Here is a 104,501-nt window from a genome sequence, read left to right as displayed (position 1 = left end):
TTTACCATTCATTCATTCACTAATTCATGAATTCATTAATTAAACTGCAAAACTATACTGGAGGCAGACAGCTTCATTTGTTGTTAAGGTGGAATAGAAAATTTTAGAAAGATGCCAAGGCATTCTTACTATAATATTTGGCTGCAGACAGTGGCATTTATTGTTAAACACTGAAAAAGTCATCCCACCTCTTCCGGAAGATCTGGGAGACTTTTAATAGTGGTTTCCTGAGGACCACAAATTATATACAATACCACTGAAATTCCCTTCCTGGATGAGGGCCTTGTCGTAGTGGAAGGGCACGCTGGTGCGTTGTGGGCTCTGGAACCAAACTCCTCGTTAGGGGTTGGTCTCTCTCCTTCTCAGGAGTTGCACAGGGCGAGAGGTGTCCGGCGGGTGTGGGGATAATCACAAGTCCCTGGCTGGCGGCTGTAAAGCTGGAGTTTGTCCCAGTAAATGAGAGGGTCACCTCAATGCAGCTCCGGCTTGCAGAGAGGAAAACTTTGACTGTTGTGTGAGTGGAGGTAGTGAGTGGAGTGCTAGTGAGGATTCCATGCACTGACTCTATTGTTTTTGTGGGGGACTTCAATGCTCACGTTGGCAATGACTGGGAAACCTGGAGAGGAGTGATTGGGAGGAATGGCCTGCCTGATCTGAAAAAGAGTGGTGTGATGTTGTTGGACTTCTGTGCTAGTCATGGCTTCTCCATAATGAACATGAATCATGTTCGAACATAAGGTTGCTCATAAGTGTACTTGTTACCAGAGCACTCTGGGCCAAAGGTCAATGATCGACTTTGTGGTCGTGTCTTCTGACCTGAGGCCATATGTTTTGGACACTTGGGCTAAGAGAGGGGCTGAGCTGTCAACCAATCACCACTTGGTGGTGAGTTGGATTTGATGGCAGGGAAAGCTGCCGGACAGACCTGGTAAACCCAAACATATAGTGAGGGTGTGCTGGGAAAAGCTGGCAGATGACTCTGTCAGGATAGATTTCAACTCTCACCTCTGAGAGAACTTCTCACATAAACCGGAGGAGGAATGGATTCTGAATGGACCCTGTACCAGACTTTCATCGTAGAAGCAGATGCATGTATCAGTGGTCAAAAGCTTGTCTGTGCCTGTTATGGTGGCAACCCAAGAACCCGATGGTGGACACCGGGGGTGAGGGAAGCTGTCAAGTGGAAGAAGGAGGCTTTTCGGACTTAGCTGGCTCAGGGAACTTCTGATTCTGTGGATGGGTACCAGCAGGCAAAAAAGGCTGCAGCTGTGGCAGTTGCTGAAGTAAAATCCAGAGCATGGGAGATGTTTGGAGAGGCCATGGAGGACGACTTCCGGGTTCTGGAAAACACTCCGACAGCTCAGGAGGGGGAGGGGGCACTGTACAAGCTGTGCTCAGCAAGGATGGTGAAACTCTGAACTCGACTGAACTTATTGTTGGGTCTATATAACTGGGTAATGATCGCAAGAACCAGATCACGGATAAGTGGCCAAAATGAGCTTTCGCTGACAGGTTTCTGGGCATTCTCTCTATGATCGGGTGAGGAGCTAAGTCACTAGGGAGGTGCTTGGAGTAGAGTCACTGCTCTTTCACGTTGAGAGGAGTCAGTTGAGGTGGTTTGGGCATCTGATGATCCCACTGGAGGTATACCAGGCACTTTCAACTGGAAGGAGACCATGGGGTAGACCCAGGACATACTGGAGGGATTATATCTCCAGGCTGGCCTGGGAATGCCTGGGGATCCCCCAGGAGGAATTGATGGATGCTGCAAGGGGCAGAGACATCTGGGCTTCTTTGCTCGCACTGTTGCAACCGCGACCCTGAAATGGACAAGCGGAAAAGATGATGAGATGAGACCACCGAAATTGTTTTTGAGAGTATATCATTGAAAAAGACAGCAAGAAAAATCAAGAGAGAGTGAGTTATGCTTCTGCTTGTCCACCTTATTTTGAAACACGTAAGTAATGGCTCTTAGGTTCCCTGTCAGAGATTCCTATTTGCTGTGTAATTTATGGAGTGATTTGAAAAGCATATAGTTAGCAGTCTCTTGATTCAGTTCGAACTTAAGTACAGCAAAAACAAGTCAATATTACCTACCCTTGACGCAGGAATAGAGGAAAATTCTCATCTCTTTACATGCTTTTCAGAGTTCAGAGGTTCCAGATACGTTTCTTGTAACTCACCCAGTTGCAAACAGAGCCATGTTGGAGTGAGCCACTTTATTTGTTTTCCTATTTAGAGACTAAGGGGCGTGTATTAATACCTGAGGATTTTCCAGCGTGCAAAAGACCAACGAGCTAGTAAATGATGAGGAAATATCCTAATATATTATATATTAGGTGTATTATATATAAATATATTTCAAGTGTTTATTTCTTTATTATATTTGGTGATTATAACTGACAACTAATGAAAACCCCAAATTCAGTATCTCAGAAAATTAGAATATTACTTAAGACCAATACAAAAAAAAAAAGGATTTTTAGAAATGTTGTTCAACTGAAAAGTATGAACATGAAAAGTATGAGCATGTACAGCACTCAGTACTTAGTTGTGGCTCATTTTGCCTGAATTACTGCAGCAATGCAGCGTGGCATGGAGTCGATCAGTCTGTGGCACTGCTCAGGTGTTATGAGAGCCCAGGTTGCTCTGATATTGGCCTTCAGCTCTTCTGCATTGTTGGGTCTGGCGTATTGTATCTTCCTCTTCACAATACCACATAAATTTTCCATGGGGTTAAGGTCAGGCGAGTTTGCTGGCCAATTAAGAACAGAGATACCATGGTCCTTAAACCAGGTAGTGGTAGCTATGGCACTGTGTGCAGGTGTCAAGTCCTGTTGGAAAATGAAATCTGCACCTCCATAAAGTTGGTCAGCAGCAGGAAGCATGAAGTGCTCTAAAACTTCCTGGTAGACAGCTGCATTGACCTTGGACATCAGAAAACACAGTGGACCACATGGCACCCCAGACCATCACTGACTGAAGAAACTTTACACTGGACCTCAAGCAACATGGATTCTGTGCCTCTTCTCTCTTCATCCAGACTCTGGGACCTTGATTTCCTCATCAGAGAACATAACTTTGGACCTCTCAGAAGCAGTCTGGTCCTTTTTGTTTTTAGCCCAAGCGAGATTTTTCTGATGCTGTCTCTTGTTCAAGAGTGGCTTGAGACAAGGAATGCGACGCTGAAACCCATATCTTGCATACATCTGTGTCTGGTGGTTCCTGAAGCACTGACTCCAACTGCAGTCCAGTCTTTGTGAATCTCCTCCATATTTTTGAATGGGTTTTGTTTCACGATCCTCTCAAGGGTGCGGTTATCCCTATTTTTGTCTTGCCCTGCTTGTGTAAGGTGTCAATGGTTGTCTTTTGGACAACTGTCCATTCAGCAGTCTTCCGCACGATTTTGTAGCCTAGAGAACTAAACTGAAAGACCATTTAAAGGCCTTTGCCGGTGTTTTGAGTTAATTAGCTGATTAGAGTGTGGCACCAGGTGACTTCAATATTGAACCTTTTCACAATATTTAAATTTTCTGAGATACTGAATTTGGGGTTTTCATAAGTTGTCAGTTATGATCATCAAATTAAAAGAAATAAACACATGAAAAATATTTCTGTCTCTGTGTAATGAATTAGTATAATATACAAGTTTCACTTTTTGAATGGAATTAGTGATATAAATCAACTTTTTCATGATATTCTAATTTTATGACCAACACCTGTATATTAATGAATAAGTATCACCCATAATAAACATGAACACACAACTCTTATTTTAAAATAATATTAAAAGATATAGAGGAACTCAATTGCTTCTGCGGGTTCATAGATCTCAATTTGGAACATTAATTCTGGATATATTATCAGGCAAACACTGAGTGTGGTGAAAATGTGCATAACTCAGACTGTGTTTCTCCTCAGTGGATGAGAGAAAAAGATCTGGGTGGAAATAAAACAGAGAAGAGCTCCAGGATATTTAACCCTGTCTGAATTGTGAAGTTACTACACTGCAGTAAAGTTGGTTTCATATTGGACATTCGCTTGAGATTTGGAATTGTGTTTTTTTTTTGTCAATTACCAAACGTATATTCACCGGTACAGTTGCAGATTTCTGATGTAACAAAAGAAACCAAAAAAATTACATCCATAGCCTTTATTTTCAAAACTGTACTTGCTGAGATTAAGCTAGAAATGCAGCTGATTATTGCTGTTTTGCCCCTGCGCCCAGCTCCAGCGTTTTGCCCAATTACCAGAATAAACGTATAGCGTTTAATGTTAATATGCAAATATTAATCTCATTCCTTATTAGGCCTAACAATGTCACATCAACTTACAAATGTACACAATTTTATTTCTTACATACTAAGGCTAATTATGGTGAGAAATGGTGTTTTTTTTTATTAATGCTGTCAGTTTGGCTTTGGAATGGCTCAAAATACAGCGCCCTTGAGGTTCAAAATGGCATTTTTTTACAGCGTTCTGAACATTGGTATTTTAATGGCATTAAAGATAGCGGTATTTATACTTTTTTACGGCTTAATTAATGGCGCCATGCCAAAAGAAACACTGTATTTTTCGGCGTTTAATAAAGTAAACGTGTCTTTTAGATGCTGTTTTTGACCCTCTTTGCATTACATAAAAAAAAAGCTTTTAGATAATGCCACCACACATCTTATTAATAGAAATGAGCTGAATGAACATCTCTCCTCCTTTCCTGAGAGACTCAGGAACCCTTCAGTGGGAGGGTTCTACTGAGAGTTGCTTTGCTTGGTTTGAAACTGACAAATGTATGTTTACTACATTTTATTTTAAATTACATAATTGCATTATAAAATCTATGATATTATAGTACTTTAAATAATTTATTTTTTGTCTATACCATGGTATGATTTAAGCAACACACTGCATTCCACAATAACACTGTGTGTCTGCCCCATTATACATGCAGCAAATTATGCAAGATTATTCTCCGAATTATTCTGAGATTTTTCTGAGAATTATTCCAAGATTATTCTCAGAATTCAGACTCTCGGAATCTTGGAACTGAACGTTGCCCATCGGACTATAGACATTTTAACTGTCCTAGATTAAATGGGTGAACTGGGGGTCTTGCTGCTGTTTTTAAAAACAATTTTCATTGTTCCCCTGTGTCTTTAGGTGTTTTTAGAAGTTTTGAGCAGTAAGCTTTTAAATTGTTTAGTGAAAAGCCGGTGTTTTGCTCTGTATTTTACCGACCTCCTAAATCACACAGGTGGTTTTTTTTATCAGAATTTTCTGACTATTTGGCTTCAATTGTGATTGATTATGATTAAATTTCTGATAGTGGGGAATATTAATATATATGTTGATGATGCTACAAATGGATTTACTTCAGAATTTTTTAACATTTTTGAATCTTTTAATTTTGTACAACATGTCTCTGGCCTGACTCCTAACTATGGGCATACTTTGGATTTTGTTTTTACTCTGGCACTCAACTTAAATTCACTTCAGTTGGAAGACATATTTGCTACTGACCATAAAGGCATTGTCTTTCAATCTAAAGCTGAGAATCCTAAACACATTGTACGCTCTCATTGTTTTAATGAAGAGTCAGCTGCCAAAACCTTTAACTATTCCCTCTCTTTGGATAAAAGGTGACATGGTGCATTTGAGAAGAGAGTGCAGACAGGCAGAGCATAAATGGAAACAATCTCAGCTTCATGTCCATTTTCTGTACATGAAAGATTTGATGGTTTTGTACAACAACAAGGTTAGGGATGCAAGAGCCGCATATTTTAATAATTTAAATATGACTAATAGGCAGAAATCCAGGTTTCTAGTGTGTTTTTTGTTTGTCTGTTTAATGTTTTGTTTTGTTTTGTTTTTAATATCTTTTGCGCAGCAGGTAGTGTTGCAGTCACACAGCTCCAGGGACCTGGAGGTTGTAGGTTCGATTCCCGCGATTCCGGGTCTGTGAGGACCAGTGTGTGTTCTCCCTGTGTCCGTGTGGGTTTCCTCCGGGTGCTCCGGAACTGGATAAGCGGTTACAGATAATGAATGAACTGGAAATGGTGAACAGAAATTCTTACACAAAATTCTCTAGATTGTTTGCAAGTGACCTCATGTCACTACGTAAACTACAGATGGAGGGCAGGAAGTGATTTTTTACACAGTGAGCTCTATCACACTCTCTAACGCCTCTAAAGCTCTATCACACTCTCTAAATTCTTTTTAATAATGCAAACATGTTATGATGCTATTTGGTACATAATACCTTAGCAAGTATACAGCCCTATATATTAATACATCCACAGTAGGACAAAATGGACTCTGGAATTAAGCCTTGAATCTAATAAATGGAGTGTATTGACTCCTAGATACATCTTTTGAAGTAAATATATTCATTATGTTATAAAAATAGATGTTAATTTGTTCTATAATATAATTATTTTATCATAACGCAAATGGCAGCCCAATGTACGTATAAAACCTGTAGAAGCGTAGTTATTTCCATTTGTTAATAGACAAAACAGGGAAACTACACTTCCCATGATGCAACACAGAGCCTCATTCTCGTTCACCAATCAGGGCAGAACAACGCAATGTACGTCATGGTCAGGATTCGTTGCATTGTACGCTACGGAAGAAGGTAATGAATGATTTTTTCGGCGTTTCTTTTTTGAACGTTTTTTCTGAAATATTCGACTTTTTGCCTGCTTTTGCGAAACAGCAGCGTCGTAGGTTTTGCTATTAATCTTATGAATATTTACCTGTTTGCTATATTTATCAGAGAACTGAGAAAATATTACAAGGTACGAAGTACGATTGTGTAGAAGGCAAGCTAACAGGCTCAAGTCTGTCAACCGTCTTCAACGAGGACAGTGAATCATAAAAACACGTTATGTTTTAAATAAACCTGCTCTGTATCCACAGCTACATTAATATCTGGTGTTGTTTAATGTTTATTTCTTTTTCAGTGCGAGTTTTAATTTGTATAAACGGGTTTAATAGGTGCTAAAGTACAGCTAAATCATTAGGTAGCAGCACAAAATCTAAATATTCTTTCTGTTTAAATTACAGTCAACTTTTTGCTGCGCTTATATTTTTATAGCACAAAACCCCGAAACTCCTACTGCTTGAATTGCCACCCCATATTTTAAGCGACTTGCATGCGTTCATATAGCTTAGAATCCCGAAAAGGCCTCTTGAGATTAAATTTAACCGTACATTTAATGTGTGTTCATTATCTGCAGCCTTATATTTTAAATGTTTATGTGCTCACATAATATCTGAGGACATTTGTTGTTTCAGTGCAACCACAATTTCAAAATGGCTTGTGAAATATAATTCTTTTTTTTTTTTTTTTCCCAACTCCAGGGTCACTGTGGTCAGATAAGATATTGGTGTCCTTTCTAACATTTAAACTGCATGATGACTTGTGTATATCTCCTCATAATGATGAGCCTGGCAGCCAGTTTAGGAGCAGCGGTGGAGGTCCCAAGACCACGAGGCGTGCCACTGTCAAGTAAGAGAAATCTGTTTTAGGTATCAGCCTTCTATTTTCTCCTCCAGAGAGTTTAAGCATCTCTGCTTTAAAATAGAACTTTGCTACAATAAAATAAAGGGTGTGTATATGTGGCAGGATGACTTGGCAACCGTTTAATATCCAGTTAATTCAGCGAAACACCAACAGGAGAAGGTGCCTACCTGATGACCCCTGTGAAAGGCTAGTGTGGATGGTTTGTGTACTCATGGGCTGGGCTCAATGAGTAACCATAGTAGTTAAGGATAACTAGTTGCTGATCAGATCATAAACAGCCACAGCAACTATAGTGTTGAGGTGTAGGATGCAAAGGAATTTTGGTGGTTGCAGGTAGGAGGAGAGTGGGGTGGCCCAATGTGAAGCTCAAATGGATTGGCGTAGGATATTTTACATCTTACCTAATGTATGATTATAATTAATAATAAGTCAATAATAATAAACAGCCTACCCTCCTTACAATAATAAGGCTCAATCTGTAAAATATTATCCCCTGTTTTAGATTAAACATTTTGACTGCGCTTATAGAACTTGAAAAAAATATATTGCGTTCATAGCCAAGTTTGTCTGAATTATACTTGTGTTGTCTAATAGTGTTTCTGCACAATATGAATCACAATGTTTAGTTGTTTTTTTCACGTTCCAACAGACAATAAAGAATGATTAAATACCTAAATTATTTCAAGAATGTGTATAATATGTATTTCTATATTTCTATTATTTATGGACTACACTAGTCCTCCTAAGGATTGGCACATTTGCACCAAATAATTCAGTGCATGTTCCAGACACACTGTAACTCTGATCCAGATGAAGTGGCTATAGGGGATGAATGAAATCTCTCTGAGTAATTAAGCTACAGGCCATATCGACAATATGCCCCAGACCTTGCTGTACCATAATGTAATAAAATCTCATCATACTGCCAGCCGCTTCACTGATTATTAAGAGTTTATCACATATAAATATTTTCCTAGGACTGTCGAGCGCCTATCCATTAGCCTAATTTTTCCATGCTCAGTGGCAAGTTGTGAACAGTGTGGTGTAATGACATGTATCATTAGTGTCTGGTATTGTTATGGCTATAGTACATGTTTCCATATCCTTCGTACAGCACAGTGGGTTTGTAATGTCCCCTCATACCCCTCTTTCTTTCACATGTGTACAGAACGACAGTTCTATGAGGAGAACAAGCCCTTCACCTGTTTGGATGGTTCCCGTACCATTCCATTTGACAGAGTGAATGATGATTATTGTGACTGCAAAGACGGTTCAGATGAGCCAGGTGCTGTTTATTTAAATTTTCTGCATCTCTAAAATGTTATGTTAAAACGTCATGTAGCATAACTGAGCATTGTAAATTTAAGTTATTAAATTAATAGTTAAATTAATTTAAGCCCATTGTTATTAGGCCTTAAAGTAGTTTGTGTCATACATTCTTTTGTCTTTAGGCACAGCCGCATGTCCCAATGGAAGCTTCCATTGTACTAATGCTGGCTTTCGACCCACATTTATTCCATCCTCCCGCATTAATGATGGCATCTGTGGTAAGTATATCTACCACTATGTTACTATATTGTTTCTTCTAATTTCTTTGTATGGAACACTGATTTGTGTGTTGTTTAAAACATGTCTGTTCCTTGTAAGATTGCTGTGACACCACGGATGAATACAACAGTGGGGCCAAATGTGAAAACACTTGCAAGTAAGTAGATTCACTATAATTGGATTTTTAATTTTTTTAATGTAAGTGTATTATAATTATTGAGGTATCATTTACTTGTGAGTTGAAACCATTTACAAGGAGAGGTTTAAATTAGATAATTATGTCAATATAACATGTTTTGTTGAAATGTAATGTGCTTTGAATGAGCAGTGCTGCTTTTAATATTGTCTCTGTTTTACAGGGAACTGGGCCGAAAGGAGAAGGAGGTGCTGCAGAAGATGGCTGAGATCACCAAAGAGGGATTTCTTCTAAAACAGCAGCTCATACAAGAAGCTAAAAATGGACATCAAGAAAAACAAGTATGAAATCTGAAAGCATTTTTACTTTGAGAATGGAAAAACGAATTGAGATATATGTGAGGTAATGACAAATGGGGTTCTGAATTCTGAGAATAAGTAGTTTGCCTTTTAATGAATACAATGGTTGCAGAGTTTCTGCTGAGTGCTACCCTCCCATCTGTCTGTTATGACATTTTAGATAATTCCCATCTTCTGCAAGAATAGCAACCTCAAATGCAAATGAGCTGTGTGTCTCTTGCAGAGCAAGCTGACTGAACTGCAGAACAATAAGAAAGAGCTGGAGGAGAAAGTGGAGGCGTTGAGGACTATTAAAGAGACTGCAGAGCAGCCAGAGAAAGAAGCTAAAGAGCGCCATCTGAAGGCTTGGGAAGGTAAGTGCAGCTCCATGATTACAGTGAGCTTTTATTGCCTTGCTTTTAGCTCACAGAATTCTCAAACACGCTAAAGTTCATTTGATTTGACATTCAAAGTATTTTACTTTTGTGCTCAGGTGTCCAAATGATCTTAGAATTATGTTTGAAAAGTAGACAAATAAAAGGAGTGTTCCAGTAGCCTTCATTTTGAACATAATATAATTTATATTCTATAATGTCATACCATCACTCTTGCATCCGGTACTCAGTCATTAGGCCTGGTGCATGTTGACTGAGTGCTGTATTGGTTTCTGGGTTTAAATGGAGCTCTGAGCAGTGTTGCTTCTCTGCTTGCCATTATTACAGAACAAAAGGCAGTCATCCATGCGGAGAAGGACAAAGCTAAAATGGCAGAGGCTTTTCTGGAGCTAGATGATGATGCAGATGGCTTGTAAGTGCAGCTGAGTGTGGGGGCGTGTGTGTCTTGTGTATGAGTGAAGCGGAGTGGATGGCATGTTTGGCCAAGTTGATAACCCTGTGTTTCTGTTGTCCAGTGTTTCAGTTGCTGAGCTACAGACCCATGCAGAGCTTGATTCAGACAGTGATGGCACTCTTTCTGAAACAGAAGCCCAGGTAGATGCAGTAAGGTCTTTGGCTTTGGTTATAATTTTTTTTTTTCAGCTGGATTTGAGTAGTTCAATGTCTGCTTTTTTTTAAACCAGGGATTGCTTGGAGGAGTTGATAAAGTAGACCCAGGAACCTTTGACAATGTGTGGAATAACATTAAAGACAAATATGTCTCAGAAGTGAGTAATGATTTCTTGAACATTCACAAATATAAGATATAGCCTTGCCAGGGTCTAGAGTCTGCTTTTTAAGTAATTTAAAATGAGTATTGTAATACTCCTTTTAAGAAACAGTCAAATGATCAGTTAAATGTTTCATGAGTTTAAAAATGCTATTCATTACATGGATCAGACATGACTGACTGACTGGAAATTATGCGTTTTCTTGTCTTCTGGTTTTCTGTTTGGTGTTTTGTGATACCATGATACTCCACACGAGGGCAGTGCCATTTTATGCATAAAGCATCTAAGGAAAAGAAAAATGAGTCATGTATATGGTTTATATTGACGTCAAATCTATAGCATTTAGAGTTTGTTAAAAAAAATTCTCCTTATGTTGTCAAACATAAGTGTAGAAAAATAAATATTAGAAATCCACAATCAACTACAACATTGTGACCAGCTCCTTGTTTCTGTATTCACTGCCCATAATTGTAGATCTACAATTACAGACTGCAGTCCATCTATTGCTCTGCAAAAATTGTTAGCCTCCTATCACCCTGTTATCACCACAGAGCAGGTATGATTTGGGTGGTGGATTATTCTCAGTGCTGCAGTGACACTGGTGCGGTGGTGTTGTGTGAGTGTGTTGCACTAGTATAAGTGCATGAGAAACAGCAGGGCTGCTTGAGTTTTTAAACCCCTCAGTGTCACTGCTGGACTGAGAATATTCCACCAGCTGTCTCTGATGTTACATCTACAGGGTAGTCCAACGAGGTAGGAGTTTCTAACAGAGTGGACAGTGAGTGGACACCGTGTTTAAAAATTCCAGCCCCTGTGTGGGTTCATGACCATGAACGGGGTGAAAGTGAGCAAGCAAAGTATGCAGCGCAAGAGATGGACTGCAAGCTGGTGCTCATATTATTGTGGTTGAGCTGTGTATGTTCTGTAATATCAGTGAACATGTTAATGCAGAATATTTATACAAAATAATTAATAATGTTTATTAATGTGCTAAGTGGTTTCAAAATCTGTGGCGAGTGTTGGTAAGCCACATGTATTACATGCCCATCAAATTTTCAAAACCAAAATGTACGTTGGGCTATTTTTTTGTTTTAATATATACTCTAGATACTCAGAGATGTACAGTACTGTACAGCACCCTAGATATTTATATTTAAATTGCTACCTTCTGAGTAAGTGTGGTGCTAGTATAAAGTAGCAGGTGTGAGTGATTTTGAAGAACAATGTTTTGTTCAGAATCTCTCTTATTTAAAATATTTTTTTTATTAACCTCCAAAACTGGGTATTGTATGATAACCTTAAATAATACAGACTCCACGAGGAGAGATTTGGAAAAAGTTAAACCCAACTCATTCTCACACACACACTATCACACTCACTGGAATAATGTTATTTGGTTTTATTCTAATGTTGGGCATTATTTATGGTTTGTTTGTTTTGTTAACCAATAAACACTTACTACTCAGATGAATAGTTTATTCAATCTCAATCTCTGGTGCCTAAAACCTTTGCACAGTACTGTATTTAAATTTCTTTTGTTGGACAGTGTTTATTTGTACATATTCAGGCAAAATATTTGTAATGAGTCATATTTATGAACATATTTGATTAATTCGTTTCAGTCACAGCCTGTGGAAGCCACACCAGAGGACAGTCCACCTGAAGAAAGCAAAGAGCCCATTGCAGACAATGACTCTGAGCCGTATCCTAATGATGACGACATGCCGGAAGAAGAGGATGATGATGATGAAGAAGACGATGATTATCCTGATGAAGATCTTAGTAAGGTGAGGAAGGCTTGCTTTTATATATATCTGTGTGTGTACTCCGTCAACACTCCTCTATTCTATAAACACACTCTTCTAGTCGTTTGTGAACATGTCAGTAACATTTTGATCTTGCAGACTCCACCCACTGTGAGGACTCCTGAGAAGAAAGATGATGATGAGGAAGCCATGCCGCCTTATGACGATGAAACTCGGGCCCTAATTGAAGGTTAGTCTTCCCTGAATTCACTAAGCTTTTCCTAGAGAATGTAATAGGTTTTAGTGTCCTGTGTTAGACACAAGTTAAACTCCATGGTCACTGAGTTTGTCTTTGGTTACCTGCAGCTGCTCAGAAAGCAAGAGACCACTTTGAAGAATCAGAGAGATCTCTACGTGATGTAGAAGATCAGATCAAGTTAGTGCAATAATGCCAGAATCAAACTTTTCTCTTAGTTTTGTATTAATGTATACCTGCAGTGTTATGTTTAACGTGCATGTCTGTGGGTATGTCTTTTTAACAGAAACATTGAGAAAGAGATTTCCTTTGACTTTGGACCCAATGCTGAGTTCGCCTACCTTTACAGCCAATGCTATGAGCTCCCTACTAGCGAGTAAGTTGCATATATTTCTGTTGCTTTGGAATCATGAGTGCTACTTAGTAAAGTGTAGTATAGAGTGTGATTTCTTTCTTCCTGTTGTGTAGGTATATCTACAGATTGTGCCCATTTAACCGTGTGTCACAGAAACCCAAATATGGAGGCTCTGAAACCAACCTTGGGTAAGAAATTTTTACCAATACCTGACATTGTGTCACATTTCAAGCACTTAATAACTCCTTAATTGAATTTGTGGAGTTTACTAGTTTTTGAAGTCATGTAAACAGCATGCTCTGATTTGTGAGATTGGAGTAAGGTGTAGAAACAGATTAAGAAATCCATTTGAGGGCTGAGTTTTTGTTTGGTAATCTTATTTCTCTGTGCCTGATTCTTTGTGTATGCACATATAGGACATGGGGAACCTGGGCAGGGCCTGAGGATAACAAGTATCTAGTGATGAAGTATGAACATGGCACAGGGTGTTGGCAGGGTCCAAATAGATCTACAACAGTAAGTAATTCTTCTACTACCTTTAGTGCTGCAGTTCTTATTATGTTGCTTTAAGTATTAACCTAGGTAGGTTACACATTTTAATAGTCCCCTAAGGCATAATTGAATATTAGTGCTGTCAATCAATTAAAAAATCCGACAAGTCTAGTTTTGCTGGACAGCCATTAGCCATATAGTCATTGTCACAAGGTGGTTTTCCATCCACAGAATGTTTGTGAATTATGAAAATGCGCATGAAAAAATCTGGATGGAAAATGGCCAAAATTCTAAAAAAAAAAAAAAAAACACCCAAATATCGCAAAAGGAGTTTTACGCTCAGACGAGGTGGAGAAGTTAGAATATCGCAAAAGCGCAATGGAAAAAGGTTTTTTTGAATAAATTATGACGTTTCAGTTGGTTTATAAATACAGTAATACCTTGACTTACAAGTTTAATTTGTTCATAACTCAATTTGCTCGTAAATCAAATTAATTTTCCCCATTAAAGTAAATTGAAATGTTATTAATACACTCCAGCCCTCAAAAAAACACACCAGTTTTTTTTTTAATAAAAAAATTTTTCTTTATAAATAACAAATAATGATGAATTTGATTGAGCGACTTCACGTACCTCAGAAAATTCCTAAGTTGATTCACTTGTTCATCAAGGTTTTACTGTACTACGCATGTGATACAGCACATGCCAGAGCCCTGGACTGATCCCACGACCACAGGCTTTTAATGGACTCCCCCAGACTCTCCGTCCTCTTCTCTCATCTCCAAATTTAACCACTCTGTTTTTACCAGCGCCCAAGCTTCCACACATCATTTTACTTTCCACTCAAAAGATTAAGAATAAGCCCTATACCATAGAAATGGCACAGACGCTCAACAAAAAAATACTAAATAAAGCTTTTGATAATACCAACTTAGATTGCTCTCTTTCCCTCACTTTGATGCCGCGCCTGATCACAGGGTCCTATGTCATCTGAAGTTTATTCACAAAAGTGAGTTGGGTGGAAGCACGAATCATTTCACCTTTTTTCTTACTGCCGACTTTTCTTTATTATGCAAAACATATGTAGCGGTGTTTCTGGTATTTCAAAAACAGGAATGCCTGTTGAAACTTTGGTGCCTCATATCAATTTCTTTGTTTATTATTTTTATTATGTTTGTGCTGTACAGAAAATATGGAGGGCAGGAATGAAAATAAAAGAACAAAAAATTTTGTTCATAATAAATAACACAGGCATCAGTGTTTTTCTTGTTCATTTTATTTAAAAATGATTGCTAGATCATCTACCACCAAAGAACAAAGAAGACCAAGGACATTTAAAACAATTTTAAAGAATTTAAATTACTTATTGGTTCAGTGTAACAGGTTAAAGCACGTGAAGTTTAAAGAAGGCTGTGCGCAGCTATATGGAGTTTTATAAACACACTAACACCACAAAATGTCTCCATACCACAAAGGCAGATGTGAAATAACACAAATTCAGCAGTCCTCCTCTCTCTGTGAGATATAATACGTGTGTAAATGTTGCTGAGTTCCGAGCCATCCTGCTGAATTTGTGAACTAACCAACGCTGAGCCGAGGCTCTGGCCAACGGGCTTGGTGTCACACCAAACACAAACAAACGGAGTGTGTTCCTATCTAATTTCGTAATATTCAGGCACGCCCTGCACTAAAGAACCTACTGTTCTTTGGTTCCAGCTAGGAACTAATTTTTCTGGAAACTGCCAAATGATTCCAAATTTAGTTCACAACCTGTAATGTGAAATATGGTTGAACTACCAACAGACAGTGTAGTAGTGCCACTTTAAGTTCTCTCTGTTAAATACAGCTGGACTATTTGCATTGTCCCTTCTTAAGACTGAAACTTTTAATTAAAGGATATTTAAATATAAAATAAACGAAACGATAACAACACAATAAAATTTGTTTATTAGGGCAATCTATTGGAATAAAAATATAATCCGAACAGTAAAATTATAATGCTAGTATTCCTTTTATTTCCTTGTATTTTTGGGAGGAAGATAAATGTGTGGTGTGGTATAAATGCCAAATTTGCTAAAGGTTCGTTTTTCAAATTTTTGTATTAACATCTCTTAATTTGCTGTATAAAAATTGTAGTGTGTGTTTTTTTACACATGCAAGTGACAGTGATTGAGAGGATTAGTGATGATATTTAATACATATATCAACATAAATGTAGTCTACGTTCTGAAGTCAGCTGTAGCAATATTGTGATTTCATTGCTGCATAAAATCAGTAATCGCTAATATGTCACTAGACTCTGCAAAAAGTGAATTATGGGAGGAAGTTGTGGCCAAATATGGTGAATGCATTAAATTCAGTGCACCACAGCACTATTGAATGTACGAGTTATGTTTAGATTTTTGATATTTAAATATCTTACATGACAGTATGAAATAGACTTTAAGGGGTAAAATTATGCCCCTTAACCCTATAAAGTAACAGGAGATTGTTTTTTATTGAGATTGTATTATTTTAGATTCCTAAATGAAGTTACTAAGGTTTTTATTTTTACAAGTTTACCAAATGATAGATCATAAGCCTAATATTTGATTGGTTGTACATAATCTCTTCAGGTGAAGTTGACCTGTGGGAAGGAGACCATAGTGACTTCCACATCAGAACCTAGTCGCTGCGAGTATCTGATGGAGTTCACAACACCGGCTGTGTGTCAGGAGCCGGCAACAATCGACTCGCTGCATGACCACGACGAGTTCTAAAGCTTGCACTATGTGCACCTAGTGGTAAGAATCAGATACCAAGTGCTTTAAACTTTTAAAAAATTTTATCGGAGCAGGAGGAAGTATGCACTGTTATAACTGCTAAACTCGTGTAGGCAAATTAAACAATGCAAAAATGTCACGTTTATATTGGCAAACTCTGTGTATGCTGACTTTGCTCTGTTTCTCTGAATAAAATTGCAAATTATTAAGATAATAAGGCAATATTGAAACATAAATAGGTTGTAGAGAGGTTTCAGCATTCTACCTATGGACAGCATGTCCTGGTTTTATTTTCAGTGCACAGTCTGCCACAAGTTAGCAATGCTGATGTAGCATATCTTTTTGCATTTCCACTCAGTATTTGAGCAAGAACATGGAAAAAAGGCAGTTCAAGGTTTCCATAAATCTAACGGTATGTGCAGTTCAAGCGTGTACCGTGAGGTTACATCAAAAAACAAGATTTCTACAATCAAACGGGTATATTCTTGGCTATGGTTACAAACCTAGCAGGAGTGTTTCACCTCGAACACTTATTAATCTCACCACGTACAACTGAACTTTATAAGTGGTTCATGGTGTCAGGCTGATGTCAGTGGGAACTAGAACATGTGAACTTGAAGTGAGCTGGTTCTGAATACTATAAAAATATCTGTATGAATTGGGGATGGTATCTTGGCCTGCTGCCATCAGAACAGATGCAGGGAGTTGAGGTGGAGGAGGTCAGGAGCAGAGCAGACAGGAAGGTCAGTGTTTGAAAAGCATACAATAGGTATAAGAAAACATTGTAGTGTTGCAACTGAAATTGTAGTACATTCATATGGCATAAAACTAGGCTGAATGACCAACTAATGGATATAATTATATAGGAGCAATACATATATATAAAGGCTAATATTTTAGCTTCTTGCTAGAATTGTCCGCTTACAGGTGGATCTCAATAAATCGGAATATCATCAAAACGTGAATTTATTTCAGTAGTTCATTTCAAAAGGTGAAACTGATATATAGATGCATTACAAACATTCATTCATTTATTGTCTGTAACCGCTTATCCAGGGTGTGTTCCTGCCTTGCACCCAGTGATTCCGGGTAGGCTCCAGACCAACCACGTTATTATGATTATGGCGTACAGCCAATGAAAACCCAAAAGTCATTATCTCCGAAAATTAGAATAATCAACACAAAACACCTGCAAAGTTTTCCTAAACCTTTAAAATGTTGCCTTAGCCTGGTTCAGTAGGCTACAAAATCATGGGGATGACTGCTGACTTGACAGATGGCCAGCGCAGCCGTCTACCAGGAAATTTTTAGAGTATTTCATGCTTGCCTCTGTTGACGAGCTTTATGGAGATGCAGATTTCATTTTCAAGCAGGATTTGGCACATGTCCACACTAGCCAAAAGTACCAATACCGGTATAATCACCACAGTATCTGTGCTTGATTTGCCAGCAAACGTCTGATCCAAACCCCATAGAGAATCTGTCGAGTATTGTCAAGTGTAAGATGAGAGACACCAGACCCAAAAATGTAGACGAGCTGAAGGATGCTATCAAAGCAACCTGGGCTTCCATAACACCTCAGCAGTGCCACAGGCTGCATTGATTCAGTAATTCATGCAAAAGGAGCCCTGACCAAGTGTATATACTTTGCATTTACATTATTACATTTACAGCATTTAGAGGATGATCTTATCCAAAAGTGCTTAGTGTTCAGACAGAATGTGTATCCTAGCTTGACCGAACAAGGGTCAGTGCTGATACCTAGAAAGACCAAAATGTAGTAAGTGCAATACACAGTATAATCTAGTCAATGCTCAAACCTAGAAGGAAAAACTAGTCGGTGCTCATTCTTAGAAAGCAAAGAGTTAGGTGCGGTATAAGTGCAAAAACAGGCTTTTACGCTGAGTACTTAGATTAGTGCTCACCTAAGTGAGATGGGTCTTCAGTCTGAGTTTGAAGACTGCAGGAGAGTCTGCTGTTTGGACAGACAGTGGACGTCCACCATCTGGGTGCCAGAACTGGGAAGAGTCTTGACTCTAGTCCTCCATGTGACTTTTCAGTAGACCAAAATTTCTGTATTTAAAAAAAGAAATTAAATTTGGTCTTATATTATATTCTAATTTTCTGAGTTAATGACTTTTATGAATGAGTTAAAACCATAATCATCAACATTAAATGAAATAAATGCTTGAAATGGATCACTCTGGATTTTAATGAATCTATATAATGAGTTTTACTTTTTGAATTGAATTACTGAAATATCTTAACTATTTGATATTCCAATTCATAGTGATGCACCTGTATGTTATTAAATGTAAGTAAACGTATTTATGTTATAAAACCAAATAAATAAGTCTTTGATGTATCCTGTCCACAATTAATGATGTAGGTGATTGAGAAGCTGTATGAGCAGTAAGTCGCTGTATACTAAAATCCAGTCGTATTTCAAAACTGAATATCAGATATTTGACCTGAAATTACACATATATATTCAACCAAAAAATACCTTTAAATAGATTATAATATTTTAATTGGTCATATCCAAGCTATAATTGTATATAAAATAATAAGTAAGCTGTGATTTCAAACTTTTGAAAGGTAGTGTAGATGTGGTTTATTATATTGTAGTTTAACACTGATAAAAGGCATAAAATGTATTAAGAACAAAAAAAAAATCTTAATTGCTTTTATTGTGATTAAAAATTTGTTTCTACAGCTGTCGTCGGGCATTGTTTAACGTCTATATCTTTTTCAATTGTGTAGGTTGTTTCTTGGGGACCACGCCCACAGGTGTTGCCCATTCAACATCAGCTGGCTTATGTCTGCTCTAGTCAGACCAACAGCACGTATTGGTGAAAATCATAGCAGTAGATAAGTTGATTTATGGTTAAGTTCCTGTTTTGGCTGTTTAAGTTTTTACGGATAGAGAACGCTGCTCACATTCCATGAATCATATTGTTCCAAAATAAAGTTGAATTTTAATGTGAAAACCCAGGTGATGTACTACTTACTGTGTCTCTTGGTGTATTTATTTCCCTCCTCAGACAATAAAACTCAGCTACTGTAGTTCCACATTGCTTTTTTTGACACGAGACTGTACTGTTGGGGCAGGAATTGTACAAACAGCAGTCTATAAAGGTGGTGTATGGTAATGAGAGTAACCCTGTGCACTGAGAAGCTTGTGCTGTGGTGCTGCACTCCAGAGGCATCAGTGGTAATTATACAGAGCCTCAGTGCTCCTTCACTCAGCCTTTTTCAGGTCTCCTATCAGAGTCGCCCACACAAATCCAGGCAAAAAGAAAAACAGGCAAGAGACTCTAGGATTCGTAACTTTTATTTTATTTTTTTCTGGCATGTAAAGTACAAATAATTAAACAATTCCATGAAAAAGTCCTCAAGCGTCTTCAGCTGAAATCCCAGTAATAAATATCCTAAACTAAACTGAAAGGTTTATTTTTTATTTTTTTCCCCTTTGTTACATTTTTTTGTCATTGTTTGGTTGTATTTGGAAGTATGAGATTTTGACTTATCGCCCTTCTGACACTGGTGTCAGGGGCTTTGCTTTTGATCATTTGTTTCTGTGTTATTGTACCATTCTTGAGAAATGGTGTAAGAAGAACATCGCTAAGTAACTCTGTATCCCTTCTAAATTAATTGACACAAAATACAATTGGTTGAGAAACAGAGGAACCACTGACCCCTTTTCTAACTTTGTGGCTCTCTCAGCAACCGTGCCTCCTGCTGCCACTGGGTTTTTAAATATATGGGCTCTCGATGTTAGTTTCCCTTCCCCTTATCTCTGATTGGAAGGACTCAAGTGGAGCAGGAAGGAGAAGTGCTGTTAGAGCCCCATCAGGACCTGCCTCAGACAACCCTTCCCTGTCAGGCCTTTAATCCAGACCTGATCACCCTCTCAACCCACCCTCTCGCCTTCTCTCACTCAGGGGGTCTGAAAGTGGCTGGAGAAAACAAGACTGTGATTAGATCAAATAATTAAAAGGTTTTCATTTAACAAGACAAACAAAACACAGGCAGTAAAGGCATAACATCTAGCACACAGCATGTATGTTTACACTTTCAATTAGTTTAATATAGCAGTGCATTCTTTGCCTATGGAGAACTTTTCCAAATCGTAATTCTAAAGCTGTTTTTTTTTTTCTTTTTTAGACTATTTGTTCCCTTTTAAGAAAAACAAAACGGTGTAACCACATTTTGGCAAAATTAAAATTCTTTTCAACTTGCAAATATAATGAAATAAACCATAAATATACACAAAACATACTTTTATACGAGGCAATAATAATAATCATAATAATGATAATAAATAGTTTTTAAGTTAACAATAAGTTAAAACTACAAGCTTAAAGTCGCCCAAATAATACAAGTTCGTTGGCGCTATATTGAATTTTTTTCCGTTTAAATTATTTATGTTGCAACAAAAGCTACCACAGACTTTTACAAACACAATTGAACACATTTTGATTGAAAGAAAAAAAGTCTAACTAATTCTAAAACCTGCATACACTGTAGGAACAGCAACTAAGTTTAAATAATGGAAAAAAATATAAGAAGTTGTACCCAATAGAAGCAACAAAAGAAAATATTTAACCCATGTATGTTCTCTATGGCAACATCAACAACACAAATACGCTAAAGTTAACATGTGATTCTGATATGTAAAGTAAATCAATAAATTACAGGAAAAATGATATTCTGAAATCGACATGGGCTAAAACTGATGAAATATTAGACAGTATTCCTTTCACGGTCTTTGATAATTGCCCTTTTCAGTACCATAGACGACTGTTTAGTTTCACTTGCGTGGTCAGAGCACTAATTGGGGGCTGAGGAAGGGATAATGGACATTATCAGAGATCAGAGCTCTCGGTGCTTGTTTGATTCCTTTAATGAATCTGTTAGTTAACACTTGTTCATTGCATTTGATCCTTTCACTATTCCGCAAACCATTTCAGTGTGATGTTTAACGTATTTTTTAAAAAATATATATATCTTTTGTTCTCAGTCAATATAAAAACGAAGCACATTGCACTTACTGTTCCATAGGAAAGTTTTTTTGTCTTTTTAAACGATTTATTGTTGTTTGTTGCTCAAGCGGTGCAGTACGTGTCTCCTGCCGTTGTCCCTGGCTCTCTACTGTAGCTGTGGGGAGAGGGTCTCTGGATTCACTGTGTTTGTGTTTGTGTGTGTCATGCTAAAGGGCTGATTTGCACTGAGTCTGTGGCCAGAGGTGAGGACACTGAGGCCTTTTCTGCTGCAGCAAAAAAATAAAATAAAATAAAAAGCCTGGCCATCTATGTCCACCCAAGGACAGTGAAAAATTGCCTTGGCTTGCCAAGGATCCTGTTGTACCCTCACTGCTCCTGCCGCTAACACTTGAGAGTGGCCAAAAATCTCATCAGGCAGGCTACCAAGGTTTGATATATTATTACAAGGTAATCATGCCTTTTTTATCGGCACACCACCAACAAATAAAATGGGCAAAGGTATCCGGGTTATATAGTTTGCATTATAAAAGAGTGCTTGTGTGAATAGTATCTGTGTTGTGATATGAATACAAAAGCAGGAGGATTGGTTAAATGTGACTGTATCTTTGATTACAGGGAGGCATTAAGACAGAGCAAGTAAAGTGGAACTTGGGGGTCAAGCGACATGTTGATATGAGTTTGGGTCTTTGCAGTGTGAGTTGTCTTATATTTGCTAAGTAATTTCTAGTTGATTGCTGCAAACTGATGTATTCAGTGACCTAGCTTTGACCCCTCGGTTAGTGCTTATGCAAAGAAGCAAAATGAGGAGTAAATGATATGGGCCACTATGAGTCAAGATGCTGAAATAATGATGTGACATGTTTAAATCAAACTCGATACGTCTGAAAATAATAGGAGAATGAATAATAGTATGACAGGAGACAATATGAATCGTCATTTGATGATATGAAGTATTGGAGGATATAGTTCAGTCTAATGTGAGCTATGTGTATATAGATAGGTTTAAAATTGATAAGTGCAGCGATAGTAAGATATGCCAAATTTCAACAAATTCTTTGGTGCATTGAGCATGGTAAGCATGAACGGTAGATTATATTTCATTTTAAACTGCCAAAAGGAGATGAAATACTCAGACAGAATTGCAGATTGCAGGTATCAAGCCTTTCTGGAGCAGACAGCAGCTAGTTCATGGTGTCCCTAGTGATGCCACAGGGCTTCACTGCACCGCCACTGAAGCAACGCTTGATGCAACTTTAGAGAAACTGGAACGATATTTAAGCGTCATTTATATATTTTTTCTTAACGCATTCTTTTATCTGTCTGCTAATTGCTTTTTAGCATCATTTTTTCATACGTTTGTTTGCTTTTTTTGTTTTTTTTTTTTCATTATGTAATGGTTTCACTGCACATACTGTATGTTATAGTCCCCAACATTTCAATACCCTCCCATACACCGCAGACAGTTAGGCCCTCTCTCCCCCAAAGCTGAAAACTCGGAAAATAAAAGCCATGCGGTGTGTTCCAAAGGTTTCCACGCTTAAGAATCTGTAAAAATGACGCACAAGGTCTTGTTTTTTTCTTGTAGATATAAAAATATATTAATCTCTAACGTAATCCTTTTTTTTTTTCAAAGAGATCATTGTCCTCTTTGGCTAACACAGCGTTATTTAGAAAAAGCAAAATGTCTTTTGATTTGAACACACATTTTAAACCTTTCTCTTTCTGTCAAGTGAAGTTCTCTTTCATTTTAACAGCAATGCCTCTCCCCTGGAACAGTTTTTTTTAAGTGGTTTTAGGGATTTGGACAATGGGCATTGTTATTCAACATCTCTATTTAAAGGGGACAGTTCAATATTTGGCAGGGGGCGGACAAATGGAATGATACTTCAGTTGATCAGGTGGCTGTGGCTTAAAACTGGGCATGGGAATGGAAGACCCTAGCTCATGTTGGAGGGGTGGGGCTGCCTGTATTTTTTATTTATGTATTTTGTATTCTATCTGATTTGTAGGGCTGCTGCTGTAAACCGCACGAGAACTGATGTAGAAGCAAAGTTTGTCAGTTTGATTGCGGGTACAGTGATTTGGAGGAGAGAGAGAACAGGTACTAAATAACCTCCCTCCCTGTAATCCTGATAATCCTGGCTTTGACATCACCTTTCATATGTATGGCTTTCTCTTTTAAATACATTGAAAAACAGGCCCGATCTGTATAAAATATCATCTGTAAGGGAATGTGAAGCAGCCTTATGTTACTGTACAGCAGTCTTTTTGCAGAGAATTTTTTCAGATATTACAATTTTGGAGTTTGCTTGTCAGGTTGCTTAATGAACATGATGTTTTAGGTCTAGATGTACCCCTGACCTTTTGTACAAGAATTACACAAACGTAATCAGCATAGGAACATTACTGAAATGTTCCACATTTTGTTGACAGCCTGCATGTGGTGGACTCAAATCTAAACTCTAGATTCAACTCTAAACTATGAAAACGTGTGAAAATCTACAGGGAGACTCTATGCTACTTTGTGATGTAATTAAACAAATCTTGGCTATTTCTTTAAGTGGAAGATTGTGTTGGTTTGTGTTTATGATGACTGTTGTGTCTCAGTGTCGTGACTATGATGCCCTCCTTTTATCCTTTTAACCTTGTGTCTGCCATCACACGTTAAATTGGCTGTTGGGTTGGACCTTGAGTGGGGTGGTACAGCGCCCTAAAGCTAGCCTGCAATCTTAAATGAAGCCAGGAAACCGTAATCAAAATTCTAGAAAATGCTTACATACTTGGCTATTATAACCACCTTAAATATTGAATATATAGTTATATCATAATATATATAAGAGAACACTGTTTTTTAATTCTTTTTTTCCGTAGATCTAAAAAAACTCACTGATTCAAAATGCCCAAGTGTAAAAAAGTGACTACATCCTCTCCATAAAGACAGGAGAGTTTTTGGGGCAAGAGTTTGGGTAAATTGCACATACTTTTTTTTTTTTTTTTGATCGCTTCTTCTTTTTTTTTTTTGTTCATCAGTTCTCATAATTTGCCTGAATTAAATCAAAGCACTCAGCACACATTCTCTGTCACATTCATTAAAACTGTCTCTCTTGCAAAAGGTAATCCCCCCACCCCCACCCACACCCACAGACCAACTACCCACTTTTGCTAATTCAATCCAGGCAAACATAGGGAAGGACTAGCATGTTGTGTAAAGAGAAAAAGAAAAAACTCTTGTGTTTATTTTTTTTTCTTTGAAACTCTGACTAAATGTGTGCGTGTGTGTGTGTGTGTGTTGTGTAATGTGTATGCATGTGTGTTTTAAATGAGTGTCAGAGAGAGACTCAGTCCAGGCCCATGTAGAGTGAATGTGCAGGGAGCTCCGAGACCCCCCTTTGCAGGGTTAAGGAGCGCTAGTGACTGTGCCATCCCTAACCCTTTCTTTCAGGCCTTGTGCTGCTTGCTGGTCTTGAAGGACACCTGCAGCACACGGTCACCTAGGCGGTAGCCATTGAGACTGGCGATGGCCATGGCTGCCTCATCGTAGTTGGTCATAGTGACGAAGCCGAAGCCCTTGCACTTGTTGGTGGTGAAGTCGCGAATAACCTTGACATTGGTAACGGCTCCAAAAGGCCCGAAGAGTTGCCACAGGACACTTTCGTCAGCCTCAGGCGACAGGTTGTAGACGAAGATGCACCAGCCTGCCCCAGTGGGGCCAGTCAGGTTGACCCCCGCCAGACTGGTCATGCTGTCAATGGTGATGGGGGAGAACCTGGGGAGGAGAGATGGAGAACTACCATGGGTGTCATTCTGAAGTTCTACGCGGCATGCAGCACACTACCTTCAAAATGCATAAACACACACAGGAACATGCCCCTGCTGATTTGGAACTTCTGCCGATCCTCATCTCCACAGCCTTAAGCAATTTTTTTTTTTTTTAAATGAAAAGAAAAAAATGTGTGCAGGCAGTGCTGCAAGTTATACAGTGCCCATCAAAAGTTTGGACACATCATCTCATTAGTCATTGGTGGAATAGGGCTATTCACTGTATAAAACTTTGTACCAGCCCTACCTCTGCACAACCCAAATTATGGTCTCAAACACATTAAGAGGGCGAGCAGTTCTACAAATTAACTCTTGACGAGGACTCAGCTGTTCACTGAAAACCGTTCCAGGTGACGGTCTCATGAAGCTGACTGAGAGAACGCCAAGAGTGTACAAAGCTGTCATCAAAACAAAAGGTGGCTACTTTGAAGAATCTAAAGTATAAAACATATTCTGGTTTGTTTAACACTTTTGTTTACCACATAATTCCATATGTGTTCCTTCATAGTAATGCCTTCCATATTCATTTACAATATAGAAAGTCATAAAAACAAACCAAAACCATTGAATGAGAAGATGTCCAAACTTTTGACTGGTACTGTACATTCACAATATGTGGAAAATGGCCCAAAACAAAGGAAACCCTCCCTGAGTGGGCGTGTCCAAAAAATTGACTGGTACCGTAAATCTATTTCCTTGCACTAGTAAAATAAGGGGAAAAAAAGCTTTGTTCCCTGACAAGCATTAGCCCACATTTTCTGCATATTTTAGACATATCCCTTGGTGACCAAAGTCTCTGTAGAAACAGGACACAGGAATCACAATGTCCAACAGAAATCTCACAATATTGAGCAAAAAAAACACAGAAACCTAGAAAGGGATGAAAGCAAATAAGAAATAAATCAATGCAAAAGACTGGAGCAAACAGAAGAGACGCAAAACGGAATCTGGTATGTCCATGCTGGTGGAAAAAAAGGACATTAAAGCAACCCAAACTGAAAAAAAAATTAAATGTTAGTTCAAGAAATAAACACATACAAATCAGTTCAATCGAGTAATCAACCAAAAGAACAAAAAGGTTCAACAAAGCCATGCCAGAATGTCCTGCTGGGCGGCAGTGTACTACATCACTTAACCCTTGTTTTAATTGTAATTTCACAATGACTATGGACATGGATTTTAAATTTAGAATGTGTTTTTTAATTTCAAGGTTAAGTCAGCAGGGGGTATTCCGGGCACTTTGTTTGAGGTTGTTTTAGGCATGGATGCTTTTGAAAAGACACCTTTTTTTGGAAATTACCTCTTGACTCCGTAGGTGGCGTTTAGTAAATTGTCGAGTCTGCAATGCAAGAAGGAGAGTGAAGGAGGTGGAGACATTAGTGGCAAGATCCGACAAAGCAGAGAACAGGGTTTTCATTTAAAATGCAGCTTGTTCAGCCACTAGAGGGACCTCCACTCGGGTCCAAGCCTCAGCCAATCAACAGAGGGCACTCGCCCAGCACTCTGACGCAGTGCTTTCAGAGCCCTCAGGCGATGGATTGAGAGTACTGCACACATGCGCCTCTCTTTGTGTGTACATTTGTGTCTGTCTGCTTGCTTGCGTGTACGTGTGTACAAATGTACAAGAATACATTAATGCCACGACTGATTCACACGCTGTTTTATCTCCTACATTATTCTATCGTCCTGCTGGGTTTCACAACACAGACATTTTTATAAGACAGGCCTTATGAATGGTTCTGGAATTGGAATGTTGGTGCTAATAAAATGGACCCATGCTGAGCTGTAGTTCCCTCTAATGGTATGATGGAGCTGCAGTTTAAAGGAAATGCCGGCAGAGAGGATCAGTGAGAGAGCAGAGATATGGTTTATGGGTGGGGGCAGTACCTGAAGCGCTGGGTCTGGTGGTGCAGAGGGCCGGTGTAGCGGCGGGCGGCTGTTTGGTAGAGCTGGGTGAGCAGGGCTTGGCCTGTCTTCTGGCTGGGGTTGTTGGCGAACTTGACAGTGATGGGCTCAGCAGCGCCCAGGGGCTTCTGGCCGTTCAAGCCTTTGATGGCCTCCTCAGCCTCGTTTCTCTTGTCAAACCGGATGAAGCCTACTCCTCGTGATATGCCTGCTCCGGGCAGCACAAAGCAGGGGGCAATGTTAGCACCAAGGACATAATACTAATGTAGTGGTTTTAATTGTTCAGCCAATGTTTTAACCTTTAGGAGTCGATGATTACCCCGGCGTGATCAAATCACGTGACCTGTTCAAGACGTCACTAAATAAAAACGAAGCCACGTTGAACGCTGGGGCATTTAATTTTAAAATAACATGCTTACGAGTGGGTAAAAGTGCACAAACTTCGAGGGGACTGGCGATGCATTTTTAATATATCGCCGCCATTTTTGTCTCATAAAGAAACGGGAAAAAAGTCTAGAATCTGCTTTCTCTGATCTACGGGCTGAACGCAGTATGGTGAAGGGGACGGGCGTATTTGCTCAGAGTAGGGGGCTGGTCCTTTACACCTTTATTTGCTACACATGGAACTTTCTTTTTCAATTCATCCGAGAACTTACATTTACCTTATAGCATATATATGCATAGCTGCTTGAGATGAATGTAGGTACATGAGCTTTGTCTGACGTAAACAAGGACTACTGACGTGCAGACTGACCAATTAAATGTTTACAGAGAAGGTTATCGACCAATAACGGTAGCTCTACAAGTCAGACCGTCCAATCAGAAGATTTTAGGCTACTTCACCACGCCCCCTTCTCAAGCAAACCAAACGGAGTAGAGGAGGGCGGGACTAGTTTGTGAACGAAACGCTTCTCGAAGCTCTATGTAAGCTCTAGAAAAACAAAATCCCGGACGTTTGTAAAATTCCGCCCCGACATTTTGTTAAGTCTAAAAAAGAGGACATGTCCGGGTAAAAGAGGACGTCTGGTCACCCTAGCTCAGAGAGGGAGAGAAGAAGAAGGAGGAGGAGGGAAGGCGGGGGAAGGAGAGAGACAGAAAGAAAAACAGAGATACTGAGCTTTTTTTTTTTTTTTTTTTTAGAGATTTTATATTTTGCTTTTGTTGGTGAAAATGAAGTGAAATCTGAACTCAGAATAATACTGGAGCTGTTTTTTCATGTTGAAAATGAAGATTTGAGATCCGCAGGGCACATACAGTTCAGTGTCAGAGTGATGGTGACGTAAAGTAAATATAACTATAAAGTAAATAGTTGTATATAGCTTAATTATATCGCTGTTTTAAATATATGTAGGCCTAGAATATTATACTATAACAGATTTCTAATTCTTTACCATCTAGTAACAGTGGTATGTGCTTCGTGTACTGAAAAAATATTTTTCATTTCATTTTCATTTAAAATTAGGCACAGGTTTTTTTCTGCATGAATAAAACTTATGTAAATGATTGGTTTGGTTGGCCAAGCTCATCAATTCATTTTCATGGCAAATAATCAAGTCACAAATATGACACAAGAAACTGTTTACTTAATACCTGAACATTCTGGCTTCAAGACACATGCCTCAAACAAATAGAACTGAATAGTTTGAATTAATGGAATCTTTTACAGCTCAAGCAGCAGAAAAAAATTATGGTAACACTGAAGGTTCAAGGGAAAAAATGATGAAATCACAAGCAAAAATATTACAATTAGTATTCTGTTCCTCCACCTCAGGCTTTTATGATGGACTGAATTCTTCGAGACATCACTTGGAGACATCACTAATGAAAAACAATATTCTTATTTTATTCTATATTTTTCAGTCGGACAGAGATACACGCCCTTTGCTGGACATGTCATTCAAATGATATGCCTTTCCTGAAGAAAAGCTTTAACACTCGTTGCTCTGTGGGATGATGCATTATCATTCTGAAAAGTGATTCAGTCACCACCAAACTTTTTTTTTCTATCGATGGAATGAGAAAAGTGTCCTCAGCAGTGGTTAGAACTGTCTTTTAAACCCAGTTGCATACCTCTTGTACACAAAGGGTTACAACACAAAGCAGTGTCTGATTAGGCCTGTGTTTTCTCCTCAGATAATCAGCACCATGGAAACTCAGGTGTCCAATGGTCCGAGCAGAACCAACATGCCAAACGGCCCAGTCATCAGCACCAATGGTGCCACAGATGACAGCAAAACCAACCTGATTGTCAACTACCTGCCTCAGAACATGACTCAAGAAGAGTTCAAGAGCATTATTTGGCAGCATCGGTGAGATCGAGTCATGCAAACTTGTCAGAGACAAGATCACAGGTAATTTAGATATTGCAAATTCATTTGTACTGCATTCATTTTCATGGATCAGGCTAGGGCTAATGTTTTGGTGACCCACAGGTCAGAGCTTGGGATACGGCTTTGTAAACTATGTTGACCCCAATGATGCCGACAAGGCTATCAACACGCTCAACGGTCTCAAACTGCTTTTGAAGTTTGAAGTATGCCTCATCATGGGGTCCCAAAAAACGTCACAAATTTTCCATATAAACACATATGCCAAATTATGTTTTGCTGTGGTTTTAAATAAAGAAAATACCCACCGATACATCCTATATCCCCAATAGAAAACCAACTTCTGCGTAACGTACAGTTGCTATTTATTTGCTGAAATATTTGTATGAAAATAACATATGTCAAGTGATTTGTGCTGTGACAGGGGTGATTTAAGGCTATACCTGTGACCTGATCCACCAGGATGCGGGATGTGATGATGCGACCATACTGGGAGAAAAGCTGCTCCATGTCTTTCTGGCTCATGGTCTTAGGCAGGCCGCTCACATATAGGTTAGCATCTCGGATGGAGGCCGAACTGGGTCTGGCGTACGACACCTACAACACAGGCAGATTAAAGAGCCAGTTATACACTGAGCCCACATGATTCTGTATGTGCTACCTAGAATCCCAAACACCACTGCCAGCATGATTACAGTCTTCACACAAGGCAGGTACATACATATCTCTTTCATGCCAGTTTCAGGAGGATGCCAGCCACCCACTGCCTGTTCTTCTCTCTCATCCTTATTTCTTTAGCTCCAAGTCTATTTCATATGGCATTCTTTCCAGTACCTACCTACTAAATAAACACTCCAACACACAGACTTCCTGATCCTGAGCCCTCCCTACACATGTAATTCATATTTTTCCCAGTCCCCACTGATCTGTGGTCTGCCTATCAACATCCTGAAGGCACAATTTCACTTTTTTAGTGAGCGACAGTCTCTAGAACAATAAACCCATTGTGGAGTAAGGCACATTTTAGTTTAGAATTATTACAATATCTGTAAAATTGAACTATTAACTATTATTATCCCACACACTTTCTAAGCTAAGCTAGCTGAAGCTGAAATTAGAACAGATTTGCTCCTAAAAATGTTTATTTATGAATTTATGGCTGAATACGAATGACCGTGATTGATGGGGCTGCTGTGAATGTGCGTGTGTTTTCTGTGCGATAGTGAGATTGTCCCCTCCCTTTTCTGCCCTCCCTTCTTTGTCTGCACTCTCAAGGGAAAACTGCTCCTCTGGCAACCAGCAAACCAAGTAAACAGATTACAAGATGTCCAGCGTCCCTGACAACTCACAAACACACTTGCATCCTAACCAAATATACCACAAACTCCCGGTCCTTATTTACACTAATTTTCCAAGTAGGCAGCCAGTGCAGATTCTGTGTGTAAAGCTGCTGTTGTCACAAAAGGCACTTACTTACATATTTATTTACTTATTTATTTGGAGTGCTTGTAGACATAAAGATTTTGAAAGTTAAGTCTTTAAAAAAAATTTTTTCTTGGTGTGACTAGGCGTTTTATAAAGTCCTGCATGCCTACTATAGAGAACTAAGGTTAATTGCTAGCAGTGTCTGGATGATGTAGGCTCTGTGTATGCATCATTGGTGTGTGTGTATGTGCACTGGGGGGAAGTGAGGGGAGTGACTATGACTAAGCAGCTGTATTATTGGGGTCCGAGGCGTTATTGTTCAGCGAGTGGGTGAGTGTATGGCAGAGATTGGGCTGCAGGCTGGCTAGGGCGGGGTAGGGTGTTGTATTAGAATACTGGATCCTGCCCTATAATTAACCCTCTCCCTATCTCTCCCACACTACAGATGGTGCCTGCAGCCCATATGGCCTCTAATCCTGTCATTGGCATTCTGCTCCCCATGCTACCTCCTCCTAGTCTTTGCTCCTGCACCTCCTTCACCTCCCCCCTCCCCATCTCGCTCTAACAATGCCTTATTGACATGGAAAATATGACATTTGTTCAGCTTAAGGATTTGGACACACCAGGCACACGAATGATGAATGCCAGCGAACGGGGAGTGAGAAGGCCAGCAGGAGGAAAAAAAAAAAAGAAGAACAAACAGATTATGATATTAGCAGTATATTAACAAAAGTGACAGAATTACTGAATATTTGTGAAAACACAAATATTTATTCCTCATTCTTCTTTCTCATGATGCTGCAAGATATGAGCATATTGTGTTAAGACGGCGTAATACTCTTTTTTTGGATACTGTTTTTTTGTATTTACATTGCTTTGATCAAGGCATAATCTGAATATATTACATAAATGTGAAAACTGAATAAATATCATTGCTGTCCAACGGACAATATGTACCTCCAATTTTGTTGACGTTTAGTTTACTACATAATGTAAACACAGCAACAGTCCTTCACTTTTTTTTGAAAATGTCATGATGAATGAACCAATAGAAATGCTCCAATAAAATCTTTGTACATTGACTTCCAATGAAAGTTAAAATAATCTATCCTTTTCTATAGAGTTACTGTTTTTGAGATGCATGTTTTTCTTTGGACAGCAATTTCAACTATAAAAACAGTGTATGAATAACACAAATAATACAAATAGATTGTTCTCATTTTATGGCAGAGTCAGATGTTTACATTTTACATCAGTTGTACTCATTTTCCAAATAGCCATTTTACTCCTAACACTTCTTCAGGCTGCACTTTCTCAGTCTTTGATGTTCTTTGATCAGGTGGGATTTTTCCAGGCTTGGTTGTTTAATCTCTCGTCCTAAACCTCAGCCTACCCCCCCCACACCCATCCCCAACTGAATTTTGGGGACAAAGAAGGCCCTAATTAGCCAAGATTGGAGGCAGATGGGGCTCCTTGCACTGACTCCTCCCCTCCCCCCACACACACACCCCTTGCCCTGCACTGCACCTCCCTAATTACATTTCCATCACAATCACCACTGCACACAGCCTCCTTGCTTTCTGACCTCTGCTCCCGTCTCTCCCTCTCTCTTTTCTTCTAGTCCTTTTGTTCCCACCTTCCCCTCCCTGTCCTCTGTCCCGCCCTCTCTCCTCCTCTCCCTCTGTCTCATCTGCTTCACCCTCTCTTTCTCCCCTTTCTTCTTGTACTCCCTGCTTGTTAATGGTATGACTGGGCAGCGTGGGGTCGAGGTGCCCTTACCTTGATTGTTTTTGTCTGCAGTTTGAGACCGTTGAGCGTGTTGATGGCCTTGTCGGCATCATTGGGGTCAACATAGTTTACAAAGCCGTATCCCAAGCTCTGACCTGTGGGTCACCAAAACATTAGCCCTAGCCTGATACATGAAAATGAATGCAGTACAAATGAATCAAAGTGTGAATTTGCAATGTCTAAATTACCTGTGATCTTGTCTCTGACCAGTTTGCAGGACTCAATCTCACCGATGCTGCCAAATAGGCTCTTGAACTCTTCTTGAGTCATGTTCTGAGGCAGGTAGTTGACAATCAGGTTGGTTTTGCTGTCATCTGTGGCACCATTGGTGCTGATGACTGGGCCATTTGGCATGTTGGTTCCGCTCGGACCATTGGACACCTGAGTTTCCATGGTGCTGATTATCTGAGGAGGAAACACAGGCCTAATCAGACACTGCTTTGTGTTGTAACCCTTTGTATGCAACTGGGTTTAAAAGCCAGTTCTAACCACTGCTGCGTCTCTTGACCTGCACTGACAAGAGTTTACATGTCTGAACTGTGGAGGAGCAGTTTGGAACTATGTACCCACTGTTTAATTCCTGTTTTCCTTTCCTACATTCTCTACCCTCTCTCCCAGTCTGAATATCTGCCAGTGGCTCTGCAGATTTTTTTTTACGGTTCTTTTCTCTCCCTCTTCCCCTCTCGCCCTTTATTCTCCTAGTCAGGGTCAACCACCATTACATCCGCAGCCCTGCATCTGACTGATGGATAGTGATGGGGGTGCTGAGAGGTCAAACGAAAGCAAAAGTGACATCCCGCAGTATGCCCGTTTGACCCATTGAAGTACACCAATAAGAATCTGAGTTTTGAAACATGTGAAGAACCACCTGCAATACTAAAGCTGTGACCAATTTAAGATTATCTGCTGATGCTTGTTGAGGTGCCATGGAAGTGTGTCATTTCAGTGTCTATGTGCCTGTGTGTCTTTGTGTGTGTTGCCGTGGAGTACAGCATGTTAATTTGGCCTATGGGGACTTTTCAAAGAGCAGATGTATGTTGGTCAGTTGTGATGCCTTGCTTTTTATTTCTTTTTTTCAGTTACTCTGCTCTATTTTAATAGCTGAGTTACACAGTATTCACAATCTTTAATGTAATGTCTGGTTTTGTCTGCTATGATGTGATATTTATTCAACAAATAGAACTTCTGTGTATTAGTTTTATTTCCTGAGAGCAGTTCACTCACAGGAATATAATTATTTACGTATGTTTTTCCAGTGTTCGGAGCAGAATTAGATCCTTGGTATTAGAGTATTATTTTCTGCATAAGAATATTAGTCAGCCTCAGTTGACTGAGAACACAGTCTTTTCACAGAATAACCCCAGGGGTGGAACAGGGAGGCTCACACACACCTAATTAATGATGCATCTCTGATCTTTTTGGATGATCCCTGCTATCAACAGGCAGAATCATCACTAGTTGCTCTACTGAATTTACAAATCATTAAATCCTTTCTGTTCCACTTGTAAGCTGTAAACCAGTCTATAAAATTGGAGTCAATCGCAACACTGATCAGTGGGTTTTAGACTAGCAACCAGTCAGCGGTTTTGCATGAAACCCTTTCATTCCATTCTAGGCGTGGCCTGCTCTTTTGTTCTCCCTTCTTGTCTTCCATCTTCCTCTAATCCTGCTTTTCGCACTCTCTCCCTCCTGTGGAATCATTTCTTCTTGACTCAAGCTTTACCTCTAACCAGGTTGCCCAGGTAACAGCAGCTTGACAACTGTTGCTATCGGCTGGCTTCTTGACTTTTAGTGGGGTGTGTATGTGTGCATGAATATATATAATAATGTGTGTATGACTGATTATGTGAAGGTAGAAAGATGCAATTGAGTCCTGGCTCTGGCAGTCTAGTATCACTTTCCATAATGGATAAATAAAATAAGCCTTCTGTTTCAGGCAAAATGTAGATCTCAGGCAAATTGACCCTGACAAGGGGAAAAGCATCAGAGGGGCAGAGGCAAGAACGTTATTAAAGCCTAAAAATACAACACCACAAAAAAAAATGGATGTAGGCAAAACTGCAGGCTTAAAATGACAACTAATATTACTGTCCTATGACAAGTCATTGTCCCATAATATGGCATAATGTTAACGTATGGATAAATGTATATTTGTAGACACAAAGTGACAGAATTGGGGCAAGTTTGGACTCTAAACTGAAGTAAACCTTCCCATGGCAGACTGACAATCCTTGGTGACATACGTAAATTGTTATGTAACATCCAGGCCTCTTTCTCTCTGTCCTTAGACTCCTGCCACTGCCAAAGCAAACCAGAGGTGTAGAAGAAGAGAGAGAGAATAGGTTTTTGGTTTTTCATCCTCAAATCCTTGCATCCCAAAGACAAGCCTGCTCAAAGTCTACTCCACAATGCGGTTGGTGCTTTTCTCTAGGCAGGAATTGAACCTCTGAGGTGACACCAGTGATGGACACTGCGGTCTGCGCTCACTCTGTTTTCCATCATATTTACCTGCAGTTACACAACAGAATGTGCTTTTTGTTCACTGCAAACATGTCACAACCAAAGCGAACTCCCTTCCCCTCACTTGTCCCGCCTTGTACTTTTCTATTTCTGGGACTAAGAGAGATCTCCTTCAATATTTAATGGGCTGCATCAGCATCGCCTACACATGGACCCTGCCTTGCACGCAAACATGAACCAACACTGCCATGCAGCCAGCTTGCTCCTTCTCTGCTGCTCCTCTGATTCATCCAGCCAGAATGTCATTTTCAAGACTCCCACATAGTATTCTACCTCTTAGAGTTTATTAGCTAAAAGTATATTAATTTAATTATTGGCTGCAAAAATGTCGGTGCTAATGCAGGAACAACCAGGAACAAATAAATAAATAAATAAATATAATGTCACTCTCAATGTTTTTCTCTGTTTAGGGCATTTTATAGTAGGCCATATCAGAAAATAAATAAATAAAATAAATACCACACATGTACCAACTGAATTAAGGCAGATGTTTTTCACTTCTCGGTTAATTTTAAGTGGAATAGACAAATAGAACTAATCCCTAAAATGTCTGAGGAATTTGTTTGTCAAAATGTATTACTGTATCTCAGTCTGTATCTAGTTTACAAACTCTAGTCAGGGCTGAAGATCATTCGCTTTTTTTCGTAGTCAAAAATCTCAGTGCACTGTTTTGTCCCACCACACAATTGCTGCTGATAAAAGTGAGATAAGCGGTGATGACTTGATCTCACACACACACACACACAGTGCTGCAGCTGAAGCCAAGCTGAGTGCATGGCCTGTTCCAGCGCGTCACTTCCTCGTGAGGAAGCCATTTTCTGCTTCCTGACGACGTCCTGGGAGACTCACACGCGCCGCTTTTGTTCAGAGACAGAGAGGGGGCTGTCTTTTGGAGTCAGTGTGCAATAAGTATGAAGAGTGTTGTTTATAAAGGGAATATAGTCTTTACATCTGTTTGCTGAGAGGACTATGGCTTAAATTCAACAGCATTCAAGTTGTTTTCCTCCTCTTTTTTTCCTGTTTTCCGAGATGTAAAGTGTCTGGCCTGCCGACTGTAAATGGGAACGCTAGATTGCCAATAGGCCGTCTCACTAACCCAGATTACAGGATTATCCTAAACAAAGGGCATTAGCCACACTCTCACTGCGGCTTAGAGGATCACTGTGGCAGCTGTAAAGCTACAGAAAGTCAGAGCTGCGACATTCACCAGCAAACAGCAAACGTACAAATCCACTTCTTTAAGTTGTGCAGCTGTTATCTGGGTACAGACAATTACTTTTAGGGTTTTTTTTCCTCAGTCTTTTTTCCCCAAAACTTTTCATAAAACGTGTGCCGCATTTACAGTTCAGCATTACGTATTTACTGTTGGATGTAGACACCCATTTAATGAAACACAGAAATAAAGCCAAATAATAATAATAATAATAATAATAATAATAATTGTGGTTTGGTGCTGGAATTGCCAGTTTAAAATCATGCCTGGTTGCTATCCAGAGTGCTGAAAGAGGGAGTGGCTAAGAGGGCTTTCTTTTGAAAAGCAACCGGATCTATTTTAGCCTTCCAAAAACATCAAGCAGTTTTTGTTAAACAGAGAGATAGAGAGATAGAAATGATTCCACAGCCCCTCCGCTTTCCCCGCGGTGATTCAGTTCTTTAGTGCAATTAAGACATTTCCATGAAAAAGCCGGAGCTCTTTAACTCTGCCTAATTTCACTCCATCCATCGGCATCGTTTAAATCGTTATCCCCTCTGCCTTTGATTTGAACGAGGCCATGTGTGCTCTGTGGGCATTCACAAATCCGAGCGCCTTTTTGCTGAATAAACGTATTGACACAAGCAAACAAAAGAGCCACCCGTTCCTCCTCTTCTCGCGCTCAGAGACCACGGCAGCACTATGAATATTAATGTAAACAGTAGCGCTTTGTGTCGAGGCCAGAGGCTGCAGGACTCTCCGGGAACAATGAACAGCACCACTGCCTTCACTTCACCCTCTCTCTCTCTCTCTCTTTCTCACTCTCGTTTGCACACACACTCAGCCCATTAGCCTAATGATAACAATAACAGTAATAACTATAATAATTCCCATAATGGGTTAATGGTAAGTTTAGAATTAATTTGTGTAGCTTTGTGTCTAATAAAAAGTACGTTTATTTTATTAGTATTTACTTTTGTTCAGACTAAACGTTCATGATAACAAATGATCTTCTTATTTAAAACGTAAAAAAACTGTTTAAATATTGGAACACTTTTAAGCACATCCCCGAATCTGTGGATCCGCTTTCGTTTCTCTCTTTGGGTCAAATCGCTTCGCTCCTCTGCTGGACCGACACGGAACTTCCATTTGGCTGTTTCGCCGTGTGTGTCACTTGTTATGTCCTTGTCCTTGAATTGTGTAAGCGCCTGGAGAAGGTTATCTGACTCAACGCTTTTCTTTTTTTATTCGTTCACCACTGCGGTAGAGCGCGCGGGACTGCGGAGCGTGTGTCCGGGGGAGAGGCCGCAGCCGGGGGCTAACGTTTACACACACGAAAATACTCCACTTTATCCACGGCAACACTGTTTACGTACAGAGGTTAGTTTTAGCTGAATGTGTTCACACCTCTTGTAAAGACTGAGAAGGTTCGCAGCATGGGGCGTCATTTTTTACCTTCATTTTAGTCGTAAACATTACGACCTCAGTCTGTGGGGTCTGTGAACCTGGAGCTGGTGTGTGTTACCGAGACGCCGCCGAGGCCCATTTCTCTCAGGTACACACTACCCGTGTCACACTAACGGTGTCGAGGAGGCCTCCAACTCCCCAGATTCAGACCACCTGGAATGATCTTTCTTCAGCACAAAAACAGTGTTTCACATGTATGTAAATCTGGGGCATTTTACTAAGCCACTATGGAACCCAGGCTATGTGTTTACCTCAGAAAATCAGACACTGGTTTGCGAGCCTCTAGATGTTCAGTGTGGGATATATTCCATTCAGTCCTCTGGTAAAGTCTAAGGCTTGTTGAGTATTGTTTTTATGATGTCTGTATTTATGCTAGCTATACCATTATCAACACCACATAGTCCATGTTACTTTAGCAGGTATTCTTTTTAAGATAGTTTAATAATTTCTCTGTTAGAAATTCTTAATTTTTTGGAACAGAACCGTTCATATATTTCACAGGGGGGGTCTATAGGGGCGACACTGGTGTTTTTATTCTAGTAGAAAGCAGTGAATTGAGTGAATGATTTTCAGCTAGCATGCGGCTAACTGAGGCGGCGCGTGCCATCGCCTTGCATCGTCGAGCGAAGAAGCCACGCCCAAAAAATGCTCGTGCTCTCGGGCATCAGTGGCTTTCCTGCTCTATTTGTAATTTCAGCTTTTTTTCTTTTCCTCTGTGAAGAAAAATAAGAAAAATACAAATCTTCAGCGCCTCGTTTTCTTCACTGTTTTCCAGCTCATTTGTTCGAAGAAACCCTGAGGATTTTTTTGGCCTTGCCTGATTCAGTCCAAACCAGTAGATGCGTAATACCACCCTCCCCTCCCCCTTCTCTGAATGACTCGACCCTTTTCTCTCTCTCTCTCTCTCTCTCTCTCTCTCTCTCTCTCTCTCTCTCTCTCTCTCTCTCTCTCTTTCTATTTGGACTCGGAGCCTCCGAGGCATCCTGTTTTTTTTTTGTCTCAGAAATTCGTCTCAAGCATCGTGTTGCTTTGAGCAGGCACTTGGGTTAAGACAGTAGCAACCCCCACCCGCGCCAACCCCCTTCATCTCGAGGGCCTCGCTACCCCCAACGCCCTTCTGCCTCTCCAGCACTAATTCTGCTCTGCCTGCAAGTCTTCAAATGTCATTGTCATAGTGGTGAATTAAACCCTATAGCAAATACACCATGTGTGTTTTATCACCATACAGAACAATAATGGACTCTAAATGCAGGAGGAGGGCAACCTTATGATGCTCAGTAGAAAAATGTCGAAGGAGTGAGCCGTTGCGCATCCCTGTATCGCATTACTAATACCCACGCTGATCTCTAATCTTGTTTACACAATCCTATTTGAAGGCATGCCACTATGTACACAAGCTGTTTAATTCAAGTGATGTATGCCAGTGCTTAGGATTTTGCAAAGTTATCTACGAAACCAGATCCAGCTGCTGTATCACAATATAATAATAAACCTTCAAATCAGATATGCATATCTATGGAACTGCCCCATATAGAAGTCCACACAGTGAAGCCCTATTGAAGATGCTATAGAATGATTTATGTTTTGTCATTAATAAAACAGCAAAATAATAATAGAAATGTAAAAAAAAAGATCAAACAACATAAAAAGGTATACGTACAGTAACCATTCTTGTACAAAGATAGTGATCTAGGTCCTTCAATCTGCGGGTCTTCTGGCTTGCTTGAGATATAATACGCTGTGACCTGCTTGATGTATGGGGTTCAGATCAACACAAAAACAGCAATTTCCCAAATGAAAAGAAAAAAAAAAAGAAAAAAAGGAAAAAAGCCTCTTCTTCAGGGATTCTCAGCCCGTGTGATTGTAGGTTTCTCCAAGCAGAGTGAAAACGAAGAATAAAGGGGTGGGGGGAGGTTTCTTCAGGATGGTGATGATGATGATGAGAGAGATTTCTCTCCGCTCAGCGTGGGCGATGGTCCGGAATCCAAAAAAAAAAAAGCGAAGCAGTGATCCCCAGTAGGGTGTGTCCAGGGGAGGGTGTTCTGGTTCTGCTGTCGTGTGTGTGTATGTGTGTATGTATTTCCCAGCTCCTCGCAGTCTCCTTCTGTGCCTCTGCTGCAATGTTCTTCTTTTATGTGTCCTTCTGCCAGGCAGAGCTGGCTGCTGATTGGCTAATTGAGAAGGGAGGGCACTACATGGCAGCCATTGCAATGCGCTGCTCACCCATTATCCCCTTCAGGAGAGATCACCAAGAGGCCCCCCCATCCCCTTTCTCTCTATCTCTTCACTCCTTCCCTCTGCTCTCCCTCTCTTCCTGCTCCCCCCGCTACACCCCACCCCACTCCACACACACACACACACGCATACATGCAGAGATGGGTGAATAGAGCTCCACCTGCACCATCAGAACAGATGGGTGCAGAAAGCACAGGAGCCATATCTTTCTCTCGCTTTTCTTTCTTTCTTCTTGTTTCTCTTTGCTGTCCCCTCATTCTCTGGACTCCCTCATGCCCTACATCAAACCACAGAACTGCTATTTTGTTTTCACTATTCTGCTTCATGTTGTGTCCTTGGGTTTTTGTCATTTTAAAAGTACATTTTTACTTTGCAGACTATATCCTATCGAGTAGCCAATGGCGGAGTACATGCCCAGGCAAACTAGTACTGAGAGGAGGGCTTATCCAATGAGAGGGCATTTTGTAAACAAAGCAGTGGCACTATTGAGCTGGGCATTCTCACTAGACCACGTTGAGAGCATGGCTACAAAACAGTGCTAAGGTGTCTAATGTTGGCAAAAGTATCTTGATTTTCTATGGATACTGGCTTTTGGTGACAGTAAATAATCTTCTTTCACTGTATTTGTTTTTTCCAGTAAAATGATCACACATAAGTGGAAAAAGTTGGTGTTAAAATACAGGAAAGGTTTTTTTAACTATTCTGCTGTATTCTGTTTTTATACAGACTGCTGTAAACAACACTTGCAGGTTTCAGCACTGACTAGCACCTCTGCACCAACGTTTTTTTTTAAATAAAAAAACACATAATAAATGGATGTGGTCAGATGTCATAATCCAGATGCCACATCTGATGCCACCTAATGAGACCAGAAGTGGCTCATTAGGTGTGGTTAAGTGGTTCTGGGCTGCTCATTAAAGAGCATAAAGCTTTTGGTTTGAATCTAGTTAGATGACTAAGGGGTTTAGACCCCTCCCTTATTAGGGGTCCTATCATGGCGCTGATGATGCTTTTCTGAGCATTAATTTGACTATAAGGAAAATCACAGTGAATTGAGCTTAAGTTAGTGCATAAGTCCCTTATTTCAAATCCATAGCAATAAAACGGTAGTTATAATGTAAAACTATATTATTTTGAATCATAATGACGGTTATTTCATAAGTAGCATTCAACGTGGCATTCATTGAAGAGTCAAGTTAATCCATTTTGGCCTGCTGAAAGTTAACAATGATTTAGAAATAACCTGATTGATCAGTCCTAGAAATCGTTAATCCCGAAACGATCATTGAAGCACCTTGAAAGAAGAGACAGGAGTATTTGATAGTACGAAGCTGTGAATTTGTAGGATGTGCCTGGCTTATCTGGTGCACTTTAGTTATTACTGAGTTAATATTTGCTTTCTCAAAACCGCAAAATCTAATGTTACATTAATGTGTTTCTCTGGAAATGTGTAAATAAACAAACTGTTTTGGTCCGATATGCTAGGCTTTCTCTCTCTTTCTGCACATGATGGAGACATCTGGCATATTTATAGTCAATGGAGAGAACTCCAAATGTTGAAAAGCATGAATTGAAAAGAGGATTTTGCTCTATTTCTGCACCATAAATAGGCCATATTGTTTTATTTGGCTTAGTTTTGATGTTTCATATTGTTTAAGGTGGAAATGTCTCCAAATTTTAACTGGATTAGCGAAAGTGCTACAAATCAAACAACTCGATTTATAAATCAGTTTCTGTGGTAACAGTGAATAAAAACGTACAGACAAGTAAATCTTCAGCCACTTACAAAAAACAGTTGTTTTTTCCCCCCTGAAACACACTATTACACCTTAAAAGACACTTAGCTTCTGAGTGTAAACAACCAGAGAACTATGTTTACCCACAATCAGAGACATTCCCTTTAACTGCAGTAAGGCTTTTAAAGCAAGTACATTTAACATGATAATGGAAGATTTATAAAGTATATATTTGTATATGAACTTTAAGTGGAAACTGTCGATTTAATGACATAGCATTTTAAAAACAGTTGTACTGTGGACATAGGAAAGAGAAATCTACAGCACTTAAAGATTCTTGAAAAAGATTCATGGTTCATTCTAGTGCTGGCTGATATGAGCAAAAATTAATATCACGATTTATTGTACCAATTTACCACAATTAGGACTGATGAACAATTATTTAGTTTTTGCATTTCTTACTCTCATAGTTCAGTGACTCCAGTATGCTCCAGTACTAAAGCTGGGATATTTTTTCTAATGTTGCTGGGAGCTTGTTCTTTTCTTTTTTGAGCACTGTTCATATCTGGTGTGTGATTTTTTTTAGTCAGTGTTTACATTTGACTTTTTTGTTTATTGTCTTCTTAATTAATGTCAAAACACAACACGTCCAAACCAGAGATGCGTTTTTTTCTTTGGGACGAGCTGCTCGAGTCGCTCAGTCGGTCTCTGCGTTTAGGGTCTCCTCCATGTTGCTTCCTTGTGGCAGATCGGAGCAGAATCATGTGACTACTGTGTGGTAATGTGGTTTAAAAAGGACAGTACATGAACATACAGTGGGGACATAACAGAATAATAAAAAAAAGTGAAAAAAAAATCATATAATCGACATAGACAATATTATGTCACTTAGAAGTTCTGAATGTCAATTTTGATTAATTTTCGATTAATTGCCTGTTCATTCATAAGTTTAGACAAATATGTCTGATTGCAGGCAATATTTTTTGTTTATTCTGCATTTTACATTATGAATACTGTGTGAATCCCTGTATGAAAGCTTGTAAGTAGCACATTACTTTTAGACATATTGTCTTCATAGACTTTTGTATTATGCTTGAAACATATATGAATGTTTTATGTTAACAGAGACACGTTTATGCATGTTCTGCTCTTATTAATAAGGACCATGTGGCCTAATGCCTGGATTATTGATTTCTGTTCTTTGTCATCTGTTTTCTTTTAATATTAGCACAACAAAGGATTGCTAGTTTGGTGCATGTTTAAAGCTTTTATGATGAGCATGTTAAAGCAAATGATTGTCAGTGGTTATACAGGTAAATATTAAAATAAATTATATTCATATTTTACTTTTATTGTGCAGTATAATTTGAAAGATGTATGACTTTACAGCAAATTCTGTGAGCAAAAATTTATTATTAAGAGGAGATCAAAATTTTTAATTCTAGGGTCTCCCATTATTTATTATGAACCCGTCTAGGAATCTTCTTACAAAGTAAAGTGCATATGGATATATAGCAAGTTTGTTCTAATGTTTTCACCATTCATTAATTATTATGACTTGTTTCACCTACTCAGGCACTTTACATTTTTGTTAATTAATTAATTTATTTTTAATTTATTTTCATGGAATTGACCTAATAATGTTGGTTGACCAATGTTTTTTTTTTAATACCCACTGCTGTTGCCATATAATATGAATTCTTAAGTTCGTTTTCCAGTAATTTTGTGCATTACAAATATAATTCTTTTATATAATTACATAGTCATTATCATTGTATTGTAGGCACAGTGAGTCAGAGGCACAATTAGTAGCAATATTAAAATTACAACTAATACCACAGAGTGTTCCTCGTTGGGTGCTCATTTGAAGCAGCCGAACACTGATTACAGTAGCTGTCATCTCTCCCTCCCCCCACATCCTTCCCCTTCCCTTCCTCCTCCTCCTCGGCTCTCTGAGTGGTGGGAGCTCACTGAGACAGGCTGTTTGGTCTCATCTATAATGCATTCCCAGCCCCGGGACATGATGTGTGACAAATGACCTATTTCTGCACAGACCCCCACCGGGCCTTGACCTCAGGGTGTATGTGTTTGTGTGTCTGTGTGTGTGTGTGGTAGGGTGCATGAGTATTGCGTGTGTGTTAGTGTGCTTGTGTCTACTGTTGATGAGGACAATGATGGAGATAATAATGATGATGTGAGCATTCACATGTGTGCATGCTGAAAGTGCATGTTCACTTGTGTTTATTTCAGATGGAATTGGTGGAGTTGTCACAGAGAAGTTGGACACCACTCTAGTTCTGGCCAATGCAGCCCTTCAGTATAAAGTTCATGTTTTCAGTCTCATTTGTATTCGGTATTTATTCACTCGGAATTTATCAGGGTTATACTGAAGCTTCACTAACTAAAAATGAAATGAATATGTTGTGTATAAATCTCTTGCCATTATTACAGCTTCCACACTTTTTGGGAGAATTTCTTTCAGGTTCTATCCACTACATTAAGTTCACTTGCACTTTTTGTATTCAGTTTAGATTATTTATATTCTTTTGTATTTATTGCATTGTTATAGTCCACAATAAATAGATTATAGATTCTGTCAGACCCATAGCTTGATTTTCCCAAATTCTCATAGATGGAAGCTTTATGTTCTGTTTATAGGATGGTGTTATGTTTGGAAGTCTATCATTTTCTTTGTATCATTTAATAATCCCTTGAAAAAATTACTCATTTTCCTTTTCCCTAATGCAAATTAAACCTTATAATCTAAAAACCTCCTTAGAAAAATCTCCTTCTGCATGTAAGCATGGAATTTGTATGGCAGCTGAACTGTGTTTCAGTAGTTGTTTATGTGGATGTTCGTGTTTCTTTGAATGGAACATAATGCCATGAAGACTGGTGTAATTAATTGGTTTTAGCTGGGATGTTTTGGAAAATTAAGGGACAGGTTAAATACTAATAGATTAGTATTTGGTGTTGGAGGGATATTTTATTAATTTTATGTTTAATTTATTTTCTGTTTTGCTTCTTTTTTTTCACAGAAAATGGAGGGTCACTACATATAGTCCATTTGCCCAATTAAACAGGTATACAGTTGTTTCTGCACTACATATGATTGCATATTTTTACACACCTCCTAAGTTTAATTAGAAGTTGGTTGCCTTTTACTTCTCCTGATCTCAGGCAATCTTCCTCTCTAAAATAATTTCAGATAGAGATTAGATTCATGAGTCCATAAAACCTTACTCCACATGAAGTGCAGTGTTGGTGGTCTAGAGCAAATAATTTATTCCTTTCTCAGTGAAAGCTTCTTGACAAATACACATCATTTCAGATCTCTAGTGATGCCATATTAAATTAGATTAGATTAGAGTCTAACCAGAATTGCAAACAACAGCAATTGCAGGATACACAGTAACTACAGTAAATACAGGTTATGTGACTATATTAATGTAATATATTATATAATAATATGTATATAATAGTCTAACATGATATACAGATATGTGGGTAGGAACTGTGAATACACAATTGAATGTACTATATACATGATATACATAAAGGTGTGCTAAAGACATATATACAGATTAAAGTGTTATGAACTTACTTGATGGATGGATGTGTGAATCTTAAAATATTATCTTCGTAAGTTGGGAGGATGGAAAGCAAACTCTTCACTGCATTATATCCACTATGTGGCCAAATGTTTGTTGGCTCCTGCTCCAAAGGTCTTCTTCTGAAAATAAGAATATCAATAGGAATGTCTCTCATTGCCACTACTCTTTTAGAAAGGCATTACCCTAAATTTCCTTAGGGAAATTTCACTCAATTCAGTAACACTTTGACCCCTTTAACCCACAACTGGCATCGGACATGACTTTAAACTCATGTGTGGTTGTTCCAAGGTGGCCCTGTCTATTGAATGATGATATGTCAGCTGTGTGTGCAGTGTCAGCGTCGTACCAGCATCAGAAAGTGATACACCTAAAGCAGAAATTAAACATTTGCAGCCTGAATAAAACCTAATATCTGTAAAAAATGTATCTTTACATGTGAAGGAAAATGTGTATTTGAATGTACTTTATTAAAGTTTAATTATATTCATAAATATAATAATATTTACATTGGTCAATTCACAATCTCGCATAGGGGTGTGAAAATGTTTGTGTGCGTGTATATGTGTTAAGGGGGGAGGGGAGGGGGTGTTGGCTTTTGTGGTCTAGTTTGAACAGCCCCCATCCTCTGCTTCCTCAGCAGTGTCCTTGTCTGACCTTGTAGAGTCTCTGTTCGTCCACTCCTTAAATAATCATATCAGTGATTATACACATTGCTGATAGTCGCTGTTCAGGTAACAGGGAGCCGAGTCGCCGGGGTTGCGAGTGGGAGGTTTTGTTGGCGTGCGAGAGCACTGCAATTTCAAACCTACTTTCAGACACCGCTTTATGTATGGACAGTATAGAGGCAGCCGCACTCACATCGACAGAAGGCCTAGTGCCTGTTCCAGCTGATGTGTTCCTGCCCAGAGAAATCTGCTGAGATGAGTAGGTGGTTAGATGTGTCTGGGTTGGGTAAACAAGAATGTTAACTGCTTCATGTCGTGTCAGAGAAACTAGTTGGGTTTGTGCATTACTGGGTTAGGAGTTAGCACAGAGTTAGCACAGAAGGAGTATGGGAATTGCCTTTTGATGTCATTTTTTTTACATTTTTCCTAATATTATGATGTTTTGTTATTGTTTTTATTGTTTTAATTAGCTGAGATTTACACAGAATGATGCATTATTAATGTGTTATTATTTATGGATACAAAACTGGTTTTGGCCAATTTTTGCTTACAATAAACAGTGAACATTTGGTCAGTTTTGTTATTATGGCTACTGGTATATTTATGAATGACATAATGTGGCCAGTATTAGGGATGTAACAATACAATATAATAAATATTGACATGGATATGCATTTCAGTTATATCGTTTCACATTTTGGCTAGCACATTGCTAGTATGTTAGTAGTGTGCCAACTTGGGTCTAGCATTGCTTTGTGTCTAACAATTAGATATAAAAATCATAAAAAACCGTGGCACAGCAGGTAGTGTCGCAGTCACACAGCTCCAGGGAACTGGAGGTTGTGGGTTCGATTCACACTCCAGGTGGCTGTCTGTGAGGAGTTTGGTGTGTTCTCCTCGTGTCTGTGTGGGTTTCCTCCGGGTGCTCCGGTTTCCTCCCACAGTCCAAAAACACGTTGGTAGGTGGATTGGTGACTAAAAAGTGTCCGTAGGTGTGAGTGTGTGAGTGAATATGTGTGAGTGTGTGTGTGTGTTGCCCTGTGAAGGACTGGTGCCCCCTCCGGGGTGTATACCCACCTTGTGTCCAATGATTCCAGGTGGGCTCTGGACACACCGCGACCCTGAACTGGATAAGCGGTTACAGATAATGAATAAATGAACGAATAAAACATTATGAACCCAATTTTTGGAAAATTATAAGAATCTGTGATTTTGTAGTTTCTGTTCTCCTGAAAATAACTAAAAAATGAAAGTATTCCCTATGTTGTTACAGACTAACTTCATTGTATTTTAAGAATTTAAACCAATTTGATGGCTGCTGTACACGCAACAATTTGGAACAGGGATGTTCACCACTTTTACTTTTTTGTAATTGTTGGAGAACTGAGGATAGTAATTGTTGCAGTTGTGCAAGAAGAATGTTTCTTGCTTTTTGCATGATTTTAACTGTTCTGCTGTCAGTGTTTGCATTGTTTGATCCTTGTCTTCATGATGTCCTAAAGTATGTCTAAGTATGTCTTGCCTGGCTGAAATAACCACGGACTTTCCAGAAAAAGTCATTGACAGAGAACTGAGAAATGTAGGTTTGGCAACAAGCTGAAACATGGACTCATTGGAACATAGCATGTTTCCACTGTCTTTGGCTCATCTGAGCTTAGTGCAGGCCCAGAGACATCAGCAGTGTTTGTGCATAGATTTAATTAATGTCTTTGTTGATGCTGCAGCAGACTGTGTTAAGTGAAAACATTTTCCCAAATACTATGGCTACTTTTATCACTGTACCATATGATGGTTTCTCATGCAGTGCTGTCTGAGAGCTGGAAGGTCAGGCACGATCAGCAGTGGGATCTGGCCTTGCTCTACGCAGGCTGAGATTACTCAAGATTCCCTGATTCCTTTCTCAATATTGTATACAGTGGATGGTGAAAGACCTAAATACTTTGTCATTCTCACACAGTTTTTGGCACATACAAGCGCTTAAAGGTCAAGTTTTTCATGTAGCTTATCAAATAAATAAAAGGGTGTCCTGTGATTTTTGACTTACCCTGTATTTTATTTCTTATGTCCATTTAGCCTACACAGGCTGGTTTCAGGTTTAAAAAAGTTGTAATGGTACATATCTTAATTTTGATGTTAATCTCCTTTTGAAGTTCTGAAGTACACTATTGCCTCGTGGATGCTGATTGTTTGCATCATTGTAGGAAGTCTTATACTCTCTCTCTCTCTCTCCCTCTCTCTCAGTATTGTCCTGCAGCCCTGCCTCAGTCCATGTCTGAATGTGGGCCCTGTCTGATTTTTTTTTTTTTGTACATAATTGCCTTACATAAGTAGCCAGCTCAGCTCAGAGCTTGGATGATATTAGTGGCGATGAATATTGCATGAGGAAAGCTCTCGTTAAGCGTTAATAAGAGGCTGGAGATGGCAAGGGCTCCCGCTGTCAGGCTGTCTTAACGCCACACACTCCTCCAAACCACACCCTCCCACCATCAAACCATCACACCATCAAGCCCTGACTCTCTTCAGCCCCTAACGTATGCCCGGATGGGGATTCTTCATGCCATTCTGGGGCAACAAGAAAACAGCAGACAAGTGCAAGAGATGGGTTTAGCCATTTGCCGCGGGTGTTTCAGTGGGCTTTGTGAGGAGGGTTTTAAAAAAAGGCCACTTGCTGCACAAAGAGCCAGGTTCATACACCCTGTGTCTCTCTCTCTGTGTCTCCCTCTCTCACTTTCTCCCTTGTTCACACTTTATGTGAATAAACAAGCTTAATTGCAGAGGCTCATTAAGGGCGCTGGCAGGCAGCAAGGGCAGCTGAAGCCAGCCTGGAGGTAAGAGGGCATCTGAAGCACCTATTCAATGTGCCGATTCAGAGGTTCAAGCATGGCAGTTGCTTGAAGCTCTCGCCGTAATTTCGGGTGATTATTTTTAATGTTCAGGAGGCCCTCCAGAAGAGGAGATTAACAGCTCTGGTGCTTTTGTTCTCCCGGACATTTAGGTATAAGAGACACTAAGGCTCTCTAATGGCTCTTTCAGCTGTCGTTGATTTTGTGTCGGCACTGTATTTTTTGTTGTTGTTGTTGTCCCGCTCCCACCCCCACCCCCCGATCTTCTTTTTTTCTTCTTCTTTTTTTTTTTTTTTTGCCAGTCTGCTGGAACATGTGGTTGCTGTTGCGTGCAGGTTCATAATGAGTAGCTTAAGAAACTGTTTGTGAAGAGAGCATATCATCCCGTGGAAAAGCCAATTATGTAGCTTTGAAAACATCAGAGCTCCACGTGGATGTGTTTCTGCCTTCTTGTGGGTACAGGAGGTGTAGCAGCCACTGTGAGTTGGTGAAGATGACGGTGGCATTAAAAACAGGTTTTCTGAGTCAAAGTGAAACCCTGATTGTGCACTGTGTTAATGCTGACAGCTGTTGTGACAGTCCTCCATCAGAGCCCCAGAACACTGGATTACACAGACTGCTGTTTGTGTGGGCACTAACATGCAACATATTAGCATACCTGGTGCGATGGGTTTTGTGATGTGACCGGCCTTGTTTTGTGCTTTGCCATGTGTCAAGCGTCAAACCAGGACTCTGGAAATCTATTAATTCCCCAGATGGTACCTTGTCGTTTTCATGAGCTTGGTCAAGTACTTGCATTAGCATGTGTGTGATAAGCGATGCTTGTCACTTTGGCGCTCATTGTGAAAAGCAGCCATAATGGCCTTACTTGGCTTATGCAGTGATAGGCAATTTCATACCACATACCCCGATCTGGTCCTTTACTGTTTTGTCTGATTGAAACATGATTTTGTCGCTACTGCGATAATGTAAATAGTCCCCACTTAGCGTTTTATGTATTAGCATTCATGCAGTATTTACTCGAGTGCTTTTCTATGGCTGATCTGCCTGTAGCAGTGTTGGTGAATATAGTAGCATTAATAGAGCTTTGAATGGGTTTTCTGAGCTTTGTTTTATGCTTTTTTGGGACACTTCAAGGCCATAGATGTTACAGTATAGAAAAAGTGCAGAGGATTCAACAGCACTTCAGTCATGGTCCATTGCTGACTGATGTTTCTATGCTGTTCTTTGAATTGTTAGTTAATAGTATGTAAAAGTCAGCGACCTCCATACGTTCATTTAATATTCTGTAAAAAAGTTATTAAGAACAAACATGTCCTTTATGATCTTTTTAATCTAGTTAACTTGCCCAAACTGAAGTTTAAAAGTAATAAAAGGGAAACAGGATCCACTACTACAATAATGTTGGACTTGAGAGGCCAACAAAACACTGCCATTGCAAAAAATGGTACTTTACTTACCTTTCATCTTCAATAGACAGGAAAATTCAAGCTTCAGTCTCAGTTCAGATATAAATAGTCCATGGGTTGTTTGGCCGGCCTTGACCTGCCTAATCAAATAGCACTTTTTATAAAATTCAGGGAAAGTTTCCTCACAGCAGTAAATGCAAACAATTATTAAACTGAACTCTGGAAATGTGGAAAAATTATACAAAGTTTGTTTTTATTTATTTGTTTATTTACTTTTTGAGAAAGCAATAAACAAAATTAAAGCTGTAATAAGTGTTTACATTAAAAAAATAATTTTAAATTAATCTTTATTCGGTGTTCCAAAGTTATTCATATATATACACTGAATGATCACTGGATTAAGAACGCCCACTTTGTATCTACACTCATTGTCCATTTTATCAGGCCCACTGGCAATTACAGACTGTAGTCCACCTGTTTCTCTGCATACTTTCTTATGTTCATTTCACCCTGCTCTTTAATGATCAGGAGTATGATTAGAATCATATTCTCAGTCCGGCAGTGATACAGTGCTTTACAAACTCTAGCAGCACTGCTGTGTCTGATCCACTTGAAACACATACACTACATCTGTTTGAACACTATATCTGTTTCACTGCAGCACTGAGCGTGATCCACCAAAAAAAAAAAAACCTGCTCTGTGATGGTCCTGACCATTGAAGAGTAGGGTGAGAAAGTATGCAGAAAAACACTGTAGTTGTAGAACTACAAGTGCTTCTGTATGGTCACTGGGGCTGATAAAATGGACAATGAGTGTCGATACAAGATAGGTGTATAACACACATACACGTGTGTATTATAATGAATAGAACCTGAAAAAACACACTGGCAGGTGCACAAACAAACACATTAGAGAACTTAAAATGAAAACATGCCCCTCACAACATCAATAGCCCTTGACCACATGTCCACTGTAGCCACAGTTGCGTGATGCAGTCTGGCAGTGGCCTGCTCCAGCACCAGTACATCCAGGTAATAACTCGGGAAGGAAGATAATAAGTACAGATCTTATGGACATTAGGCTCTGTGTGACATTTTAAAACGAGTTTCTTTACAGCTGTAAAGGAGGAGGAAGAGGAGGAGGCCAGAATTACTTTCATTTGACACAGTTTCAGTTTGAAATCATCCCAAAGCATTTTGAAGCGGGTTCTGTTGAATACATGTTTTTGTGCTTTTTCCTCTGATTCTGAAAAACGGAATCACTTGTACGTATTGACCTTGTAGACTGGAATTAAAATTACTGAATGGTGGTCTCTGACTCCTGCATGGTACTGTATATCGCCCTAATTCAGCCCTGCATGTATTATTTGCCATTTCTCTGGAGCTCGCTCTGTCTGTGTTTTTATTTTTTTTCCCTCCTCCTCCTCTGCCTCTCCATGTAGTCTTTGGGCTATTATTAGAGCAGACAGGCGGGTGGGAGGAAGGAGCTGAAGTAGACGCCTCTTGTCATCTTTTTACTTATTGATTCTTGTTGGCTTTCCGGGCCCGCGTATCTGCATGTGAGTGAGTTGGTATGTTTGAGTGTAGAACTGAATGTGAAATGTAATGAAAACATACAGATGGGTCCTGCACTGTATATTAACATCGCTGGGTCCGTATGTTAGCGCAAACTTATTGCATGATTTGTTAATGTGCCTGGGGTAGCATGCGTTTATGTGTGAATGTATATATGTATATGTGTGTGTGTGTGTGGGTAGCACTGGGTGTGAAACCTAATGAAAATACTCAGTCGTGAACTCTAAGCCATGTATTAGCAACACATGGGTGAGAATAGACTTACACTTTACAGTTTGCTGAAGTGAGGGAGTTGGTGGGTGGGAGTGCGACCACCACGCCTCACTAAGAACATGTTTTACACCCAACCCTGTTAAATATAGAGATGTGGTTATTAATCTTTCATCCAGAGCCGTCTGCGTGTGGTATCTGGGGAGAAAACCTTAAATACACAAAGCACTGGGATGCCCTCTTTCTTTTCCTCTCCTGGTTCTTTCCTCCTCTCATCCTCTCTCTCGTCTTCCATCTTTTCCATTTGCTTTACCCTTCGGCCCCTCCCGGTCCCCCCAGCACACCAGCGAACACATCTAAATGTGCTCTGTGCCGAGGCTGAGGAGCAGAGCCCTCTCTGTCATGTCGGTGTTCTTATCCTTAATTACACCGAAATGCACACTTTTTTTTTGTCGTCGTATTCAGCACATGCTTTACTAAAGCCCCGTCGCTGTTAATGGAATTTGCTGCTTGAGAATTGTTTGGGGCTAAAAATATGGGTGAGAAAACACCAGGGAGTGAGGGAGAGGCTAAAGAGAGACAGACAGAGAGAGAGAGAGAGAGAGAGAGAGAGACAGAAAGAGCATCACATACTTACACACCTCCATACCCTGTGTGTTAAAAGGAGAAACGGGGCTTCTGAATACTGCCTCATGTTCTACCCCTATCCGTTTTTTTTTTAATCTAACGTCCCATTCCACCTCATTTTTCTCCTCCCTCTCTTCTTCCCCTCCCCTTTTCCATTTCTCCCTAATTTTGCAGTCTCTGCCACTCACTCATCCTTCCCCTCTCCCTCCCTTCCCGCCCTCGCCTCTGTAATAGGAGACTTGCAATCAATAGCACATTAGTCTGGCCGGAAACTCTCGCCAAATTAAATATGAATGACTGAGATTGCAGCCCTACCTGCCTCTCTTGCTCTCTCCCTCTCTCTCCCTCACTCGGAGAGAGCAGATTCTAAACCCGGGGGGGGAGGGGAGATCAGCTTGGTGCTGCACAGTAAACTCCCCTCTTATGGAAGGAACCATGAGGTTTGAGGGGAAAGCTAGTTGTGTAGGCATGGATTTCTCTGTTAAAATAGAAAAGACCTGGCTAAAATGCTGGCTTGTTATTTAGTTATCAGTATTAATATTTATTATTCAGTTATGCTTCTTAAAACATATTATACAAATAATAATAATAATAATAATAATAATAATAATAATAATAATGGAGCAACACTGAATTCAGTAAAGCATTTAATTTCCATGAATGTAAGCAACCTACCCCAAGGCAAAATTGTATAGATGGACTATATCTGATTCATGTAGAAATTTACACGATTGAATATTTAATTCTTTTCATGGCACACTTTCTTTCAGTGTATGAAATATTCCATATTGAGAGGTTAAATCTGACTTTTTATTTAGGTTTGACTTGCACTTAAACACGACACATTTGATTTAAATTTTTAATATATATTGTCAAATATATTTGTAGTATATTAAAATCAGTAAATACTGTAAGAAAATGTTAACCAAATGTTGATCAGTCACACAATCCTTTGCATATTCCTTTATTCCACATGCCTTTTTATTTATCTGAGACAATAAGTTGTGCGGTCGCGTGTGTTGCACCCTGTGATCGACTTACAGTAAGCGCAGGAGCGAGGGGCCGCTCAGTGGGGGCAGTGGCCAGAATGGCGCAGCACTCTGAGCCGTTGTATAGGCTAAAGGCAGAGGCAATAGCAGGCAAATGGAAGTAAGGTGCAGTTTGATTTTATCTAGAGCCATATTTCATCTGAGCAGAGACGAGGCAGCTCGTGACAGATGGAGTGATATTGTTGTTCCCTTCTCTTTTTTTTTTTTTCAGCCTCAGTGGGGTGAAGCCCTCCCTCTCTCCTGTTCCTTGACAGATGCAGAGGGAGGACCGGGGCCCTCTTCTCTTTCCGCCCATTGATTCGGGTGCTTGAAACTGCAGGGACGGTGAGCAGGGGGTTGATGACTTCCTGTTGGTCAAAGGAAGAAAAGAAATCCCAAGGATTTGCAGGCGTCCCGTATAAGGACATGAAAAGCAGGTGTGAAATTAAAACACAGAACTTTTTTTGAGATATTTATATATTCTAAGTCCTTTAAAATGTTTTTTGCAGTCCAGCAACAGCTTAATACAGTTTACATGAATCACTATCTTTTGGGTAATCAAATCCTCTGGATTTCTATAATCCATTTCATTTTTAACCATTCAGTTTCAGCCGTTCAGCTTTATTAGCATAAGTGTTTTTAAATACAGTATTGCTTAAGCATCACTAAAACAGTTCTCTCACTTTCTGTCTGTTTAATTTACCAAAAAATATAAAGCATAGATGGATATTAAAGTAATAGTCAAGAAATCTTTAAAACCTTTTAATATTGAACATTTAGTTTGCAAATTTAATGCTGCATCATTTACTGTGTGATTGAAACCCTACCGTAGAGTTCATTAGGTAGTTGAAGTCAACATTTTACATACATGTAAAGACTTTCCACAGATTTCATGTCGCAATAACATTATCGTTGTCAATCTACTTCGATCACATCCAAAGTATTTTGAAAACTAGTGATTTGACAATGGGCGGCACGGTGGTGCAGCAGGTAGTGTCGCAGTCACACAGCTCCAGGTTGTGGGTTCGATTCCCGCACCAGTTGACTGTCTGTGAGGAGTTTGTGTGTTCTCCCCGTGTCCGCGTGGGTTTCCTCCGGGTGCTCCGGTTTCCTCCCACGGTCCAAAAACACGTTGGTAGGTGGATTGGTGACTAAAAAGTGTGTGAGTGAATATGTGTGAGTGTGTGTCTGTGTTGCCCTGTGAAGGACTGGCGCCCCCTCCAGGGTGTATTCCCCACCTTGCGCCCAATGATTCCAGGTAGGCTCTGGACCCACCGTGACCCTGAATTGGATAAGCGGTTACAGATAATGAATGAATGATTTGACAATGTCTTTAAACAGTCTTTAAAAAGAGTTTTGAAACCGATGTAATGAATTTTAGAAGCTTCTGATTGGCCAGCAACCTAATTGTTAGTAATTGACTGTAAATGTCTTAAGGACAAGGAACAAAAGACATGATTCCCATAAATATTTGTGAGCTAGAAAAACATGTTTGAGCAGAGAGGCCAGCAAGTTTGACTGAATGACAGTCGTTCTGTCTGGAGAAGTGGCCTAACAGTTTCAGAACAGTATTTTGAAAAACTTGTGTAAGGCCCAGTAAGGACTGGGCAATTAAAAGGCCATGTCGCTAAATACTCAGAAAGTGTGTGTAAACTGTATTGAAGATCTTATCAATCCAACCTGAAATAAATGAGCCTGAGGTTGGAGTCAATCCAACCTGAAATAAATGAGCCTGAGGTTGGAGTCAATCCAACCTGAAATAAATGAGCCTCTTGGCTTGGATTTAGAAATGGCTTGTGGGGATATACATGCTCTAATAACACACACATTAAACGAACGGTGACATGAAACGTGGAAAATTGAGTTTGAAAGTCTTTAGCCAAAGTATAGATGACTATATGCCCTCAGCTACGGAAAGTGTCAAAATAACAACGACAAAATGAATGCTGTTAATAAACACATCATTACACTTTTTTTTTTTTTTGAAAATGCACAGTGTTCAAAAATATTCTTGGAAACAGAACTCCAAATTATGTCAGTGGTACTTTTTCTATGGTACTTTTTGTTTTGCTTTTAGTTTCCACCCTGGTTAGAGTCATTAAATCAATCATAGACAGAGTGGAAACTAAAAGCAAAAAACGTACCATAAATAATCCAGCAGGAAATGTGGAATTCCCCTTGAAAACGAAGGGAGCCCCGGACCTCAGGATGTAGAGTACTCACTCTTACAGGGAAATACAAAAAGCTAGTCATCTAAAGGCAACTTTAATACACTGACCTTGATTCATAATTCAGCATGTTAATGTGGGCTTTCAATGGCCTGCATAATTGCTGCGACAAACGGCATGTTTCGCATCCAGCTTCATCATTTCTGCTCCATGTCTCACTATCTGGCATGGAGTAGCGGTTTCACTGTAGAGGATGAAGGCTTTCTACTTCCTCTAACCATCAAAGTCTACAGTTGTTGTTTTGTTTTAGAATTAAAATGCAATTATATTCTAATTACGTGGTTACATTCTACTATCTGCAGACATTTTAATGGTTTCCAGTGATGTCTAAAAACATAAAAAATGTAAAGGATGCTTTGTGATCGGTAAAACAAGACTCACATAAAATAACCTTCCTATAAATTGAAGTCATAATGCAGCATTGATTCAGAATTTCAACTCCATTTCTCGGCTTGTTTCCAAGTGCTTTTGTTAGCAATGGCAGCAACTGTGATTTCTAAGGTTCTGAGGCTAAATTTCTGTGGTTTGAGGGCATTGTGTTTATACAAGCTTTATGTACAATGGGACCAAGCCCATGTCCGTCAGCAGGGCTCCTACAGAGAGCGTAACTGTAACAGTAGAGGATAAAGTGGCAGTATGGATTTTGGCTTTCGGATTGATTAACCAGATTTTAACACATTCAGCGGTCAATTAGCCCTGCCCCCGGCTCATCAAGGACAGTGCAAATTCCATTAAGTGACCAGCAGCTGTCCTGCGACAGATGCCTGCCCGGGTCCTGCCCCTCTTCCCCCTGCTCCCCAGAGGCATGGGGGTGGTCACGAGAGAGGGGGAGGATCCGCAGCCACTGCTGTCCCGAGCAGGAGACGTGTTGATGCTCTCAGGGCAGTGCCATCAAATGAGCATCTGCATCCTCCTCCTCCTCCGTCTCCTCCTCCACCTCGTGCTTCAGCAGACATCATCACTGCAGTCTTTAAGTGGAGTGCTTCTCTGTTGCGCTTGGTTCAGATTATGAATGGCTAAAATTGGCCGTGATTTATAACAGACGCCTGCTTGCGCTGTAGCACGTGTTGATTGGATGTTTTTATGCAGGCGTGCTATCTCAAGGACTATCTCTGTGATTTATTTAGAGGTAGTTTTCGCCTCTTATTTAAGGGCTATCACTTCAGTTGTAAGATTTTTCCATGTTTCTCAGACACTTACCATGCAGTTTCTTTCATATCAAAAACCCCATTGCAGATGCAGGCTGCTCTTTACACTGCGTGGATGTTTCATAAAGGATGGACAGTAGAAATGGTCCAAGATCAAATGTTGTTACACATATATATATTGACGTGAACCATGTTTGTTTCTTCCTTCTGCAAGTTCATAATTGTAGATACAGTACTGTGTAGTGTGGACCCTTTTTTGTCATCACTCATCATTTTTTTTATTTTTAATCAAGACTTCTTTGTTTTAAGTCATTTTAAATCAGCTGTTTTGACAGCTTCCAGCTTTCTTTTATTACAGCTCCCACTGATTTCAGAGAACGTGATTTCCCTTCTCTCATAAAACATCTGCACCTAATGTTCAGTCACAGAAGTTGGTTACAATTTCTCCTTCTCACCAACCAAGGACTTCTAAATGAATATAATAATGTGGCTCTGGGCTGTGCTGTGGCCAGTCCATTATTCTGAGAGAATCCGTCTGTTTGGTTGTTGTCTACGTGTTGTCTTCTACACAATCTTTTGGACCCATGGAATTGAGTTTTCTTTTCACTGTGGAAGGTTGGATAGAAGCATCTGTAGGTTTGGTCGGATCTGAGACACCAGTGGAGTTTGATTTCATCCTGCGTCTCAAAGATGGAAGCTATAACTACTGTTTATCTCTGACACATTTAGTGGTCTTATATATTTAACTTTATTTAATAACTATCTATATTTATCATCACTGTTCATAGAAAACCATGCATCTCAATTTTGTCCAGTGAAAATGCTCCAAATTATTTGTAATAATATCTTTTTACATTGAATTCCATTGAAAGTAAATATGTTTTTTTTCCCTCTTATAAAGTTTCTGTTTTGGAGAGAGCTACATATTTTTCTTTGGTCAGCGGCTATATATGACATCTCATATGAAATTTAGTGTTGGAAATATTTTCTTTTGACTTTCACATTTTATTATTTATGTCTAGAACTATGAGGTTCTCTTAAAATAAATAAATATATAAATAAAATAGTGAGGGGATTTGAGTAAGTTAAAGCCCCTTAAGTCATCTGAAGGACTTTAATCTTTCACTTTTATCCCTGAGCGCTGGTTTATGAAGTGCCTTCATTTTGACTTCGTATTTCACTATTTAGCAGTGTGTTAAATTGTGTTGTTTAGATAGACTACTCCTACATTTCCTTCACACTTAACATATATATGTCTGTGTTAAGAGCTGCTTGGATTAGAGTTAGGTTTTTAAGGTTCTGTGTTCTCGTGTCCACAAATGCCATCAGGTCATTGTCTTGTCTCTTTTACTGCGTAATTGAGTTATTTCCTTAAGCCCGTTCCAATTCACGTGAGTAGGATAAGGTTGTCATTTTCTTTGGCATTGCACTGCTTATACGTAGAAGGAAAGGCTTTTGTCTGCGCTGAAATTCACATCCTGCAGCCGGGCCACAGCAAGCAAGTGGTTAACGATTTTAGCTCGGCCGGCCTGGGAGGCGAGGGGCGGGGGGCTGTGGGGGGTGCGGGGGTGGACACGGGCGCGTGGCGAGAGAGCAGGTGGATGACGGGCAGCTGAGGAGTGGGGAAGGAGGGGGCCACATCCATTTTGGAGGACTCTTGGGGGTTCAAAGGGACCCTGAAATAAAAAAAAAAAAAAAAAAAGAAAGAAAAAAGGAAAAAGGCAGCCCCATCTGGAGGGGAGTAAGGGAGGTGGGGGAGGCTGGGGTGTGAAAGGGATCTGGAGGGTGGTGTCTGACACTCTTGCTTTTGTTCTTTCGTGATGCAGCATGGATTGGTAGGGGTGGGAGGTGGGGGGTTGCTCTCCTGCCTGTGTGGTGGGGAGGGGGAGGGGCAGTGGAACAATAGTGCTGCTGGTCGAGGAACTGAAAGCTTTGCCTTCGTGGAGGAGAAGAGAGGAGAACAGGGGCTGGAGGAAGGCTCTGAAGAAAGAAAGGGCGAGATGTGGTGTGTGCTATCTGCATGAGGCCAGCCAAATCCATTAGGCTTCTGTGGGGTTAATGTGTACCTGACATGTTTCTCTCAGCAGAATACAGAAAACACTGGGCGTACAGATACAAGCGGGTGCGGGTTTGCTGAGGTTTAACAGCATTTCTCCAAACTGATGTGTCCAAAGATCATGGCCAATTGTATATACTTCTTCTTATAGCCGCAATGCGGTAATTTCCCTAACATAATAGCTGCAATAAGAATCCATTACATCTCAGGCGCAGTCCTATCCTGCTTGAGTACACCCGCCATCCTTCAAAATCACAATCTCCGATACGTTCTATTACAGAGAAAGTGGACATCACATGAATTTCAATAAGTCAGCGGTGAAAATCAGCCCCAAGTCGAAGCACAAGAATGCAGCGCCCTGCACAGAGGTAATGAGATTTATTCTAAAGCCGCTCCTGTTTTGAGGGCGATGCTGAGGTCTTTTACATTAGGTTGAGGTGCTGTGCTCTGTTTGGGTGAGAGGAGAGGTGGAGACGGAAGAATAGAGATTCATTTATCTTCATTAGAGTGCTCTTTGGCCCAGACTCCAGCCTGTGGGGAGGAGGGGGACAGGATATATGAAAATTCCCAACGAGATAGTAGGCCTTTCTCTCTCTCTCTCTCTCTCTCTCTCTCTCTCTCTCTCTCTCTCTCTCTCTCTCTCTCTCTCTCTTTATTTCACTGTGTGTCTGTTTGCCTCTTTTTCTTTTTATATCTCTCACCTTTAATCTATCTCTCTCCCTCCCTCTCTCTTCTTTTCCTTTGCTCCAGGAGACCAGAGATGCTCTCAGACATACTAATAACACCCAGGTGAGGTACTCAGTACTCCATGCACCTGAAACAAACGCACATACACACACTCTGTGTGTGTGTGTGTCAGGATGTGGTTTGTAAGTGTTATATGTCCGTATAATAAGAGACCTAAACCTAAAAGTATAAAGAAACTATTATCATAATTTTAATAAGAAGGAAATAGGTTTGGAGCCATTTGGTTTTAAAAAGTAAAAAAGGGAGAACACTGTGCTGTAAACAGAGTAAGGGCTGGCAAAATTGTTTCATTAAAAAACAAAGTCAGGATGGTTTTTCTTTGTCCTCACACTGTACATTACCCCTTTCTTCCTCTGTTTCTCCTTCGTGGTCAGGGCATATTGTTTTCTGTAAAATGTATGAAAGCAAACACGTACACACACATTCCTTCAGGCCATCGCTGGCTACAGAAGTGTGGGCTACCTGCAGCAGCAGAAGCAGCTCTCCGTGGTGCTGAATTAATGGGCCAGGCTGCTGAGCTGAGCTGTAGGGAGGGGACTGCCAGCGCTGTGTGGTCATACTCCAGTGAGCGTGGGGGGAAGGGAGCCACTTACAGCAAGGAGAAACAGAAAGCAAGCAAGGTTTCACTATCAGCTCACAAATGGCTCTCCTGCCTCACAAACAACAAGGTCAATAAATGCCTCCGGCACATGTAGGTTTTATAAGGCAAAGATTTGAAATTCAAACAATTGTCTTATACAAAGTAACTATAATAGATTTATTTATTATTAATATTATCTTATTCCTATAGTAGTATATATTTAGTGGGACAATCCTTTCCCACAGCCCTGTGTAAATACCTAGGTGTGTATCATCCTGTTTGTATTAGCCCATTTGACACTGTAATGGAAGAACCGTAATCATTTTGTTGAACAGAAATACTGAAGATTTCTTCTACTGAATCTGGACAATACACAGGACAATGGGATAGGTGTTTTGGTTGAATCATGATTGGACACCGCCTTTTCCTGGTCCTCCAAACACGTGTGGTGTCCACTGCCCCCTGGTGGCTATAATGTTTTCTGCTATTTACATTGGCTCAAAATTTCCTGACAATTTGCCAGAGAGACAAGGGCCAATTAAAAACGAGTTATAATAACATCCTGTTACGTTAACTTCTATTAATATTAAATAATATACCCGTTTTCAATAAATGTGATTCAAATAATTTGTTTTCTGTAATTACTTCATCTTGTTAAGTATAGAGGTCAGTTCAGGACTTACATTAACTTATGGAATCATTGGGCACAACGTGGGAACACACTCTGGACAGCGTGCCAGTCCATCACAGGGCATCAGACACTCACACAGTTTCCAAAGTGCAACGTGTAAAAGCTGTCTGTCCCACGGTGAGCAAGAGGATCGTGTGTGTTCAAGTGTTCAGAGAAGAATGGGACACACTCGTGCCCTACGGCTGACTACCTCACTCGGACGTAAAGGTTTTATAAATAAGTCTGTGACTGGACCTCCATTACATACAGCACAGTTTATCAGAAATGTAATTTTTCTGCATACATGACTGGTTCCTAATGATGTCCTGTTCATTTATCAAATATACTCTGAAAAAATTAATTAGGAACACCTACCTTGCATCTACACTCATTGTTCTTTTTATCAGCTCCACTGACCACACAGGAGCACCTTGTAGTTCTACAGTTACAGACTGTAGTCCACCTGTTTTTCTGCATATTTTCTTATTCCCATTTCACCCCGTTCAATGTATCAGGGCCCCACCAGAACAGGTATGATTGGAATGGTGGATCATTCTCAGCGCTGCAGAGACACAGATGTGGCGGTGATGTGTTAGTGTGTGTTGTGATGGTATGGTGAGGGGATCAGACACTACACATACATTCCACTCTTATAAGAAACACCTACCTTGTTGGTCCACTTTCTGAGTGTAAATTTAGAAACTGTAGCTCATCAGTTTTACAATTTGCACTAAGCCAGCTTCTGGACAACACTGCTGTGTGTGATCGACTTTGTGCTACACATACACACAAACACACACACACACACACACACACACACACACACACAAGAGAGACACACTGTAAAATGACACTGATATGTCAATGTCACTGCAAGAATGTGAATGATCTGAATGATATACCACCCAAATAATAACATGATAGATGAAGGGCCATAAATGACGGCTAAGCAATGGAACAGATGAACAATTATTTAATTATCTCCAGTAGCACTGCTGTGTCTGATGCACTCTCCTGCCAGAGTCCAAAAAATGCCCGGATGAATAGGAGGCATCAGAATGGGCGTCCTGCGTAATAACTCTGGCAAGACAACATGCAGATCGCAATGAATCCCTGTGGCGACCCCTAGTGGGAGCAGACGAAAGATGGGCAGAAATTAGACTATCAGACTGGCGTTTCAAGACTACTTGTACCGGGACACACTGAATTTAAAGGGGCACAACGGTATTCCTCTGTCCGTCAGTCAGTCGTATGGGCACATCTCTGTATTTGTAAACTGCATGTTAACCTACCACTTCACTAAAGCAAGCAGTTTATTATTCCCTTTCCATAGAAAATAATGGTAAGAGCACGTAACAGCAGCCAGCAAAACTTGTCTGCCGTTCAGAATCGTTCAATTCTAGAAACTGCATAGGTATATTGCAGTATATTATTATTAAAAAGGTATATTATTACACAATTCTCTTACATTTTCAATGTACAACATGTGTATAACAGAAGAAGAAGCGTGGATGCAGTTTTGACAAATAGTTTAATTCATTTTCTTCACAGATTTTGTTAAAGAAATAAACAAAATTACTGCAGTTAATAATAATAAATCTTTAATAATAATTTGTTCTTCTTTTATCTCCCACAGCAGAGTAATATACAGTATTTAGTGTTTAAAACTGCCATTTAATATTCTATATTCTTTCTGTCAAATAAAAATAAGTGTAAAATTATAATTAGATTAAATTAAATTTCCAACAAAAGCAATGTTTCAAATGATCATTTAATGATAAAGAGAAGATGGGACCATTAAAACCAGGTGAGATCTGGTGACAGGGGCGTCATTAGACTCAATGAACTGGGACATATACTCCGGTAATGTTGCTCTGCACTATTAAAATCACAGCGGTAAACAGTCAATTTATTCTGATTGGTGAGCAGAACTACAGGACACGACACGCAAATTCACTACAGGTACTACATTTCCCATAATGCCTCAAGCACCTTTCAAAAGTGTCGTCACAGACTAATGCTTGGGGGGGCTAAGCTTTAACCAGGGGGATCTTCTAGTAATTACCTCATAGCAGCAAACTTCTTTGACGAGGTATAGATTAAGAAAAGTCACATTGTTACTTACAGTAGCAGGTCCCAAATATGCTCAAATACTAAAAATATAGACTGGCAGTCAGTGTGCATTTGTTCTAGTTGTAGTTCTGTTTAATAACCTATATGTCTGAATGTGACATTTGACGGCAGAAATAGTTTCTCGTTTCAATTTTCATTTATTTTCACAATTCACAGGATATTGTACAAATCATTTTTAACTCAATTGAACAATTTATTTATTTAGAATCAAGAGCCAATTAAAACTAATTAAAATGTTTTCTTTAAAATGTAAAAAATCCTCTCAACTGACTGGACTTTGCAGGAAATCTCTCTCTCTCTCTCTCTCTCTCTCTCTCTCTCTCTCTCTCTCTCTCTCTCTCTCTCTCTCTCTCTCTCTCTCTCTGTGTCACACGGTGTCGCTGTTCGCATAGCTGGATCCTTCAGGTGTTTCAGAGCCGCGTGGAGTAGGGAAAGAGGGAGAAGGGAGGGCGATAGGAGGAAACCTCGGCCATGTTTCCCCTGACCGCTAGGAGGAGGCAGCACGCCCTGGATTGGACACAAGGAAGCGATGACCAAAGTAGCACCAGCTCACAACAAATAATCTTGTGAAGTTCCAGCGGCGCAGAGTTGGGCTGAGGGTGGCTGAGGGCTCGGGGGATGGCGAATCTGGCGAGCGACAGGAGAGCCTTCGCTCACAAGATTAACAGGTCCGTACCGAGTGCTGCTGCTATTTCTCTCTTTCTCTCTGCTGAATGAGAGCGGTGGTTGGGTGGCGGGTTGCCCCGTCTGAGCGAGGAGCTAAAGCGCATGACCAGATCTGATCTGTTACCGAGAGCCGTGACGGTTGGACTCGGTTCAGTCTTTTGTTTAGCTCCGAGAAAAGGCGCCTGTGATATATTTGAAATGAGCCCTGCATTACTCATGACGTTTCCCCCCCTTTAAAAAACGAACACACATCAGCGTAAACCTAACGCTGGTTTCCATATTGTTGTCCAGACGAATCGCTGGAAGGTGGTGTCCTGTGTTTGGAAGTTGAGCGGCCATTTAGGATATCGATTTCTGACGGGATTACGTTAGCTAATTTAGCTGCTAATAGACAACGGGGCCGAGCCTCAATGGAATATTCAACACAAAGTCAGTCCTAAAAGTGACTTCGAGCTACAGTTCCAAATGTGTCAGCTGAAAATACTGTCTAAAATGAACAATACCTTGGCTGTGTGTATGCCAAACAAGTCTCTGAGCTCAGGTTTCATGTTGGTTCCTATGTTCCCCGCTCACAGGTCTCGCTCTGAAACGTCCCGCTCTGGTCCGCTCTGAACGTTGACCCCGAGATTGAGTTTATCCATTAAATGTGAAAGGTCTCTTAACGGCTTTCAGAAGTCGAAGGACATGTCACACATACAACACTTTACATACCAGCACTGTAAAAACGATAGCGTTCAGCCGTAACGTTGCATTGAAACGTTGCTTAGAAATTCTGTTAACGTTACTGGCATTTTATAGACAGGGGGACGTTATCAGACACTCTTACTTTCATTTGTAATGGAGAACGAGGAAATGTAAGTTCTTCTTCTGTTTGAATTGAACTTTCTCTTCAGACTAAATGTCAGGCCTAATGCTGTTAATTTTTTTCTACTGTGAAAATGGCTCTATTTCTGTTTACCTCGGGCACTGAATTGCACCTCAGTGTTTGCAGTGATGCAGACATCCACAGAAAGCAGCAGTTAAAGATAGCAATCTCATTTTTTCCACGAGAATAAAATGCATTCCATGCCAAGATTAAATCTCACTGATCATTTATGATCTTGCATCACATGTGTATTGTTGGGCAAATTTACACAGAGGATAAAGAATGAGTTTCAAATTAGTCTTTTGCTGTGGTTTTATCCAACGACCTACATCTTTTATTTTAAAAAGTACTTGTTATAAGTTTCTTTGTGGTTTCATCTTCTGCAGTCATTCTTTTAGCGAGGCTGAGATCATTGTTTGAGTGCAGGATGCAGGAAAGGGTGTGTGGTCCATTCCGGCTATTGCTTTTAGTGTCTACAAGTTTTCCTTTTTCCTCTTGAGATGGGCACTGGACTTCCATTAAATATACAGCACATGAAGGGGGTATTTATGAATGTCCATTATGTTTTTTCAGACATAAACTTGAAAGATCCACACAACGTTGTACCTCTGTAGCAAGAACTTTGAATCTTGCTCTCAGCTATTTACATTTATTATTTTTTTAAACACTTTCATTGAGTATGAAGGTTTTTTACACTGCAAATGAATATAAATCCTAAAACGCTGACATACATGTATGTTCTTATGGCCATAATCATTATTGCAGGAAATTAGTTTCTGGCCAGCTGCAGTATGACCCCTGGGAAAGGCCTCTCATCCGGTCCACAGGCCTGCACTCCACTGCGATATGTTTGTTTGGGCTATAGTTTACCACAAAATGAAGCTTACGTTATACCTCAAATGTATTTAATCAGCAAAAAAAAAAGTTTGTTTAAATAATATATAATAATAATAATTATTAATAATATTTGTTTATATAGTAACTATGAGACTGTTGTTAAAAAATGTCCATTTTTTTTAGTTTAGGGAGAATGTTTAGAAGAGCTATGTTTATGGGGCTGAGAGAGTGCCAGGCTGTCGTATAGAAGAATGAGGCATAAGGAGAGACAGTTGGGTTTTATCATAGGGAGCGACAAAGGAGAAATCTGGAGTCCTGGCAGCTGTGTGTGTGTGTGTGTGTGTGTGTGTGTGTGTGTGTGTGTGTGTGTGTGTGTGAGTGTGTGTGTACATGCAAGCACACTCGTGTGACTTTGAACAACTGAGCCAGTTTGTGAGGGAGCAGCTGCAAGCTGTCTTTGAAAGGACGAGGAGGGCAAAGGGGTTTCAGGGGCTTTGTTGGGGGCTGAACCTGCTCTTTTACCGTTGGGCTGTAAATGGGCAGATCTATGGCATCGAGCCTGTTTTCTGCCAGTGGTCCAACATCACTCAAAAGCTTCAACTTGGGCACTCTCTGAGTAATGCTGCTCCTGTAAGCTATTTGGCGGAATCTACTACAAATGCATTGTTAACTGACAGTGCTTGGTCAAACTACAAGCTGTTAGAATTCCTAAGGCTCCTGGTAAAAAAAAAGGCAAAATGAAAAAAATACAGTCTAGCTTAAAACAAACCACTTTGAAATCTGAACTTTGTTTATTTTTATAGATAACCGTATACCGCAAAGTGTCTGAAAGTAGATAAGCAAGTCTGTTTAAGATTATATAAAAGCACTTTACTGTTTGAGGCAAGGATTTTTTAAGCTGGCATGATGATATGGAGACAAAATTATTCTTGCCTGGAAACCTCAGAAAGCAATGTCATTGTGATTAAAATGAATTTCCCAAGCACCACATGTAAGACACACCCTGTAGCTTGCCTTTTCCTTGATGGTCAAGTAATATCCATATAATTACTAATGATATGAGCTCCTAATGTCAATTCAATAATTAGAATTCTGCGTAAACAGCATGTAGTGGCAACATTTAGTGGCTATCTAGAGTTTCCTTTCCTCAGAGCTCCATATCAGACTGAAAATCTGTTATAGTCCTTTAAAGGTGCTGTTCAAAATTTGTATGTGAGTAGTTAATTAGTTTGTGATGTTATGTTTGTATAGTCCTGGATAAACCTGTAGTGCTGAGAATAATTCACCAACCAGATGAAACACTGAAGAACGGGTGAAAAGGAGCAAAGTATGCAGAGCAACAGATGGACTAGAGTCTGTGATTGCAAAACTACAGTATGCTCCTGTACGGTCAGTGGAGCTGAGAGAATGGACAGTGAGTGTAGAAACAAGGAGGTGGTCATAATGTTATGGTTGATCTGTTTCTCTCTTTCCCTGTCTCTCTCTCTCTCTGTTTCTCCTTCTCAGGACTGTAGCTGCAGAGGTTAGGAAGCAGGTGTCCAGGGAATATGGCTCTCCTCAGCTATCCAAAAAACGAGCTGGGCCCCATCAGCAAGTGAGTTGTTTTGTTGTGACTTTTTTTTGCAGCTGTCTGTTGAGGTTAATTTGTTTTCATACCTGAACCAAGTTCTATGGGAACATGCTCTAAGGATGAGGGTGGAATTTGAATGATTGTGCAGTGTTTGTGCTTTGAAAGCAACCTCTGATGAAAGGAAGCCTTACAAGCATAATCTGATACTGCATACATCATTTTGGAGCTTCCTGCCTTATTACTTTGACCATTTTACCTCTCCTCTTTACTCTGATAAAACTGTAAAGGCAGAAGCCTTATGAACAGCCATGGAAAAGGAAGTGGCTATTATCACAAACCACAATCGCTTTCTGACCTCAGAACTCTCACTACCCTTAAACACACAGCCTCCCAGATTTACATAAAAAGTGTGTGTGTGTGTGTGTACACACATACATATATAAAATGTTTGTGGTAGTAGTGCCATACTGTTTTTGTGTGTGGAGCAAACACCCTTCAACCAGCATACAGTATTCATTGAGACATCAGGAACCCACCTATATCCTGTCTTAGAAAAAACGTTGAACTTAGAAAAAAGCAACTCTCCAGAAAAGATCATTAAAGCTATAATAAATGCAAAGTTAGACACTTTCAATAAGAGAGTGAAGAGTTTGATATTATATTTAGCTGTTGGTGGTTCTATGTAATTTTTCTTTTATATAAAATATTTACTACTTTTTTGATGCTCTACAATCAATAACTTGATGTAAGGCTTTGAAAATTATGTTTTGCAGTCAATACACAGCAGTATATAAATACTGAAACTCAGCACTAAAAATCACTACAGACGTTTATAGTAAATAATTTATGAACGAAAAAAAAATGAAATATGTTAACCACATTTGTGATTACTTGATAGATTACAGTACAATTCAGGAAGCTGTAGAGAGTGGTTTAGCTTTTGTGGCTCGTCATACATACAGAATTTGATTGATGGTCACAGAAAAGAAGACTATCAAAGGAGATTGTCTTTCTTATAGAGAAATATATTGTGTATTGATTACAGATAAGATATATGTAGTAATTGGATGTAATTATGAGGTGTAGAAATGACTGTTAGCTTGCTCTGGTCAAATTACTTTTGTGTTATTTGTGAATGGGTCTTTACTACGTGTATGTGTTTAAGGTGCCCCTGACCGAGGTGGTGGAGCCGGTAGACTATGAGGATTATGTGAGTAGTCATGCCCCAAGCCCTGAGCCTGGACCACTCAGACAACTACTGGAGTTCCCCAATGATGATCTGGAACTTATACTACAGGAGAGAGAGTGTACAACACTCGAGCCCGCCCTGCCCGAGGAAGAGTGAGTCCTCTTCATACACACACACACACACACACACACACACACACACACACACACACATATATTCATGTTTGTATGTATATATGTGTGTGTGTATATATATATATATATATATATATATATATATATATATATAATATATATATATATATATATATAAAAAAGCTCAGTATTTGTTCAGAGTAACCACCTTGTGCTTCAACAGGTAAGCAGATAAGCTGCTGATTGTGGATAAGCTGCTCTCCCCTAGTCATATTCGTGTTAAAGAGTTTAATTGCTGTTTCATGGTAGCTCTGACACAGTGTTGTTTTGTGCTGCAGCACACTGGATCCGAGAGTCAGAGATGCACTGGGAGTGTACACTGATGACTGGCTCATCATTCAGAGAAAGTGAGTAATATGCTCTGAATATTGAAGTATTCTTTCCAAAATTACACAATAATAAAGCACAATGAAAATCAAAGGAAAAGTTTTTTTGTTTTTAACTTTGTTGTGTAATTTTCTCCCTAGTGTTGTTTTAGTTTGTTGTGATTGTTTTAGTTATAATCAGGTAATTATTCCCCCTCCCCCCCCAGGTATCAGCGGTATAGCTCCATGCAGACGCCTCACAACACAGAGCGGCAAAGGGAGAAACAGAGGGGCCTGGTCAAGCAGACATTTGAACTGGATGAAGCTGCTGCTGCTGAAAGGCAGGATGACCAGGTATAGTTTTATTAGATGGCCAAATTAGGGTAACCCTGCTCATGATACATTTCTATTGAAACTGAGGATATGCTGAAATAGATTTTGTCCCTTCACTGCTGCTGTAACAGACCAATCAGTTCGGAAGGCTTTACATTAATTCTGGAGAATTTCTGTCAGATTTGGATAGTACTAAAAGCAATGTGTATGACTGTGCGGTACTGCAGTTCTGTCTGGTTTATTTATGTTCAGTAGCTCCATGTTTTTTTTAATGTGGAATATGTTTGAGGTGAAAAATGACTTGTTTGTACGTGGCTGAAATTTAATTTGTCTGTTAATTTTTATTCACTGTTTAGATTACTACAAAAAATAATTTGTTACAGCAAGTTGTTTAGTTTTGTAGCACTTTCTGTCTGCGTTTAGTTTCATGCAATTAGCAGTGTCCAAATTTAGAGTGGGTTAATAAGTCAATATTTTTATCCACATGTGGGGCAGGAATAAAGCAACATCCTCATTTTTTTTTTTCATAATTTTCAATGTTTGGAGGTCTGCTCCAGGGCACCCAATTCTACTGTTCAAAGCTTTTCTAAGCAGATTATTTAAAAATTTGGGGCAGTTGAACACCTCTGCCTGCAATAAGGCTCTGTTCCTTCTATTACAAGCCAGTGAAGAATCACAAAGATTTTGAATCTGAATTTAAAATGTGAAACAATACTACATAGTACTTCTTTAATCAAATGAAAGTTAAAAGTAACAGGGCACTCACACATACTTAAACGAGTGTTCATTTTGATAAATGTTGTTATGTTTTATTTTGTGGAAAAATATTTGTAGCGCTCTTAAAAGTCACATATACATTTTCCCTTTTTTAAGATAGCACAATTCCCTTGGGTCATTATGATGTGTCTGTGAAATGCTCTGTTCAAAATACCATAAGGATCAAACGACACAGCACCTTTCTCGCTCTGATCTGAATGACAGGTTTGAGCACCAATTTCTTTAAATGATAATGAGCCACTAATATCACTTCAACACAAGCACACAATAATGAGAAAGGAGTGACTCAAACCTTCCTTAGCAGGTTATAAACGGTAGTCCAGGGCTGTAAAGGGAGTTATGTAAATGAAGGGAGGATAAAATACTAAAGTCTCAGCACTTGACATAAGAGACAGAACAAAATCAGAACGGGTCATTTTATCCCATGTTTTCTGTGTTAGTTAACACACAATAAACTCAATTTTATTTTACAGCCATTGAGTTGGTTGGCAATACAGATACCCTGATTTGTTTGCCTGTGTATATAGGATGACGCTAAGAGGAGATCAGTGTCTCTCGATGACACACCAAGGGGCAGCTGGGCATCTAGTATCTTTGATTTGAAGAATTCATCCCCAGATGCCCTGCTGACATCTCTGCTGGAGCGCACAGCCACTGAGGACATGGACCGCCGCAACACAGAAAATCGCCAGCAGGGGCGCCATCCAGACTTACTGGGGCTTTACCCTGCACCAGACGAGGTTTGAAACCACAGCTATCATCAGTGCCATCACCATTGTTATTGACATTTCCTCTCACTGAGGATGTAATGAGTTGGGGAAAGAATTATAGTTCCTCTGGTGTTACGCTGCTGTGTTTAACACAATGCAGAAATAAAGGCAGTAAATACAGACAATACACTACACAAAATCTCTAAACAAAACACTCTTCAATATATGTGCTATAAGTATACAAACCTTAAGTAAATGGTAGTAGAAACTAAACAGTCTAAGATCACGGCAATCATGTCCACTGACAATTTGTAATAAACAGTGTCAAAACTGCACAAATGTACACAGATTAATGTGCCAGATTCTATTTGTTTAATCTGTTGGTTTTGTGTTCTCATTGGTATGCGGCCACCTCTTCCAACACCCCAGACCTTTCTGAACAAAACTGTACACCACTGCAGTAATGTTCTGTGTGTCCCTGTGTACGTAATGAAACATACTTTAAACAAACCATTTTCTCTGATTTTCTACACTATATAAAAAACTGACACTACATGTCAGATGAAACACAACAGAACATCTCACCCCTTTTCCAGCCATCTGTCAAAAAAACCTTTCTCAGAATTTGTTTTTCAGCCTCTTGCTAAGAACATTATTCTATGCCCTCATTACCATCTCAGCTGCTGGTGCCTCTTTATATCTGTGTACACATTACTCTGGTGCCTGTGTCAACGTTGCCATGGTATCGTTGCCGTGGAGCTTGCTGTCTCACTGTGTGTCTGTATGTGTGTGTCAGGATGAAGCAGTGGAGAGGTGTTCGGTTCCTGAGGTTCCCAGAGAACACACAGGGCAGAGGATCATGGTCAAATGTCTTTCTCTCAAGTGAGTTTAGTCTCAGTGCAGTTTACTTCAGACCCACAATCTCCTTCCACATTTATTCATACCATACACATAAAAACGTACAATGTCAGTAGTGTAACTAGGGATTTTTGGTCTTAAAAAAAAAAGTAGAATGTTTAGGTAAAAAAAAGAAAATACTCCTAAGATATTACACTCTGCTTGCTTGCTACTGATGTTAAGCTGAATATTAACATAAACTCTTAACCCCCATCCCATCCCCTTCGGTGTAATGCTATGTCAAAGCACAAAGATGAGATCCTAATGACTAGACGGTATTTGCTGTTCTAGGTTTGAAATAGAAATTGAACCGATATTTGGAACACTGGCCCTGTACGATGTGAAGGAAAAGAAAAAGGTACATATTTAGGTTGTTTTAGTGCCGTAGTGTTGGTGTTTATATGTTAGATGTACTAAATGTTCTAAAACTACTAAAATAGGATTCATTTTAAAAAGAGTTTTCAATCATAATATGACAGCTGATAGCAACAGTGGCCTTGTAACTGTCCATCTCCCTTCCTGTCCATTTTTGTTCCCTTCACCTTGTCCCAGATTTCAGAGAACTTCTACTTTGACCTGAACTCAGAGCAGATGAAGAGCCTGATGCGCCCCCACAACCCCCACATGGCCATCTCCACCCTCGCCCGCTCTGCCATTTTCTCCATCACCTATCCTTCTCCCGACATCTTCCTGGTCATCAAGGTACAGCCACAAGGGGGCATATCATGGCTGTGAGGGGACACGCTGCCCAGGAACCTGTATCATCGCACTGGCCTTGTTCACCAATCCATCTCTCAGTGATATGAGATGTTATTTAGAGCTGAATCTAGACAAAGTCTTTGAAAGAAAAGTTTACGGCCATCCTGAAAATGGCAGAGATACATTTCAAAACTGTTTGGGGTAAAAATATTTTACTACACATAGATAATAGCTTTACAAGTATGGTATACGTTTCAGTTCTGTGGATGTACCAGTGAGGTATTCAGCTGGGCTTAACTGTAAACTGACATAGAATTGAGCTTTATCAGTTTTCCCATTGGTTATTCATCCTCTCTCTTTATAACACTGATCTGAATTTTCAGAAGAATGTTTGGCAGCTCATGTTATAGAGGTGTGAGATGAACACAGGGAAATTTGGAATTACTGGTTTCTTAGTTTCCCTGTGATGGACTGGCACTCTGTCCAGGGTATGTTCCCGCTTTGCACTCACTGATTCTGGTTGGACCCACAGTGACCCTGAGTAGGATGAATCGGTTAAAGAAGTTGAATTAATTGTTTCTGAGTTTTATGGCATACTACAAAGGCTCTGATATTGGGGAGAGAGCATAAACTCCCATGATTTGTGTGTCTTTTCCAGCTGGAGAAAGTCCTGCAGCAGGGAGACATAGGAGAGTGCTGTGAGCCGTATATGGTCATGAAGGAATCCGATTCTACTAAGGTAAATGTGTATTTGTAAACGTGTGTGTGTGTGTGTGCTCTTGCCTGACTGCACCTGACTGTCTGTCTGTAGTTTAGACGTGCTGGTCGTGCCCATACACAGTATACGTGTAATCAGATGAACCTGGCATAAATTCTGATACTTTTCAGTGATTTCTCAATTTCTAGACTGCTGCAATATTTACTATTCTTTTTAGAAATGACCAAAGTCTGCTAAAATCAGAGGGACACATCACTGTATTATTCTGTAGCCAAGTATTCATGAACTGTCAGGTTGCATGAGATACAGTGCTGTTGATTTTGGCTGTTCCCTGATGATTTCAACAGGGACCTCTTCTAATCTCGTTTTTCTGTCTTGTTGTCTGTGTGTGCATGTGTATGTGTAGCACAAGGAGAAGTTGGAGAAGCTGAAGGCTCAGGCTGAGCAGTCATGCAGTAGGTTGGGTCGGTTCCGAATGCCATTTGCTTGGACAGCCATCCACCTCCTCAACATTGTTAGTAGTGTTGGGGGGCTGGAGCGGTCCGACTCCGACTCAGACACAGGTTATTCCAGACACTCACACTTGATTTGCACACAATATACAACCCTGTTGGTAGGGTAAAATAATTTAGTATTTTTAATTTTGAAAGAAAAATGATCCACTGTGCATTGTATTTATTCCAAAAAAAAAAATAAAAATAATATGTGCAGTCATGTGACTTCATTCAGTAGTTCAGATTAGTATACACATGGTTTTGTTTAATCAGGGCAGTGTTTTAATTATATTCTTAATATCGGAATTCATAGATTTTTGGATCACATTCTTTATGTTGTGTATTATTTTCTATCCATTTACAGAGCGCAAGGGAACATGGAATGAAAGGAAGAAAAAGGGATTTGAACGAATGAGTGTGGGAGAAGACATGTGCAGCTTCACCAACTTCCGTCCGGCAACACTCACAGTGACAAACTTCTTCAAACAGGCCTGTTAACTTTTCTGGTTGTTGTTGTGAATTACAGTGGGTGGAACTTGTGTATTGTAGAACTGGAATGGGTTGGGCATCCACTCCTGTATGAACTTGCATTTATAACTGTACGACACAGTTACTGGCCTCTTGCTGTATACCGTTATGAACGCCTGTACTAGCAGAACAAGTTAATGGCAAGACTCAGCTAATGAGTCAGAGATTAGAAAACCCAACTTTCCTAACTGTGTTCATTGCACAGTCAGATAACAGACTAAAATTATCAGACAAATCTTTTAAATACACATGTTACTAAATTGTGCTTGATAAGTTTTATACAAATCCAGTTACCAAAAAAAGTAATTGAATATAAATTATAAAATGGAAGCAGTGTTGTTAAATTATATTTCAAATGTATTTAATTGATAACAGCACAAAAAAGAAGAATATTGCCTCACCAGTTTGTTTTAATTGCTCAATACTCCATAAAGGATTTGCTGTTTATTTACATTTTGCTAATGTCTTAACGTGAGTTTCTAAATACAGAAGCACAGAGGTCTCTAGTGCCTATTTAAAGTGTAAGTATATATTTCTTATGTCTATGTTGTGTATGTAGGAGGGAGACAGGCTGAGCGATGAGGATCTTTATAAATTTCTTGCTGACATGAGGAGGCCATCATCAGTGCTGCGCCGTCTCAGACCTGTCACAGGTACATGCCACACATTCAGTATTGACACTGGGAAGCATATTCACAGGTCTCTGCTAATGTTTTGGTGGAAACATTCCTTTAAAATAACGGCGGTATATTCCCACTCTTTTAGCTCAGTTAAAGATTGATATTTCCCCTGCTCCTGAGGCTCCTCACTACTGTCTGTCTCCTGAGCTTCTCCATGTGAAGCCATACCCTGATCTGCGTGTACGTCCCACCAAGGAGGTGCTGGAGTTCCCCGCACGCTATGTTTATACCCCTCACACCACTTACAGGTCAGACTCTCTCTATATACACACTTAAAAAAAAACCTGTCTAAATGGCTACATATACAGAGATACAGAATGATGAGACAGTTGGCCTAAGTCATTCTGTACATTTATTTAAATCATTAATTGGTGATTAATCAAAATATTTTGCTTTGAGGTTACTTTCCTTTCTAGAACATTTGCCTTTATGAATTGATAACATTTGCTGTATTTAAATGTTCACTTTCCATAGCCTTGATTTTCAGGTCTTTTTAAATGAGTGATAGCAACATTTTAGCTTTTATCACTGGCATTGAGCAAGAGGGACTGTTGCTACATGTTCTATGTTGTAGCATATTCTATGTTATGTCATGCCAATAATAATAAAATCAGTGGTTTATAAAATTCTTTGCAGATGCTACACTCTTGTTCTCTTGTGGATTTCCTCTTGTAAGTTATTAGTAAATTTCTGCTCAACACTTTTTGTTTGCAGTTCACTGTTTTATTTAGCCATAGTTTTCACAAACATTGTAGAGTATAGTCTACCAAGAGCATGCTTCCTTGCTATTGTTACTGATATTAGTGACAAAGCCAGGCATTGTCCGTTGAGTTCTGCTTGTAACTGATTATTAATTATAATAACTGAATTATTAGCTGGACATAACTATTCAATAACCTATCAGCAGAGCCATCATTGAACTCTCCACAAGAGCTATATTTGAACAAGAGAGCTAGAATTGATTATAGCAGCATACAGTTATCAGTCAAACTAGGGCAGCATTTTTCAAAGTGTGGGGTGAACCCCACTAGTAAGGCAAGGGCCTCTGTGGTAGGTATTGCAGATGGGGAACAAGGAATGAGCATTTCTTTATTAATGCCTTTGTGTTTTGCCTATAAAGCTTACTCAGTAAAAAGCACCCACTTATAATGGATTCATTAATAGCCCTTAAACCTGATAAAAGAGCAGGACCCCAGAAAAACGTAGCTTGCCTGGAACCGAAATATGCTTTTATTATCAAACTTTTATTTTGAAAATGTGCCACCGAGATTAGCGCGTTTAGGGCTTGAGGTCAGTAATAAGAGCACAACAGATGAAAGCGGCTTGTATATAACTTTTAGGGAACCATAGGAGGATCTGAGAGTTAGTTAACGTTAATATTAGCTGTGTTTAGGTTGTGAGAAAGTGCTCTAAACATGTAGCAGGTTAACGTTAGTCTCTGGCTGTGTCAAAAACTGCACAATGCTACTCTGAATAGTATGAAAATACATATATAGCTACCACCCTTAGCAGTGCTTTCTGTAGTGTAGTATGTAAAGTCCATAGTGCATTGTTTGGGACACAGTCTCACTCTCTAACGTTAATGTTAATCAAATGATTTTCCACATCATTTTAAATGCAGTATTGTACTGCCTTATCTACATGGAACCAGCTTATAGCTAATATTTTGGGTATGGGTGGGCTTTGACACAGCAAATATGTCCCTCACCAATATCAAACTCACTCCTACGTCCTTGCACCTGCCTTTGATTATTTTTGCACAGATTGAAAAGTGAGAAACTCAAGCACAGTTTAATTAGACTTTTTGTAAGACTTTCTTTTAATTAGAATTTTCTGTAATTTGAACATTTTATGGGACAAGTGGCTGTTCCCCTTTATCTGAGGTGGGGAATGATAGAAAAGGTTTGAGAACCACTGAACTAGGGAAATGTGTTAATAGTTCTTCTTGTGTTAACATCACTAATGTCTATTAGTGTGTTTGCACTGTCTGCCTCTTCAGCATTCGCAGTTTAGACCAGTACATATAAATATATTAATATGTAATATTGCGGAACTTATCAGCCATGCATTCTCTGTGTTTTCATTGAATTATTTTAGTTTGTCTTCATGCTTACTCATATTATTCTGTTGAAAATTTGCCATTGAAAGTACATAAAAGTACACAAAAAAAATAATTCAATAAAATAATGCTAGATAATAAGTAGTATATAATAGCCTAGATTTGGATTAAGTTCCCTAATCAAAGCTAGTTTAGACAACGGCATTTATAATGATATTTATAAGATGGATTTAAATTGGAGCTCTTGTCATTTGACAATTGCAGTCTTTTTAAGGTTTAGAATCATCACACAGCACACACTCTGGTAGATGTTTTGTTGACTAAATTTGTGGCACATATATTTGGACACTCGTGAACAATACATTTTTGCATTTGTTTTACATTTAATATTTATTATTATTATTATTGCAATATCCAGAATGTGTATAATCTGTCTTTACTATGCAGCCATCGCGCACATTACAATGATGACAGTACATATCACTTGAATTACACTTGAGCTGTTGTCCTTGCTTCAACACTAGTTTAAATGAATGTTTTGCTGTTGTAAAATGTGCCAAAGTGCTTTCATGACTGGTTTTGAAAAGAGGGATCCAAAGTTTATGTTGTGCTTTGCAACACACACATATTTGCATGCAGACTGTTTTTAAGGCATTTCTACCTCTGGCTTTTTTATTTTGTGCACAAAGTTTACAAAGAAATACAACCACTCTCTAGTATTTTGTTAAAATATATATATATATTTTAAATTATTATAAGTTAGAAAACAAAAACAATAGTGCATTAAATCTGGTACAAAACAACTTTTAAATCTTTATCACCAATACAAAGCTAAAGATTTGTCTATTTACATTTTGTCTTTGTTAGGGTTAGGTTTAGTTGGGAGTGTTGAGGAAGTGCCTCGTCTTCCTGGGTGACTGTCCCGTTGTTGTACAGAAACACCTTCAGACATTACGACACAATCTAAAAAGAGAAGCAAGCAATGACATGAGTTACCAGTCCTGTCAGTTACTGATCACACAGGTGCTTGTAATGAATCGTAAAGTGAACATTATAATGGAAGCGTACTCACGTTTGTTCGTTTCTGTAGCTTTGCCAGCTGCTGAGTCTGCCTTTCTAGTTGCCTTATCTGTTGCAATGTCCAGCTCTTCAAGTCCTTTAAAATGGTGTTGTGCTTCTGGGTCGTTTCCTGTCAGAAAGCGATTTTAGTTAGTGAGAGGTTTTTCAGTTTGAATGCAGTACAGGTTAGCAGTACAGACACTGGTGTTATTCACTGTTTATGTCGCAGTAATAGATTGTTACTGGTATAGCAGGAATTTAGTGCTTAAAAAAAACCCTCGGGCAAGAAATTTTTGAAACTAATGAGTAATAGAAACTGTCAATCAAATTTAGAAGACTCAAGGAGGTGATGTGATTTGGCTACACACCTTTAGTGCGCTGATGCTGGCAGGATTGGAGATACTGAGTTGTTCCTCCATGTTGTTCAGCTTTTGCTTTAGCTCTGCATCTTCCTGCCCTACGCTGTTGACCAGTCCCATTGTCTGCTGACCTTGGGCTTGCAGCGCTGCCGTCTGAGCCTGCAAAACACAACAGCTGTTTAGTCCTTCACTTTAACTGAGGGTGAAGTCCTGTGAAAGGCTATCAACTTTTCAGATGTGTGTCAGCATATTGAGCCGACCGTACTTTGTTATTACTGATGTTATTGTTAATGTGTTCAGTGTTCACCTGGATAAAGCTGAGCCCCTCTTTAATCTGGCCCTCAACTCGAGCTGCCTCTTCCATGTCCTGTCCCAGGTGTTGCACCACACTCTCTGTGTTCTTGATTTCTCGGGCAACCCTGGCAAGCTTAGCTTCAGTACTCTGATACATGTGGTGCAGCGACTCACTTAACTGCAGCACGCCGTACATCAGCACATTCACCTCGTCTGCCTTGGCCAGCTGGGTCTCACGCTGTGGCCTCAGAGGAGAGGAGGACACGCCATATGCCCGTACACAAACGCAAATGCACAGAATAGACCACATCCTTTGGTCACTGTGGAGAGTTGACACACAGATGATGTGTGGCGTTCTTGAACAGCTGAGCGTTGGTCAACCGAGTCGCTCTAATTATTGGTTTGAAATACAAAATACAGAAGTGTTATAATTGTAATAGTCGCTGTCTTGGATCAAGATGGGAGAGGTGGCTTTCATTCAGAGCTTCTTTTTGTGCAGTAGATCTTGTTTTTCTTCTCTGTCTTTACCTGCAGCTCTACATGCCTCTAACTGCCTCTTGATGATCCATAGCAGCTCTTATATACTCCACACTGAGCTTGGAGCTGAGCAGGAGTCCAATCACAGTCAGAAAGTGTGTTTATCGGAATGTGGAACCTTGTTTTGTAGTTCAGGCAAAGGTCAGAGCTTTGACATACTCTGTGTACTCGCTCAGGCTCATGCCACATACTGTCTGTAGGAACACTTGCTCCTTTATGTTCCTACTTCGCTCCCAAAAACATCAATCCATATTTAATATAGTGATAGGCAGGATATTATTTGTGAAAAAGAAAATGTTGTTTTTGTTTCTAGATTGTTAGCTTTTTGAAGTGTTTGTATTGAATTCTCCAGTGGATGAGAATAGTGAGAAAATGTGTGAGAAAGGTTAAAGCATACATGGTGCAATCACCTGTTCACTGTTTGATTTAGCCAAAAGTTAAAAGTTTTAAGGTCACGCTCTTTCATACTTGTTTCATCATCCGCCTTGCCTTTGGGTCTTAACTCAAAATAGCACATCCACGGTTTAATGCTCTTGTACACGTCTACGTCACCCGTGGATGTGTGTCAAGCTGTTCTTTGATGTTTAGGCACGTTCAGGGTCCGTTTCATCATTTTCTTTTTTCTTTTTCTTTAGTGTCATTTTTCCAGTTTTAATACAGTAATATCCCTGCCCTTTGTAGTGCTGTCCCTGCTCCAATACACCTCACACACGTCCACTTTAATTAACATTGGTGATTTATGTAAGATGTTCATCATTTTTCTGCTAGAGTGTACATTTTTAATGAACATTACTAATTTTTTTTTTTTTGCATAAATAACAAAATTAATAAAAAAAAAATAAAAAAGAAGAGCAACATCACCCTAACATTATAAATAATATTTTTCCTGTCTGGGGATAAACTGAGGATAAATTCTTTTGCTTTTTGTTTTATTTATATATACATGTGTGTGCGTGCTTGGGCTGTAACATATTTGTTGCCTATAACTTTGCTATAGCATTAATACACATAGTAACAATTTTTCATTGTGTTTATGGCATTTGCAGCTTAACTTAACACCAGCTGACCTGCAGAACATCTGAGTCTTATTATTTGCACTGTTATCTCCTGTTATCTCCCTGTATATCAGCTGCTTGTGTCATGACATTCTCTGATATTGTCACATGCTTAAAAATATTTAGAAAAGACAGGGGAATACACTTTTCTTTCAATTTATTCCCACACTGCATATGTTATATTTGTGTATCTGATATGAATAGCTGTTTGAGTAACCTTACTCAAACCTTTTTTCAAATCTTTTATTATTTTTTTTATTGCGTATATTAAATCAGAGAGTTAACATGGAGTTTACATGGAATAGTTTGTGACTTACAAAAAGAGTTGATGGGTTGTTTTACTTTCTCTATAGGAACCTGCTGTATGTGTATCCTCAGAGTTTAAACTTCAGCAGTAGACAGGGCTCTGTTCGTAACATTGCCGTGAAGATGCAGTTCATGGCAGGAGAGGATCCCAGTCAGGCTATGTCTGTGAGTATGCGCAACCACACACAAACACACTATCATACCTTTGTGTCTTATGCTGTTTTTAGGGCTGTGACTATTGATTACTTGTATAATTGGTTTGTTTATTTACATTTGTACATCTTTGGGTGCCTTATTGTTACATTGGCTGAGTTAAAAATAATGACAGATTACAAGAATGTGTAGAGTTAGTCTTTTTTATATACACTCACACAGTTAAAAATATAGACCACTTGTTGCTCTGCATACTTTCTTTGCCCCCTTTATCCCTGTTTTTCAAAGATCAAGACCTCAACATAGCAGCTATGATTTGGGTGGTTGATCATTCTCAGCACTGCTGTGACACTGACGTGGTGGTTGTGTGTTAGGTTGTGACGTTCTGGTACGAGTGACACAGCAAATCTGCTGAAGTTTTATACACCCTCTACTCCCTATCTGTTCTAAATTGTTGGTCCACCTTGTAGATGCAGTCTTTGTGTTGTGTTTGTGTAGGTCATCCTCTACTCCTTCATCAGTGGTCAATGGGCACTGCCCATAGAATGCTGTTGGCAGGGTATTTTTGGTTGGTGGACTATTTAGCAGCCCTGCTATGTCTAATCCACTCATACCACCGCAACAAAACACCCTTACACACCACCATCCTGAGAATGATAAATAACCCAAATCATACCTGCTATTTGCTTGGTCCTTTGGGGTCCAGAACTTTGGAGAAATGCAGTGTGAAATGCAGATCAGCCGATGGACCACAGTCAGAAACTGTAGTAGGCTGCTGCAATGATAGGAGATATATCAACTTTTTGGGAGTTTACTCTTCATTCAGTAAAGGCTCTTCACCTTTCTCTCGTCTCTTTTGTTTAGTAGTGTTTGAAATTTATTCAGAAATGTTATATATATTGATGCTCTTTTCACAATCTATTAGTGAAGTTTTTGAAACCTTATGTTCAACTCTTAAATGTCTTTTACTATTTTGTAGTCTGCAAATACAAAGCAGTACAGTAGTAAATATGGTTTATAAACTGTGATATTTGAGTGCCACCTAATGGTGTTTCAGAGGTAGTGCTCAAGCTCTAACATTTGTGTTAATGTTTTTAAATCAGGTCATCTTTGGGAAATCCAGCTGTGCAGAGTTTTTTAAAGAAGCATATACACCAGTTATTTACCATGACAAGTAAGTGACATTGCCCACAGATGAGTTTTCATACTTAAGGTGTATATGGTTATTTTTTGTAACGTTTCTTCTGTCTTTATCTCTGTATATCACTCTGCTTTTTTGCCTAGGTCTCCTGAGTTCTACGAGGAATTTAAAATGAAGATTCCTGCCAACCTTACTGACAACCACCACCTGCTTTTCACCTTCTACCACATCAGCTGTCAGCCCAAGCAGAACACACCATTGGAGACCCCCGTAGGCTACACTGTGAGTACCCTTCTACATCCCACCCCTCTCCCCTCCCTTGTTTTATACTGACTGTCACACTCCCCTAGCGCAACCACTCTGCCTTAGGCACTCTTCCCTGAATCACTTACCTCTGTGCGACCCTGCCACATAATGCTCTCTTCCTTCATCTCTGAGAATTCCCTAAATTCTCCTGCCAGACCCCTGCTGTGAAATACCCACACGCTCTCTCTCTCTTTACTTGTTTGAATGTCAAGAAGGATTTTTTTTTAGTTGTACACTATGGTTTAGCGTGTGATATAGAAATGTAAAGTAAATTGTGTATATATTTTAAATATGAGTAGTTTAATGAAAATCTGTGTTGCTCTCCACAGTGGATTCCTCTGATGCAGCATGGCCGACTGCGCACTGGGTCTTTCAGCTTACCAGTATCTGTGGAGAAACCCCCACCCAGCTACTCTGTCCTCACCCCTGATGTAAGGCAGTGGTCCTGGTTTAAGCCTGCAATTCTTATTTGCTTAAAATCCTCCATTAATCCTTTAAGGCTGAGACTCCTCTGGTAGAAGATTTAAATTTTTAGGGGGTTCTGAATCAGATTTGGCTGATTCATGTGGTTCAAGCACATAAAGGAGTGCCTTTCTGCTTCAAGATCTGTCAGCTGTGTCATGTTTTGAAGTATCATAGAAAATCATTTTGGCTGCAGGAATAAAATGTGTCGGAATTGAGTGTGATAATCTGTTGCATGACACAGATGTTGCAGGTTGAGGTCCAACTACTTTGTTATTTAACAAAATGTAGTAGAAAAAAACCCAAAGTATTATTATAGCTCTTTCCTGAGCAATAATGTCACATTTTGGTAACATTTTACAATAAGGGTGCAAAATTCGTGATATTTAAACTGTAATAAACCTTGCTAAATTGTTAGATAATGTCACCTTTAATCATAATAATAAATGATAATAAACAAGAACTACCATTAACAAGCATTTTTTAGGATTTTATATAAATATAATGTTTGTTCTTGTTTCTTTCATTATTTAATGATTAATTATGACTTTATTTAATCATTAATAATGCTTTTTACTGTCTTATTATTTAAGATTTTCTTAAGTACCGTTAGTTAATGTACTCTTATTGTAATGTGTTACCCATATTTTTATTTTTAAACTATGATTTAAAGAGACACTTAAGTTAAACAACTTGTTTTGATATATGTTTGAAATTTTCTCTCTGTGCTGTGACTGTGAGCAGCTTTAATGCACTAAAATCAATGTTTGTTTCAGGTGCAGCTCCCGGGAATGAAGTGGGTGGACAATCACAAAGGAGTGTTCAATGTAGAAGTAACTGCTGCTTCCTCAGTTCACACTCAGGTAATTTATTCCAATAGCAACGCATACCTAATGAGCAGATGTTTTGTGTTGGATTCGGGTTCGTAACTTGTATTAAATGTGTGTAGGATCCTCACCTGGATAAGTTCTTTACTTTGGTGTATGTGCTGGAGGAATACTCATTCCCATTCAGACTGAAGGATGTCATCATCACTGAGGCCAATGTTGAGGCAGAACTGAAAGCCAGTATGGGAGCCCTAAAGGGAGCACTGTTGGATACTTGCGTTAGATTCCTACACCAGCTGCTGAACAAACTTATACTCCTCATTGTCCACCCTCCCGTCATTGCTGGCCAGATTGGTATGAACCCCTTAAGTTTTCACAAAGTTTAATAAATCTTGTATTTGTGTTCAAAGGGCCATGTCCTTGCAGCACAACGCAGTAAATATATTTTATATGACGACCAATAAGTAACACAATACATTTCCAGTAAAGTTATAGTAAATAGTTTAAAGTGCTGACATTAAAATTCATGTTTCCATTTAAACATACCTCCAAACTAGACGCGGCCATCAACCCTTTAGTATAAATGTATTTGGTTATACTTAGTCTTTACTTCTCAAATGCTTTTTTCTTGTTCATCTTCAAACAGTGAACTTGGGCCGGGCTGCTTTTGAAGCAATGGCTCTCCTGGTAAACCAGATCCATAAAAATTTAGAGGGAAACCAGGACCAGCACGGCCGTAACAGTCTTTTGGCCTCCTACATCCACTACTGCTTCCATCTGCCTACCACAGAGCCTACATCGCCCTCTACAGGTGAGACATCTAACTAAACTGAATTGTTTTGGTACAGAGATTTTTCACTGCAAAATATATATATATAATAAAAAATGTAAAAAGTAAATGTATTATAACAAATATATATTTAAAGATAAGCCATACTTGTCCACAGTGGAGTTGATAGGAATCAAGCAGTTACTACTTGTCAGATTTCTGTTTTTATTATAATAGTTTTACTTTAGTTTTTTCTAATGTTTCCTGCCGTACTTATTTACCACAAACTACAATGTTCTTTTTAATGAATCAATGTATTAAAGGGGACATATTATACCTCTTTTTAAACAAGTTAGAATAGGTCTATTCATAACATGTTCATAAAGTTCTTTGCACAAAATCACTCTCACATAAAGAGATATCACCAGCTCTATTCTTGCCAGTTTCAGTCTCTTTAAGAATGAGCCTCTGTCAGAATGAGGGCTCTGTCACCTTTATGCAAATACGTACTTGCTGGCCACACCCCACCCAGTCCAAGCATTTATCTGATTTGGTAACATCTGCAGTCCTTAAGGTGGAACAGAAGAAAAAGAAGCAAACGTAGCTGTTTCTTTTCCAGCTTGCATCTTTGTGCCACCTTAAATGAAGCTGTAGTTTTGTCCCAGCACCTGTAACTGCTTCACTGTTTAACGAAAACTTCAAATATGCCGGTGTTAGTGTGATTGTGTGAATATAACGGCAGCATTTAAGATGCAACTGAAATTTCAAAGAACTCAACTTAGCATTGGACAAATAACTATCAATTATTTTAAGGTGGTATGAAATAGTAAGCAGTTTTAGACTGTACTGATGTGTTTGGAGAAGTTTAAACGACTACTAGACACTATACATACATCAGTATTTGTACATGTTCACTTTTCAAATTCAAAGTTTGATTTATGACACTGTGGCACTGTGAGGCATTTACGGTCATAGACAGGAGCTGCGCAGTGCACGCCACCTCTAAATATATTCCCACAGCTGTGTGCGGTTTTGTTTACTGTTTTTTCCTCTTATCTTTTCCTGAAGGATAGTTTCTCTTCATCTTCTGATTATACACAAACTGTCCCTAACTTGAGACGAGGGGGGCCTTTGTTAATGTGCGGGGCTGAACACAATGTGCATAGTGAGTGTATAGGGTGGTCCGGCTCCGCATGCACAAACACCTTCAAGAATGCCAGGGTGGATCTATGCAAATTTACCTAGTGTGACGTTACAATGGGGTAGCCATCCAAACGGGTCGTAGAAGCATATGACTACTGACTCTTTCAACTGAAAAAGGATGGGTTTTTTTCGTGATTGGAGTGTTTATAGGAGCAGTAAAGACCCAAGTGGAAATAAAGCACTCAGAAAGTTAGTTTTGCATTATGTGTCTCCTTTAATTAATTAACTAAACTAAGAAACACACACACACACACACACATTTTACTCTTACTTAATATTAGAATGTTAGGGACTTTAGAGTTTAAACTCCAAGCACCGTGAACCAGGTTCAGTTCTATCAGCCCGAGAGCAATTAAACATATTTTCAAACATTGTGAACTTCCCGTATGAAATGAGTGTCTGTTCATTGCTCTTCTCAGTGGGCGCACCTTCATATGAGCTTCCCATCCAGTATGCCACATTATCCCGAGCAACAGGCCGCCCCAGCAGTCTGCACCTGTCACGCTCCAAGAGCATCAGCAACTCCAACCCTGATCTAGCTTCTACTCCGGCCTCGCCAGATGAAGAGGTGCAGAGGATCATTGGCAGCAAGGTGGGTCCCTTCCCTCTTGGTCTCCTGTGGAGTCACTTAATAACAGATAGTTCAGAAGCACTGCTTCCTAAATCTCTCTTATTCATTACACAGCAGGGGTATTTTTAGAATGCTTAGATTAGTATAATGGGTTTTTGTACACAGTGAGGGGCTCTCGCTCTATAGCCCTTTCCTGTATGAGGGCCGTTCTGTGGCTCCAGCCCTCCCGCTGTTTTTCCTGTTTATGTGGGATGAAAAGAGCAGGCTCTTCCTGCGTTGGTTGCTGGAGGTAGACGTGCATGCCTGTGGTTGAGCTGCTTCCTGTTCGGGACCGTGCATTACTCTGCTGAAGGTTACATTTGCCGCGCTACACTGTGGCAACTCTGTAGTCCTCCCCTTTCTGCGTCTTGACCACTTGACCATGCCCCCTCCCAGACTACTCCCTGGCCTTCTTATCAGTGCCCTGCTGACCGTGCCCTCTCCTATGTCGCTGTGTGTGTGTGTTTTCCTGTGTGTCGTTTGTGGATGAGCAGGGAATAGACCGCTCTCACTCCTGGGTAAACTCTGCTTATGCTCCTGGGGGCTCAAGAGCCGTGCTCCGACGGAACCCCAACTCCAGCTGTGAGCTCAAGCAGGTGCTGAATCTTACCCTATACCCCAATACCAACCCTGTTTTCCCATTTCTACTCTACCCCAGTTTCACCTGCCTCCCCTCATATTACCAGCTTATAGTCTGATATCACCTTACTTTCCTATTACTACCTTATACCCCAGTATCACCCTCCACTTTTTATAATATACAGCCCAATATCACCTTCCTTTGTTACTATCCTATATCTCAATGTCTCTTCCTCCTTTACTGTTACTACCTGATATCCCCTTTAATATTAACTAATAAATCTAATCATATTGTCAAACTCTTGTACACCCTCGTGTCCAGTTGATGGTACCCTGTTCTTCTATTAATCTTTGTTCTCCTATAAACTGTACATTTATGTTTTCCAATTACACATGTTTCTCTCTGTGCTTCCCCTTACTAATATGCTGGGTTTGTGTCAGGGTGTGTGAGACATACATGCAAAAGTCCATGTGTGGTCAAGGCAACACTTCTTTGTTCATCACCTCTTCATCAGTCGTATTTCTTTCACTGCTGCCTCTTTGCTTTTTTTAGATGCCATATTTTCTTATATCACAGATTCCTTCATGTCGGCTGCTTGTCAAAGATATCGCTTGAGCAGTTACAGTTAGAAACATAGCACAGTTGAATCATAAATCATGGTCATTAATAATTGTTTAACAAATGATAAGCAGCACATCATGGAGCCGATTGGGTCAATCTGTGTTTTTATTCATTTCTTATTTTTAACTCCCTCATTCTGTTTTTGTTTTTCTTCAGTTGAATTTTCCTTTCAGATTTCTTTTCTGTTCAGTTTGTTTGTAAAGGGTCCAACTGCCCTTGATTCCATCAGAGCATGCTTCCTCATTTTTTAATTTTCTCTCTCATCATCTTCATCCTCATCCCCGTGGCCGTTGCAACAGGCCAGTGAGCGGGGGGCTAACCGCATGTCAGCCTTCATCGAGAGTGCCTCCTTCCTCTCACAACCTTCCAGACACATCGCCAGGAAGGTAAAATAACATACCGCTTTGTTTCAGTCCATCCTTGAATCATCTTGTCATCGTTCCTTTGACATCACTGGGCGTGTGTGTGTGTGAGAGAGAGAGAGAGAGAGGTTTTATTAATAGATCTGTATATTTTTTGTGTAGTTTAATGTTCTTATTCTCTGCTTAGTTGTTGCACGAGGAACTGGCTCTGCAGTGGGTGGTGAGCACTAGTACAGTGAGGGAAGCAGCACTGCAGCAGGCCTGGTTCTTCTTCCAGCTTATGGTAAGGATACACAGTGATGTAGAAAAAAATAATAGCTGATGGCCAGCATACTATTTCTTAATGCATACATAAGTTCCTATAATAACCTGCTCTAATAAAACTTAGCAGCTTGCACCCGTGTTAAAATTCAGTACATGACTTTATTAAGTTAATTTTTTTTAATATTTAATCAGACCAAACAGCCCTGATTAGCCAACTAGAACCAGTAGTGCCCCACACAAGCCACACAACAGACAATTATATTTTTATTATTGCTTGTTGATATATAATTATTATTACTTAATGTAAGGTCTTTCACCTCTAAGCTTATCACACTGCATGAAATGTAGCCCTGCCAACAGGCTGAATTAATATTGTTTTCTTTTCCATGCAGATATGTTTCTTAGAACAGGAAATTAATATAACAGCCGAATGAACAGGTCCTTATTGTAATCCAGTTAATTCATTTGCTATAAGAACGTGTATTATACCACTCTACTACAAGTTAACACAGTTCCCTTGGGTGTTAATGAGACATCTGTGACATTCTTTGGTCAAAATACCAGAAGGATCCAATAACACAGCACCATTCACACCCTGTCTAAACTGTCTTGGGTCTCACTTTGTTGTGGTCTGTGATTGACTGATGTGGGCTTTCTTTAAATGAGAATGAACCACAGCTCACTACACCATTAGTATAACATTCTTGTTTTTTATCTCTTTCACCCAGTACTCTTTCTTTCTATTTCTTCCACTCTTTCTTCACACTTTTGGAGTCAACATTTCAAAAGTCTCTGAAGTTAAAGGTAGTGTCTATGATTGTGGGGAAATAATGTTTTCTCTTTTATTTACATTCAGAAGCTCTGTGTATTCGAAGGTGGAATGGATTGAAGAGTTAGAAAATGGGGAGGAAACATCCTCAGAATTTTATAAAAAGTGTTTTTTTTTGTTATTATTATTAAGATCTTAATTGTTTGCTGAAGCAGGACAAAACCAGAACAAACACTACAAAAACTAACCATTGATTACAGTTTGTGGTGTTTTAGAGGCCCAGGATCCCCAAATTAATGTTAAAATAAACTAAAATAGTTTGTCCCCTTTACAATTTACTCTGATGGTTTACTCAATATATGCTGCAACTTCATGATTGTGATGGGAATTATGAAGTCACATAACTATATTTTTATGTAATTTGGGGAAATGGATTTGTTCACTTTTCTAGAACCTTTAGGATGAAGAGGATAAATGTATGACTTCACAGTTCACACCAGGGATTTGGCCTTTCTCTAAGATGGGCGTTATTTTAGATGTTTTATATGTGAATCTTTGTCTCTCAGGTCAAAAGCATGGCCCACCACCTGTTCCTCACCTCTCGGCTGGACATGCCAAGACGCCAACGTTTCCCTGACCGCTTTGTGGACGATATTGCAGCCCTAGTGTGTGCCATTAGTGCAGATATAGCCAGCAGATATCACAAGGTAAAAGCTTTTTAAATATAACAGTTACCATCACTCCAACTTTCCACTTTCTTTTAGTGCATGTTTAATTTACTCTAGTTATGTTTTTTTGACTCTGCTGAAAGAACGGGTATAGCACTTGGTGCTCAGTGTGTGTGTGTGTGTGTGTGTGTGTGTGTGTCTGGGTTTCAGGATGTTGAGCTTGTGGAGAGATTAAACAGCAGTCTGGCTTTCTTCCTCAATGAACTTCTTTCCCTCATGGATCGAGGGTTTGTGTTCAACCTCATTCGCTCTTACTATAAACAGGTATGTGTTGGCACACAAGTTCCTTCTTGCATTTCTGTCAACAGTATTTACCTACAGCACTGTTCAGTGATATGGTTTCTTTTCCGTGTGTGTTCAGATCTCCAATAAGCTGCACACCGCACAGAACCCCAGTTCTCTGACAGCTTTGAGAATGGACTTTCTGCGTATAGTCTGTAGTCATGAGCACTATGTAACTCTCAATTTGCCATGTGCTACTCTCAGTCCCCCAGCATCTCCTTCACCTTCCACCTCCTCCACCACCTCACAGGTACGAAACAACAGGTCTATGTAGCATGATTATGTAAATCATTATCCAAATATTAGCCTTTGCTGTAGTGATATGATATAATATTATGCAAATGAGCTCTCTGATCATTTGGGCTGCCTCAAATAATCTAAATGATTCTTTGTTTGTTACAATGGTGTATGATTATGTATTCAGTATTTGGAAGCTTTGACATTTGCCAATGTACAAAATTGCAACACAAAATGCAGCACATATTATAACCAAAGGCCTTGAAATGTAAAAGTATTTGTAAATATTTGCTTAATAAATGATAAATATCAAGAAATAATTGTTTATTATGCATTCATGATGGGTATACATGTCACCTCATGCCAAAATGTGATAATTCATTAATGTGGGCACTTTATGTAACATAAGTTACATTGAGCAAAATGATCAGTTTATACTGTATAACTTCAGTTGTTCTAGATGTATATATCAATGTTATCATGATTCAAATTTTGTACAGCCCATATATTTACAGTCATATAATATTGTACATACTATTGTCCCATTTAGTTGTTTTTGACATACTAAAGCTACACAGAATTATGTTACTATACATATTTCAGACTTTTTCCCACACATACCACAAAAATACTATGCATGTGGCTTGCCTTATAATACGAAGATTTCTCCGTGATGATGTGGGAATGAAAATAACCCTGCTTTATAGTTACCACTCAGTGGTCTACCACAAACCAGCATCGTCTACAGGAAAAAAAAAACAGGATTTCCTACCCTCAAAGGTGGTGCCCTTAAGAAATAGTAAGAATTCTGTATAAATGTGTCTGAATGCCGTATAACTGTGTCTTATAATTAGTCACATTTGTTGGACCTTTTCTCCCTGATTATTGTTTCCAGAGCTCTGCGTTCTCATGTCCGATGCAGGATCAAGGTGTGGTCAGCATGTTTGAGCTATCTGTACCCTTTCGCCAGCAGCACTTCTTGTCTGGTCTGCTGCTGACAGAGCTCGCCCTCATCTTAGAACCTGATGGAGAGGGGTGAGATCCATATGCGTTTTCCTCTCTTTATGCTCCGAAAGCTAAATAATGCTAAACCCAAACCTATAAACCAAAAGTTTACACAAAAGTTGGAATTTGTTTTTTATTATTTTGTGCCAGATGTTCCCACAACATCCTTTCTCCCTACAGAATGCTAAGTACACACACTTCACGCTAAACTCACTGCTTCCCACTCTCTTCTCCAGTGTTTTTTTCTTGCACAAGAAAGCCATAAGTGCACTTCACTCTCAAATGTGCAGTCATGATGCGGACCCTCGCTACAGTGATCCCCAGGTCCGCGCTCACATTGCCCAGCTATATCTGCCACTCATCCCCATTGTCATGGAGACGCTGTCCCAGCTACATGACTTTACTGGTGAGCTGGCAAAAAAAAAGACCATCTTCCACACAGTGACAACTAACAAATTTAAGTCCCTTTTATTTTTAATCTCTTTGTAGTTAGTCTTTGCTCTTAAAGTCATTGTCACCCTCTAGACAGAACAGGAGGCAGCCTTCCTGACATTTGCTGTTTTTTAAATTCCTGTTGTTTATTTACACGTTTTATGTTGTTTCTTTGCTTTCTTCATAGATACTTCCCCTCAGCGCGTGCGGCACGCCTCTGCACTTGTTGATGACAGTGACCCAGACAACAACACCATCAATCCATCTGTTGCTATGGCAATAGCCGGTTCACCACTGCCTCATTCCAAAGTCAGTCCATTCACTATGCCAACAGTGGTGAGCAACAGATTTGCTTTCAGGGCTGTAGCATTTTAAATATGTCCTGTGGTGTTCGTTTGGAACTTTAAATATCACATTTGCAGTTTGCCTGATAGCAGGTGTTGGGATAGGTAGCAAAAGGATTTATCTCAAGGCTGCATGACCTTGGGAATATTCTTTCCCAAATTAAATGAGGTCATAGCGGCTCTTCCACTGGTCTACCACTAGAGTGCCACGTTTTGAAGAGACACTTTTTTTTTTTTTTTTTTTCCTCTTACTGCCACATTACTGCCCCTTGTGGTTAGGTGGCTTGTCCATCGATCCTAAGGTGTTTCAGTGATGCCTCTCCACTAGAGGGCCTACATCCTTTTGAGGAGATTTTCACAGAAATAATGACATGCACATGGTGGGGGAAATGAGGGTCATGTGTGTCTGTGTGTTTGTTATCTCTCTGGGTGTGTGAGGACATCCTTTGTGCATGACTGCCAGAATGGGCCCCTGTTTTTAGACAATGGTCAGACAAGGAGGGGAAGAAAATTTGCACTGTGTATGCATGTGTGTGTTTTTGAGTAAGTGACAGTCAAATGTAAAACACACTGAAATGTGTCTGTGCTGTGTGTTTGTTTAGGCGACTCGTCAGTGCAGTGCTCTGTCTGCTGAGTGCAGCAGGACTCTGCTGGTGTGTGTCCTGTGGGTGCTGAAGAACGCTGATGCTGCCTTGCTGGAGCGCTGGATCTCTGAGCTTTCTGTGCTGAACATCAACCGCCTGCTCGACCTGCTGCACCTTGCAGTCTCCTGCTTTGAGTACAAGGTGGAGTACCCATCTACCGTGCCCACCTGTATGCCCAACAGGGCGTTAACCAAACCCACTGCTCTTCCATATTGTATTTTATAAATGTTTGTCTTTTCTGATTTGCCCCTGATTGTGGCCCGCTGTCTTTTCTTGATCAATTCAGGGAAAGAAGGCTCTGGAGCGGATCAATAGCCTGACTTTTAAGAAGTCTCAGGACATGAAGGCCCGTCTGGAGGAAGCCATTCTGGGGACCATCGGAGCCCGGCAGGAGATGGTCCGTCGCTGTCGAGGTAACCGCACTGTGATTGAATCTTTTGTGCTTGTAAATATAATTATCTTTTAACATGTCAAAATAACTACACTGTCTGCAGAGAGGAGTCCTTACGGTAGCCAGGAGAATGTGCGATGGAGGAAGAATGTCACTCACTGGAGACAGAACACAGACAGAGTGGACAAGTGGGTCTCTCTGTCTCACAGTCTTGCTCTCCCTCCCCTTTTCTCTCTCTATTTTATTTCTCTCTGCTACTTTCTTTCTCTATACTTCTCACTCTCTCACAGTCTTGCTATTCCTCCTCTTTGCTCTCTACCTCTCTTGTGTTTGTGTACCTCTCTACACGTTTGATCTTGCATTCTTTTGCTCATATTCTCTTGTTCTCTCTGGCTCCCACTCTCTCTCTCTCTATATATATATATATATATATGCTGTCTCTCTCCAAAGTGTTGCTCTTTCTCCTTTTTGCTCTGCTGTGTCTTTCCTCTACACTTTCTATCTTGCCCTTTTTTTGCTCACATTCCCCTGCTCTCTCTCTCTCGCGCTCTCTCTCTCTGTCTGTATGTGCACACTGAACATCTGAATTCATGTATGACTCAAGTTGGCCATTGACTTAATGAACCGTATAATAACAGGGTTGGCAGCTTGCTGTAAACTGTGTTTGTGTGTGTGTGTGTATGCAGGACAAAAGCAGAGGTGGAGCAAGAGTCAGTGGTGGATGGAAACTTGGCAACTGAGGCCTCTTTAATAGTCTTGGACACACTGGAAATCGTTGTTAAAGTAATGGGACCATTGCCTTGTTTTTGTTCTCTCTCTCTCTCTCTCTCTCTCTCTTATTTATATATATATATATATATGCACTTTCTCTCTCCCCCGTGTCTCGTATTCCCTTACTTCCCCGCTGTGAGTCATTTTGCATGATTATGGCGAGCTTCAAATGGAGTCCACATCTGAAAATGCATCTTTGTGTGGGTGTGTTACAGACGGTGGTGCTCTCTGAGCTCAAGGAGAGTGTGCTGGGTGGAGTGTTGAGAGTTCTCCTTCACAGCATGGCTGGCAACCAAAGTGCCCTGTTCCTGCAACACTGCTTCACCACTCAGAGAGCTCTGGTCTTTAAGGTTGGTTTAGGTTTGTTGTTTACAAAGAGAGGGCTTGCACTGAATAAATACTCTAGCACAACTTTGAAAGCTTTCTTGTCTATTCAACAAATACCTTTCTGACATACTTTGATGTAGAGGTGGGCAGTATGACAAAAATATAAATGGTGATGTATGAAGAAATACGATCATATTCATATGCTCAGATATTTGCTGGGCAAATTTGGCATACGTGTCAAACTGATTTTTGATGATGGATTTAACATACTACAAAAGAGCAGAATATAGCATGGTCTGCAGCACTAAGATGTCTGCATTTTCACTTTTTATTTTTTAAACCTACGGTAGGAAATGATCATATTCTCTGTATTTCTAATCCAGGAAGATGTATTCCTGATTTGAACTTTACATGACTGTATCTGCCTACTTAAAAATACTTTCACATTTGGAATTGCTGGTAGATATAAATAGCATAAAAATATTAAATGTAAAAATACATTGCTAACTAATGTACTAATGTTAGAAGCTGAGAACAGTAAGTTTTATGGACCTCATTACACATTGTCCTGCATTATTTTTTTTTTTTACATGCTTTTAGTAAGGGTGCTTTAAGTCTTAATGTTATCCATGTTCGCTCCGAAAAGCATAATGTGACGTGACATGTTGTTATTATCATAACTGATTTGTGTGTGAATCTGTGATTAATGGTTTTGTCTTGCTCTGAATGAGGTCTGTGAAAGACACTGATGCATATTTTTTTAAAAACAGTTTCCAGAAATGCTGTTTGAGGAGGACACTGAGCTCTGCGCTGATCTGTGTCTTCGTTTGCTGCGCCACTGCAGCAGCAGTGTCAGCTCTGTGCGCAGTCATGCTAGCGCCTCTCTCTACCTGCTCATGAGACAGAACTACGAGATCGGCAATGTGAGAATCATTCGTACACTCAGTATTACTATAATCACCGTAGACCATTTTAACTTCCATTTAAACCTTGCCTTATTTGTCTTTGCCTGAAATGAGACATGGAACCTTGCTACTTTGACCATAATCACTTACTGCAAACACTTTTCTCCATAACTTTCAGCACTCCTCCACTTATGCAAACTTGCTCTTCTTCACACAAATTAATGCATTCATCGCCTCTCATCTGGATTACTGCAACTCATTATGTTTCAGTTTTCCTGCCAGATCCCTCAGATTACTGCAAAACACTCAAAATTCTGCAACTCAACAACCCATTACCCTGGTTCATTTCCAGTTACTCTGGCTGTTTTTAATTATCTGTAGACAATTTAAACTAATCATCACATTCAGAGCATGGAAAGATATACTCTTCCTCTCCCATTCCTTCCTTCCTTCCTTCTTTCTTTAAAATACTTACAAAAACCTTGCTTTTCACATTTATACATGCATTCTCTGACATTTGTGCCCCGCAATATCACATATATAGGAGTCTTTCAAGCCTTTGTGCTTGTCCTTAGAGACTTTATCATTATTTATTTTTAGTAATAATTAGGAAAACATTTACTCCTTCAGAGAAAGTAAAGACTTATTTTGCTGAATGTGCTGAAAAAGTGTATTTGTCATGATCTTGCAGAACTTTGCACGAGTGAAGATGCAGGTGACCATGTCCTTGTCTTCTCTGGTGGGCACCTCCCAGAACTTCAACGAGGAACATCTGCGCCGTTCCCTTAAAACCATTCTGACCTACGCAGAGGAAGACCTGGAACTCCGAGACTCACCCTTCCCTGAGCAGGTCTCTTGAATACGTTCTGTCTGTCTGTCTCTGTCTCTCTGTATCTCTCTCTCTTGGTATACTGTTATCATTCCATTCTGTTTGTTCTTTTGTCTCGAGTAGGTTCAGGACTTGGTATTCAACCTGCACATGATCCTGACAGACACAGTGAAGATGAAGGAGCATCAGCAGGACCCTGAGATGCTTCTGGACCTTATGTACAGGTGATCCATCTCAGTGCAAAGATGTCATCATGTGTTTAAATTTTGCCAAACTGGAAACTTGTACTTTGTTCCAGATTTTTGATTTTGACTTTTTTTCTCCATGCTGTAGGATTGCGAAGGGTTACCAGAATTCCCCTGACTTGCGTTTGACATGGCTACAGAACATGGCAGGGAAACACTCTGAGAGAGGAAACCACGCTGAGGCTGCCCACTGCCTGGTCCACAGTGCTGCCCTAGTGGCTGAATACCTAAATATGCTGGAAGACTGTCGCTACCTCCCTATAGGCTGTGTCTCTTTTCAGGTAGAGGATTTTTCAGGATGTGTGTTTTATATGTGTGAATCTGTGGGTGAAGTAGTTATTAAATTATTCCATCTGAAGAGGACCATGTTAAATATGGTAAAGCATAGACAGAGACCCCCCAAACATAAAAACTTGGCATGTTCACATTGTTTGAGGGTGTGGGCTTCAGGTACATTTCATTACATTCATGATTTTTGTTGTTGTTGTTTTTATACAGGTTGTTATTATTAGGCTAGCCTAACAAATGGGACTTCAATGTTTCACCTTTTGTGCTGCTGTCACTCGAAATTCTGTGCAACAAGCAGTTTCTTTTTTATGGTGCAACAAAATAGTAGGATCTCAAATTACTGTGTAATTTTTTCATTCTGAGTGACCATGTGTATCATATGAAAATTATAGGGAGTTACAAGCTGCTTTTGGAAAAGATGTATTGAAATTACCTCCTTGTCTTTTAACACTGTCTTTAACCTGTGTTTTGTGTAGAACATTTCATCAAATGTGCTGGAGGAGTCAGCTGTGTCTGATGACATCCTGTCCCCAGAGGAAGAGGGCATCTGTGCGGGTAAATACTTCAGTGAGGCCGGGCTGGTCGGGCTACTGGAACAAGCAGCTGCCTCTTTTAACATGGTGAGAGTGTAAATAAACATACACAAACAAACATTCAAAGGCATTATTATATACTTCTAATTAATAAAAGCATAAGACATTGCTCTATTTAAATAATAATACTTTGGCTCATTGTCTGTTTTCAGGCTGCTATGTATGAAGCTATAAATGAAGTCTATAAGATCCTATGCCCCATTCATGAAGCCAACAGAGATTTCAAGAAGCTGGCTTCTGTCCATGGCAAGTTGCAGGATGCCTTCAACAAAGTCTACAACCAGGTCTGTTGAGCGTTCACACATGACTGGAACTCTGCAGGAGACATTGAGTGAGCTCAGTCTTAAAGCAATATTTCATTCAAATGCTATTAAATTAAAGCTCCATAAGAACTTTATGACTTGCCTAAATCTATATTAGCATTTAATAAATGCCAGCACAAGTGGTTGTTGACAAAAGGTCATGTCGTTCTGCTTTCCAGGTTAATATTACTTCAGCTGATTTTGTAGCTCAGTATATTTCAGCTGTGTCAGTGTAGATTAAAGCTGGTGAAGTAACATAGCTTGCCAAGGGCAGCTATCTGGAATGTCGGGCAAAGGTGAACAAAGCTAACATGGGAAAAACTACTCCGTTATCTGTTATACAGTAAAGGTTTTAGAACTGATAGTCATATTACTGTAATAACATGATATAATATGTTTTATATGTAATTCTTTTCCTACTCACCTTAAAAGGAACTTCTACGATTGTGGGGAAACGCAGCTCTAAGCACTGCGTCCTTTAATGTGGAATGATATGTTTGATGGGAAAATAACGACTGTTGTTTGTATGTGGCTGAATTTTCACTTGTCTGTAAGATTTTATTCATTGTTTAAATAACCACATAATCTTGTTTGTAACTGGAGATGTTCAGTTTTGTAGCACGTTCAGTAATGTAGTTAGCTGTCTCCCGAGTATAGCAACATTTCCGCCTTAAGTGAAGAAGTCAATATTAACCACCTATAGAGCAATCCTCATTTCAGTTCCTGCTTTTCAATGCTTCGAGTTCTGTGTGTAAAACGGCTCTAGATGATTTTGCAATGAGCAGTGTGAGGAAAAACTAGCATGCTGGACCGAGTCAGTTTGTTTTTTCATTCATTTACAGACACTGAGGATTTATAAACACATTAGACCAGTTTCAAGCACGCAGACAGACTGGAGATATTTCCTCAGCATTCATTATATCGTCTGTATTTTATAAAAAGTGTATTTTGTTTACAATTCAACTATGCCTTTAACTCAAATGAGCTCCATTTGGCTGTTTAACATTATTACTGTTTATAAATAAGACAAAATTAAAGGTGATGTTCACGATTGTGATGAAAAAACACTTTTTATAAAATTCAGAAGATGTTTCCTCACCATTTGCTAGCTCTACAGTGGGTTTGCTTCCTCGAAACCAGTAACGAGTAATAAAACAAGCTGCCTTGGTCCAGTATGCTAGGCTTTCTCGCTCTCTGCACATGGCACAGAAAAGGCATCTGTAATTCTTTTAGACAATGGAGTGAACTCAGAACATTCAAAAGCACGAACCAAGATTAGGATATTACACTATTCCTACTCCATAGGTGCATATTATTAGCTGATTTATGCTGTTTCAGATCACTTAAAGTGGAAATATCTACAAAGTAGGGAGACGGCTAGCTGCATTACTGAAAGAGCTACAACAGCTACTAAACAGCTTTAGTTACAAATGAGTTTCTGTGGTAATGCAAAGAGTGAATTAAAACTTACAGATAACTTAAACTTCAGTCATATACAAACAATGGTAATTTTTCTTCTCAAATTCACTGTTCCACCTTTACAGGTAAAACAAACCCCCCAAAAAATCATGTCATGGTTTCTTTACAATTTTTAAATTCTGTTTTCTGTTGTTGGTCTTCTCTCTGCTGCTGCAATTCTTTACTGGTTTGGTTTTGTCTGCAGAGCTCAGGATGGGAGGTACGTGATAATATTCTTCAGCATTTATTATATCATATACTTGTTAGTGTCATGTGTCAGATTTTTAAAAATTCTGTTTTATTTTTATTCTTTATCTCCATTTTCTCCCCATGTCTCCATGTCTGGCATGGCTGGACGTGTCTTTCTCTGGTGAGTATAAGGACATGAACTTTAATAACAACACCAGACTATTCCCTTTGACCCTGTTTCTTTCTCACACTTACGTAAGTGCCTTTCACAAGAGTGGCAGGAGTCAGAATTCACTGTAGGCCTGCCAGAGACACGCACTCAGTGATCTGCCCTCGGGCTGCTGTCTGAAGTGGCTGATAATGTCATGTTTGTTTGGGTAGATGCTGTGTTCTCCTCATCTCACCTTTTGTCTCTGCCTTGTTTCCCTCCTTCCTGCAGGGAATAGAGGATGTTTGGGACCTACTTCCGTGTGGGTTTTTATGGCTGTTGCTTCGGGGATTTAGACGAGCAGGAGTTTGTGTATAAGGAGCCCTCCATCACTAAGCTGGCTGAGATTTCACACAGACTGGAGGCATGTCTCCTTCCTCTGTACAATCATGATTGCAAGAATTACAGCACATGATTCCCTCTAATTGTTTACCAACTGTCACAAGTAGTTATTCATAAACTATTCATAAACTACTTCTCTGGCATGTTGATTAGGAGTTCTATTCAGAACGCTTTGGGGATGATGTTGTGGAGATCATCAAGGACTCAAACCCTGTGGACAAGAACAAGCTGGATCCAAACAAGGTCCTCAAAAATAAAAATCAGTTTCTTCAGTTCTTATTTGATTCAAAGCATTATTTTAGAAAGGTGTGGTTAATTTTGATTGATTTTCTCTTTGTGTTCCTGGCACAGGCTTATCTTCAAATCACATATGTGGAACCCTTTTTTGATACTTACGAGCTGAAAGAACGCATCACTTACTTTGACAAGAACTACAACCTGCGCACCTTTATGTACTGCACACCCTTCACGCTGGATGGCCGTGCACACGGAGACCTACACGAGCAATACAAACGCAAAACTATCCTGACTACCTCCCACGCATTCCCATACATCAAGACCCGCATCAATGTTATTCAGAAGGAGGAGGTACCTGCATCTTTTTGTGTGTGTATGTTTGTGTTAGAGGTGTAAATCTTTGACCTAGAAAATTAAATACATCAATGAATGTGTATGCACAAAACATTAAAAAAGCAATAGGAATTTATTTTGAAGTTATATATACAAAAAAAGTAAGTATTTATAGGACATTCCAGATTCTGTGCAGTTGACTCCCCACCATCTGTGTGTTTTGATGTCTTACAGCTGTGCCTAGTCCCATCCTGATGTCTTCCATTTTTCTTTTTTTCTTTCACTGGATGGGGCCAGTACAACCGATTAGTGTTGAATTTAGCTAAGCAAGATATTTAATGTCTCTTTTCATATTATGTATTGTTCTTTTTGCACAGCATTTTCATTTTACAGCTACCATTTTAAAGAATGTTTTCATTTGTTTATTGATTCTCGTAGTCTAACGTTGCAGTTCCATGAGGCCAGTGTTTGTAAGAAGTCATCTGTTTGTGTGTTTTGTGGTTAGGGACTAAATAAACATTACACAGTTTATTGCTGTCTTCTGATTAGTTATTCAGATCCAATTTGTTTTTGATGGTTCTGAAAAGACGCTCAACGGCAAAATTGACAAATGCGTTGTTTTTGTTATACTTACTACTTTTAGGGTAACATTGAATGGTGATGCATGTGCTGCTGGGAAAAAACACATGAATTCCCATCTGAGCAATTTACTTAAGGTCACATGGCTACAAATGTTTTCTAAGATCTGTTTAGAAAAGATATAACGCAAGATCCACACAGATGTAAAATGTCTTGAAACCTGGTGTCTCTCCTTTCTCAGATAATCCTTGTTCCTATTGAGGTGGCTATAGAAGACATGCAGAAGAAAACTCAGGAGTTGGCCTTTGCGACTAACCAGGATCCTGCTGACTCCAAGATGCTACAGATGGTCCTACAAGGCTGTGTGGGCACGACCGTCAACCAGGTGAACTTTTATCTTAAAAATTGTTGTGGAGTTTAACATGCATGAAAACATGGGATCTTAACTTATTGATATTTTTAGGGTCCTTTGGAGGTAGCCCAGGTCTTTTTATCTGAAATTCCAGAGGATCCAAAGCTCTTTCGCCATCACAATAAACTACGTCTCTGTTTCAAGGATTTCACAAAGAGGTAAAGATAGCGAAATTACATCTAAACAAAGAACTTCCACCACTATAAAAGGCATATCCTTCACCATGTTTGTTCTTGGCAGGTGTGAGGATGCTCTGAGGAAGAACAAAGCTCTCATTGGGCCAGACCAAAAAGAGTACCATCGTGAGTTAGAGAGGAACTACAGTAAACTGAAAGAGGCCCTGTTCCCTCTCATTAACCGTAAGATCCCCCAACTCTACAGGACACTGCAGCCACTTACGCCCACACCTACACAAAGGTAATACCCCTCACAAAAAGCAAGCATATACTAATACATGTTTTACTTTGATTTATATTTGTGAATGTATTTCATCTTCATATCATTTTATCTACTTGTATACTTGTATATGAGAACGTTTGGCTTTAATTTTTGACTAGTCCATAACTAAAATCCATCATCACAGGATTTCCTCTTAAATTTATTGTATGCTTCCAAAATGTATGAGAGAAGAACTTATCAATTCTTTTTGTAAAAGGAATTTGTTTTCCAATCAAAATAAGTGGTTCATTGGAGAGAGAGTGAGAGAGAGAAAAGCAAACAGCAGTGGCCTAGAACAGGTCTTTTCTAGTTCAAATAAAACTTTGCTTGTTTTGGCAGCTTTTTCCAATAGCCCACTAGGACTGTTTTGCTACATCTACAACACATTCCCTTTGTAGCCTTTCCTGAAATAGTCTGTAGGGCAAAGGCTATGAAATAAATGAGACTATCATAATCAAAATAATTAAGCAATGCATATTTTTAAATGACAAAAAAAAACCATGATTTTTACCAGACAGCACACTGATTACAAGTAAACACCGTATACTATACTGGACAATGTCATATAGATAGATCTGGGCTTTGAGGGCTCTATTGCTTATATTTCAGTGTTGTTTTGCCAGTAATTCTGGATAAAAAGCTTACTGAGAACTGGGAAGCTTTTATTGGTGATGGCTCCTAGCCATAAACAAAACTAACACACTTCATGTCATATTGGGTTATTTTGTAATGTTGCCTAACAATTCCATAACTATGATGATGCAGACAAAAATGAACAAATGGAAAAATATATGTAATTGTTAAGTTAGCCTCATTCTCAACTCCAAAGATAATTTATCCATGTTTGCAATGAAGCGTGTGCATAGATTTTGGAGTGTAGAACTGTACAGTGTGCGTGTGAGTTAAGTTTACACTGAACATTTAAATTATTGTTCTTACATTTTAGGTTTAGATAAGTACAGTGGTCTGACTAAAAGCTTAGAATATTAATTTGTATCATTTCCCATCTTCTCTTTACTTTTTATGGTGCCTGTAAGACCCGTATATGAGAATGATATAAGAAAAGTAGCATGTCTGAAAAACTACATAAAGGCAGATAATTGTAATGGCTTGATTTGCAGTTTAGTTGTAATCAAGAAAAAACAGTGTAAGGAATTAATTAAAACTGAAAATAACATGGTTGGCATGGCGGTGGTGCAGCAGGTAGTGTTGCAGTCACACAGCTCTAGGGACTTGGAGGTTGTGGGTTCAAGTCCCGCTCTGAGGAGTTTGGTGTGTTCTCCCTGTGTCCGCATGGGTTTTCTCCCACCTACCCAGAAACACACGTTGGTAGGTGGATTGGTGATGCAAAAGTAGGTGTAAGTGAATGTGTCTTGCACTGTGAAGGACTGACATCCCCTCCAGGGTGAGTTCCTGATTTGTGCCCAGTGATTCCGAGTAGGCTTCGGACCCACTGCAACTCTGAATTGGAAAAGCAGTTATAGATAATGAATTCAGTATTCATTTGTACATAAGCAATCTCCTAGATAAATACTCACCCTCCTGGCCCTTCACACATGCAGCTGATAAAATAATCTCATTTATTTGAAAGTGTCAGCACGTATTTGTTTATTGTGTTTTGAGCTTTTTTCTCCAGCCAGCTGTGTCCCTCCTGCGAGAGTTGGCTGGCAACAACTGTACTAATCAAGGCCAATGATTTCAGCATCACCTGCTCACAATCAGCCCCTTCACTCTGCCTGAACAAACATTCTCAGCTTTCTCCTCAGGCCCACTGAAATTCAACCCTGTTTCTCCTTTTCTCTCCATTTTATAGGAATTCTCTCAGCAGGTCCAGCTTTCGCCGAACAGACTGCTAAAAATGACCAAAGTCCGGTGCTTGGCAAGGAATGAAGCCCTCGCTCAGGCGCCAGACTACCTTCACCAAAGTCCACCGTGACCTTCCTGGGCCTGCTCTCCCTCAGCCCGGTTCTCCCATTTTGCTGTCTGAGGAATCGCATGTGTTTACTCTGAATGGTTATCTGTGACATAAACACTCTCATTGACTCTCCTGAGGCAGGTCAGTGAGGGCAGACTCTGTGAGGAAAGTCTCCAAAAACGTGGGCTGGAGGTAATTTTAGATTTTGCCGAATGTGGGAATCCAAATAGTCCACTGCACTTCCTCCTTTTGTGCTTGTTGTGCGATTGTGTATGTGTATGCTTTTGAGTGTTTGCAGGGGTGAAGGAAAGAGAGAGGAGAATCTGTATAATGTGAGTTTAAAGTTTTTGCCATTGAGAAAGTTGAGTAACTCAGCACTCTGTGTATTTAAGCCCAGTGAATCCCTCTCACTGCCATTCTGAGCCCATCCAGAATACCCGACCAAAGCTTTTATGTTTTGTTACACTGTCCTGAAAAAAATATTTGTACTTTGTGAAATGTTTAGACACATTCATTTTTCCCCACTAAGGGAGTGAGTGTGATAACTACTGAAAACATGAAGCTCTCCTCCCTGAGAAGTTTGGCTCAAGTTGTCAGTCATGACATTCCCACACTAATCACTACTCTTGCATGCCAATGGGTAAAGAACTCTGAGAAAGCTGAGGATTGTGGGGTATATAGAAGGTGAAACCTGAATTTGTGTAGTTAACAGCACTGACAAAATCACACTACCGCTGCACTGTCTGGAATTTAGAAAGCCACTTGTTTATAGAACTGCATTCACTCAAATCGATGTCAATGTGTTTTGTATGAAATGCACAGAAGTGTAATGTAGCCTGCTAGCTCATACTGTAGTAAAATGATTATTTTATAACTGGACACATGGGGATATTGACAATGTTAAAGAAAAAATACAGGGTGAAATGGATAGTTTTTCTGTGCTGTCCCAGTTTTTTAACTACTGCTGGTCTTATATTCACTTTACTACTATAAAGGGCACTACTGTATCTACTGTCTTGCACATTCTTAAGTCCATGTGATATCTACTGTTTTTCTCAAATCAAAATTCTGTCAGAAATACTGGCCTAAACTGTACTGTCAGTAAACAATTTTTTTTTATTTATTTGTGTATATTTCTTATTTTTACTATTTGTATTAAACTTTATTCTTAATCTTTAGACTGATTGTTTTATTACAAAATGTGAGTTTTATATTTTATTATTATTATTATTTTACTTTATTTTTTTAAGAATAAATACACTATCACATTGCCAAATAGACATATTAATTATAACTTTTTGTCATTTGTACATTATACTTAGCAAATAAACTATATTTCTTAAATATATTTCTTTCTTTCATAACAATATTGGTTAATCTTATTTATTTTTGTGACCCAATTAATACAGTGATTTAACAAGTTAACAAAAAGCAAATATACATTATAAATGAAACATTTTTTATAGAATCTCCAAGCTGGAGATATGCAGAAATTAGGTCTTGGGATGAAAACATCTCCCAGACCAACCAGACACCACCTACACAACCACAAACTGTTTCGGAGGGTTGCCAGAAGCAAGCTTCTGTAAAGTGCCAA

The 104,501-nt window shown here is 39.5% G+C and overlaps 4 protein-coding genes and 1 long non-coding RNA gene across 17 annotated transcripts; 3 read left to right on the top strand and 2 right to left on the bottom strand.

Annotated features, from left to right (window-relative positions):
• Positions 1 to 6,519: 6,519 nt before the first annotated feature.
• On the top strand, positions 6,520 to 19,337 carry prkcsh (PRKCSH beta subunit of glucosidase II). 2 transcript variants are annotated; one of them, XM_066673653.1, is made up of 18 exons: positions 6,520 to 6,631; positions 7,360 to 7,507; positions 8,691 to 8,807; positions 8,974 to 9,069; positions 9,170 to 9,227; positions 9,430 to 9,547; positions 9,789 to 9,918; positions 10,267 to 10,351; positions 10,455 to 10,533; positions 10,623 to 10,706; positions 12,332 to 12,496; positions 12,614 to 12,704; positions 12,821 to 12,890; positions 12,997 to 13,086; positions 13,179 to 13,253; positions 13,482 to 13,581; positions 16,173 to 16,340; positions 19,083 to 19,337. In XM_066673653.1, exons 2-17 carry the CDS (start codon positions 7,411 to 7,413, stop codon positions 16,314 to 16,316), a joined length of 1,599 nt encoding a protein of 532 aa, XP_066529750.1. In that variant the 5' UTR covers positions 6,520 to 6,631; positions 7,360 to 7,410; the 3' UTR covers positions 16,317 to 16,340; positions 19,083 to 19,337. The 2 variants fall into 2 exon arrangements, with proteins under 2 accessions (XP_066529750.1, XP_066529752.1); XM_066673655.1 differs by having other exon boundaries at positions 6,619 to 6,719.
• Positions 19,338 to 19,631: 294 nt separating this feature from the next.
• Positions 19,632 to 39,849, bottom strand: elavl3 (ELAV like neuron-specific RNA binding protein 3). 7 transcript variants are annotated; one of them, XM_066673656.1, is made up of 7 exons: positions 39,429 to 39,849; positions 32,778 to 32,994; positions 32,581 to 32,684; positions 29,820 to 29,973; positions 27,032 to 27,260; positions 26,445 to 26,483; positions 19,632 to 25,112 (listed from the first exon to the last, which is right to left on the bottom strand). In XM_066673656.1, exons 1-7 carry the CDS (start codon positions 39,435 to 39,437, stop codon positions 24,764 to 24,766), a joined length of 1,101 nt encoding a protein of 366 aa, XP_066529753.1. In that variant the 5' UTR covers positions 39,438 to 39,849; the 3' UTR covers positions 19,632 to 24,763. The 7 variants fall into 7 exon arrangements, with proteins under 7 accessions (XP_066529753.1, XP_066529755.1, XP_066529754.1 ...); XM_066673658.1 differs by having other exon boundaries at positions 19,632 to 25,091; XM_066673657.1 differs by having other exon boundaries at positions 27,032 to 27,257.
• On the top strand, positions 28,947 to 32,088 carry LOC136699171 (uncharacterized). The gene is made up of 3 exons (XR_010803623.1): positions 28,947 to 29,087; positions 29,183 to 29,400; positions 31,247 to 32,088. It is a non-coding gene; the product is annotated as an uncharacterized lncRNA (long non-coding RNA).
• LOC136699167 (dedicator of cytokinesis protein 7-like) lies at positions 37,516 to 104,056 on the top strand. 5 transcript variants are annotated; one of them, XM_066673648.1, is made up of 52 exons: positions 37,516 to 37,681; positions 44,778 to 44,822; positions 53,943 to 54,147; positions 67,147 to 67,234; positions 68,376 to 68,551; positions 68,872 to 68,940; positions 69,126 to 69,252; positions 70,536 to 70,748; positions 71,515 to 71,600; positions 71,907 to 71,973; positions 72,168 to 72,317; positions 72,973 to 73,053; positions 73,439 to 73,595; positions 73,891 to 74,015; positions 74,614 to 74,707; positions 74,820 to 74,982; positions 80,451 to 80,568; positions 81,660 to 81,730; positions 81,841 to 81,979; positions 82,333 to 82,434; positions 83,242 to 83,328; positions 83,415 to 83,646; positions 83,939 to 84,103; positions 85,684 to 85,856; positions 86,369 to 86,470; positions 87,375 to 87,461; positions 87,625 to 87,720; positions 89,037 to 89,177; positions 89,349 to 89,462; positions 89,560 to 89,730; positions 90,613 to 90,752; positions 90,959 to 91,128; positions 91,342 to 91,490; positions 92,101 to 92,283; positions 92,429 to 92,555; positions 92,637 to 92,721; positions 93,220 to 93,316; positions 93,520 to 93,654; positions 94,402 to 94,554; positions 95,228 to 95,386; positions 95,489 to 95,589; positions 95,699 to 95,891; positions 96,375 to 96,518; positions 96,644 to 96,775; positions 98,457 to 98,471; positions 98,887 to 99,012; positions 99,144 to 99,233; positions 99,342 to 99,578; positions 100,381 to 100,524; positions 100,603 to 100,709; positions 100,792 to 100,968; positions 102,803 to 104,056. In XM_066673648.1, exons 3-52 carry the CDS (start codon positions 54,071 to 54,073, stop codon positions 102,843 to 102,845), a joined length of 6,378 nt encoding a protein of 2,125 aa, XP_066529745.1. In that variant the 5' UTR covers positions 37,516 to 37,681; positions 44,778 to 44,822; positions 53,943 to 54,070; the 3' UTR covers positions 102,846 to 104,056. The 5 variants fall into 5 exon arrangements, with proteins under 5 accessions (XP_066529745.1, XP_066529747.1, XP_066529746.1 ...); XM_066673650.1 differs by lacking the exon at positions 87,375 to 87,461; XM_066673649.1 differs by lacking the exons at positions 37,516 to 37,681; positions 44,778 to 44,822; positions 53,943 to 54,147 and adding an exon at positions 63,730 to 63,940.
• Positions 77,560 to 79,019, bottom strand: angptl8 (angiopoietin like 8). 2 transcript variants are annotated; one of them, XM_066673512.1, is made up of 4 exons: positions 78,519 to 79,019; positions 78,221 to 78,370; positions 77,866 to 77,982; positions 77,560 to 77,756 (listed from the first exon to the last, which is right to left on the bottom strand). In XM_066673512.1, exons 1-4 carry the CDS (start codon positions 78,813 to 78,815, stop codon positions 77,745 to 77,747), a joined length of 576 nt encoding a protein of 191 aa, XP_066529609.1. In that variant the 5' UTR covers positions 78,816 to 79,019; the 3' UTR covers positions 77,560 to 77,744. The 2 variants fall into 2 exon arrangements, with proteins under 2 accessions (XP_066529609.1, XP_066529608.1); XM_066673511.1 differs by having other exon boundaries at positions 77,560 to 77,982.
• Positions 104,057 to 104,501: the final 445 nt, after the last annotated feature.

The sequence above is a fragment of the Hoplias malabaricus genome, chromosome 6, assembly GCF_029633855.1.
Source record: "Hoplias malabaricus isolate fHopMal1 chromosome 6, fHopMal1.hap1, whole genome shotgun sequence".
Lineage (NCBI taxonomy): Eukaryota > Metazoa > Chordata > Actinopteri > Characiformes > Erythrinidae > Hoplias > Hoplias malabaricus.
Note: the sequence above shows the minus strand (reverse complement) of the source record. Positions and strands in the feature narration are given on the sequence as shown.

Bases quoted from the DNA above. Each gene is read 5' to 3' on its own strand.
- prkcsh (XM_066673653.1), top strand. From the start codon at position 7,411: ATGATGACTTGTGTATATCTCCTCATAATGATGAGCCTGGCAGCCAGT. The intron at 10,534-10,622 runs GTAGATGCAGTA...TTTTTAAACCAG, and splicing joins TTTCTGAAACAGAAGCCCAG to GGATTGCTTGGAGGAGTTGA. The intron at 13,087-13,178 runs GTAAGTTGCATA...CCTGTTGTGTAG, and splicing joins TATGAGCTCCCTACTAGCGA to GTATATCTACAGATTGTGCC.
- elavl3 (XM_066673656.1), bottom strand. The intron at 32,685-32,777 runs GTAATTTAGACA...GGTGACCCACAG, and splicing joins GGTCAGAGACAAGATCACAG to GTCAGAGCTTGGGATACGGC. The intron at 26,484-27,031 runs GTACTGCCCCCA...CTTGCATTGCAG, and splicing joins CACCAGACCCAGCGCTTCAG to ACTCGACAATTTACTAAACG.
- LOC136699167 (XM_066673648.1), top strand. From the start codon at position 54,071: ATGACTTCCTGTTGGTCAAAGGAAGAAAAGAAATCCCAAGGATTTGCA. The intron at 87,462-87,624 runs GTAAAATAACAT...TTCTCTGCTTAG, and splicing joins CCAGACACATCGCCAGGAAG to TTGTTGCACGAGGAACTGGC. The intron at 96,519-96,643 runs GTGAGAGTGTAA...GTCTGTTTTCAG, and splicing joins CAGCTGCCTCTTTTAACATG to GCTGCTATGTATGAAGCTAT.
- angptl8 (XM_066673511.1), bottom strand. From the start codon at position 78,815: ATGTGGTCTATTCTGTGCATTTGCGTTTGTGTACGGGCATATGGCGTG. The intron at 78,371-78,518 runs GTGAACACTGAA...TGTGTTTTGCAG, and splicing joins AGGGGCTCAGCTTTATCCAG to GCTCAGACGGCAGCGCTGCA. The intron at 77,983-78,220 runs GTGTGTAGCCAA...GCTTTCTGACAG, and splicing joins CCAGCATCAGCGCACTAAAG to GAAACGACCCAGAAGCACAA.